Source organism: Muntiacus reevesi, chromosome 4, assembly GCF_963930625.1.
Source record: "Muntiacus reevesi chromosome 4, mMunRee1.1, whole genome shotgun sequence".
Classification (NCBI taxonomy): domain Eukaryota; kingdom Metazoa; phylum Chordata; class Mammalia; order Artiodactyla; family Cervidae; genus Muntiacus; species Muntiacus reevesi.
The window spans coordinates 116218656-116357726 of NC_089252.1; the positions used below are offsets into that span (position 1 = coordinate 116218656).

The 139071-nt window shown below is 58.4% G+C and overlaps 1 protein-coding gene and 1 long non-coding RNA gene across 3 annotated transcripts; one reads left to right on the top strand and one right to left on the bottom strand.

Moving 5' to 3' along the window:
* Positions 1 to 4131: 4131 nt before the first annotated feature.
* LOC136166948 (uncharacterized) lies at positions 4132 to 7266 on the bottom strand. Of its 2 annotated transcripts, none has more exons than XR_010663026.1 (3): positions 7104 to 7266; positions 6571 to 6770; positions 4132 to 5871 (listed from the first exon to the last, which is right to left on the bottom strand). It is a non-coding gene; the product is annotated as an uncharacterized lncRNA (long non-coding RNA). The 2 variants fall into 2 exon arrangements; XR_010663027.1 differs by having other exon boundaries at positions 6226 to 6770.
* Positions 7196 to 94000, top strand: NUP210 (nucleoporin 210). Its single transcript, XM_065933999.1, has 40 exons — positions 7196 to 7368; positions 20833 to 20969; positions 22805 to 22936; positions 26568 to 26664; positions 30883 to 31033; positions 33313 to 33445; positions 38769 to 38927; positions 39485 to 39553; positions 40577 to 40683; positions 41613 to 41753; positions 42619 to 42756; positions 43697 to 43852; positions 45529 to 45727; positions 49167 to 49312; positions 51193 to 51414; positions 51901 to 52074; positions 54880 to 55072; positions 55560 to 55666; positions 56213 to 56317; positions 56405 to 56506; positions 64650 to 64778; positions 66893 to 67020; positions 67117 to 67252; positions 68712 to 68774; positions 68902 to 69081; positions 70869 to 70949; positions 72491 to 72622; positions 73949 to 74107; positions 77123 to 77214; positions 78953 to 79127; positions 80893 to 81068; positions 82693 to 82913; positions 83893 to 84029; positions 86060 to 86183; positions 87187 to 87333; positions 89145 to 89395; positions 90626 to 90842; positions 91279 to 91374; positions 91458 to 91541; positions 92658 to 94000. Exons 1-40 carry the CDS (start codon positions 7196 to 7198, stop codon positions 92756 to 92758), a joined length of 5670 nt encoding a protein of 1889 aa, XP_065790071.1. The 3' UTR covers positions 92759 to 94000.
* The last annotated feature ends 45071 nt before the right edge of the window (positions 94001 to 139071 follow it).

The window sequence follows — 139071 nt, forward strand, 5'->3', positions numbered from 1 at the left end:
AGTAGGGGGTGGTGGGGACTGCGGCAAACTGGGGAGTTGAAAATCCTCCTTTCAAAAGATGTTGGTCACTTGTTTCTGGCAGGTCATCACCCTGGGGAAAGATGAGTCCCATGATGCCAGTCCTTCTGATTTTTTTTTTTTAAACTTCTAATGTTTTGAAAGAAATTATAAAGCTAGATTCTATGTTAAAAAAACCAAAATCTGATTGTTCAATATTGGGAAACGATTCAAAGGAAAGAAATCTGGGTAGGGCTTTCTGAGGAAGAGGAACGTCCTCCTTGTGTCCTAAGGCCACATGTCTCATCAATGGAATCTCTGTGCCTTGGAGACCACGAGGAACTCCATGTTATCAATGAAGGGGTAACCAGTTACCTTCCCAGGGCCACGCAGCCAGCAGGGAGCAGGGACGGCCTCTGACCAGCATTTGCACAGGCCTCAGAGTAAGCTGTGCCCGAGGCTGGGCTGAGGGCTGCCCACAGCATGGAGGTGCACTGTCTAGAGAGATCCTGAAGACAGTAACGAGATGGACTGAAGTTTGTCTGGTTTCCATAACCACCGTGCACAGGCAATGTTAATGTCAATGATAAAATACACACCGTATGTTTATAAATCATCACACAGGGATGAAATACACAAATGCCTGAAAGCCCCTGTAGGCTTAAGTTCTAAAGAATTACTGTGGCTACTGTTAAGGGTTTTTTAAAATTCCTTTTTTGTTGTTGTTGTGGTGGTGGTGGTAAAGTTCATCATCTTAATGATTTTTAAAAATAATTTTCTTTATGTGTGTTTGGCTATGAGAGTCCTCCTTGCTTCTCGGGCTTGTCTGTAGTTGCCGTGAGCAGGGGCTGCTCTAGTTGTGGTGTGCAGGCTTCTAATTGTGGTGGCTCCTCTCGTTGCAGAGCACAGGCTCTAAGGCATGCGGGCTTCAGTAGTTGCGGCTCCCGGACTCTAGAGCCTAGGCTCAATAGTGAGCTGGCTTAGATGCCCCGCGGCGTGTGGGATGGTCCCAGATCAGGGGTGGAACCTGTGTCTCCTGCATTGGCAGGTGGGATGCTCACCACTGAGTCACCGGGGGAGCCCCCCAAATGGCACATTTCTTTTTAATTGCATTCTTATTTAGTAAATGAACCCATACACCCTGATGTTATTTCTTACTGCAATAGGCAGGTAGGTAAGTATGTTTTTAAAAAATATACTAATACAATTAAAAAGAATAATCTATCACCTTTCCCTTTGGGGCTACAATATTTAATTTTTAATAAAAAATATTTTAAATTAAAAATAAAAAAATAATTTTGTCTTATAAAGGAGTGTTAGAAAAACATGTTTGTCCCTAAGAGGTTGAAATAGCCCAGTGTGTCCAGACTGGAGGAGAGGGCCTGAGAGGTGGATGGAGGAGAGGATGCTGTGTGGGAAGCAGGTGCTCTGGGGGCCTGAAGATCACAGAGAGTTTAGACTCTTCTGCCAAAGGCATCTGGGGGCTCTGGGGGGTGGAGGCCAGGCAGGCGTGTACTGTGATCTGTGTCGACCACTCTGGTACCAGCGTCCGCTGCCTGGTGGTGGGCAGGGCCCATCTGGGAAGCCAGGGTTAGGACATACTCTCCTCCAGTATTTTTCAAAGTTATTTATTTGACTGTGCAGAATCTTCCACCTGTGTTGTGGCATGCAAGATCTCAGTTGTGGCATGTGGCATCTAGTTCCCTGATCAAGGATTGAACCCAGGGCCCCTACATTGGGAGCACGTGTCTTGGCCAGCGGCCCACCAGGGAAGTCCCCCCTCCTCCAGTTTTTGGTCGCCTGGTGAGGTCAAGACCCCCTGTGTGTCCCTCCGGGGTTGTTGGTGTCAGGCCTGGCGGTGGGATAACACGCGTGCCAGTGCTTCTGAGGCGCCTGACGGTGTTGTGCTTCAGTCAGCCTATCCTGCCTCCACTGTCCCATAGTGAGGTCTTTGGGGAAGAAGAGAGTAGTGGGGTGAGGATGAGGGCTCTGGTGGTCCAGGGGCAGAGAACTGGCCTGGGCATCCCCTGATCCTGCCAGGGGATGGACGTGGCAAGTGTGAGAAAACCGTCCCTCGTGAGCATAAATGCACAAATCAAAACTAGATCCTGTGAGCAGGCAGCATGTCTGAGCATTGGTAAAAAGCACCAGTTTCTGTAAATAAATGGTGCCATTTTCTTGAAGTTTTAGAAAGCATTTTGCCAGGGTTGAAGCTGTTCCATTGCTCCGAACCTTTTTCTTATTTTTTATTTCCCTAAATGCTGAGGTTTCCAGCTCAGAGACGGTGCTGAAGGCCCACAGTGGGGACCCCCCTCCCTTGTCCCCAATCCTCAGAGACTGTGACCAGAAGCTAGCTGTGGCCTCATGCCGCAGGAAGACTGCTGCTGCTGGGCGGGTCCCGCAGAAGGATGGCATGGGGGTGGGCAGGCGTGAGTGAGGGTGCTCTAAAGAAGAACCGTTATCCCAAGAGGAACAGGGAACCTGCAGATTAAAAGCTGATTTCAGCCCATTGCAACATGTGAACCTTACCTGGATCCTGATTCTGAAAGTACAAATTGTGGGGAAAAAAAAGAAAGCTATGACAGTTGGAAGCTTGAACTCCGATTGGATATTTTATGACTGAGGAATTAGTGGTCGTTTTTTAGATGTGGTGATAGCTTTGTGGGTATCGTGAAAGGGTTCTTACCTTTCAGCGATACGCACACTGAAATACAAATGAAATGGTAAGATGTCTCGGATATGTTTCAAAATGAGATGGCTGGGGGCTGGAGTTGGCTGCAGAAGGAGCAAGGCTGGCCACGCCATGGTCGTGGGGGTGGATGGTCCCGCCGGGGGCGTCATTATGCTATTCTAGCAACTACTGTGAATGCTTGATTTTCTCCACTGCACCATTTAAAAAACATGTCTGTTGCAAAAAGGTGGGAGATAGATTCTAATATGACAACGTGCCAATAGAAGCAGGTTCCTTGCCTTTGAAATCCCCTCTCGACTTATGGTCAGTCCTGGAGAAAAGTCCTTGTCGGTCGGGACTTGGTCCTCTGCCCAGGAACAGACAGCGCCGGCCTTGGGCTCCGGAAACAGTGTCTCCTGGTAGATTCAAGGCATCCTATTGCTTCACTGTATTTATTTTCTGGCTACTATTTGAGCAACTGATACTGCCTTCCTATTTACAGAACTGACAAAGTCTCCTTCTTAAATAAATGTGAGGCTTTGATTTGAAGACAAATAGGAAATACCAGTATGAGTGGTCCTCAGGTCTGCAAATTTTTTCTGAGTGGTAGGAGACGACAGGCATGGCACATAGGGATAGAGGTCATTGTCCTATCTCATTTTCTTTATCAGGCAGACACATGTGGGGTCCCTTCCTTCCACGGGGCTCTCTGTGCCTGGGGCAACGTGGCCTGCTCAGGCCAGGCCCCCTGTCCCCCTGAAACTCAGATTAAGCACTTGATACCCAGAGAAGGCGCCCAGAGGCCGGGGGAGGACACAGACCACACTCAGAGGGCAGGTGTCGCTTATAGCCTGGGACCCAGACACTGCTCCTCACCAGGGTCATGGGCACCTGGGCGGGGGTGGGGTGGGGTGGGCTAAGGACAAAAGAAAGAGCGAAGGGAAATGTTCTGTCCCTCATTTTCTTGCTTCCTGTTGGTTGGTTTCCTCAGAGGAAATTTCCTGATTGCCTTAAAGTAAGCATATGAGTGGTCAACAAGCTGTGTCTACCCAGATCATTTTGTTAGGCCTGTTTGTATGCTTGCTTTTCTGTTGGCATAATTAAAACTTTTTTTCTTTTTAGGTAGTTGTAGATTCACATGCAATTTTTTTTTTTTTTTTTAGTGTTTATTTACGTATTTGGCTGTGCTGGGTCTTAGTTGTGTCATGTGGGAAAAGTTCCCTGACCAGGGATGGAACCCAGGTCCCCTGCATTGGAAGCCTGGAGTCTTAGCCACTAGACCACCGGGAAAGTCCCTCCCATGCAGTTTTAAGACACAGACAGAGACATGTTTGAGATAGAGAGATCCTGTGCACCCTCTTCCCAGTTCCCCCCATCAGTGACTTCTTGCAAAACTATAGGACACACAGGGAAACTCTTTCAATATCTTGTAATAATTTATAATGGACAAGAATTTGAAAAAAAGAATCATTTTGCTATATACCTGAAACTAAGACAACATTGTATCAATAAATCAAGTATATGTCAATTACTTGACATATACAGGACATACTGTAACCAGGATTTACCCTGCAGTGCAGGAGACCCAGCTACAATTCCTGGGTTGGGAAGATCCCCTGGAGATGGGATGGCTACCCACTCCAGTATTCTTGCTTTGAGAATGCCATGGACAGAGGAGCCTGGCAGGCTACAATCCATGGGGTCGCAGAGTCAGACACAACTGAACGACTAACATGTTCACTTTTTCACAATCAAGACACATTTCCATCCCCACAAAGAGGTCATATTTTAGAGCCACATCACCACCTACCCCTCCCCTGTCTGGCTCTCGCCCGTCAAGTACTCACCTGTTGTCCAGTTCTATAATTTTGCCATTTTTAAGAATGTTATACGAATGGAATTGTGCTGTATGTAACTTTTTGTGATTGGCTTTTTTCTACTCAGCATAATTTCCTTTGAATTCAAGTTACTGAGTGTATCAGCTGTGTTTTCCTTTGTTGCCAAGTAGCATTTCATGGTGTTGATGGACCCAGTCTGTTAACCATCACCCATGGAAGGACTTCTATGCTGTTTTCAGTGTTGGGTTGTTCTGAATAAAGCTGCTTTGAACATTGTATGTATGGGCTTTTGTGAAAACTAAGCTTTCTTTTCCTGGGATAAATGTCCAAGATAAATTACATTCACTTACAGTCAAGATGTTTTATCTACAAATTGACATTACTGATTTCTCCTCAATAATCAGAAGATCTGGAAAGGTGGGGTCATAGGGATTCATGCTTCCCATGGGCCAGATGGGCTTAAGATCCCTGATGGCCCACTGAGTCCCTTGTATTTACTTACCTGCTGGGCAAGGCTCCTGGTTTGCCAATTTAAGTGGGCAGATTGGAACATGACGAGTTATATCATGAATTTCAAATGTATACACACATGTATTTGCTTATATATGCATAAAATCTGTCTGGAAGCATACCCAAGCAGAAACACTGCCTGCCTCTGGGAAGGGAACAGGGTGAGGGGGAGTGAGGGGGGAGTCACTTTTACTGTGAGCTCTTTCCAGCCTTTAAGCTTAAACCATCCGTTATTTACTAAAAAACGAATCAATAAAATATGCAAACAAGAACACTAAGAATCCCCCACAGTTACCCACTCTGGGGCTGGTTTTTTTTCATACAACTCTTATTTCTTTACACAAGAGAACCCACTGGAATTTCCCCTCCCAGAGCCCTTGGCTCCACGCAGGGAAGAGCCCAGCTCACAGAGATCTCTGGTCTGGGGCCTTTAGGCCTTGAGTGAAAGTGAAAGTGAAGTTGCTCAGTCATGTCCAGCTCTTTGTGACCCCATGGACTGTAGCCTGCCAGGCTCCTCCATGCATGGGATTCTCAGGCAAGAATACTGGAGTGGGTTGCCATGTCCTTCTCTAGGGGAGCTTCTGGACCCAGGGATCGAAGCTGAGTCTTCCACACTGCAGGCAGACTCTACCATCTGAGCTGCCAGGAAAGGCTTTGAGGTTGATTCCCAAACATCCCTCTTTACTGTCTCAAAGCTGGACGGCCCCTCAGGGGCAGACTTCGGCCATCAGGGCCTCTCTGAGACCCAGTGAGATGTCTTTGCCCAACACAGGGGCCACCTCCTCCTAGAAGCCTTTCCCAGCAGGACTGAAGTTCAGCCTCTCCCTCCACCCTCAGACAGGGTCATCAAGGGGCCTGAAAAGTGAAAGTGTTAGTTGCTCATTCCTGTCTGACTCTTTTGCTATCCCATGGACTATAGCCCTCCAAGCTCCTCTGTTCATGGGATTCTCCAGGCAAGAATACTGTAGCCGTTTCCGTACCCTCCTCCAGGGGATCAAGGGGCCTCCCGGTTACAATTCAGGGCACACTTCCTGGACCCTTCACACACGGGGCCCCTGGGCACTTGCTCCGCCCTTTCCTGACCTCCCACTAGGCTGGGGCCTCCGGGCAGCAGCGGATTAACATCTTAAGCTACCGGGAGTAGGGGACCTGCTGAGCCCTCTCCTCCAGTAAATCAGGACAAAGAAAACTACAAACCCGGAGCCCAACCTGTAGATTGAATTGAAGATCTAAGACTTCTGCGCCCAGAATTCACTGATGCTGCGCAGCTCCCTCTCTCGCTGTTGAGGGCAGAGGAGCGGTAGGGTGTGCTCTGGCGGTGCTGGCGCCCTAAATCTGCCCTTTGAGTAACCTCCCCATGGTTTCCGGAAGAGAGCGGGTGCAGCGCAGAGAACAGGGCTTTGGGGTCTGAGAGCCTCGGCGCTGTCCTTCGTGGCTGAGCGGCCTTCAGGCCAATTCACCTTGTTTCTTCTCGAGAACTGGGGATCACAGTGCTTCCCTGGGTGTGGGGGGGTGCGGGGGTAGAAGGGTCCAGGACTTCAGCAGGTGGCTTACATTTGCGGAACTGGGCGCCTCTTCTTAGATGCCCGGGCCAGGACGCGTACGCATTCCGGATTTCCTGGGAGCCTGTTCCGTCGCGTGTTGATGGGGGTCTCCCTCGATCGAGCTCGAGGTCTCAGGAGCCTGGCCGACTTGTTTGTCGGACCCTGGCCAGGCTCACTGGCCAGAGGCGCTGCACGGGGCCCAGTGAATGGCTGCGGGTGGCAGAGAGGAGTTTGAACCAGGGGTCCGAACGTGGAGGCCAGGAAACCGTGTAGGGCTTCCCACGCGGTCGAGGGGTGTCCTGCAGGCCGGCGCCGCATCTTTTCTCCCTGTCCACGGTGACTCGGGCGCACTCCCCATCCCACTCACCCACCCGCCGCGGGGCCCCGGGCGCGCGCCCCAGCCCCTCGCTCCGCCCCGCAGGGCCCGGGGCTGGGGGTGGGAGCCCGGCCCCTTCAGTTCCCGCGCTCAGGTCGCGCCGGGGCCCAGGAAGTGGCCCCGGGCCGCGGCCCTCGCCCCGCCCCTCTCCCTCCCGCGCTTATCACCTGCCGGCCGGGCGCGCGCGGCCGGGGACGGAGGGCGCGAGGGGAGCGCGCGGGCCGCGGGCACCGGGTCGCGGGAGGTGAAGCCGGCGAGGATGGCGGCTGGGGGCCGGGAGCTGCGGCCGCTGCTGCTCCTGCTCTCCGGGCTGCTGGCGCTGGGTCCCGGCGCGCGGGCGGCCAAGCTCAACATCCCCAAGGTGCTGCTGCCTTTCACGCGGGCAACGCGCGTGAACTTCACGCTGGAGGCCTCGGAGGGCTGCTACCGCTGGTGAGGCGCGGCCCGGCGCCGGGCCGGGGCGGGAGGCGGGCCTTGCACACGGGCGGTCGAGCGGGCGCGCTGCAGGTGCGCGGGCGCGGGGAGATGGCCGCGGCCCCGGGCAGGTCCAGTGGGGCCTGCGGCGCGCGGCCTCCGGGCCGGGCCGGCGCCGGGAGGCGGGGAGCCGCGCGCCCCCCGCAGGCCCGCGCAGCAGGTGCGCCGGCGCGCGCTCTCGGGCCCTGGGTTGGCGGCCGATAGGCCAATGCCCGGGCTACTGGCCGCTTGTGAGCCGGCGGCGTGCGCGCCGGTCGCCGCCACTGCGCATGGCGCCGCCCGGGCCTCGGCGCGCTCGGGCAGGAGGGGGCCTGCGGGGCGCGGGGGTGCGGTCAGGAGCCCAGCGGTCTGCTGGACTCGCGGAGGGCGTCTGGCGGGTGCGGCTGAGGGCCTTCGAAGGCCTGTCGGTTCCGGGCTTCCGTAGGGCCCCTCTGCTGGGGGAGAGGGTCGCACCGGAGAGCTGCTGGGCCCGGGATGCGCGTCCACGTGGTCGCACTCCTTTCTCGTTCAGGCTCCGGGAGGGGTAGTCGGCGCTCTGCAGAACCCTGGGTTAGGGACGCAGGCAGCTTGCTGGAGTTTGTCTGGTGATTCTTGCCTGGCGCCGGACTGGTGTGGGAACCTGGCTTGTGGGGAAGCGGGAAGATGTGCGTGGGAGTTGAGTCAGCAGTGCAGCGTCTTGGGAAGGAATGTAAGCCTTTGATGAGAGATCTTTCGGACAAACCCTTGGTTTTTAACACATGATACAACTACATTGGAGAAACAAATGGCCACACAGTCCAGTATTCTTGCCTGGAGAATGCCATGGATCGAGGAGCCTGGTGGGTTACAGTCCATGGGGTCACAGTCAGACAGGACTGTCCGACTAACACTTAACGCCTATGTTACAGATGAAAGATGCAAAAGAATGGTTGGTGATTTACCCCAGGTCGCCCGCAGAGCAGGGTTGGCCTGGATTCCTAGCTTCCTGGGGGCTCAGGAATTCTGCACCTTGTGGGGAGTGTGATCTGGGAACCCCAGGAGCTAATGAGACTAGGGGTACGCCTCACCCCAACGTTGCTGGGTGATGCGGTCCAGCCGCTGCATCCCTCAACGAGGAAGAAGAAGGAGGAGAAGAAGGAGAAGAAGGCGGCCTGAAGGGGCCTCCACTCACAGCAGGTTCATTCCTAGCAGGGTGCTGAGTGCTGGGTGTGGCCGAGGCCCTACCACACCTCCCTGCCACCTTGCCGGAGATGAAAGGGAGGGTGCCGCCCACACGCTACACCCTTGCTCCTTCCTTCGGTTGCTTGTTTCCAGGCTAGACAGTGTACCAGGTGTGATCGCACTGCAGAGTCCAGCATGTGTTAAGTCTGTGCGGACAGTTGTCCATGCACATCCAGAGACCGTGGTGCTGGTCCTCTGACTGCTTTCTCCTGAGTCACTTCAGTCGTCTCCGACTCTTTGCAACCCAATGGACTGACTGTAGTGCACCAGGCTCCTCTGTCCATGGCATTCTCCAGGCAACACTGCTCAAGTGGGTTGCCAAACCCTCTTCCAGGGGATCTTCCCAACCCAGGGCTTGAACCAGCACCTCTTGCATCTCCTGCATTGCAGGCAGATTCTTTACCCACTGAGCCCTGTGCATGCACTACTAGTACCTATTGTTTTCTGAAGGTCCCCTCCTGAAATGACAGTCCAGGTTAGCCAAATGCATTTTCGGGCTAGTGCACCTGGTGGGTTGTGTTTCTGGCTTGGTATCAGAGGCTGATCTTTGCTCTAACTTTTCTACATCCTGTCCAGGGCCCTGACTGGTGCTGGGGGATCAGCTGTCAGTCCAGACTTTTCCTGAGACTGTGCTCATTCTCTAGCTGAAGTTGTCTCTTCTCTTGATACGGGGCCAAGGAAAACGAAGCCGACTGTTACAAACAGCTGGCTTCAGATGAATCCCCTTGGATGTCCTTGTGTCCTACTTCCTGAGATTCTAGAGCTGTGTTTTTTGTTTGTGAAGTAACAACTGTTCCCCCCCCCCCAACTACTTTTTTCTTTGGAAAACTAATGGATTTTAATTTGCTTATCTAGCATCTTAGGAGGAAGGGGGAAAAAAAAACCATTCTAATCTCTGATGCATCAGAGGAGTGCTAAGTACCTTATAACTTGTTTTGAATTTGATCCATAGTTTTTATTGCAAATGTGTAACTGCTTAAATGTCTTGGAGGTGTTTGGTGCCGTGACTTCTCCATTAACGTCACAGGAAAATCTTCTGGAAATGTTTATTTTTGGTCCGCTCTTCCTAGTCCAGTCAGGTGTTGTTTTAGTTTTTGAAGAGCCTCTTCTGGAACTTTAAGAGTGGGTGTGCAGGCAGGCTTTCTATCTGCCTCCTTCTTTGCCCACGGAGGTCACTGTGAAGTCTGTGAGGTGGTGAACAGAGCACGTGACCCCCCCGGACCCTGGGGGAGTTTTTGCTCATCTTTGGATTTTTGGCCCGGCTCCCGGTTTACTGGATCGTTGCCCACCTGCGCCAGGGGCTTCAAGTTTACTTTTCCTGTTTCTTGATTTTATAGCATCAAATACTCAGGCAATTTTAAGGCGAGGAGAACTATAGAGAGCATCAAGTCAAAACTGTTCGCATGTCAGTGCGAGTCTCAGGAGGGAGGTGCTCTGGGGGACTGAGTGATGGTCTCCGTCGAGCGAGAGCCCACGGAGGGGGACGGGGGCAGGGAACGGCGCCTTCTGACCCACCCTCTTTGGGGATTTGCAGCCTCTGACTAGTTGGCCAGACCTGACTGAACCCCTCCCGTCATACCAGCACTGCTGGTTTTGTGACAAGTTCCTGATTCTTTTTTGATATTTCATGTTATTGCTTGGGTGCACGCTCAGTTGGAGAGCTGTGTCCAGCTGCTTATGGCCCCATGGACTGTAGCCCACCAGGCTCCTCTGTCCATGGGATTTCCCAGGCAAGAGTACTGGAGTGGGTTGCTGGGCTGGTGACCCGGGCCTGGCTGTGCCCCCCACCACCCGGCCCACGGGTCCTGGTTCCCCCATGGGTGCTCGGGTCCCCCCTTGCAGACCCACAGAAGGAGGTGACCGAGTGTGTCTACCGAGTGGACCTGCTTCCCGGGTGGTTTCCTTCCTGCTTCCCTTGCCTGTCCCTGACCCTCACCCCACTCTGCTCTCATGGTGACGTCCGAGGTGACTTCCGCCCTGTCGGCTCTGACTCGTTTGTGTGTGTGTGAGTGTGTGTGTGTGTGTGTTGGGGGGACGGTTAGCTGGTGGGTGGAGGGGGGCTGTGTCTTCCTCTGCCCCCACCCACCTCTTCTTTGCACAACCATCACTTCTCCTTTTCCCACCCCTGACCTCCCCGTCCTTGGGTTCCCGTGTCCGGTTAGACACCCTGAAGATAATTTTCATTTCTGGTGCCAACATATTGTTTCTATTTTTCTTTTTAAACAAAAAATTGGTAAAATACAGATATCATTAAAGTGACCATCTTTGTGTCCAGATCAGTGAGATCAAGTACATTCACGTTGCTGTGGGGCCATCTCCACCATCATCTCCAGAACTTTTTCATCTTCCCAAACTGAGACTCAGTCCCTGTCCACTAACCCTCCTCCCTGCCTCCAGCCCCAACATCCAGATTCTAGTCTCCTTAACACCCTGTGATAGCAGCATGTTTCCTTCTTCACCCCGTCCCTGGAAGTAGCAACATTGTTCTGACTCATTTTTGTTTTTATGGTTACTTCAGATGGATGGCAAATGATATGGGCTTTCTGTCTATGCTAGTGATACACAGTTTCCTCTTTAAATACTTTTTCTGGACTTCCCCGGTGGTCCAGTGGTTAAGACTTGCACTTTCATTGCAGGAGTGTAGGCTACAGTTAGATCCCTGGTTGGGGAACCAAGAGCCCACATGCCTCAGGGCTTGGCCTAAAGGGCGTGGTACTTTAAGACTTTTTAAAGTACCTTTTCAAGAAAGAAGAATCAAAGTTTTTTTTTTTTTTAAAGTAGGCAAATGATGCAAGGGTAACCTGGATGTAAGTGGTTATAGAAAGAGAGGGGCTGGGAACTGGGGAAGGTGCAAGGGTCCAGGCAGTCGCCGCGGTGGGTGGGTGGCCAGACACCCAGGTCCAAAGGCAGGGGCTTGAATACCGCAGGTGGGGTTGGCAGAGGCAGCCAAAGAGCAGAACCAGTTTTTCTGCTAATTCCTTTGCCTATTTTGCGTGTTACTCCCCACTCAATCCTGAAAACAAAACACCTCAAGAGTGACCACCCACTGCACAAATAGGGAACTTGGCAGAGCCAAGTTCAAAGCCAGGTCACAGGACTCCCCTGGAGGTCCAGTGCTTAAGACTTTGCTTTCCAGTGCAGGGGGTGTGGGTTTGATCCCTGTCAGGGAGCTAGGATCCCACATGCCTTGTGGCCAAAAAAGCCCCAAAACATAAAACAGAAGTAATATTGTAACAAATTCAATACAAACTGGGAAAAAAAAAAAAAAAAAGATCCCCTTAAAAAAACAAAAGACAAGTCACAGACTCTTCAGTCCTGGGATGCCCAGGAAATGTGCCAGGCCTTCTCATCAATGGCTTCTTACCCAGGTCCTTCAGTAGGGTTTTCAGAACGTGGACGGCACGCTGAGAAGCAGTATTAAGGTTGTGAGTGGGGTTGGGGCAACTGAGGACGTGGAGTCGTTTTTCACTGAGGTCTGTCAGCCTGGACGCTCCTGTGGGCGGCTGCAGGTAGAGGGGGTTAGCTGGCTCTGTTTTGCACAATCTCGGTGCATTTATCACAAGAGGGGAGGGTGGGGTCCCGGCCAGGGGTCTAAGACCAGCGTCACTGAGGTGTTTCTAGGGGTGTGTCCCTGAGTAAGTTACTTCCCATCCATGCTGTTGTTTCTGTGGGTATCATATGGGAGTTTCAGTAGGATTGTTGGGGGTCAAATAAAATATTTGTACTGTGTTTTGTTCTGTGCCTGACACATAATAAGCACATAGTAAGTGACATTTGTTTTTCTTTTTTAAAAAATATAGTGCCAATAGTTTGAATGAAATGAGACAACATGTCTTGAAGAATTCATTCAGAGGGTTTCACTTGGCTAGACTCTCCTGAGCTGCCTGCATGTGACAGGAAACTCAAACCACAATAGTTTAAAGAAAGTTTAAGTAAACTGAAGTTGTGTAAAGTTTAAATAAGCTCTGTTTTGGCAGAGTTTGTTTCAGGCTGCACGCAGGGCTCGGTGAGGTGAGCAGAGCCTGGTCTCAGGTCCTGGGCCTGGACCTCTGCCCGGGGCTCCTTAGGGTAATTAGACAGCAGCTCCAGGCCTGCAAACCCCATCAGGGCTGGGGGGGGCACACCCCGCGAGCCCGGGGCTCACACTGCTGACTGACCAGGCCTCCCAGCGTCCCAGGAGCTCATGGAATGAGGGTGGAGAAGAGCAGCACCCCCAGAAAAGCTGGGTGCCATTACTGAGGAGGGGGCAGAGGCTGGGCAGCCAAAACCCAGCATGGGTCCCCTGCAGGAGTGGCACCCACGCGTGCACATTTACGCATCTCTGTGTGTCTGTCTGTTGGGGGCGGGGACGGTATGTACACCCTGGGTTTGCTCCGCTGGGGCCCTTGACGGGAGCTGCTGTGATCTGGCGGGGGGAGGGGGTTGTCTTGCTGGAATGTGGGTGAGTATTCTAGAGGAAAGGAAGCAATGCTGCCACAGGCTGCCAGCCCTGCATCCCAGGCTCCCCCAGATGTGGGGTACCCCACCTTCCGTGCAGGACGTGGGGGAGGGTCCTCAGAACACCTTGCTTCCTTCCAGTCCACTTAGGACATTTGGTAAAATTAAGTTTCTAGTCACAAACCTTCTCATAAAGAAAACTGCAAGCCCGTGTTGCCTCACTTGTAAATTCTGTGAAACATTTAAGAGGAAATAGTACAAATCCTTTATAAACTCCTTCAGGAAAGAGAGAAAGAACAGTCATTTCCTAGCTTGTTTTTATGAGGCCAACATTACATTGATTGCAAACCAGGCACAAATATTACAAGAAAAAGAAATTCACAGACCCAGAGTTCAAGATTCCTTAACAAAATAGCAAATCAAATCCAGAGAAATGTAAAAAGGGTAATGTATTATGACCAACTGGGGCGGTTCCCAGGAACGCAAGGTTGGTTTAATATTAACCAATCAGTGTAATTGCTTGACTAACAAAAAACAATTCTTCTATCAACCAAATGAAAAAGAAAAGTCATATAACGGTCTCAATATGCGCAGAGCATTCAAGAGTCACTTATGATAGAATGTGCGGCAAATTTGGAGCAAAAGCGAATTCATGACAAAATGAAATGAAGGTGTTTGTTTCTCAGTTGTGTCCAGATCTTTGCGACCCCGTGGACTGTAACCCACCAGGCTCCTCTCTCCTTAGAACTGTCCAGGCAAGAATACTGGAGTGAGTTGCCATTCCCTTCTCCAGGGGATCTTCCTGACCCAGGGATTGAACTCGGGTCTCCTGCAGTGCAGGCAGATTCTTTACCACCCGAGCCACCAGGGAAGCCTGTTGACCCATTAAAGGGCATCTGTAAAAACTGGCACCAGGGTCTTGCCTGCGTGCAACAGGGACAAGAAAAGAGCACGCCGTGGACTCTGTCTTTATACTCGGTCTCCGAGGGAGTCTGATGGGGAGCAGGGCCCCGCCAGCCGGGCTCAGGGTCAGGCTTCACTCCGGGAAGCCGATGGGCAGGTCCGGCATCAGTGATCACAATCCAGAAGGACCCCTGTTCTCTTTCTTCCTTTAAAAATCAAAAGTTCTTGTGGTTGGAATCTCACCAAATGCCTCAGGGCCGCAAGCCCTTCATCTGGACACCTGCTCCTGGTTCCTGAGTTTGAGAGCTTTCTATGTGCGAGGCCCTGTGATAAGATGTCTGTCATCCTATCTAATCCACCCCAACCCTTTGCAGCAGGTATCATTTTTCTTCCCATTGTACCGATGCAGAAACTGAGGCCCAGAGAGGTTGAGTTGTTTGTTCAAGGTCACACAACTGGTGTGTGGCCGCACCCTGCTGTCCTAGGCCTTCACCTTCTCAGCAGAGAACAGGGCCATCTCGCCAGCACCGCCTGTGCCAGGGGCCTGGGGAGGGCCTTCCAGCTCCTCCTGCAGGCCTTGGGGCGAGTGCGTGAGCAGGGAGGGTGGGCAGGCCTGCTGACTGCCGGCTGAGATGCCCGGAACGACAGATGGACAGGCTGAAGCGGCTCTCACCCTTTCTGAGCAGTAGCATCAGTTCATTTAAACTGGGGGCAGGGCCTTCCCTGGTGGTCCAGTGGTTAAGAATCCGCCTTCCCATGCAGGGGGCGTGGGTTTGATTACCTGGTTCAAGAACAAAGATGCTACGTGCCACGGGTCAGCTAAGTCTGTGGGCCGCAGCTGGAGAAAAGCCCGCACCCTGCCACAGAGGACCAGCGCAGCCAGTATAAAATAAACAGAAACTTTAAAGTAATTAAAACAGCAAACAGAAAAACTGGGGGCAGAGGAAGTCTCTTGTGCAGAAAAGCCACTGAGCCTGAACCTGCTTCTTTGGCAAACATGAGGCTGTACCCAAATGACCTGGCTGTTGGGGCCAGTTCCCGCGTGGGCATCGCAGCCTTCCACCCCACGTGGACCCTGTCTTCTCTGTCGAGCGCCCAGCCGTCTCTGAGCCTGCAGGGGTCAGGCCGGGGAAGCCGCTGCGGCCCTCGTGCCGTCTTTCCCTCTTTCCCTGCATTCCTCGCCTGGGTCCTCCCCAATTAGCATGGGCACAGTCTGGTTGTCAGCACTCCCGCCAGCCTTGTGGAGGCCACTCGCTCCGTCCTTGCCTTAGATACCCTGGAGATGGAGGCTGATGGACAGACCCCGCCCCTCACAGCTGCCCCAGGAATGCACGCTGGTATTTCCTCCCCAAAACTGCAGCCACCCAGCCACTGGTGCAGGTTGCCTCTTTGGTGTCATGCCTGTGCTAGAACTTACTGTTTCCTTCAAAATGACTACCTTTGTGAACATTGGAGATGCTGGTCGGTATTAACATCTAGGAACTCATACATTTGCTACATTTGTTTTTCCTGAAACAGTAAAGATGAATGTGTGCTAATTAAAAGACATAAAGACTCAATCTAAAAGCAGTTCATCTGTGCCTCGCTGCTCTATGGCGCTGTGTGTTTCTGGGGAAAGCATCGGGTAATGTGAGGACTGTCTGATCTGGGGTCACACAGACATAGCTACAAACACTGGCCCTGTCACTCATGGCTGTGTGGCTTGGGGGAAATTACTCAACCTCTCTGAATCTCAGTTTGGCTTTATCCACACATGTCTGCTGGAGGGTTAAGTAATCTGATGGATTGAAGGATTTAGCTCTGGGCTTAACACAGGGTAGACAATTCCTTTCATTATCTTCTATGCCCTCCCTATATTGGTCAGGTTCTCCAGAGACCCAAAATTAATAGGAGATAAATATGTGGCTTCCCAGATAGTGCTAGTGGTAAAGACTCCACCTGCCAAGGCAGGAGACGTAGAGACGTGGGTTCAGTCACTGGGTCGGGAACATCCCCTGGAGGAGGGCACGGCAACCCACTCCAGTATTCTTGCCTGGAGAATCTCATGATGGAGGAGCCTGTGGGCTACAGTCCACGGGGCCACAGAGAGTTGGACATGACCGAAGTGACTTGGCATAGACGAGTGCGGGCTTTTTGTTCTAGTCAGGCCTCAACTGAGTGGCTGCGGCCCACCCACACTGGGGAGGGTAATTTCTTTTACTGGTCTACTGGTTTAAGTGCTCATCTCATCCCCAAACACCCTCAGACACACCCAGAATAATCTCTGACCCAGTAGCTGGGCACCTCATGTCCCAGCCAGACCGACACATAAAATGAGCCACCGCACGCCCCCAGCACACTTCTGTTTTTTAAAAGAACCGTGTCTGGATATCTCTGCATTTGCCGCACGCAAAGGGCTCCTGCCTGTCATCCCCTCTTATCTCCACTCTCTCTGCCTACCTCAGGCTGCAGGGTGATTAACTGTCGTGTCTGTGAGGGATGACCCATCCTCCCTCCGTGGAGGAGGTGATTCTTCTCTTGCCAGGTCCCAGAGGCAGAAGCTTTCCAGAACTGTGCACACATGGTCAGCTCTTCCCTTCCCAGCCCAGGAGGGAGCCAGCCTCCTCTGTGGGCAGCTCTTGGGCTGACCCAGAGCTCTGAGATGCAGACACAGCACTTCTGAGGGATTGAGACATGATTCTAATGGCAGGAAACATCCACATTTGGACTGGACCCCTGTATCCTGACCCTGGCCCTCGGAGAGGCCCTAAACCGGCCCCTCTTCCCCACAGTTCACTCCGGGGGCTGTGGAGGCTCAGATGGTAAAGAATCCGCCTGCAATGTGGGAGACCTGGGTTGGACCCCCGAGTGGGGAAGATCTCCTGGAGGAGGAAATGGCAACCCCCTCGAGGATTCTTGCCTGGAGAATCCCATGGATAGAGGAACCTGGCGGGCTACAGTCCATGGGGTCACAAAGGGTCACGACTGAGCCATTAACACTTTCACGTCAACACTTTACTCCTCCGTAAAATGAGGGCACAGCACCTCGTTAAGTTACATCTAACGTTGCCGGGGAAATACTGTTATTTAGAAGTTAGGGTAATCCAGAAAAGAACCGAGAATAGCACAGTGAACACCATATTCCTAGGGTCAGAATCAGGCATTGTTAACAGCTTGTGTTTTTGTCTACAGTTTGGCTTTTTTCCGGTAAGGAGACGTTACGGGTAGAGCTGCAGCCCCCTTTGCTGCCCTCCTAGTTCTCACCCCCACACAGTCCTCACTCCGAATTTGGGTTCCAGGGGTCCCTTTCCCTTTTGAATCCCTGAGAGCACCTTCCAAAGTGCTTTTTCCACTGACTCACACGGGGACAGGGACACCCGACACCAGGCCCCTGCTGGGCTCTCTGCTCTTAAAGGCACAGCTGGAGCACAGGGGCCTCCAAGCACCCTCCAAGGGAATGGGGAATAGCCCTCTGCGGGGGACAGAAACACCCCTCCAGCCCATCTTAAACCCTCCAGGTGGTTGGGAAGAGCCCGCCAGCTTCAGAAGTGGGGCCCTAGCGCAGGGTGAGAGGGGGCGGTGGTGGGGGGTGCGCTTCCAGCCTCCCTGCTCCCTGTGAGGGTGGCCGTGGCTCCCTTGCCCTGAGCTCCGCTGTGCGGGAGCCCCGTCTGCTGGCTGGACCCTGCTGCAGTCCTGGGGGGAGGCCAGCTGCTCAGGCTGCCCTGTGTTATCTCAAGGCTGCACTTACTGCCCTTGTACCCACCCTAAGTGTGAAGAGGAGGGGCTTCTTTAAGAGCTACTGGGAGCACTCAGCCCAGGCTGGGACTGGACGCCATCCCCAGGGCTCCCCTCCCCCTGAAGGCCTGCCCCGGGGCCACTCACTGTGTCCGGAATGCAGGGGCCCCGGATCATAAGGATGTTTGGGGTGAAATAATACGTGTCATTAAAATTAAGACCATCCAGTGATCAAACTCTCACCCCTGCAGTGGAAGAGCAGAGTCTTAACCACTGGGCCACCAGGGAAGTCCCTACCTATTGCTTTTTAATAAGGCAATGAAGACATTTTAGATGTGATTTGCTGTGTATTTCTATTGGACAGGGCAGCTTCAGGCTGTCCATCTACCTAGCAGAGCCCCGCAGCCCTGGAGGCCCTGGATGAGGGGTGGGGTGCTCCCGGTCAGTCTTCGGGGCTGCAGGCATCTCAGGGGCCACCCATGGAGGGCCTGGGCGTGGGAGGAGGACTTCTGGGACTTAAATGAGGGCAGCCTCCTCTTTTCTGCATTGATTTCTTTACTGGGAGAGTGAGATTAATTCACTGCCCTGAGGGAGTGAGAAAAGAGCTTGTCATCCCTGTTCTTGAGGAGCCTGAGATTCGGGGTTGGGGAGGGATTTATAGCCTAGATTCCTGGTTCCCAGGGGCCATCGAACAAGGTACACCACATTGTTTCTCAAAGTTAGAAGCAGAAAACGATGAACTGTCTTATTTTTTTTTAAACAAACTCTTAAAAAGAGCAGTTTTAGGTTTATTAAAAAAACTGAGCCCAAATTACAGCAATTTCCTGTATATACCCCTCCCCCACAGCATTTGCCACCATCAATATCCCCCACCAGATGGTGCATTTGTTTCGATTGATGAACCTGCGTGTGTGTGTGTGTGTGTGTGTGTGTGTGTGTGCGCGACCCCATGAACTGCAGCCCACCAGGCTCCATGGCCCTTGGACTTTCCCAGGCAAGATACTGGAGTGGGTATCCATGCCCTCCTCTAGGGGATCTTCCTGACTCAGGGATCAAACCCAGGTCTCTTGCAATGCAGGCAGATTCCTTACCACTAGCACCACTTGGGAAGCTGTACATACATGGATACCTTATTATAATAAAAGTCTGTGTATTATGTTACTGTTCACAGTTGGCATTGATTCTTTTGTAGCCAGCAAATGTGTCGTGACTTGTATCATTAGAGTGTCATACAGAATAGTTTTACTGTCCTAAAAATTCTCTGTGCTCACCCTATTCATCCCCCACTCCCCTTGTCATTGAAATTTTTTTTAGAAATTTGAAACAATTTTAGGTTTACAGGACAGTTGCAAAGATAATACAGAGAGTTCCTCTGTACCTTCACCCAGCTTCCCCGACAGTTACCATCCTTCAAGACCAGGAATGTTGAGAAAAGGGAAACAGTAGCACTGGTACTTGAGTTAACTAAACTCTAGATGGCTTGGGTTGCGCCAGGGTACCCACTGAGCTTCCTTCTTTGCCCTCCAATCCAAGCCTGCGCCCTCCGTCACATCTGTCTCCTTGGTCTCTCAGATCTGATCTATGTGTGTTTTCTGTTCTTGTTTCTACCTCAGGTTTTTTTTTCCAAAGTGAAGTGTAGTTGATGTACAGTGTTGTGTTAACTTCCACGTCAGTTTTGTGTGTCTGTGTGTACGTGTGGGGAGGTCTGATGCCCTTGCAAATCATCTTGGAACAGCAGAGCCTCTGCATTCTGTGGTGTGGGGCAAGGCTGCGCCCAGGGCCTGCTCACCCCTCCCTGTCTGGGCTCGATCTGTGCTATCTCCATTGATCCTTGAAATGCACTCTTCTCAGGGGACGTCTCTCAGTGCGGGGACCACAGATGCATTTCCCTGGGGACTGAGACGTTCGTTTCCCTCAGCCCCGCTGCCGTTCATTCTCAGAGGAGGGGTGTTGCTGCGTCCCGCTGTGTGCTGGGTGTTCACTGTCTGAGCATCCGAGCTGAGCTTGGACAGGCTCGCATCGACTTGGAGATGTCTGTTGGGTGTATTTCACACCATTGCCTTTTCACAGCAGACTGTACAAGTTTCCTTCTGAGGAACCCAGGACACTGAGGCTCCAGGCAGTGAAAGCCCAGGGCGGGGGCGGCAGCCCTGACTCGGGAGTGCCCACTCCCTGCTGGGCGCCACGCTGCACGCAGCCCTTGGGGCCACGGGTGCCCTTCCCTGGGGCCTCCCCGCCTGGAGCACTCCGAGGGCAGCCCTGACTGCTCTGAGAAGTGGGAATCAGAGTAGAATGCTCACCTGCTCAGGGTGGCCCAGGGGCTGGTCATCATCCTCAGAGTAAATCTTAGCTCCTTCCTGTGGCCTCCAGTGCCTGCTTGCCCTCTGCACCCCGTGTCCCTGAGCTCAGCACCCCATCTCCTCGACCTTAGCACCCCCATCTTGCTCACCTCAGCACCTTGACCTCAGCATCGATCTCCTCGACCTCGCGAGCGGCCCGTGCTCACCGGCACTGCAGTGTCCACTCCGCTCCTCCCCACTCTCCACATCTCACTCCCCTGGAAACTGCTGTTACCCCAGGTCTCAGATGAGAAACCTCACGCTAACCCCGGGGGCCTGCTCGTCACGCTGTCCCTTCGGTCGGTTACTCCAAGACCCAAGTCTCCGCGGGAAGTCACGGATTCTGCAGATCCGTCCGTTTGAACGTTTCCCTGCCCTTCTGCCGCCTTCACGTAACCTTGGCCCTGCGTGCGCTGGGCTGTTGGGCCTGGTCTCACGGTTCCGGTTGGCGGGCTCTGGGTCTGCAGGGCTTCTTGGGGACGAGGTGACCGTCTGGGAAGCTGCCGTGAGCCCGGCCCAGCCTGGAGATCTGCGGGTACCTGGCCTGTCCGCCTCCCTGGGGGCTGAAGGCGCTTTCCCCACTGATAGTTATTTCCAGTTCCAGGGGATTGTCCTGTCAGGACTGCTGAACGTAGGGGTGTTTCCACGTGTCCCGGCTCCTGTGGGATGAGCTCAGGGTAGGCGGAGCCTGTTCCCAGCAGAGGGGCTCCGGCTCCGCCTCCCAGCTCGCCCCGAGTCTGAAGCTGGCTGAAGCTGGCGGAGCAGCCTCGGGTCGCAGCCCTGCCTCTCCAGCGGCTCCAGGGAGCGCGCTCTCATCTTTCTGCTGCAGGTCGTCGACCCGGCCGGAGGTGGCCAGTATCGAGCCGCTGGGCCTGGACGAGCAGCAGTGCTCCCGGAGGGCGGTGGTGCAGGCCCGCCTGTCCCAGCCCGCCCGCCTGACCAGCATCATCTTCGCGGAGGACATCAGTAAGGGCTTCCGGGCCCCGTGTGGCCCTGGCGGCGATGGGGGAGGCGGGGACATCCTACTGAGACCTCGGGCCACTGGGGCTGTGGAGCCCGTGGTTGGGCACACTTTCTCTTCTCTTGTTGGGTCACAGGACGCCTGCAGAGTGGGTGGGAGGGTCTCCAAGCAAGCAGCACCCAGCCCGGCCCCTCCCGCCAGCGCTGTGTTCCACTTTCCCTCCCGTGGAGGGGGGCTTCCATTTCTAAGTTGTTATTTGTTACCAAAATAACCCTTAATGGACGTTGATTCAAAATGAAGAGATTTGTGCAACGTTCACTTCCCCATGTTTAATTTACCATATTATGGTCATAAGGGGCTTCCCAGGTGGCGCTAGTGGTAAAGAACCTGCCCTCCACTGCAGGAGACGTTAAGAGTTCGATCCCTGAGTCGGGAAGATCCCCTGGAGAAGGAAATGGCAACCCACTCCAGGATTCTTGCCTGGAGAATCCCATGGACAGAGGAGCCTGGCAGGCTACAGTCTATGGGGTCACACAGAGTGCTCAGAAAACAACGAATTTTCCATTGTGCTTCCCCCCCACCTAAGATGGCATGAAAAATTTCCCATTTTATTGTAGGATTATTTTTAATGGCTGAGTAACTAGCATTCCACATACTGGCTATTCAGATTGTTTTCCAACGTCTGTTTCAGTGTTATATAAGAAAATCATGTTACACAAGAGAACAATTTTGGGTTCTTTCGGGTTATTTCCCGCCAAGGATAGAGTCTCAGCTTTACTGGGTCACAGCCTATGTAAATATTTTTAAGACTTTTGATAATGAGGCTGAATGAGTTTCTCAGAAATTTAAGCGTGTACAAGTAGTTTTATATGATGCCTGGAGAACAGTCAGAATGATTTTTTATCACAAGCTGTTATTTTTTTACTCTAGAGGATTCTCCAGGTAATGCCATTTATGTATCTTATTGATGGAGCAAGTAAAAAAATCTGTGTGGATGTGCACACACTCTTTTATACTAGAGTGAGAAGGACATGGCAAACCCACGCCAGTATCCTTGCCTGGAGAATCCCATGGACAGAGGAGCCCGGTGGGCTACAGTCCATGGGGTCACAGAGAGTCGGACACGACTGAAGCGACTTAGCACGTGGTTGACAGTGTTACGCAGAAACAGTGTAAACACACGCAAATGCACAAGCTCTGGGTGTAGTTCCTGATCTCAGGGCAGGGACAAGCGTTCAGGGTGCTAACTCGTCATATCAGAATCCTTGTAGGGGAGCTCAGTGGTCACAGCCTGAACAAAACCAGGAAGTCTAGGAACTGTTTTGCCATGGCGTTGAAAGATCATGTGTTTGCTCGTTTATTCTGGGCGGTGCTGGGCCTTGGTGGCGGCACGGGCCTTTTTTTCCAGTGCTCTGCTCCCAGCGTTTCAGCGCAGTGGCTTCTCCATGGTGCAGCAGGGCTCCAGGGCGCGTGAGCTCAGCACCTGTGGCTCCTGGGATCTTCCCGGACCAGGGATCGAACTCATGTCTCCTGCATTGGCAGGCGGATTCTTGACCACTGAGCCGCCGGGGAAGCCCGTTGCCGCAGCTTTAAATGCTGGTGTCCAGGGTGGAAAAGTACAAGACAGACAACCAACGTGCCCGCAGAGCCCTTGCTTCCTGGATGTCTGGGCCGACTCTCAGGCCCAATGAGACTCCAAAGGGTGACTTGGTTCTTCCAGTCCTGTTTTTTCGGGGCCGTTGGTCACCCCCAGTCTGCCAAAGCCTGAGACCACCCACCCTGCGAGGCGCTGGAGGGGGTGTGGGCCCCCCACTGCCTGACCATGCCCTCCCGCCTACAGCCACCGGCCAGGTCCTGCGTTGCGACGCCATCGTGGACCTCATCCATGGCATTCAGATCGTCTCCACCACCCGCGAGCTCTACCTGGAGGACGCCCCGCTGGAGCTGAAGATCCAGGCCCTGGACTCGGAAGGTGAGGCCCCTAGGCTGTCTGCCCTCCCCTTGCCCGCCGCCCGCTCTCCCCCTGGGGGGGCTGCTCTGGCCAGAAGGGTGATGCGCCGCAGGTTGGGATCACGTCTGAGTGGACACCGGGCCCCTGCAGGCAGCAAGGCCGCGGCCACGACTCCACAGGGCCTGGCCCTGTGGCTGCAGGGACCCCAGGGGTACAGCGTGTCTTTGGGAAGCCGACAGCATTGTCTGGGCAGCAGTGGGAGCTGAGAGCGGCTCGCAGGGTCAGTGCCGTGACCAGCAGAGGCCTTGAGGGCTGGGCTTGGCTTCCTGGTCCGGAGTGCAGACTGAGTATGTGTGTGTGTGTGCGTGTGTGTGTGTGTGTGTTTTGTGGGTGGTGCATCTATGCTGTCAGTCCCATGCACCGTCTTTCCGTTTGTAATAGAGCGTTGACTTGTTTGGGCTGGGATTCTTCTCACAACGTCTGTTTTGCTGGGTGGCAGGCTGCCCAGGCTGTAGCCCGACCTCTTCGTCAGGGAACAAAGGGAATATTTGTAGGTAGAGGTTTTGTTGAAGAAAGTAGGTCAGGCTCAAAGACATCTTTTCAACAAAGGAGCTTCTAAAACTTGCAGTCTAAGTCAAGTCTCACCTTGTCTTTGAAATCTCCCCTGATCGCTCTAGCCCCTGCTTTTAGAAACACTTTTCCAGATCGGGGTTTCTTGGGCTCGTGGGGTTGACATTTGGGGCAGATACACCTTTGCGGTGGGGGCTGCCCAGGACACGCATGGCAGGCTGGTCAGCAACGTCCCTGGTCTCTGCCCTGGATGCCAGGGGTACCCCCCGAGCTGTGACAACCAAAACTCTCTCCCAGCCATCGCCAAATATCCTTTGGGGTCAGAGTCCTGTTTTGGAGTGTCTCGCAGCTATCTTTCCTCTCTGCATAATTCATCTGGTGAGCTGCCCAGCATCTCTGAACTGCCCTCTGATCGGCGAGACTGACATAGAGATGCTCAGCTCATTGTGAGGACCGACCTGGTGAGCAGACGTGAAGGGTCCCACCCTGGCTGGCGTGCAGTGGGCGCTCAGTCCACTAGGCGTCAGTGGAGTGGGCTCGGCCTCTGGAGTTCCGCCAGATACTGGGGTGCAGCCGGGCTGGGAAGCATCTCAGGCTGGGGGTCCATATGTAGGTCAGGTCGCATGTGCACCCCAGCACACACTGTCTGTAATCACATGGGGGGCAAAGTGTGACGGGACAGGATGGGGGAGCAACCCCAGCGGGCTCAGAGGCGGGACGTGGAGATCACACAGGTCAGGAGAGTTTCTTAGAAGCTGCGATGCTTGAGCCTTGAGAGGTGAAGGCTCTGCCAGGCGGGGACCCTGTTTCATCCTTGAGGCTGAGATTGGAGAGGCCATACTGCTGTCTCCTGCTACTGAGTTTTTTCTGGGCGCTGGGTTCCGCGCCAGGGTCTGGGGTCTGTTTTTTTGGCCTGAGGCCGCCTGCAGGGTGCCTGTTTGGGTTCATGATTTTCTGATCTTTCCCAGCCTGCATGTACCTGGTGCCCGGGCAGCGCTGGGCAGCTCTGGTTCCCTAGACGCCCCCCACTCCCATCCTGACATCCCGGTTCTGCTCAGAGCACCTCCCATCCCCTTCTGGATCTCTGCTCTCAGAGTCCCAGCCCCTCTGGTCACAGCCCCCACACCCCCGCCTTCCTGTGATATCCTGTCCTCGGGGGCTCCTGGGGTGGGGTGAGTCCCTTCCCTGTGAAACCCCCCAGCGCTTCCTGGCCTGGCCTTGGGTTGCAGGCACTTTCACTCTGCCTCTGGGCAGGGTTGGGATCACTCCATTCCCTGTTTGACATTGGACTCTGGTCCAGCAAACATTCGTTAGTGTTTGCTTACTGTTTTCCAGCTGCTTCCTGGGACCAGGGCCGGGGGCGTGGTGCCAGCTCCAGAGACCGGGTCCTGGCATTTCTTCATTACTGTGAGCACTTGGCACACAGTAGGGCTAATAGATACTTTTGAAACAGACAAGCCCCCAAGCCTGCAAGCTCCTGCTGACCGTGGGGTCCTGCAGCCTCTTTGCTGGGAGGCGCCCTTGCTCACTGTCCCCTCTGAGAAGTCGCGCTGAGACCATTTGCTGTCTCCTGTGGCTTCATCCCGTCTCCCAGACGTCAAGGCCAGCTTCACGCAGGGCCGTGTGCGCCACAGGGCCCTGGGCCTGATTTAACGCCTCACTGCTGCCGTCTTGAGATTTTGACGCATTTCTTTTTGCTCTTGTGTGTGGTGAGAGGGGTCCGCTGGGACGTGGAGCCTCGGGGACTTGCGATCCTGCTTCCCTGCCCCCTCCCTGCCCCCGGGGTTCTCTGCCACCTGCACCCCATCCCCTGGTGTCGTGGGTCCTGCCGGGCCTCTCCCTCGTGGCCCTTGCCCCGTGACGACGGCCGCCTTCCATCCCCCTGGGCTGGGCGCGTGCACGCCGCTGTGTGTCGGGTGCAGCACAGCCAAGGCCTTTCCTGTCCCAGGACCGCCCGGCCCAGCGGCTGCGTTTTGGCTAGAGTGAGCCTCTCTGCGGGCCTCACCCGGCTTCCGAGCGCATCTGGGCACAGGCTTCAGAGGTTTAGCCTGGGGGTCGGGGGCCGGGAAGGAGAGATGCTGACCCCATTTCCCCGGGGCCTGCTCAGCCGGGACGCAGCGTGTCGGTTCAGCAGCTGGCAGGGGCAGACCCCGGTAGCGGGCATGTCTGTGTGTAGCCTGAGTTGCAGGGCAGGGACTCTGGGTGCCCTGAGAGTCTGCACTCATGTTGGGGTATCTGTGCCCTTCGGGGGAGCGCCCCCTCATCTGGCCCTGTGTCTGGGGCTGTCTCTGCCTCCTTCCAACCTGCCCAAGCCTGACTTGCCTCCTGGTGCCTCCCCTCTGGGATGAGGGCCCCGAGCGGCCCAGGGCCTGCACACCAGGTGCTGACCAGTGGAATGGGGCAAGGTCAAAATCACCTGAGGAAAAGGTGACCCTAGCTCTGGGCAGGTCAGGCCTCTGAGCCCCCGTTTTCATCTCCCACCCTGTTTCTGAGCACTGTCCTTACCCTGAGAAGGTGTTTACCGAGGGTTTCAGACCCTGCTTGGGTCATGCTCCTCCAGAAAGCATCGCCTAGTCACGTGCTGGGCTCCGCCTGTTCTCACGTCTGGTCCAAGGCGTGCCGACAGCAGTCAGGACTTCAGAGTGGAGGCCAGCTGTGCGCGGCCCATCTCCTCCACCCGGGACCCGGGGTCTCGGCATCTCAGGGAGGAGACAGGATGGGCAGGTGAAGCCAGGTGGCCGGGGTTCCTCTCCCAGCACGGGGAGGGGATGGGGGGCTGGACTCACAGTCTGAGGAGCCACTGTCTAGACTGTAAAGCGCTTACCCACTTGAGGGGTGATGGGTGCACAGGCGGGACAGGCAGCAGGAAGGACAGAGTGTGTCCCTGGGAGGCCTGGGCTCAGGAGGCGCAGCCCCACTCAATCACGTGACCCCGATCCCTTACGCCTCGGTTTCCCCTCTAGAAGGGAGGCTGGAGAGGGTGCCCCCTCCCCCATGGGGGGTGGTGCCGAGTCCACGGCCCCTCCCCTTGGCCCCGGGGGGTTAACTCGGTGCACCCCCCCACCCCGCTCCGCTCCTGCAGGAAACACGTTCAGCACGCTGGCCGGGCTGGTCTTTGACTGGACGATCGTGAAGGACACGGAGGCGGACGGCTACTCAGACACCCACAATGCGCTCCGGTAAGGGGCGCCTGCCTTTGAAGGGAGGCGGGAGGGAGGGAGGGTTGGGGGCTTTCACCCTCATCGTCACTGTTAGCGCCCCGTCAGCGAGGAGCCCAGGACGGCCCCCTGGCTGCCCTGGGGCTGACCACGTGTTCAGCTCGCAGAGCCATGCAGGGGCCTTGTCCCGGGGTGTGTTCCGGGGGCCGCTGTCGAGGGCGCTGGGCTGTCCAGCTGCAGCAGAGAAAGCTCATCCTGGTAACCGCAGCTGTCACGGGGCACCGGGGAGGGGTGGGGAGGGGCCCCTGGGTGGGGTGAGTGGGTAACGGTTCTGGCTGGGAGGTCCCTCCAGCAGTGACAGCCTCCAGGCACGGGAGGCCGCCTGTCCCAGCACCAGGTGGGGCAGGAGGCAGGGGGCCAGTACTGCAGACAGACGAACGCCTTGTGAGATGGACTCGCTCCCCGTCGTGACTTGGCCAGTCCTCCCGACAGTGTGTGGCTTATGTTCCCCTGTCCGCTCGCCTCAGATTGGTAAGGGCTGGAGCTGGACTTGAACTGTTCTGGCCTGTGTGAATCCTCACCGTGCCACGTGGCGGCCACTGGCCCCACCCTGGCCGTTCACACTTACACCAGGGAAGATGGGGGGTTCTGGTCCCCGATGCACTGACCCCATCAGGTGCTCGTTAGCTGTGTGGCCGGCGTTGCCCACACTGGACAGGGCGGACAGAGCGTTTCCATCGGCAGAAGGTTCTGCTGGCCGGCACTGGTGTGCTCCCGGAGTCTGGGCTAATATCCCCCGGTAGGAGGTGGCTCAGTGGTAAAGAACCCGCCTGCCAACACAGGAGACGCGTAGACGTGGGTTCAATCCCTGGGTCGGGAAGCTCCCCTGGAGGAGGAAATGGCAACCCACTACACTAGTCTCACCTGGGAAATCCCATGGCCCGAGGAGCCTGGTGGGCTGCAGTCCGTGGGGTCACAAAGAGTTGGACACGGCTGAGCGACTAAATAACAACAACAAAATGCTGCATTGCGTTGTGCTGTACTAAATACGATTTTGGGGGGAGGGAGACTTACTTTTTAAAGATTTGCACCCATTTTCAGCCTACAGAGAAGTTGCAAGTACAATACAGGAAGTGGATTCCCCGAACCATTTGAGGGCACGCAGCCAGCCTGGTGGCTGTGACCCCCGATTATTTTAGCGTGCATTTACCACCTCTTAGGACATTTTCCTGCGTATCGACGAGATAGTCATCACAGTTAGGGAATTAACACTGATGCCTGCAATCACCAGACCTCGTTTAAGTTTTGCCAATTTACCCCATTTGTAGCAAAACACGCAGCCCAGGGCCCCCTGCCTCAAGTTGTCCTGTCTCTCCTTGTCTCTGTCAACCTGGAGACTTGGTCCAGTCTCTTGGTCCTTCTTTGACTCCCCGGATTGGGACTCGTGAAGATTGTAGTCTAGATATTTTGTAGAATTTTCCCTACTCCTGGAGAAGGAAATGGTAACCCACTCCAGTATTCTTGCCTGGGGAATCCCATGGATGGAGGAGCCTGGTAGGCTACAGTCCACGGAATCACAAAGAGTCAGACACAACTGAGCGACTTCACTCACTCACTCACTCCCCCAGTCCAGGTTTATCTGACGTCCTTTCTGATCAGACCCAGAGCTCTGCATCTTTGCAGGAACATCACCAGAGGCGAGATTCCGCATTCTCACTGCATCTTATCATAAAGCTGCACTGACTTTGTTCTCTGTCATCCCTCGGGGAGGGTGGTGTCTGCCAGGTGCCCTACTCTGAAGTTGCTTTCTACCCCCCTGCAATTAATAACATTTTAACGGGGAGTTATGAGTGTGACCTCTTATTTACACTTTCAAAAGTCCAGCTCAGGGCTCCGGGAAGCACTGGGGCACAGCTCACGGCCATTTCCACAGCGGACACCCTCACACCCTGACACCCGTGTAAGCCAGTTGCCCTCCGGGCTCAGAGCTCTTTGGGGGCTGGGCCGTCAGCCTCCATCTCCTGAATGAGCTCTGGAGCTCCCGCTGTCTTGTAAGCCCAGAGTGCGGGCTGTGGGTCAGAGAGACCTGGCGCCCAGGGCTGGCCTTGTCGTGTCCTGCTTGTGGCCGTTGCCGAGGACTGTGACCCCCTGAGCGCCAGCGTCCTCCAGCAGATGGAGGCGTCACCGTGCCCACCTCCAGGGGTGCCGGGTGGGGAGCACGTTGACGGGACGGGAGCCCGTCTCCAGGCCCGGCACACACTAGGTGCCTGCCCACCCCCCCCACCAGCCCTGCTTCCTGCCCTGACAGCGGCCCCGAGCTTCCAAGCACTGGACGTGAGCCGAGTGGTGACCCAAGAGTGCTAAGAGTTGGAACCGGAGTGTCCTGGACTTTTACTCAACTCAGCATGCGATTATTTACAATAGCTAGGGCATAGAAGCAACCTAGATGTCCATCGACAGAGGAATGGATAGGGAAGTTGTGGTACATACACCCAAGGGAATATTACTCAGCTGTAGAAAGAAACGCATTTGAGTCAGTTCTAATGAGGTGGATAAACCTAGAGCCTATTATACAGAGTGAAGTAAGTCAGAAAGAGAAAGACAAATACCATCTATTAACACATATATACATGGAATCTAGAAAGACGGTACTGATGATCCTACATGTAGGGCAGAAAAGGAGACAAGCATAAAGGACAGGCTTGTGAGCAGAGGGAGAGAAGAGGAGGGCGGGATGATTTGAGAGAATAGCAGTGAAACATGCACAGATGTACCTGGTGGCTCAGACTGTACAGAATCTGCCTGCAATGCAGGAGACCCGGCTTCCATCCCTGGGTCGGGAAGATCCCCTGGATAAGGACACAGCAATCCACTCCAGTTTTCTTTGGCTTCCCAGGTGGAGCTAGAGGCAAAGAACACGCCTGCCAGTGCAGGAGATGTAAGAGACGCGGGTTCCATCCCTGGGTGGGGAAGATCCCCTGGAGAAGGAGATGACAACCCCCTCCAGTATTCTTGCCTGGAGAATCCCATGAACAGAGGCGCCTGGTGGGCTACAGTCCATAGAGGCACAGAGAGTCACAGAAACGATACTACTGAAGTGACTTAGCATATACATTACCCTATGTGTAATAGATAGGCACTGGGAGTATGATGTAAGATGCAGGGAACCCAAATCTGGCGTTCTGTGACAACCTAGAGGGGTGTGGTGGGGAGGGAGATGGGAGGGGGGTTCAAGAGAGAGGGGGCGTATGTATAGCTACGGCTGATTCATGTGGATGTATGGCGAAAACCATCACAATGTTGTTAAGTAATTATCCTCTAAAAAATAAAAAATGATAAATAAAGAAGAACCAAAGCTTTTCTGTATGCAAAGAAAAAAATTTCAGCATGCAATACCTCGTGAAATGAGGAAATGAATCACCGCAGTGCTCGGCAGATCTTGGGGAGAATGAACATGTCTGACTGCTCTCCTTCGGGCGGAACGGGGGGCTTATTTATAGATCTCAGGCTGTCAGGAAAGACTCAGGCCGGCCCCGCTCACCAGCCTGCTCTCTGGGGGTCCCACCCCATCCCGAATTCTCCTTCCCTTCTTCCCACAGCCTAACCGCAGGATTAGGGTAGGATGCAATGTGATCCCTTGTTCTGACACTTGAGGGGTCATCACTGAACCATTTCCCATATGCAGGAGCTGGCCAGGGAGAGGAGACTGGGGCTAGTGGTGAGCCCTGGCTGGGCCTCTGGTCCTGGGGCTTACCTTTCACGCCCGTGAGACCAAAGCTTTTCATAAAGTTGACTGAGTGAGTGAAAGTCGCTCAGTCATGTCCAACTCTTTGCAGCTCCATGGACTGTAGCCCACCAGGCTCCTCTGTCCATGGGATTCTCCAGGCAAGAACACTGTGGGGGGGTGGGTTGCCATCTCCTCCTCCAGGGGATCTTCCTGACCCAGGGGTCAAACCCAGGTCTCCTGCATTGCAGGAAGTTTCTTTACCACATGAGCCGCCAGGGAAGCCCTCAGCTAAGCGGGCAGTCCTCAAATTTCAGTGGCACCTTTGATCACAATCACAGCTGGAGGTTTATAAAATGCAGGTTCCCAGGCTCCGTGCAGACCAAGGGCCGGGCCAGGGCCTGAAAGCCTGGGTGTTTCCGGGGGACGCTGGAAGTTCTGAGGCAGGACGTTCTGGGGACGGTTTTCTAGGCAACACCCACTGGGTCATTTCTGTGGTCATTTCCCTTTTCCAGCATCCTGACATTCCTGGAGTCCACCTACATCCCCCCCTCGTACATCTCAGAGATGGAGAAGGCGGCCAAGCAGGGCGACACGGTCCTGGTGTCCGGGCTGAAGACGGGCAGCTCCAAGCTCAAGGCGCGCATCCAGGAGGCCGTGTACAAGGTGGGCGCGGGCGGGCCCTGGGCTCCGGGGCGGGATCTGGACGCACGGGCCCCCGGCGCGTCTGCTAGCAGAGAGGAGGTGCCGTGCGGGGGCCAGGGTCTGCTGTGAGCCGTGCTTGGGAGCAGGTGGCCGGGGAGCCAGCGCCGCCAGCGCTGCACTCCCAAGGCGGTTCCTCCACTTCACCCTGGGCCCGGGCCTTGAGCCCCCAAGGCCCCAGCCACTGGCTGCTTTCCAGAAAGATCAGCTCCGGGGTGCGCTGCCTCCTGCTGTGCGCTGGGGGTGGTAGCTGGTTAAGAACTTTCTCAGCTGGTTCTGGTCCCGTGGAACCTGAGGGCCCGTGTCTGGGCACCAGAGCCGGGCGTGGAGACGTGTCGTCCGGTAGCAGCGACAAAGTCAGGGCCCCGGAGACGGGTGCTCCTCCCCTGCTGTAAGAGCAGGTGGGCTCGACAGGCTGGGGTGTGCCGCCCCCGCCCCAGCCCCCAGAGCTCTCTGGGGGCCCCTCTGGGCAGGCCGACCGGCCCCTTTCCCAGGAAGGCTGGGCGTGGCAATCTGCTGACTGTGCAGTGCCCTGGGGTGGGGTCCTGCCAGGAACGGTCTCTCCAACAGTGACAGTCCTGTGGGACCCAGGAGCTCAGCACCCCCACCTCAGCCCCAGCATGCGGTGATCTGGCGTGTTTCCTGCGTGGTAGCTACAAAGCCGGGTGGAGACATGAGAACTGGGGCTCCGGGGGCGGGTCTGAGCTCCGGGGCATGGCCGAGCGAGGCTCCGCTGGCGGGAATGAGTTCAGTGGGCGATGCGTCTCTGTCCCATCACATCTGGGCATCCTCTTTCTTCCTTCCTTCTTCTTTCCTTCCTTCCTTCCTGCTATTTTGGTCCCACCACATGGCTTGCGGGATCTTAGTTCCCTAACCAGGGATTGAACCCATGCCCTCGACAGCCAAACTGCTAAGTCCTAACCCACTGGGCCACCAGAGAATTCCCTGGGCACTTTCCATGGGCCGCGCCTGCTCTGGGCCCCAGGTGGGTGTTTCTGCACAGCCGGGCCCTTCAGGGATGTCCGCCAGTCCCCACAGCCCCTCTGGTCTTTTTCCCACAACTGCATTGTGTTGATTTCTCGCTGTGCTGGCTCTCACTGCTGTGTGGGATTTTCTCTAGCTGCAGAGATCAGGGGCTACTGTCTGGTCTTTAAGATCAGATGTTTTGGGGGCTCATCTCTCAGGTGCTGGTCTTAAAAGGCGGGGTGCCTGATGTGACATACAAACCCTTCCCTCCTCAGGGAGAAGCCCCGGGTTTGGGTTCCCCGTGAATGTGGTCTCTGCGAGGGGTGAGGTTTGTGATGAGACTGTCCCAGGATCCTAGTCGCTTTGATGTGGTTTCCCTGCTGTTTGTCCCATGTGAAGGGGTTGCTCTGCCAGCTTTTCGGGTTTTTTTAGAGGAAATTGTTGCATATGTAGCTGTAGACACAGCGTCTCCGTAGGAGGTGGTGAGCGCAGGGTCTTCCTGTGTCATCACCTGGAGTGGGAACCTTAACTTCCTATTCAGTGAGGACACCTGTAATATGTCAGCTGGTTCAGTAGCAAATCCAAAGAGATCTACAGACAGGTGCAGAACTGGCCCGCATCCAGGGATGACCACCGCTCGTCCTCCAGGGAACACATCTGCGTTTCTGTGGACAAGGACCCCTTGCTTTGCCCTCCATTTCCCCCAACTCGTGGGGTGATGAACAGCTCCAGGACAGTGGAAGGTGCAGGCCCCATGGAGTTTGATCATCCGGGGGCGCCCCGGGCTCCATACGGGTGATCTGCCCCCGAGTCCAGCCTGTCATGATGCTTCCCGAGGAGGGAGTCTGGGTGGGGATGAGGGTGGGCTGGCGGGGGTGGCCTGAACGGGGGGCGCTTGTCAGAGCGCAGCTGTTCCTCCTCAGGCTTGCCTGCGGGCGCCCCACCTCCCCGGCCTCTGGGGCTCTTGTGTGGAGCCCCCGAGCCCCTGTCTCCGTAGACGTCACTCCTGGCTCCTCGTACTTCCGGGTCAGTTTAAAACTGACCTGCAGGCTGCCCGCTGGGAAGTGCTGTGCTCGCTGGATTTTGGCAGTGACCTCTGGACGCCTGCCCCTCTGCCACAGGGCTCCCTGGGGTCTGGGGCGTCCCGAGGTGTTGCCCTGGGTTCTCAGCCTCCCCTGCCTTCAGTGAGCAGACTGAAGAGCCCTAGAGGTTCTGTCTCTTGCCCACACCGACCCCGACTCGGGCTCACCTCCCCTTCCCTCTCTTCCTCACGCTAGAACGTCCACCCCGCGGAGGTCAGGCTGCTGATCTTGGAGAACATCCTTCTGAACCCGGCTTACGACGTGTACCTCTTGGTGGGGACATCCATCCGCTACAGGGTGCAGAAGATCAGGCAAGGGAAAATTACAGGTGGGTCCCCTGCTCAGCGCCGCAACCAGGCAGCCTTTTTATCGCTGTGAGATAGGCGTGACGTGGAACTTGCCGTTTTAACTATTTTTCAAGGGTGCATTTTGGTGATGTTGATTACATTTATCAATACATTGTTGTATAGCCATCGCCACCATCACCTCCAGAACTTCCTCGTCTTCCCAAACTGAAGCTCTGAGCCCGTTAAGCACTAACTCCCTAGCCCCCTTCTCCAGCCCCTGACAAGCGCCCTTGTACTCTCTATCTCTATGAATCTGAGTGCTCTCGGGACCTCACCTAAGTGGAATCATGTAGCATCTGTCTTTTTGTGGCCGGCTTACCTCACCGAGCATCCTCCAGGCCCATCCGCATTGCAGCAGGTGTCACATGTCCCTCCTCAAGGCTGAGTACTCGTCTACTGTCTGTACGGACCACATTTTGGACAGTCATCCTTTGACGGACACTTGGTTTCTTCTGCTTCTTGGCTATTATAAATAGTGCCTCTGTGAGCAGAGGTGAACAAATATCTCCTTGAGATCCTGCGTTTGATCCTTAGGGGCTCATATCCCTTTGTTTGAAGAGTGTCAGATGCCACGAGCTTCTGCCGGACTGGGTTTTGTTCCTGGTCTGGCACTGAGGTCCGGCGGCCTGGACGAGGCACTGCCCCGCTTTAGGGCTCAGGGTCTCTGCCGGGGCCCTCGTGGCCTTTCTGCCTGTGTCGAGGGCACGAAGGATGAATGCATGTGGATTTGTGCCGGAAACGCTAAAGCGCTGTGTACGTGTCATGGATTCTTGGTGGTGAGTGTTCTTAATGTATCACCAAGCCTGCTAAGAATCATTGTCATCAAAATCATTATCTTGTCTAGTACACACACGTTTCGTGGTCAGAGCCCAGGGCGTCCAGGCTCGTGGGTACGGTCTGCGAGGTGTGTCCGGGCAGGCCCCTCCCCCGGTTGCTGGCGTCCTGTCTGTGAGGCAGGGCAGCAGGTAAGAAGCCTGTAGCTGCTCCAACGTCGGAGCAGCCTGGGCCTGTTCCACAGCCGGGTCTGCAGATCAGGGCTGGGGGTCTGGTCCGTCATTGCCGTGTGGCAGGCTCTGCAGTCCTGGGGAGGCCTCGGAGCGAGGACGGCCTCCCCTGCCTCGGGGTCCAGCTCTCTGTCACTCAGGGTGCCCTGCGGAAGGGCACGAGCCTGGGGGTCCTGGGCATCCTCGAGCACTGGGCGCTTAATGTCTGGCTCTTCTGCGTGTGTCAATGTGGAGGCGAGGTGTGTACAAAGCTGGGTGCGGTCCTGGCCAGAGGCTGGCGTGCACCCCAGATTTAGGACCCGGGTGTGGCCTCCTGAGACTCTTGAAGGGGAGATGGCTCAGGGGTGGAGTTCTCAGGATCCTGCCCCTGAGTCCTCAAGGTGAACGCGGTGGAAACAGGTTGAAAGGCCAGAGGGCACCTGGGGGGTTCTTGACAATACCGCCTCCCCCCGAGCACTGTCGAGAAGCGCCTTGTGACCAGATGGAGGCGGTCTGGACGTGTCTGACCGCGGTGAGCGTTTCCTGGGCATTGTGCTTTTCACGTTATGACCCGACAACGCTGTGACGTGGGTTTCAATACTACCCTGTTTTATGGATGAGGCACAGATGCCTGATAATTGCAAAGCTGTCAGTCCTTTGGCTATAATACCATGCCTGCAGGATTGAGGCGTCCCGGCCCTCGGGGAGCGCGAGAACGGCTCTCTGGCCTCCCAGGGCAGGTTGGGTGGCCTCTTTGCAGGGGTGGATGAGGGTGTAGAGGTGCGCCCCCACCAGGGATGTTGGGGGAGATTTAATAAAGCGGACTCCACAGCTTACCCTTCAGTGTCTGACGGATAGCGCATCCCAAGACACCCAGAGGACTTTTGGGCTTGGTCACTGACCTCCGGTAGAAATCAAAGAATGGAACCCAGGAAAGTTAGCCCCGGAGGGGAAGTAGTTAAGCTGCCTCCCTTGCATCTGTAGGGTAATGAGATGGAAAATGCCTCTAAAAATAAATACACCTGCATGATTGATGGCACCAGGCGCGGGGCTGGCATGCCTTCCAGACAGATGCTTGGGGAGAACAGACTGGGGAGGAGCCAGCACTGGGCCACTGTGAACAAGACATCTGGGTGGAAATGCATTGCCCATTTTTTTTTTGGATGGGTTGTTTTTAATTGACACAGAGTTCACATTGCTGTCATTTTTAACGGACTGCCAGGCAGGAAAGTCAGGGGGACAGCGTCGTGACAGGGGACCTGGATTTCAGAGAGCCCCTGTTTTGTATGACGTCCCTCAGAAGGCTCAGAGAATGACACCCAGAGAGCAGTTACCCCAAATTCGTTCTTCACGTTTTCTTTCAGTCTTTCTTCCTCAAAATATAATGTTCCTTCTTTTCTGTCCTACTTTCATTTCCCGATGTCTGCCAGCCTTTCGTTAAGTGACAATTAAGTGACAGTGTTAGTCGCTCAGTCACGTCCAACTCTTTGCAACCCCACGCGATATGTGCTCTGTCCATGGGGTTCTCCTGGTGAGAATCCTGGAGTGGCTAGCCATTCCCTTCTCTGCTGAGTGCTGGCTTGCTTTCTCACGAGCCTGTTTGTTTATGGAACCCCTGCTCTGTCTGTGGGCACTGTTGGGGGAGACTGCAGCGGTCGGGGGGCGGCCCAGGGCCCACCCACCTGGAGCTCCAGTGACAGCCTGCAGTGGGGCAGGTGAAGGGGGCGAGGGGCCTGGCAGAGGGGTGTCTGTGACGCCCTGCTTGGTCCTCAGTGCATGATGCTGGTGTCGCAGGCTCGCCTGGCGCAGTAACCAAATTATGAGAACAAGACGTGGGGAGGACGTGCTGGCTGAGGAACGGGGCGTCTAAGGAGACCTCAGTGACAGGAATGCTGGAAATTCCTGGGGTAAATCGGGCTGAGGTTGAAAGATGGGTGGGTATGGAGCAGGGGTTCCTGAGTCCAAGACGCAGCTATTAAAGGACCCAGTGCACCCTGAGCTGTGGCTGCCCGGAGCGAGTGTACGCTAGGCTGCCTGCAGGGCTGGGCTCAGAGACAGGGCTGTGTGCTTCTCCTAGTCCTGGGCTCGGACCCACCTCCCCAGGAGCTCTGTGGTCATCCCTACACGGGGTGGGGGTGTGGGTTCTGGAGATCAGAAGCACCTCTGGAGGATCAGCCAGGGTTGAGAGCGGTCAGAGACCGGCTGCCCTCCTGCCCACGGAAGGGCAGCCTTGGGGCTGGCCCCATGCCCTTGGCGGTGGTAGCTGGGCCGGGCTGTGGCTCAGGAGCAACTTCCTCTGTCTGTGGACAGACAGGCACCTTTCATGTCCGCAAAGCCTTCCCTGCTCAGTGCCTCTGACAAGTAGCGAGGTCCTGCGATACAGGAGGTGCTGAAGAGGTTCAGCAGACAAGCCCCTCATGTTCGTTGTCCTAGGGCGTTGTAAATAGGGTTACATCTTGTTGTGCAAGATCCTTCCAGAGTCAGCTCATTTCCCAAAAAGGGCCTTTTTCATTTGGAGGACCTGAAACAAGGGAGGAAACTAGTGGTTCTAAAGTAGCACCGAGCGATTTTGCTCAGTGGGCAGTGTCGCGTTATTCTTTTGTTGTGACGTTTCCTCGATGCGGGGCTTCCCTGGTGGCTCGGCGGTAAAGAATCCGCCTGCTGATGCAGGTGACACAGGTTTGATCCCTGGATTGGGAAGATCTCCTGAAGAAGGAAATGACACCCCACTCCAGTATTCTTGCCTGGGAAATCCCATGGAGAGAGGAGCCTGGCAGGCTGTAGTGTATGGGGTCACAAAAGAGGCGGACACAGCTGAGTGACTGAACACAGCAACAGCCCTCCATGCACTGCAGCTGGGGTCTGATCCCTGGGTGCATCACTTGCAAGCGTCTCAGCCACCGCTCGGCCGCGTGGAGCGGAAGTGGGCCACGTGGAGCGGAAGTGGGCCGGGTGGACCGGAAGTGGGCCGTGTGGAGCGGAAGGGCTTCTCCGTTCCAGGCGTGTCAGAATCCCCTGCAGGGCCTGTGCTGGTCCCTCCCCTGCAGTCTCCTCCCTGCCCCGCCCCCCGCTCCTCCCCGCTCCCTGAGTTTGGTTCCGCTAACCTGGGCTGGGGCCAATTATTTGCAGCTTCCCAGGTGACGCTGATGGTCCAGGGAACACACTTTGAGAACCCTCTGCTCCAGGGCAAATTCCTGGGGACTTATTGGAAGACACAACCGGTACCCCAGTGCAGGAGATGGGCCCCTCCCCTTTCAGAATTTCTGGGAGTTCTGGAGGATGTTCTGGTTGAAACACCTCTCGATCCTTGTCTTGGGCGCCTTCCGGGGCAGCCCCCACCTGGGACGCGGTGGTGAGCAGGGAAGCTGACCGTGGGCCCTCTCTGGAGGGCTGGAGCGGGGCCTCGCACGCAGGCTGTGTGCGTGGGCTCTCTGATATGAAGTCCTAGAGGCGGGGTAGAGGACGTGTCCGATGGGTCCTGCTCGCTGTGGTCTGCATCCCAGGTCTGCTGCCCGCCGCTGAGGGGCCCCTAGCAAGCTTCCGGTCTTGATCTCTGCAGGTCCCCCAGTGCTCACGTGAGGGTTCCAGGGGCCATAGGATGAAACAGGGTGAGGCGCACATGAAACCCCAGCGCAGTGACCCCACTTCTTGGTCAGTCTGAAAGTGCTGGTGGGCACTCCCTGCAGGACTCAGAAGGTTAGACCCGAGGTCATGGGTTTGTAGAACCCATAATTTCCCAGCGAAATTGTTTTCCTTCTTGGCCCAGATTGGGTGAGTTCTCTGTCACGATGCGACACAGAGAACACCAGTGGATGGTCAGGACAGCAACAGAGAGAATTCTTTGCAAATTATAGACCCATCTCTTGAAACCCAACGGGGCACCCCAGACCAGCATCTCTTTGCAGACCCCCGGAAGATGGCCAGGTCCAGTGAGCCCTGCCCTCATTGCAGAAGCAGCGTCACTTACTTCTGTGGCAAGGAGAAAAGGCTCTGATGTTGGTATCCTGCCAGACACTGGCAGTTTGAGTCAGAGGCTGTGCTTAATTAAAAAAAAAAAAAAAAAGCTGCTCATGGCATCCACAGAAAACTGATTACCTCTGAAAATTCATGGAGAGTGTCAGCTTTGTCCACAGGCATGGAGAATACTATTAAAATTTAAAGTGTTGAAAAGAATTAGACAAAAAATAATCAAGCAACTGTACTGACAGCAGGTCCAGGGATTGCAGTGGTGGGGGTGTGGGGGGGAGTGACATTGACTTTTAACATTTCCTGTCTTGGTTCTCTCTGCCTGCTTTGCTCTTCCCTGTTTCTGGGTGGCCAGAACTCTCAATGCCCTCCGACCAGTACGAGCTACAGCTTCTGAACAACGTCTGGGACCCAGAGGGAGCCCCGGGCCGGCCTGTGGCGGTCTTGGCCCAGGACACGTCAACGGTCACCGCCGTGCAGCTGGGACAGAGTAGCCTGGTCCTCGGCCACAAGAGTATCCTTTTCCCGGATGGCGCGCCCGCACCTGTGTGACCTGCACAGACGTACTGTTCGGAAGTCAAGTCACTTTTCTCCCTGAAACCTTGGTGAGGCTAAAAATAGCCCTGTTTTCCCTCAAGGTCTGAAAAACAAAAAGGACCAAAATAGCACAGTGTCTGAGCAGAATGGCTCACCTCGGTGCAGGACTCCTTGGAGAGGCTCTGAGATGGAGGCGGTGGCTGGGGCTGAGCCCCCCTCCCCGCCTCTGGAACTGTCTCTGGTCTCATCCGAGGGGCCTGGCCTAGGCTGTTCCCACGCCAGCGTGTGGGTTGTCATGTGTCCCAGACTTGCTCACGTGGCCCAGGTGGTCTCCAGGGTCCCTGTTGAGGCCCCCTTTTGAGTGGAGGGAGTGCCCTACGGCCACTGACCCTGGAAAAGACCTGTGTTCTGCAGAGCCTCAGGCAGGGGCCCTTCCATCCTTGCTCCTGCCTGCGTGATGTTGATAATGAGGGAGCCGCAGGAGCCAAACCACAGCCTGCCAGCCGGTTCATTGCGCCTTAATTCAAAATCCAGGCATCCGCATGCAGGGGGCATCCCGGTTACCCAACAGCACGATCTACGTGGTGGAGCCCGGGTACCTAGGTGAGTGTGCGCGTCCTGGGTTGTCTGGGATTCCAGGAGGTAAGGAGTCAGGTAAAAGCAACAGCCCCCCAGACAATGGCCTCACTTGGGCCAGATCTGCCGGCTGGGAGGCCTGGGCCATCAGCTCCCACCCTGACCCCCAGTCCTTCCCCTGTCTGTGTACAGGACAAGCGGAGGGAGGGTGGGCCAAAGTCCAGCCAGTAACCTGCTCTTCAAGGAGGGAAGCAGGACAGAGTCGAGTGGGGAGGGCTCTGTCTCCTGGCTTTATACCTGGGCTCTGCCCAGACCACATCATGGCTTCGGATGTGGGAGAGATGTCTTAGAGGGAAGGAGGGGAGGGCTGGAGGCCTAGAGAGGAGGGGAGGAATTCTGAGCCACAGGATCCAGAGGGGCATAGCCAGGACCCAGGAGCTGCCCAGGGGTAGTATTCAGAGTGTAGACCCACTGTGCACCCAGAATGTAGACCTACTGTGCACTCAGGATGCAGACCTACTGTGCATTCAAAGTGTAAAGATACTATGGATTCAGCGTGCAGACTCACTGTGTACTCAAGATTGTAGCCCTACTGTGCACCCAGAGTGTAGACTACTGTGGATTCAGAATGCAGACTCACTGCGAAATTAGAGTGTAAACATACTATGGATTCAGAGTGCAGACTCACTGTGGATTCAAAGTGCAGACCTACTGTGCACCCAGAGTGTAGACCTACTGTGCATTCAGAGTGCAGACTCTATGTGGATTCAGAGTGCAGACTCACTGTGGGTCAGAGCTGGGCCCACCGTGGATAGGGTCAAGTTTGAATGGGCCCTGAAGCCACCAGGAGCGAATGTTCAGGTTTGGTCCAGGGGCTTGTGAGGGCAGCTCGGGTTCTGAGCGCTCAGGCCTGCTGTGGGCAGTAGATCTGCCAATCACGGGCGCTGGTCCTTCCCTGGGAGGCGAGCAGGGGCCTGGTTTACCCTCTTCCTGAGCCACAGGGCCCTGTGACCCCAGTGCTGAGGCTCTGTGCCCCTGCCTCTTCCACAGGGTTCACGGTCCACCCGGGTGGCAGGTGGGTGCTCGAGACCGGCCGCCCATATGAAATCACCATCGAAGTGCTGGACAAGTCTGGTAACAAGGTCTACCTGTCGGATGTGAGTCCGCCTCAGGCCTGGTGGGGGTGTAGGGGTACATCTCCTGGAGCAGGTCCCTGAAGAGCCTCCTCAAATCACTGGGCCCCCCCAGCAGGCGGGCTGAGTTGGGGTGCTTCTTACAGTACTGCTGGATCCCTGGGAAACCCTGTCATGGGGAACCTTGGGCATCTCAGGGCCCTGTGAGCCTGTGAGTCTGCACCCTAAGGCCGCACTCCCATCAGTTGGAGCAGGGAGAGGAGGCCGCAGGCAGCAGGGTCACAGAGGCAGTGATGGTGGCGGGGGTGGCGTCTCCCATCTTCCCTCCTGCTCCCTCCTTGTTAGTCCAGGGACCTCACCACTGAGAATCCTTCCTTTCCGACCCTACAGCGGCTCAGGGCCAGAGATGCCTTTGAACTGTCCAGAGGCCCCTCGACTAAGGCCAAGCCTAGTAGCTTCCTGGTTCTGGAAAGAGCTTCACACAAACGGGCAGACAGACAGGCATCTTGGCCGCATTTGTTCCTTTGTGAGCAATTCTCAGGATCCTGAGAATATCCAGACCTTCCTCGTGGGGTCTAAAGTTTCTCTTCAGCCTTTTGGTAGAAGCCACCGGCTTCTTTGTGTTACTAGACTCGTTCCATCACTGTTTTGGGGGGAAGTTAGCGCTAAGGGATTCCGTTGTCGTTCTTTGTATTTGTTGGTTTCCTTGTTGGGACCACGGGGTCTGAGCACCAACTGTGGCTTCTCGCTCCTGAGCGTCGGCTCATCAGGTAACACATGGAGGACACCCTGGGAGGGGCTGAGGCTCGGGGCTCAGAGCGCAGATGCCTGGCTTCGTGCAGCTCATCAGGCTGGCCCAGCTACTCTTTGGGGGCCACGTGGCTTCTTTCCCGCATCCTGACTTCTCTGAGTTGTCCCGGAATCCCCTCTCACCAGCCTGCGTTGCCTTCCAGAACATCCGCATTGAAACTGCGCTCCCTGTGGAGTTCTTTGAGGCGCTGGCTTCTTCCCAGAATGGGTCGTACCATCACGTCAGGGCGACAAAGAGGGGCCAGACCGTCATCGAGGCGGCCCTCACCTCTGTGGTGGACCAGGCAAGTTGGCCTCTCCCTGGGCCACCCCGGGCCTCTGCAGGCAGAATTGTCACCCAGGGTGGACACGAGCTGGAGGAGTTGGGGCCCCGAGAGTTCAGTGCTGTCCCGGGTGCCGTGGGAGTCCCTCCCGTTCTAGGCTCCCAGGGGCATCAGGGTAGGGGTCCCTCCCGCTCTAGACTCCCAGGGGCATCAGGGTGGGGACTTTGGCCTTTCCCTGTCCCCTGTCCTCTGTCCCTGCAGTGGACTAGAGCCCCTCTTCCTCTGCCCCTTGCTGGCTCCTGAAAAAGCGAGCCCTCACCTCTGGGACCGGGTTTAGCAACCCTTGTCGGGAGCAGTGTTCGGTCCGTGTGTCCAGCTGTGCACTAACTGGGACCCATGAGTGTTTCTTTGGCTGTTTTGGGTCCTTCAGAGTTTTAAAATTCCCACCTGTTTTTGAAAGGCCGGTCGGTTTCGGTGGGAGCAGATTCTACTGATTGGAAGCTTGGTGTAGGGCTTCTCATCTCCCTACTACACCTCTCCTGGGCCTGGCAGAGGCCGCTATGGCCTGGGGACCAGGCAGAGACTCCTACCGAAGCGGCCACTTCTGCTCTGGGGGCTCTGGGCAAGTGGCTTTCATGTCTCATGCCTCGGTTTCCCCATCCGTAAAGTGGGGATAACCACGACCATCCCGGCAGGAGTGCCATGAGGATACAGTCAAGCAGTGCTGACTTGAGTGGCGGTTGAAGAGCCACCGAAAGCCGTCTCCATGGAGACAAAGAAGGCTGCAGGGAACCCGGCGTCTTCCTTCCCACTCCCCCACAGTCTGAGGGGAGGGGCGGGGTCTGGTTGTCATGTTGGTGTGTGTGTCTCCCTCGCCCCCTTGCAGGATGGAGGGGTCCACACATTACGGGTGCCTGTGTGGAACCAGCAGGAGGTAGAAATCCACAGCCCCATCACCCTTCATCCGAGCATCTTGACGTTTCCATGGCAACCAAAGGCAGGCGCTTATCAGTACACGATAAAGGTAACTGGGAGGCCCCGTCTGGGTGACTTTCTTTGGGTGTTTCCATGTGTTGGGGCTTGAACTCCATTCCGTTTGTGTTAAATTACCGTCTATTGGTTGAAAGAATTTGAAATCAAAGTCTTTATGCTTTCTGTATCTTCCAAGGTTTTTAATCATAGCAGGGTATTTTGGCAATTAGGAAAAAACCTTGAAAAATAGAAAAGAAATCACGAGTTAAAAAGTCCTGATCATGGATTTAACTTTCACATGTGGTTTTTATTTTTCGTAAAAATAATTGCTTTCTGGAAGCAGTGTAAATATCTTTAGAGAAAACCTTGGAACTGGCAGGGGAGACGTCTCCAACTCCCTCGCATGTCTGGTGTTCTTGGTGTCTGAAGGTCACGTGTCCCCCCAGCGTTAGTGGCAGGGCCCAGGGCCTTTTGGGGCTGGGGTTCGTGGGGGCCACCCTCCATCCACCCCGCTGTCTGCCTGCAGTGAGGACAGGTGTCCTGCGTGTGCTCTGGGACCCGCTGTCTCTTCCCTCAGCTGTGTCACCTTCCCGGCCCCTGATGCAGAGGCCACTGGGCTGTCCTTGACTTCACGGCAGATGGCTGGAGTGGGCAGAGTGTGTGCAGGAGGGACAGGGGCTCTGGGTCACAACTCTGTGGCTGGGGTCTTCCCGCTGCAGCCTGAGCTCAGGAGGTGCCCCTGGGTCCTAGGGCCACTGTCGGGGGCGTGTGCATACACGCGTGTGCCAGTCAGAGGTCCGTGGAATATGAGGACCAGAAAGAGACAGGGCGGGGAGAGCAAGGGGTGCGGGCAGAGGCAGCCGGACGTTGGCTGATGCCTTGTGTCTCCACACAGTGACGCAGTGCCAACGCGTGTGAGCAGGGGTGTGAGAGAGAGAGAGGGATGGCGGGGCGGGGCAGGTGGGCTGACCGGTAATGCCTTCCCTCCCCAGGCCCACGGCGGCAGCGGGAACTTCAGCTGGTCCTCGTCGAGCTCTGTGGTGGCCACGGTCACTGTCAAGGGCGTGATGACCACAGGCAGCGACACGGGGGTCAGCGTGATCCAGGCACATGACGTGCAGAACCCGCTGCATTTCGGCGAGATGAAGGTGAGGCCTGGGTCAGGGCGGTCACAGGGCGGCTCGGGGAGTGATCGGAGCTGCCGTCTTAACCAGCCTCAGGCTTAGTTCAGAAACCTTGGCTGGGATTGTGGTGAGGGGGGTCGGGGGTCAGGTCCAGCCTGGCCCTGAGCTCATGGACAGACCCGGGAGACAGCCATCCCATCCCACACTGGGCAGGGGTGGGACTGCCGGGATTCTGAAGGGAGGCCAGAGGATTCAGAAACACGAGATACTCAAAGGAGTCCTTCTAGAAGGCCCTCCGACCCGAAGGCTAGGACTCTGCATCAGAAAGGCCGCTGGGTGCTGGGTTGTAAATTCATAGGGAGAGGAAGCCCCCAGACCCCAAGAGACCAGCCTGCTCCTTTCCTCTGGTTGCTGTTCAGATCCGAGTCAGGAGTCCCCACCACGGGGACCCTACACCTGGCGTCCATCCCAAGTGACGTGGGACCAACTCAGTGACGGCCGAAGGCGGGCGTGACCCCCTGCGGCCGAGCCCTGGACAGCCCCACCGGGTGGCCTCCTGACCCCAGTGCATTCCTGACTGCCTGACCCTGATCTCAGCTGCTTTTATCACTCCATTTAGGGCCAAAATGGAAGTTCTATACATAGCGTGTCCAGTCCCAACCTTCTACATTATTTGGGACGGTAACGCACAGGTTGTCCTCCTCTTTTTATTTCCGTTCACACACACCTACCTAAGGATCCGTCTAAGTCTCACGTGCGCGCTAAGTCATTTCTATCATGTCCGACTCTGTGCGACCCCATGAACTGTAGCCCACCAGACTCCTCTGTCCATGAGATTCTCCAGGCAAGAATACTGGAGTGGGTTGCTGTGCCCTCCTCCAGGGGATCTTCCCAACTCAGGGGTCAAACCTGTTTCTCTTGTGTCTCCTGCACTGGCAGGCGGGTTCTTCACCACTAGCGCCTCCTGGGAGGCCCAGACTCTCATGTAAGGAGGGTTGTAACCGAAACAGCCTAGCTGTAGCGGATGCTCCAAGTGTCTGGATGATCTGTGAGCAGCAAGACCCTCCTGTGGCCGCAGGCCGATTCATCTCAGAGAATGTGCCCCGCCCACCTGCCGCGGAGCCCAGAGCCTGCACACCGCCCGCAGTGTCTGTATGATCGGAGCCTGGCCTCGGGGCTGCGTGCCTGGCCCAGACTCACCCTGCTGCAGCCGGGCAGGCTCTCAACCCCACAGCAGGCTCCTTATTGGGCAGAGACACTGGTGACCTTCTTGACAGGGAGGCTGGGAGGATGGGGAGAACTCGTGCGGTTCTTGGAACAGAGCCTGGCGTCTGGGCAGTTTTTTTCGGTGTTGATGCCGGTGACGCCTCTCACCCTGTACTCCCCTCTTCTTTACCTCCCCCCGACGTGCTCAGCTGTATGTGTCTCAGGGCCTTTGCACAGACCGTCTCTTTAGCCAGACTGGGTCTGGCCATCTCTGACACGCTCCCAGGTCAAGCTCATGTGTCACCTTCCCAGGGAAACCTTGTCTGCATCTCTGCCCAGAACGTCTCTCTGCCCCCTGCACGAAGCATCGTGTCGCCCCAGCTCAGGCTTCTCACTAGTGGGTCCTGAGTGCCCCCACGCAGGAATCAGAGCTGAGCAGCACTCTCCCTCCTCTGTGTAGCCGGCTGACCGTACCCCCCAACCCCGTCCTGCAGGTGTACGTGATCGAGCCCAGCGGCATGGAGTTCGCCCCGTGCCCCGTGGAGGCCCGCGTGGGCCAGAGCCTGGAGCTGCCCCTCAGGATCTATGGCCTCATGCCGGGCGGGGCTGACGACGTGGTCACCCTGAGCGACTGCTCCCACTTCGACTTGGTGGTGGAGGTGGAGAACCAGGGCGTGTTCCAGCCACTCCCAGGTAACGCAGCGCTGTGAGCGGCCGCCGACTGGCGGGGTCACCGCCGATGACCTGGGTTCTCAGAGTGGGTTGCCCAGATTCCTGTCAGGAGCTGAGCCAGCGGAGGGGTCACAACCTGAGAAATGGCGTTTGTCCCCTGTCCAGCCCCCGCTACAGTCTGCTCTGCACCTTTCTGACGTGTGGCCTGTGTGTCGCTCGGCTTTCTGAGCCTCAGTTTCCACGCCTCTAAAATGGGCGTCATCCTAAGTAGACTCTCATGTCGTGGTGCCCTTCACGGTACGTGGAATGTGGCGGGCAGACATCCGTAGGGGTTCTGATGAGCGACAAAATCGTAACACCTTTGTGACCCAGCGGTCTGCCCCCCTGCAGGGCTGGGTGGTGAAGTCGGTGGTGATGCTGGTGGTGGTGTCATTCCTGCCGGGTGTGCTGCGTGCACTTGGCATGCATGACCTCACCAGGCGTCAGAGCCGCTGTGGGAGCGGGGCTGTGGTCAGGCCACGAGTTGGACAGAGAGACCGCGGCCGTGTCACTGCCCAGGGTCCCCCGAGGGCCCAAAGCCAGGTCCTCAGGATGGAATGCGAGGCTGGGTGTGTGCAGCACTCACCCAGAGCCTTAGTGCCCCTGGAAACGGGGCCTCCCTGAGGTGTCGGCTCAGGAGTCCCCTAGGGTTGCAGGTGATGCAAACCATGCCTGAGGGTGAATATACCCCAGGCAGGGTGAGAGGGGTGGGGAGCAGTGATTGTGGGCACGCCTGTGGGCCGTGTGCACACACAGTGACCTGAGGTTGCAGAACCTGTCAAACCCTGCATCACTGGGGCTTTGGGGTACACTGACCTCAAAGTGGCCAGAACTGGGGGCCACTGCTGGTTTCTGAGCAGAGGAGTGACCACTGGATCCTGGCAGGGTTTAGGAAACTTGGCAGTCAGAGGTGTTTGTAGGCTCGTCTGTGGGGCCACCGTGGTTGTGGTCATTCACAGAGCTGTTTGAAGGCAAAGCTGCTCGGATGTCATGGAACATCCCGGGACATCACCGTGTTCACATACTCCCCCGTAGCTGCAGTTGCATCTTCTCAGGCTGTCCAGGGGAAACCAGGCCTTACGGGTTCTGTGTCTTCAGATAAGCCACTGTTTAACGGGGAGGCAGACATCAGCACGGCCTTCCCAGGTGGTTCAGCAGCTCAGGATCTGGTTGCCAACGCGGGAGGCACAGGAGACCTGCGTTCGACCCCTGAGTCAGGAAGATCCCCTGGAGGAGGAAACGGCGACCCACTCCAGTACTCTTGCCTGGAGAATCCCATGGACAGAGGAGCCTGGTGGGCTGCCGTCCACGAGGTCACAAACAGCTGGACGACTGAGCAACTGAACAGCAACAAAGCGTCAGCACAGAAGGAAGAGGCCCGTCCTCCCGACGGCAGGAGAGGTGCCCGCTGCCCCGTCCCTCCCCCACGCGTCCTGGAGGGGCGTCCACGGGCTGCAGCCATGAGCTCCGGGGGACCGAGGAGAAAGGACAGGGTTGGGGTCCACGGTCCTGGTCCCAGCGCTGCCTCTGTCAGAATTGCCGACGGGCTCTCCTGCAGATCTGCGCACCTCACCCTGTGCACATCCGCCTTAGGGGGAAAAGAACCTAAAGAAATACGGACCTGTAGTTACGTGTGTGTGAAGGCGTCCAGGATGAAGCGCACCGATGCTTGAGGCTCACTTTTAGACGCATAACCTGTGGGACGGACTGTTGGGTGGGAAGGGGGTAGGTAGACAGGCAGCCAGAGGAGCAGAAACGAATGTTTGCTGTGGGATCTAAGAGGTGGGGTGTGCAGCTTCACCTCATCATCCTTTCTAAATGTTTTGGGGAAAAAACCGTAAAATACCACCAGAGTGGCTTTTTTTCAAACAGGTGGAAAATACTGCGGATTGGCGGGGGATGTCACGCAGCCGCTGGTGGCAGTGTGAGTCAACACAGCCATTTAGGGATGGTTGGCGAAAGTGATGACGATGAGTATAGACGCTCCCAGGCAGTAAGGACCAGAGAAGAAATCCTGCTGTCTGTGGCCTGCCGATAGAAATGCTGAAAGGCATCCCCAGAGGAATGCCCACATGCTCTTGGCAGCTCAGTGCGTCCTCATGGCCCCGCACGGCCAGCGGCAAGTTAGATGGGTTAAATGCCAGCCCCAGGTGGGATGTGGTCCTGGAAGGCAGTGTCTCAGCAGTCTAATATCAACAAGATACACTGCGTTAGCAAAACAGAGGAAGAAAACCGCGTCATTATCTCAATGGAGGCAGAGAAATCAGTGGACAAATCTCAAAACCTCTTTATGATAAAATCAGCCTACAAACTGGAAATAGAAGGAAACTCCATGAACTTAATAAAAGCCCTATATGAAAACCCACAGCTGACATCAGACTCTGTGGTAAATGGCTGAAAACCTTTACCCTAAGATCCGGAACAAGATAAGGTTGCCTGCTGTCACCACTTCAACGTGATAGTGGAAGTCCTAGCCAGAGCTATTAGGCAAGAAAAGGAAATGAAAGATACCCAAATTGCAAGGAAGATATAAGTGTATCCGTTTGCAAATGATACAGTCTTAATATGTGAAAATCCTAAAGATTCCACCAAAAAAACCTCTCAGGAGTAAAATAAATATGGAAAAATAGTATTTGTGTGGAATCCCAAAGATCCAGAATCGCCAAAGTGATGCTGAAAAAAGAACAAACTTCGAGAGCTCATTCTTCCCATTTTCAGGACTTATTACAGGTTGCTGTTGATTACTCGCTGAGTCGTGTCCAACTCTTTGTGATCCTGTGGACTGTAGCCCGCCAGGCTCCTTTTTCTATGGGATTTCCCAGGCAAGAACCCTGGAGTGGGTTGTCATTTCCTTCTCCAGGGGATCTTCCCGACCCAGGGATCAAACCCATGTCTCCTGCTTGGCGGGTGGATTCTTTACCACTGAGCCACCTGGGAAAGTCCTTATTATACGTTATAGTAATTGAATCAGAGTGGCGGCTGCACACACTCAGAGGCCGGGGAAATAGAACAGAGAGCCCAGAAAATACTCTGAGTGATTCCACCAGTACTGAGCGGGAGAGAGCCGGTTGCCAAGGACTTCTGCCCGCAGTTCCCTTTGAGTTCCAAGGGCAGCAGGATCCGGCTCTGCTCTTAGAAGTCTGTGAGCAGTGGTTTTCCTCTGGGGAGGGGCATGGGGAGGTGCAGGTCATGCTGGTACTTGATCCAGGGCCTAGAAACAGGGCGTGTTCAGTCTGCGGGGAGAAATGGTGAGCTGTATGCTTATGATGTGTGTATGTTTTTTGGTATGAGAATTATACTTGAAAATGGTACATTAAAAAAATTAGATTCATATCAAGCCCTGTGTGAAAGAGGGCGTCAGCCCGTCGGGTCTCCCGTGACAGAGGCGCGTGCTCGCTGACCTCTGCTGCTCCCGTTGCAGGCAGGCTGCGGCCGGGGCCTGACCACTGCAGCGGCGTCACGGTGAGGGCGGAGGCCCAGGGCTACACCGCACTGCTAGTCAGCTACAGGCATGGCCACGTGCACCTGAGCGCCCGCGTCACCATCGCCGCCTACCTGCCCCTCAAGGTGAGCCCCGGGCCCCGCCTCCGCTCCCCTCCGGATGGGCCCCCCTCCACCTGACACCAGGTGAGCGTCAGCATCTGGGTCCCCTGTGCACACGCGTGCAGAAGGCATGAAGTGTGTTCCTGCTCAGGGCACGCTGCCTTTGCTGTGACACCAACTCCCGAGTCTGAATCCAGGTCCCGCACCAACTCTGCAACTTTGGTTTCATTTCTCAGGGCCTCAGTTTCCTTGCCTGTAAAATGGGGCTAACATAGCACCTGCCTTAGTGAGGAGGAGGGTTTGAGCAAAACGAATGGGCTGAGAACTGTGCCCAGGAGGCAGCAAGTGCTCCGTAGGGTTAGTAGTTGACATGTGGGCAAGAAAGGCCTGGCCCTTCTCCCAGGTGGGGTCATGCTGCCTCACGCAGACCCGAGCAGGCCTGTTGGTTTAGAGTATGTTTCCCTCTCCTCCTGCTCCACTAGAAGCAAGCTCAGGGACATTAGAAACCGTCATCTCTGAAGCCCTAGCCCTGGGCAGTGTCTGATGCAGGGCAGACAACGGCCAAGGGTTGTTCTGGATTTCCTGTTGAGATGTAATCGACAGATAATGCTGTGTTAGTTTCATTCGTGATGCACAGTGACTTGATACTTGTCTGTACCGTGAAACGATCACCATGAATCTAGTCAACGCCCATCACCACACACAGTTACGTGTGGTTTCTTTTTTTTTGCCTGTTCCTCTGTCCTCAAAAGGTACTAGGCTCTACATCCTGTCCTGCACCTTGCTCCTTTACTTGAAAAACAAAGAAGATAACTTGCAGACCTCTTCACATACACATGGGAAGGCCTTTGCTTGATATTTGGTCATAAAGATAGACCACAGTTTACTACCCTGCTGATGGGTGTTTGGGCTGTTCCCACGCTTTCCCCTCTTAAAAAATAATGCTGCAGTTGTAGTTCTGTGCCTGCAGTTAGCATATTCCTGGAGCCCTATCTTCCGAGTCCATTCCTAGAGCGAATACTGCTCGGACAAGGGATAAATAGGCCTGTGATTTTAGCAGACACTGTGATTTTAGCAGACATTGCTGAATTTCCCTCTGTTGGGGTTGTGCCATTTTCCTATCTTCCCCAGCAGAATATGAGAACACATTTCTCAATAATACTGTGTTTGAAACTTGCTGAGAGAGTAGATCTTAAAAGTTCTTCTCATCACGAGAAAAAAACATTTGTAACTTTGTGTGGTGACAGCTGTTGACTAGACATACTGTGGTGATCATCTATGCAAATATCAAATCGCTATCCTGTACTAATGAAGCTCATATAATGTTATATGTCAATTATATCTCAAAAAACAGCTTCCTTTTATAAAAGAGTATGTGTTTAGGACTTCCCTGGTGGTCCGGTGGCTGAGACTCTGTGCTCCCAATGCAGGGCATCGATCCCTGGATTCGACCCCTGGTCGGAGAACTAAATCCCACGAGTCAGAGCTAAAGACCCCACGTGCTGCAGCCAAGACCTGGCACAGCTGAAAAATAAAAAAATAAAGTGCGTGTGTTGCCACAGACTCATCAGCAGTGTGTGTACTCAGACTTTTGATTTTTGCTGATGAGACGGCAGAGAAATAGTATCCAGGGTAGCTGTAATTTGCTCTTCTTAAAATATTTTACTTTTTTCTACATGGTTTTTCATTTCTCACGTGGTTGAGATCACACTACAGATATGCGAGGAAAACAGACATGCCCTTCCTTTCATGGAGCCCGTGGGCCGGGAGGGAGACGAACACGCGAACAGATCCTCCCTGGCAGGGCCGTGAGCACCACACACAGCAAAGACCAGAGAGCGAGCCCCGGCCCGGCAGGCCTGCTCCTCGCGGAGACACGCCGACTCTTCTGCTTTCTCCTGCAGGCTGTGGACCCCTCCTCTGTTGCCTTGGTGACCCTTGGCTCCTCGAAGGAGATGCTCTTTGAGGGTGGTCCCAGACCCTGGGTCCTGGAGCCTTCCAAGTTCTTCCGCAATGTCACCTCAGAGGACGCGGACAGCATCAGTCTGGCTCTCTTTGGGCCCCCTGCCTCCCGGAATTACCAGCAACACTGGATCCTCGTGACTTGCCAGGTCTTGGGTGAACAGGTGAGAAGGCAGCCACCCCCAGGCCTACCTTGTCCAGAGGAGGGATGGAAAGTCATGTCCCCGAGTACCCTGCTGTGCCTCCCGTCCTCATTTTGTCTAATCCTCAAGATAGCCCTAAGACACAGCTGCGGTGGTCGCACCCATTCCACAGGCAGGCAGACTGAGGATCAGGGCCGTGGGGTGGCTGAGTGAACACCAGGGGCGCCAAGCAGGGGGCAGGACCCTGATACGTACTGGCTAGTCCTGCAAAGCTGCATGGCATCCCCTGACCCTCCTCTTGGAGCAGGCCCAGTTCTGTTCTGTTTGTAGGGACCCCCGCCGGAAGGTCTGTCCATCTCCCATGCACGTATCACTAGGCTGTTTTAAGCTCTTGGGATGGGTTATCACCGCCGTCCCCATTCTGCAGAACAGCACCCCAAGTCCAGGGGCTCCCAGTGGAGTGGGGACTCAGAGCCTGGGTGTGCGATGCGTCTTCTGCCCCATCAGGTCATCGCCCTGACGGTGGGGAACAAGCCCAGCGTCACCAACCCCTTCCCGGCGCTGGAGCCCGCCGTGGTGAAGTTCGTGTGCGCGCCGCCCTCCCGGCTCACGCTGACGCCCGTCTACGCCAGCCCCCAGCTGGACCTGTCCTGCCCGCTGCTGCAGCAGAACAAGCAGGTGGTGAGTGGCCTCCGAGGGCCGGGCGACGCCGGTGCTGACCCTCCCTCGTCAGCACACCCGTTCTGCCTGGCGGGCGCTTGTCTGGCGGTGCCATGGGGTGCCCGGGACCCGTGCTGTGGCAGTGTCAGGAGAAAGGGAACCTCTCCAATGCCAGACTCTGCTGCCGCTCTCATCCCCTGTGGCAAGAGCAATGTGTGAAAGTCCAGGTTCTGGGAAGGCCTGGCCTGCTGGGTCCACTGTGAAGCTGGAGCTGGGGGGCAGTTCAGGGCGGGAGGCCCAGCCCCGATCTGACTCGCGTGCGTCCGCCTCCTTTGAGTGACATGGGGTGACAGCGGCCTCTGGGGTTACTAAGGGCATAACGGGAACTGCACACACATAGGCGCTCAGAGGGTGGCTTAGGCGTCTCACCTTGCTCCCTGCTTCTGTCCTGCTGTGGCTTCCTCTGCGCCCGAGTGAGAGCTAGACTCACACCTCTGCCTCCTGAGGCCCACAGGCCGCGGGACCGCCCGTCACCTTCCCCGCCCCACCGCCGTCCCCTCTCGGACCTGGGGGGGCCCGTGGTCTGGCTTGCTGTTCCCTGACTGGAGTGGTCTCCTTCTGAATGCCCAGGCCCTCTCCTGCCTCCCTCAGCTCTTCACTCACACGTTACCTTCTGGGAGGGCCTTCCTCAGCCTTAGACCCCTTCTAATGTGTGTCCCCAGGCTTCCCTGTTGGCTCAGTGGTAAAGAATCTGCCTGCAATGCAGGAGCTGTAGGAGATGCAGATTCGATCCCTGGGTCGGGAAGATCCCCTGGAGAAGGATATGGCAACCCACTCCAATATTCTTGCCTGAAGAATCCCATGGACAGATGGGCCTGGTGGACTTCAGTCCATGGGGTCGCAGTGACAGAGCATCTAAACAATGGTGACAAGGGCCTCTCCAGTATTTCCTCCTCTGGTTTGCTCTCCCCCCACCCCTGCCCCCAGGCACCTGACATCCTAATGCTGTAGAATTTGCCCGAAGGCAGATGTCAGAGATAGCCTGGGTTTGGTTCTAGACACACCAGAACAGCTTGAGTATTGTGATAAAATGAGTCACGTGAGCTTCTTGGTTCTCCGGTGTATTTAAAAGCTATGTTTATATTATCCTGGAGTCTATCAAGTGTGCGGTAGTGTTACAGCTAAAGAAAACCACGAACAGACCTTAATTTTAAAAGTACTTTATTGCTAAACAACGCTGACCACCATCTAAGCTTTCAGAAGTGAGTTGTGGTAGTAATTTCAAAGGCCCCTGATCACAGATGCCCTAACAGACACAGACAGTAGTGATGAAAAAGCCTGAAGCACTGGGAGAATTACCAAAACATGACCTGGAGACGCAGAGTGAACAGATGCTGCTGGAAAACTGGCCCTGACCTCCAAGCCCCTGACCTGTGAACACAGGTTCCGCGAGGCTCGTCTCCCTCTCTGTGGTTCTTGAGCGGGGCCCAGCTCGGGCTGGGCGGTGGGGGACAGCGGCGCGGTGTTGGCGGGGACCCCCACCCCTCCAGGCTCGTGTCCCTGCCACCATCTGCTCTTAGCTCTGCAGACTCACGTGCCTGGGGACCCCGAACCCAGGCATGGAGGGCGGGGCTGGGAGGGGTCAGGCGTGAAGAGCGGATGCCCCTCCAAAAGCCCGCTCGCTCCGGCTCTTGCCCCCCGTCACTCTGGGCTGGCCGACCGTCTCAGTTTCAGAGGATAAGATAATCAGATCCCCGGGCGTCCGTCCTGTCTGTAAGCACTGGCCGCTCGCCGAGTGGGCTGTGTCTGGCCGTCGGTCAGCAGTGACCTCGGGGTCGGCCCAGTCTCATCTCTTGGCTGAAAGATGGCGACGGGGCAGCGAGCACGGCTCTGCGTGGGCTTTTGCGTGTCGTGAGTCTTGCTGAACAGAGAACTGCCCTGAGATCCCGCCCCCCTGGGACTGCAGAGTCCGCAGCCCAGCAGACAGGGCCGCTGTGATTTGTGGCCTCGCAGGGACCTGAGGATGAGAGATCCCTGCACTGAATGCCGGTACAGTGTCCGTTTCGCTTTATGCCCCTCCGGAGCCAGAGGCCGCCCAGGACGCGTTTGCAGAGTAAATCACTGGTGACACCAGGCGCTGAAATGGGGCTAACCTGTCACAGTGATGAACTGGGGCCGCACTCCAGCCTGGTCCCGGGCTCCCGAGCGGGGCATCAGCCAGGAGTGCTGAGCTAGGGCACAGATGGAGCAGCTGCCCGACTCCTGCACGGAGGGACGAGGCTGCACAGCGTCCAGGGAGGCCCCCGGGCTTTACACTCAGACCAGACGGTCCACCCCAGAACCTGTGTGACCCTGGGCGAGGGACTCAGCATCTCTGAGCCGCCTCGGCCTCCCAGTTTGTGAATTTGGGGCTGCTGTTGCCTTCACAGGACCAGGGAGCTTGCAAGCATGCTTGACACATGGCCCCCAGCCTTGGCACTGCCGATGCTTCGGGCCAGATCCTCCCTTCTTGGGGGAACTATCCTGTGTGCTATGCAGCACCCTGACCTCTACCTCCTGGATGCCAGTAGCGCCCCCTACAGTCGTGATGACCAAAATGTTTTCAGACATCGCCAAGGCCCCCAGTCGAGGAGCATGGGCTGGGATTGGACGCCAGGTTGTGTAGGACTGTCAAGGGCACCTTGACAGCAGCCGTAGCAAGCATCCCTTAGCGAGTCACCCCCAGAAGCTCCCAGGACCCCCGTGAGCCCACCAGGTGCACCGTGTGTCAGGGACGGCCTGCCCAGCCCAGGGTGTGGCCGCGTGGGTGACCTCGGCTTCTTGCAGGTTCCCGTCTCCAGCCACCGCAACCCGCTACTGGACCTGGCCGCCTACGACCAGCAGGGCCGCAGGTTCGACAACTTCAGCTCGCTGAGCATCCATTGGGAGTCCAGCAGGCTGTCGCTGGCCAGCATCGAGCCCGCCCCGCCCCTGCAGCTGGTGTCCCGGGACGACGGGAACGGCCAGAAGAAGCTGCACGGTGAGCGGCGGCCCCGACCGCAGCACCAGGCACAGAGAGGGGCGGGCAGCTGCGGGCGGGGGGCCGGGACCCCCTCTGTCCAGGACTGATGCCCGGGGAGCATCAGGACTCTCCTTTAGTCCTCACACGTCTGTGAGGGAGGAATGGACTCTGGGAGGGAGGTGAGGAGCAGCTCAGGGCACATGGCGGCTGGGCTCAAAGCCCAGCTTGTGCACGGACCAGACTGGCACCCAGACCCGGCTGCTCCGCGCTCCGAGACCCCTGACGCTGCCGTTGGAGACCCTGAGCCGTCCCCTCCAGCTCCTCTAAGCCACTCTGGGAAGCTTGTGGGGCCCCTTAACTCTTAGAGGTGCACACGGTGCGCCCCGTTCCCCTAATTTCAGGGCGGTGGGAGACTTCAAGCTACACACCAGCTAGTGGGAAGGCGGGGCTGCGTCATAGGCGGGAGCTGGGCCCAGATCTGACGCGGCGTCCCTCTCGCTCTCAGGCCTGCAGGCCATTTCGGTTCACCAGGCCTCGGGCACCACGGCCATCTCTGCCACCGCCACTGGCTACCAGCAGCCGCACCTGGACATGGCCAGCGTGAAGCAGCCGGTACCGATCAGGGCTCCCGGGGCGGGCCGTCCTCCTGCGTCCCCCACGCTCTGCCCACTGTTCCCGGGGTCCTGAGGCTGGCCCACTGACCAGGGCGCCTCCTCGCCAGCCCCCATGCCTCAGTCTCCCCTCCTGCACTCCCTGCAGGCTGGTGACGGGGGGCCCAGCTGAAAGGCAGCTCGCCAATCTAGACTCTCCCCTGCCGCCCAGCTCAGAGCCCCTGCCGAGCGTGCCCGGGGGGTTCAGCCCTGTCTCTTTGAGCCCACAGCCCCCACTGCCTGGAACGCCACCCCACTTCTCTGGGGACATGGGGGTCATCCACCCCGCAGCCTGGCAGGTCGGGGGGCGGCTGATTTGACAGCACTAGGGGAGGCCTCACAGGGATGCGGCTCAAAGCTCGATGGCTGTTGCTGGGCTTGTGTCCCCGATACAGCGAGGTCCCCGGTGTGACGCCAGCGCCTGGGGCTGCTCTTCCGTGGGGGGCGCCCGCGGGCCCGTCTGGCTCTCGGTCCCCCTGGATCTGACCGCATGACCTTGCCCCTTCAGCACGAGCCCCTCACGCCTGTGTCGGCCTCCATCGAACTCATGCTGGTGGAGGACGTGAGGGTCAGCCCGGAAGAGCTGACCATCTACAACCACCCAGACGTGCAGGTTCGGCTGCCCCATCCCCACCCCGCCGCCCCCTGTCGCGACCCCCGGGGACCCCTCACCTCTGACACCAGCCCGGCCCCTCCGCAGGCGGAGCTGCATGTCCGAGAAGGCTCCGGCTACTTCTTCCTCAACACCAGCAGCGCTGATGTGGTCAAGGTGGCCTACCAGGAGGCCCGGGGCATCGCCACGGTGAGTGTGCGCCCTGCCTGCCTCTGTGCGTCGGCCGGCGGGTCGCGTTGGTCACGGCACAGGGTCTTCAGATTTTCCCAGGGGTCACTGCGGACACCCTCGAGCTGCCTTTGTGGTCCACACTGTCTCCGCAAACTACCCATGCTGTTAGCTACCTAACGGTTTCCTTTCAGTCGGCCTTTCAGGTAGGATGGAGCTATTATTACATAAGCGACAACCGGAAGGACTGTTGCCTTGATGGACACATCGGCTTTTTCTGTTTCTCCATGTTCCTTCCCTGACCCCCCACCCAGCTATGCCCGCAGAAGATCTGAGCCTTCCACTCTGATCAGTGCTTTAGTTCAAGTTTTCTCTTTCTCCATATTGCTCTGTAGGCTGGATGATGATCGTGATGATTATTATTTGGCAATCATTTGTACTCAGCCATTCTCTCCTTGTGGGGCATTTGGGTTGTTTAATTTTTTTATTTTATTTTAAAATAAGTCACACTATGGGGCTTCCTTGGCAGTCCAGTGGTTAAGACCCCATGCTTCCAATGCAGGGGGCACAGGTTCAGTCCTTGTCAGGGGACTGAGACCCTGCATGCCACGTGGTGAAGCCAAAAAATAAAAAAAATACAAGGTCTTCCTATGGCTATGACAAAAAGTAAAGGCAGACCAACCCAGCGTCCTAACTGTCTGTGTATCAGCACAGCGAGTTATCATATGGTCATGAAAACTGAACTGTGTTTAAAAGGAAACCCTCGGGGCGGAGTGTGTCAAACCCTCGATGTGAGTTGTGACCACAACCCTGTGTGGTATCCTGGCGTCGCAGCTCTGCTGTGAGCTTTGGGCCACTCGGAGCCTAAGACCTGCGTTCCCCTGGTGGAGGCTGGTTGCCAGGTGTTGAAGGAATTTTACAGTCATCCCAGCGCCAAGCAAGACTTTGTCCCGGACTCGAGAGAGGCCGGGCATTTGGTGCTTGACCCGGTGGGGATTGAGGCGGGTTCACCCGCAGTCTTGCCGTCTGCACTTGCTTTTGGCACTGCCTGTCTGTGCGGGGGAGCCCTCGCCACTGGCAAGAGCATGAAACACGCATTCCAGGGAAGGCTGCCATCAGACTTAGCCTTCACAGAGACCTGGTCCCACCAACTCCTTTCAGAAACACAGCCGGGTGCCTTTGCCTGGATACCTCGCTCTCTCAGCTGAAACCCTGCAGGTCCCTTTCTCTGACTTTCTGCATCTGGTGACTGTCTTGATGCAAGGGTCACAGCGTCAGTTGCTTCGGAAGTGGAACAGGTGTAGAGTAAGTGAGGCAGGTGAGCGGGATGCAAGGACCACACTGGGAAGGGCTGGGCTAACCGACACCATATGCTCAGCTGCAGTGTTGGAGGATATTAGGGCATGGTGGGGACTGCGGCAAAGTAGGGAGCAGAGACTGTGGCTCAGCGATAGCTGTGACCTCTCAGCGACCTTTAGTGTTTTTAGTAGCAGCTTTATTGAGGTGTAATTCACATACCATATGGTTCACCCACTTAAAGTCACAATTCAGTGGGTTTTAGTATATTCATAGATAAATGCAACATCACCAAAGTCAGTTTTAGAGTATTTTATCACCTCAAAAAAAAAAAACCCATCATAATCACCTCTCTGTTCTTCCACACACATACACACATGAACGTGTGTTGGATTTTTAAATGTATTTGTACTTTTGTTGGCGCAGTTGGGCTTTCTCTAGTTGTGGCAACTGGGGGCTACTCTCCGGTTGCAGTGCGTGAGCGTCTCCTCTCAGTGGCTTCTCTTGTTGCAGAGCACAGGCTCGCGGGCGTGCGGGCTCAGGAGCCGCCTTCCTGGCCCTGGAGCGCGGGCTCAGTAGTTGTGTACACAAGCTTCATTGCCCCTCGGCGTGTTGAATCTTCCCAAGTCAGGGATCGAACCCATGTCCCCTGTATTGGCAGATGGATTCTTAACCGCTGACCACCAAGGAAGTCCAGTATATTGGATTTTGTCCAATATTTTTTCTGTGTTCCTTGAAATCATCGTGTGGGTTTTTTTTTTTATTCTGTTGATATGATGTGTTACATTAATTAGCTTTCAGATGTTAAACCAACCTTGCATTCTGGAATAAATGCTACTTGATCATGATATGTAATTCTTTTTATGCATAACTAGATGCAGTTTGCTGGTATTTAATTGAGAGTATGTTCATATTCCCAAGAGATACCGGTTTGTGGTTTTCTGTGTGCCTTTGGTTTGGGTATCAGGATGTCAGCCTCATGGAATGACTTGGAAGTGTTCCCTGTTCTAATTTTTGGAAGAGTCTGTGTAGGATTGGTAACAACTACTCTTGAATATTTGGTAGAATTAACCAGTGAAGCCACGTTGTCATGGGCTTTGCTCATGGGTAGTTTTTTATAGGAATTCAATCTCTTCACCTTTTATTGGTCTGTTCAGATTGTTTCTTTTTGAGTCAGTTTTGGTAGCATGCGAGTTTCTAGGAGGATCCATTTTTTTTGTTACATTGTTTTTCTGACATTTTCTTACCTTCCCCCAGTGGGCAATGGTGGTCTTTAGCTCTCTTGTGGAGCTAAAGTATAACATACCTGTTTTTCTCAGAGGCAGAATCACGGATGTCAGGGCCTCTTAGGTTTATTGCCGTAAATCAGAGCAAGAAAAAGCTATCCCTTGGCGCCTGTGGACAAGCGTATGTTGTTATAGGGAGTCTGGGCACAGCTGGATGCCTGAGATCATAGGAAGCTCCCCCGAGGCATTGTTATTCCTTTCTTCCAAGAAAGGATAATCCCCTGGCCATTCCTCTTCCATGTAAACCAGTGGTCACCAGCAGATCCCTCCCACTGAACAGAAAACCTCAAATTGTAAATGATTCCAACTGCCTGAAATATGCCTTGCTTTGCTTTATCTCTGGAGATTAAAAATAACTCCCCTGTTATCTAGAAGAGGGGCATGTCCAGTTCAGAAAAATGTGTGTGGTGCCAGCAAAACTTGGACTGCTTTTTACTCACACTTAACCTCGCACCACACATTTTGAGCAAGTCCTGAGGGCAGCCCAGTGGCCAGAGAGAGACTTTTCCTCCAGGAACAAGAGCCTCTAAGGGTCTGTGATGGACTAGGTAGGCTACTGCTGCAGATACTGAGCTCCCTGTCCAGGGAGGCATTCAAACCGAAGCTGGCACGCTTGTCTGAAAGACTCAAGACGGGATTACAGCGTCAGAGTCAAGTCTTCCCAGAACCACGAACCCCTGCTCGCTCCTGCAGTGTCCTATGATGTACGGTCCCTGTGGGCAGCAGACTTTAGGCTTGTCCCTGCTGAGGCAAGCATGATGTCCCCCGTTTATAGATGGTCCCAAAGAGCTCGAGCTGGAGCGACAGCAAGGAGTCCCTTGAACTGCAAGATCAAACCAGTCAATCTTAAAGGAGATCAACCCCGAACACTCACTGGAAGTACTGAGGCTGAAGCTGAAGTTCCATTGCTTTGGCCACTTGATGTGAACAGCCGACTCATTGGGAAAAAACCCTGATGCTGGGAAAGAGTGAAGGCAGGAGGAGAAGAGGGCGACAGAGGATGAGGTGGTCGGATGTTATCACCGATGCAATGGCCACGAGCTTGGGCAAACCCCGAGAGACGGTGGGGGACAGGCACGCCTGGCGTGCTGCAGTCCATGGGGTCGCAAGAGTCAGACGTGACTTGGTGAATGAACAACGACAAAAGAGCTGGAGCAGTTCTCTCTCCGCGTGGTGGACGCGCCTTCGCCCACGTCTCACCTCCCGTGGCTCTTGCTGAGAGGGGCTGACCCCTGCCGCAGATATGACCCCGTGACCTGTCTAGTACCGTGTGTGGGGCGTGCCAGCAGTGCCCATGAGGCAGGCCCCGCCAGGATTGTGTTTGCCCAGAAGGTGTCCCGGAGGGTCCTCGGCCCCCGGGGTCTCTGATTTCCCCGACCTCGGCCTGCACAGACGCCCCTGCGGCTCCAGATGCAATCGGACGCTGGTTCCTTTGCCTCCTCCGCCAAGGGCACGAGGGATTTTTCACGGAGTGTTGACAGCCGATGACAGGTCCTCGCGGCATCTCAGAGCGCTCCCTTCTGAAGGACATTTACACGTCTCTGCGGCATCTTCCAGCTGCTAATTAGCAACATTCTCATTTCCCTTAATCACAGAGACAAGGAAGCCCACAACAGTTCTTCAATTAGCTCAGAGGAAATGTATCTTTCTTTCACTATCGAGGCCCATTCAGAGGCAAGAATGGCTCGTGGGTGCGTGTTGGCTTCTGCGCGTCTGCGGACGGGGGCCTAGTGCGGGTGCCCCTGGGCTACTGTGGGGCGATGGTGCCCTCACGATGCTCCCAGGGCTGCAGAGGCTCCCACGGCCCCAGACCCTCTGCCAGCCGTCTCTGTGTCCTGCTCGGCTGGCTTACGCATGGGAGGGTTTACCTGTTTTAAACTCAGGGTTTCTTCTCATCACCTCTTCACATTTCACATGCTCCCTCCTTGCAGAAGCCATGTAGTAAGTCCAAGGGCGGCGGGAATGAGCCTAGCACTCAGGCCTTTCATTAAGGCAGTCACTGCAAAGGCGGGTCCCCGTCATGCGCCAGCCCGCTGCAGGCTCGGGGGACTCAGCAGTGAGCCGCCAACCAGGGCCCCTGCTCTTAGGAGCCGACCCCTCCCTGGGTCCTGAGCTGCGGGCTGGTGTCCGTGATGCTGCACCTCTGAGGAGGTGCTTCGGCGCGGGGCGGGGTGTCCTTCCCTGAGACAGGGTGGGTGGTAGGCGGCAGCTGTGTGGCATGAACTCAGGTGTGTCCCACCTTTTTCTGGAGGAGGGACAGTGGGCAGAGGACCCAGTCCCCAACCTGGCCCTGTAGGAAGCCTCGGGGCTGGGCGGGGCCCCTTGGATGGCGTTTCTCATCTCAGTGTGACCCTGGCCACCCCCCACCAGCCTTGAGGGTGTCCGTGTCTGCAGGGGGCACAGTCCTCACCTCCGGCATGGGCCTGGCCGCCATGAAACATTGCTGGGCACACACAGAAGACAGAAGCTGATGGCACCAGTGACATTCAAAGATATCCACAGGGCCCTTGCTCGTCTACAGTTGCTGCTTGTCAAGGGACAAGCGTGACGTGTGACGGGCCTGGGAAGTGAGGAGCCGTGAGGACACATCCGCACCTCGGGGCCTGGCGGGTGCGGGCAGACGTCCGGAGCAGAGCTGCCCCTGGCTCCACGGCAGCGTCTTAACGAGCAGTGACGTGTCCTCAGCTCCAGAGCTGACAGGGCTTCCTCTGGGCTCTCGGGGGGCAATGTCACCCCTGAGGAAGGAGAATTGGTTCTGGGGGTGGATTCGGTCACTTCCCCTCCTGCACATGCATCCCCCCCACACGTCCATCAAGCAGCAAGTGGGTCTGGAGCCTGGAGAAGCAGGTGGTGACGCGTGAGCAGTGGGGGTGGGACAGGACCACCCGCCAGCGTTGCCGCCTCGCCTCCCCCAGAGCCGTTTGTCTCCAGAGTGGCGGGCGGGCTCACGCGTGGGGCACCGTTCCCCATCGGGTGAGCTGGGAGGGCTGATGTGTGGGCGGCCTGTGGGCCATGCGGCCCCTCTGTGGGCGCCGTCCTCTGCCCTATCACCCAGGAGGTGTCTGGACCGGCAGCTGCTGGGAAATCAAGTGGGAGAGAAACCGATTTCCTCATCGTCATTTATATCTTTGTTTAAAACGTGCAAAATGGCTCGTTTGAAGGAGATACAGAAACGCCTCCCCTGCATGCCCACCCCCGCCTCGAGGGTCTCTCCCCGTGGGTGCAGCGAGCCATCATTTCTCTGCCTCCTGAGTGACGTGCCGCTCCCGACGGCGGTGACGTTTGCAGGGGGATCAGGTCGGAGTCCTCGTGTCTCCCTGGGATGTTTAAGTGGGTTTTCTTTGGGGGACATGTTATCAGCCAGGTGAATCGTCCACCACAGAACTGGAGACCCATGGCCCTGACCACCTCCTGTCTTCAGCGTATTTGATGTCAGGCTGGCTCGGTTGTTGTTCGGGGTGCCAGGGGGGTTTCCATGTAGGGATTTTTATTGAGTGACCTGGGTCCTTACGTGAAGCACCCTGAGAATCCCTCATCTGTGCTTGTGCCCCTGAGCCCCGAGCCCAGCGCTGCAGGCAGTTAGCCCGGCCTTGTCCGGCCCAGCCCCCTGCCCGACAGCTCCCTTCTGGCTGCTGGTGGCGTCCGGCTCTCGGGAGTGGCCGAGCGTGGGAGAAGGCGCCCTGAAATGATGGCTCGGGCACTGTGCTCCCTCCCCAGCGCCGCCCCTCTGAGGCTGGGTTCCTACCCTGGGTGGGCCTGTCTCTTTGTATGTCCGCTGAGGGGTGTGGACTAGAGTCAGTGCTTCCCAGATAGATGAGGGGCCCTGGGGTTTGCAGACTTCTTTCTGAATCCTGGTCTCGATGAAGCCAGGACGGAAGCCGAGCTGGTGGAAGCGACGGTCTCCGTACGTTAATCAGTGCCTCGCAGCGGTGACCCCAGATCTCAGCGCACATACACTGCGGGGCTAGGCCGGACTCGAAGCTCGGCGCTGAGGCGGCAGTAGGTGCCACCGCAGCCTTGGGGCGGATACACAGAAGGTCTGCCTGCTGGCCAGGGGGTGGCAGAGCTGCCCCAGGAGAAGTGAGCAGAGGGGCGAAGGTGCCCACCTGGGCCGGGGGGACTTGGCCAGAGAGGGACCTCCGGACGGGGCTGAGGCTGAGAGGGAACCAGCAGGTGGACGCGGGGGAAGAGCCCAGATTTCAGGGCTGGACCGTGCAGCCCCGAGGGGCAGGCGGGGCCAGCCTGCCGGAGGGTGACGCCCATGGGGGAACGCGGTTTGCGGTGACATCAGAGCCCTGGGCAGGGGCCAGATATGCCAGGGTCTCGTAGAACATAAAACTCACTCTAGGTAGCCTTTGAAGGCTTTTAACCTATTTGGTTGTCTCCTGACTTTTTTTCCCCCCACATGTTCCTGATATTAAAACTGCAGCTTTGCCAACACGGAGCCGTTCGCTATACCCAGCCCTACCCCCAGTGAACATAGGTCACAAGCTGCAGGCAGCAAAGCCGGACCAGGTGGAGGTGGGAGGCCGTCACAGGCCCACCCACTGGCTCCGCGACGTGCCTCCCCCTGCCCAGCCCCAGACACCCACCTGAGGTGCCCGTCTAAGCAGTACAACAAATCACTGCACGTGCATCTGCCGCGTGAGAAAGTGGTGATGATGCAGGCTGTCTGGGCAGAGGTTCTTCTGAAAGCGGCATCCCTGGAAGGAAGTAGAGAGAGAAGAAGGCTTAGAGAGGGTCTTGGCAAGGAGAGCCAAAGACAGGAGCTTGGAATACAGGGGCTCAGATGGGTTCATTCACTCTGAACATTTTATTCAGGCTCTACGTCAAATATGGGGAACGTGTGGCAAAGTGTGAGTCGCTCGGTCACGTCTGACTCTTCGCCACCCCGTGGACTGCAGCCTGCCAGGCACCTCTGTCCATGGGATTCTTCAGGCGAGAATACTGGAGTGGGTTGCTATTTCCTGCTCCAGGGGATCTTCCTGACCCAGGGGTCGAACGTGGGTCTCCCACATTGCAGGCAGATTCTTCACCGTCTGAGCCTCCAGGGGAGCCCTCAAACGCAGCAGAGGTAGAGATGAATGTGCAGATGGGTGAGATTCGAGGAGCTCACGGTGAAGAAAGACGGGGTGGCCTCTGTGGCCCTTTCCCAGGTTCTGAGAGTCTGTGGGTCCAGATTAGGATTCCTCAGCGAGGGCCTCATGGGGAAAGCAGCTGCCTCGCACCCTACCAGCATCAGAGGAGACCCCACAGGATGGCCCTGTCTGATGGGAGCTGCAGCAGGTGGCCTGGACCAGCAATATAGGATCCTGGCTGTGAATCCTCTGTCCGCCGAGCTCTGACCACCCCACCTTGGAGCAGCTTCCATTTCTTCTCTGTAATTTGTGCCAAGTTGCAAGAAGTGCTCCTTGAAATCTATCCCGGCACTAACATGTCACACCCCAAGCCCGTCGCCCGGCTGGCAGTGGGGGCTCACGACGCGGGGTGGGCGGGGCCAGCTTTGGGTTAGGGTTTTCCGAGCGGGCGATGGGCCGCTGCCCTGAGCGGCCGTGTGAGCGCACCCCACCCCCGCCTTGCAGGTGCACCCTCTGCTCCCCGGCACCGCCACCGTCATGATTCACGACCTGTGCTTGGCCTTCCCCGCCCCCGCGAAGGCTGACGTCTACGTCTCGGACATTCAGGAGCTGTACATCCGCGTGGTGGACAAGGTCAGTGTCAGCCTCCTCGTACGCTCCCTCTCTTTAGCCACACAGGAGCCGGGAGCACGGTGGGGCTGTGGGGGGCGCTTTCCTCGCATCTCCCCTCCCCTTGCAGCGCCGCCTCACCTGGCATCCTGGGCTCAGCGCAGGGCGGCCTCTGGGGGGGATCCATCTTCATCTCGGTCGACACCCGTGTAACCTGGCTGTAAATCCCCCTGGAAGGTGTCCTCACGTCGGCCCCGGCCTGGGGATTCCTAGCCTCAGGCTGCTGCAGGTGACTAGCCAGCCAGGGCATGAATTTTCTCCCCCGTCTGTACTTTTTGGCTTCTTGGAAATTCAGTGGCAGATGAATAAAGTGCACTGACGCCGAGTGCTTCTGCAAAATGAATGCATAATAGACCTAGACTTTTCTTTAACATGAAGACAGATTTTATGTAACTCAAATACATGAGGTGGCTGCAGCGGTTTCCAGAGGAATGCTGTCAGGGTCCTGTCTGCCCGAGGGAGAAAAGGGCTGGCTATTAAAGGCAGCATTCACGCAGTTTGGACTCCTTCAGAGTCAAGGTTCTCTGAGCCTCGGATATGCCCTCTCTGATCTCGTTTCCGTGGGTGAGTTGCTTCTAGACTTGTGTTCTTTCACTGAGCACTTCTGACTCATGTTTCCCAAAGTTTTCACCGCGTGCTGCCAGGTGTGAACTGCGGAGTGATTATTAACCCCCACTGTATGCCTGTTGCTATGCTAAGCTGTGGATCAGCTCTCTAACTCGGGCCTTAGTTCTGTGCTGAAGCAGAGCTGATTTACAGTGGTGTTAGCTTCAGGTGCATAGCACCGTGATTCCACTTTATTATATGTGTGTATACACACACACACACACATGTGCTGTGTTTAGTCGCTTCATTTCAGCTCAGGTCAGTCGCTCAATTGTGTTCGACTCTTTGTGACCCCGTGGACTGCAGCACGCCAGGCCTCCCTGTCCATTGCTAACTCCCAGAGTTTACTCAAACTCATGTCTATTGAGTCGGTGATGCAACCATCTCATCCTCTGTCGTCCCCTTCTCCTGCCTTCAATCTTTCCCAGCATCAGGGTCTTTTCTAATGAGTCAGCTCTTTGCATCAGGTGGCCAAAGTATTGGAGTTTCCGCTTCAGTATCAGTCCTTCCATTGAATATTCAGGACTGATTTCCTTTAGGATGGACTGATTGGATCTCCTTGCAGTCCAAAGGACTCACAAGAGTCTTCTCCAACACCACAGTTCAAAAGCATCAATTCTTTGGCACTGAGCTTTCTTTATAGTCCAACTCTCACATCTGTACATGACCACTGGAAAAACCATAGCTTTGACTAGATGGACCTTTGTCAGCAAAGTAATGTCTCTGCTTTTTAATATGCTGTCTAGGTTGGTCATAGCTTTTCTTAATCGCTTCAGTTGTGTCCTACTCTTTGTGACCCCATGGACTGTAGCCCACCAGGCTCCTCTGTCCGTGGAATTCTCCAGGCAAGAATACTGGAGTGGGTTGCCGTGCCCTCCTCCAGGGGATCTTCCCGACCCAGGGATCAAACCCAGGTCTCCCTCATTGAAGGTGATTCTTTACTGTCTGAGCCACCACAGAAGTCGAAGAATACTGGAGTGGGTAGTTTTTCTAGGGGATCTTCCCAACCCAGGAATCATACCGGGGTATCCTGCATTGCAGGCAGATTCTTTACCAGCTGAGCTACCAGGGAAGCCCATGTATTTATTTGTTTCCATTATAGGTTATTATAAGATGTTGAAGACAGTCCCTGTGCTATTGGTAGATCGTTGTTGTTTATCTACTTTATATGTAGTCATGTGTATCTGTTGATCTCATCTTCATTTATCCCTCTCCCAGATGTTAGTTCTCTCAGAGTGGGTTGTGAGCTTTATGCCACATTTATGCTTCAGGCAAAGCATCTGAGTGTCCCACTGAGGCCCGCTGAACACAGAGAGCGTGTCCGCAGCCTCCGCTTGTTGGCAGGCTGATAGTCGGGAGGGCGCCGTGGGCCCCTGGGTGTGAGCTCGGCGATGCTTTGCAGAGAGCTGTAGGGCGCCAGAGGTGGAGGCTTGGTCGTTCGGAGGCCATCCCGAGTCTTCCCCACGATGCAGGTGGAGATCGGGAAGACAGTCACGGCGCATGTCCGCGTGCTGGACTTCCACAAGAAGCCTTTCCTGGCCAAGTACTTGGCCTTCATGGACCTGAAACTCCGGGCAGCCTCCCAGATCGTCACGTTGGTGTGAGTGCTCGTGGGGTCGGGGGTCGGAGGCCACCTGGGGGGCAGCGGCAACGGGCCTGCCCCGGGGAGAGGTCCCAGCCCCTCCCTCTGCCCCAGGGCCCTCGATGAGGCCCCGGACGACTACACCGCCTCCTTCCGCGTCCACGGCGTGGCCATTGGCCAGACCAGCCTCACCGCGACCGTGACCGACAAGGCCGGACAGAGAATCAGCTCAGCCCCACAGCAGATCGAGGTAGAGCTGTTCCTCCTCACGCCTCGGGGGCCGGCCTGTCCCCTGGGGCAGGTCAGCGCCCTGGGGTGGGGGTGGGGGAGGGGTATGCTGTTTTTTGTGATCGTCTGGGACTTTTAGGGGCAGCCCAGGTAGCCCTGGGAAAGGGAAAGTGTTAGTCACTCAGCTGTGTCTGACTCTGCAACTAACCCCCTGGACTGTAGCCCGCCAGGCTCCTCTGTCCATGAAATTCTCCAGGCAGTAATATGAGAGTGGGAAACCATTCCCTTCTCAGGGGCTCTTCCTGACCCAGGGATGGAACCTGGGTCTCCCGCATCGCAGGCGAATTCTTTACCATTTGAGCCAGCCAGGAAGGCCCCACGTGGAGAGGCCATATGAAACCGCTCTCCAGCGTCCTCTGTTTAAAAGAGGGCCTTTCCTGGTCCCGGGGGTCTGGGAGCCCAGGAGTGAGGGGGCTGGGTTCCCTCACTCTGTCTGGGATGTAGTGGGCCTGGTGTGGCTCAGAGGAGGGGAGTGACTTGTCACAGATGGGGAAGTGGCTGGGGGGTGAGCAGGTGGGTCTGGACTCCAGTGTAGAAGCAGACACTGATGGTTGGGACCCTGGAGGTAGCAGGCTCTTCGCGGGAGCCCCTGCTCACTAGAGCAGCCGTTCTGGGTGAGGGAACTCCGGGCTGGTGTTGGGCTGAGACAGGAGCCCACGGCCATCAGGGCCGGGAAGTCGTGTCTGAGTTTATCCTCTGGGGGCAGCACTGAGCTGCCCCTGCCACGTCCTCTGTGGGCTCAGCCTCACGGGCTGGGGAGCTTCGTGCCGGCGGGTGTGGGTGGTGCTTCAGGATGGCGGTGCGCCCTTCTCCTCCGGGTGAGAAGGCAGTCCTATGTGCCTGTACTCAGGGCCGCCCTACTGAGACCATGCCTCACGCACATGTCACCCCTGGGCTGACTGGCACGTCTTCGGGCAAAGCGGGGATTGTGGGGTTGTAGGAGGTGGAGTTGGGGGCTTTGCCCTGCTGCAGAGACAGGGCCTCCTCGTCCTGCCCCCCCCCCCCCCCCCCCGAGTCCTCCTTTCCTCATCTGGAAAATACTGAGGCCATGGGGGTAGAGAACTATTCTAGATGATTATTCAGTAGAAATCTGGAAACTGTGCAAGAGTCAGCCTTCCAAAGGGGAGCTGGGGAACCTCGAAGGCAGCGGGTTGGAAACCTGGATGTGCGCCAGATTGTCATGGGGACTTGCTGAAACACACAGCAGAACCCACCTCTGATGGGCAGGTCCCGGGCGGGCCGGGGAGCGGGCGTTTCTGCCGACCCCACCAGAGCGGAACACGCCCCTGGGAACCCGGGACCCCACGCCCTGCCTGCCTTCAGAGGCAGGAGTCTGCACCGTGTTCCCGCGTCCCTGGAGTTAAAGGGCGACCGCGCCCAGAACACAATGGCCTCTTTCCCTGTTGTGTCTCCACGCCCAGGTCTTCCCCCCGTTCAGGCTGATCCCCAGGAAGGTGACGCTGATTATTGGGGCCACGATGCAGGTGGGAGTTGAAGGCTACGCCCTCCCCCCACCACCACCTGGGGCTTCCGAGCGGGCTGTGGGGGAAGTTCCGGGGTGTGGGCACCCGGGGGGGCTGGCTCATGGGCCCTGCTGCCTACCCACTCCAGATCACCTCCGAGGGCGGCCCCCAGCCCCAGTCCAACATCCTCTTCTCCATGAGCAACGAGAGCGTGGCGCTGGTGAGCGGCGCAGGGCTGGTGCGGGGCCTCGCGGTGGGCCGTGGCGCCGTGTCGGGGGTCGTGCAGGCCGTGGACGCAGAGACGGGCAAGCTGGTCGTTGTGTCGCAGGTAACGGCGGGGTCACAGCAGAGGCGCCCTCCACGTCCGCCCTCTAGGGCAGGGGTGCTCCACTCCCCAGACGGCTGGCGGGGCGCGGAGCCATGGCAGGGAGGTTCCCCATCTGCTGGTGTGGGCTCTGCTCCTGAGGACCACCCCTCTCCCAGGGTCTTGCTTCTGCCCTCGGAGCCGGAAACACCTGCCTGTCAGCTTCCCCCCTCACCAGGGAGACCTACTCTTGCACCCCTACGGTCGCCCTTCTCCAGACCAAGGGTCCCTGAGAGTGAAGCTTGCTTGGTTATGTTCGACTCTTTGTGACCCCATGAACTATACAGTCCATGGAGTTCTCCAGGCCAGAATACTGGCGTGGGTAGGCTTTCCCTTCTCCAGGGATCTTCCCAACCCAGGGATCAAACCCAGCTCTCCCGCATTGCAGGCGGATTCTTTACCAGCTGAGCCACAAGGAAAACCCAAGAACACTGGAGTGGGTAGCTTATCCCTTCTCCAGGGCATCTTCCCAACCCAGGGATCGAACCGGGGTCTCCTGCATTGCAGGCGGATTCTTTACCAGCTGAGCGACTGCTCCTTAAGGCTTGGGGCCCCAAGCCCTCCCTCCCCGGGGACGTTCAGTGCAGGGTGATGGCAGCGGTTGAGACAGCATACCCTGTTTCCTGTGCCTCCGTGCGTGCTCTCGGGACCCTCTGCTCTGCCTGGGCACGGCTCACCCACGGCCACCCACGGCTGTTCTAGGCCTGAGCTGGTGCTGCCCACGTCAGAGCCCTCCCGCTTTTAGTCCGTTCATTCCCAGCGGGGCTTGCAGACGTTCTCACCGGAGAGCTGGGATGCCATGGGCACTGATGTGCTGCGGGGGTTATGGTGTGGTTTTTAGAGGCGCATGCTGGCTTGGCTGCCGTGATCCAGGGTAACTGGGCACCCATAGTATTTCAGACCGGGATTGATATTTGCAGGAGAAGAAAACCTGGGTTATCCACTAGGATCTTGGCTCAGCTAGAGGTTAAACTATCTCCAGGCCTCCTCGCTGGAGTGGGGGACATTTCCCAGCAGCTTTTCTGGGTCGGCGGAGATGCTGGAGGCCAAGTCAGGGGGACCTCACCCAGGAGGGCCCCTCATCCCCCCACCCCCCACCTCACACCTTGCTCTGGCCCCAAGCAGGTGGTAGCGGGCGTCTCAGTCTGCCATTTTCCTCCTTTCCTGGGTGGGCACTTCTGTGGGCCTCTGGGAAGGACAGAGCAGAGCGTGTCCCCTCCTGGGAAGAGCTCAAGGTGCCTGGTTCTGCCCCATGTCCGTGGCTCCTTGCAGGAGCAGCGACTGGGTGGTCCGACCATGCTGGAGCCCCAGCTCTAAGAGAGCGCTTCCTTTCAGGTGATGTGACTCTGGACAGAAACTGAGTCCCTGACAGTGGTCCAGGAGCGCTGCTGAGTTCAGAGCATCTGAGCACTCAGCTCTGGGACCCCCCGGAGGGGGTGGGACTGACCTTGACCCGACCCTGAGTTCACTGACTCACGCCTTTCCCAGCAGTTCCAGTGTCTCTCCAAGTATCCTGGTCAGACGGCAAAGTCCTTTTGAATCACAGGGTGGATACTCCAAGTCTATCAATTTCATAAAAACAAGGAAGTACCAGGCGTGTTGAGAGTAAAATTAAGCACCAGGGAGGGCCTACTTCGTTCCTCTCTAAAGAAAGGGTTGCGGCCTCAGAATGGGGAGTTTCGGGGAGGGACCCATTATTGGCACGTAGCCCCTGAGCCCTGCCAGCCTGAGCCCCGAAGCCCTCTTCCCAGGATCTCGTAGAGGTGGAGGTGCTGCTGCTCCAGGCTGTGAGGATCCGCGCGCCCATCACAAGGATGAGGACAGGGACCCAGGTGAGGCTCCATCACAGGGATGAGGGCGGGGACCCAGGTGAGGTTCCATCACAGGGATGAGGGCGGGGAGCCAGGTGAGGCTCCATCACAGGGATGAGGGTGGGGACCCAGGTGAGGCTCCATCACAGGGATGAGGACGGGGACCCAGGTGAGGCTCCATCATAGGGATGAGGGCGGGGACCCAGGTGAGATTCCATCACAGGGATGAGGATGGGGAGACACGTGAGGTTCCTTAAGGGATGAGGGCGGGGACCCAGGTGAGGTTCCATCACAGGGATGAGGACAGGGAGCCAGGTGAGGTTCCCATCACAAGGATGAGGACGGGGACCCAGGTGAGGTTCCCATCACAGGGATGAGGGCGGGGACCCAGGTGAGGTTCCATCACAGGGATGAGGACGGGGACCCAGGTGAGGTTCCCATCACAGGGATGAGGGCGGGGACCCAGGTGAGGCTCCATCACAGGAATGAGGGCGGGGACCCAGGTGAGGTCCCATCACAGAGATGAGGATGGGGACCCAGGTGAGGTTCCCATCACAGGGATGAGGGCGGGGAGCCAGGTGAGGCTCCATCACAGGGATGAGGATGGGGACCCAGGTGAGGCAGAACCTCTCCAGCCCCTCCTGTCTGTCCTTGGAGCAGCCTCTGGCAGGAGTCAGGCTCTGGGAGCTGGTTCAGGATGAGCCTGGGGGAGCTGCTCCCAGGACGCTGTTTCCTCTGCTGGGACGATTCTGGGACGATTCTGCAGCCCCTCGACCTGCTGGCCTCTGTTTTCCCTCTGGGTCCAGCTTCACTCCCCGTCTCTCCTGCTGTGTCTCCCCCGTGCGCCAGCTCCCCAGCGTGTGGCGCCTACCCCTGCAGTCCCGCGGGGGTGACGCCCCGTCTTCACCAGCCTGTCGCCTTCCCGCACCTAGAACAGCACCTGGCACCTCCCAGGAGCTGGTGTTCGGATGGCATGCACCCTTCTCGGTGCTTCGTATGTCGTAGTCCACGTGGCGTGCATTGCAGCCCCCCCCGGCTGGCTCTGGGGTCATCTCCGCGTCACAGATGAGGTGCACATGTGGCAGGCTTAGGGCGTCTGCTGATGCCACAGCCAGTGAACACTGGAGCTGGCGCTGACCCGCAGCCGCACTCAGCTCCATCCCGGCCTCTTGCTGCGTTGCTCCACGTTTATTTGCCCTTGGATCAGCACTTGGCAAATCCAGTGTAGGAGGCCGAGTCCACCGCTCGTGAGCAGGGGCCCCCACTAGCCTGAGAGAGATGGGAACAGGGTGAGCTGGCCTGCCAGGGGGGCTGCAGGCCCCTCAGAGTTCTAGGCAGTCAGTCAGGAACGGGGTCCCTTGGCCCTGGAAGGCCGGGTGGGGAGGGGCTGGCGCTGTGCTGTGCCGGCCGCGGATTCGGGAGGACTTGATCGAGGCCCCCCTCTTGCCCTCAGGAGACAGGGCGGCAGCGGGCCCTGGGGGACAGTGCAGGCTGTGTCTCATGGTGTCTGGGGGCTCCGGCCACAGGACATGGGTGGTCATGGGCCTGGGTTCTCCCCGCAGATGCCCGTTTATGTCACCGGGATCACCAACAACCAGAACCCTTTCTCCTTCGGCAACGCCGTGCCAGGCCTGACCTTCCACTGGTCTGTCACCAAGCGAGACGTCCTGGATGTCCGGGGGCGGCATCACGAGGTACTCACCGGCTCCCCAAAGACCCCACTCTCCATCCCAGATGACAGCCTGTCACGCCCTCGTGAGGCTTCCTTGTCTGCAACCACGCTGTCCCTCCCCGGGGTCCTTCCCCCGTCCAGCTCTTCGTGTGCCTCCAGCTCCCCTCTTGTGGGTCCCAGGACAGGCTGCAGCCTTTTCATCTTACGCTCCTTCTTGCTGACCAGCCGCACCGCCCAGGGGCTTGGAGGCAACCTGCAGGTGGAAGCAGCAAAAGTGACAGCTGGGTGGGACAGTCACACAGGTCCCAGGATGCCAGGGGTCCTGGTTGGGGGTCCCCAGTGTATAGCTTCTGACCCCCTTTCTAGGATGTCACCTGCCGCTGGCAGCCCTGGAGTTTTCTCCAGGTGTATCCCAGGGCCCTAGCCCGTCCCCTTAGGCTCCCTAGGGGGTGCCTGGCCCCTTCCCAGGTCTATGCTGGAGAGACACGCTGCCCCGTGTGTGAGCTGAGGCCCGTGTGTGGGGAGGCGGACATGCCTGGGTGACCCAGCCAGTGGGCTGTGCAGCGGGCCCGGGTGACCCGGTCAGTGGCCTGTGCCGTGGGCCCTGGTGACGCAGTCAGCGGGCTGTGCAGCGGGCCCAGGTGACCCGGTCAGCGGGCTGTGCAGCGGGCCCGGGTGACCCGGTCAGCGGGCTGTGCCGTGGGCCCGGGTGACCCAGTCAGTGGGCTGTGCAGCGGGCCCGGGTGACCCGGCCAGTGGGCTGTGCAGTGGGCACTGGCTCTGTGACTCCAGGCAGTGACCCCAGGTGGGCCTCGGTCACACGGGTCCTGAGTGTGGCTGCTTCCCGGGGTCTCTCCTTGTCTCATTTGTGGACACTGGGGGCCTGGAGAGGGGATCAGACAGGGGATGGGGTCTCTTAGAGGCTGCCTGAAGCTCATATAGTGCAAGACCAGTACCCCCCGCCCCCGACCCCATGGGACCAGATCCTGTCCCCAGACCATCCCCACGGTACCTGGGTGCGTGACTTCTTCACAAGTACCCCATAATGAGGGCTCCATGGGCAGCACCCCAAGCCTGGCGCCGTCTGGGTGATCTGCCCCGAGCCCTGCAGCCAAGGCCCTGAGAAGTCCTGCGTGAGGACGCTGGTGGGGCCCTCCTCTCCCGCGGGCCCTGGGAATAGCATAAATTGCAGCGTGGGGTGCCCCACGTGCGTGCCGGAGTTGGCAGGCCCCCACCGGGGCGAGAGGGCAGGGGGGTGACAGCAGGCGGGCGGCTTGGGTGTCTGGGGCGCCTGCCCCGTGGGGGAGCCGGGCCCAGGCCCCCTCGGGACGTCCAGTGTGTGTTGCAGGCATCGCTCCGGCTGCCGTCACAGTACAACTTCGCCATGAACGTGCTCGGCCGGGCGAAGGGCCGCACTGGGCTGAGGGTGGTGGTCAAGGCCCTGGACCCCACCGCTGGGCAGCTGCTGGGCCTCGCCAAAGAGCTCTCTGATGAGATCCAGATCCAGGTGAGGGGCGGGCGGGCAGGGGCCGCTGTCAGCGGGGGAGTGCCGGCCAGTCCAGGGCCCTGCTCCCCTGGGGCGTGTGGGCACACGTGGGGGGAGCGGGGGCTGGGGGCCTACCCTGGGGGGCACTTGGCCTGTGGGGAGCTGTGGTGAGGCTGGCGGGGGCTGAGCTGGGACTCCGAGGTGCCGTGGGAGCCCAGGGCTGGGGCGACCCAGGGCTTCGTGGAGGGGAGGCGTTTGGGGCTGGGAGGGCCTGGCAGGGGCGGGGGGCGGGGACTCGGCCCGTGCAGAGCCTGGAGGTCTGCCGTAGCTCGATGTGCTTCCAGAGTAGGAACTGACTCTGAGCTCGGAGTGAGGTGCCTTCTGGGGGAAAGAGGCTGGAAAATCTGAGCCGGGCATGCATCTAATCGCCTGTATTTCACAAGCGCTCGTGGAGGACGAGACGCAGGCAGACGCGCGCCCCCCACTTCCTGGGCCGGGTCCCACAAAGCCTGTGGGGCGGGGGGTCCCAGGGAACAGGCATTGGAGGGTCCCAGAAGGCTTCAAGGGCTGTGTCCTAGGAGACAGGGTGTGACCCCATCGTTCACAGATGGGACCCGAGCCTCAGGACGGAGGCGGCCTGCTCGGGGCCCCTCGAGGGGGCAGCGGCAGGACGGCGCTGTCCACCCAGGCCTGGCCCACAGCGCTCTCCCGCTCCCCTGCCCTGAGCGTGTTTAGTTAGGGACCCTCTCCTGCTCACGTGAGACTCACTGGTGTCCTGACCTTGTGCGTGAGTGCTCAGCCGTGTCTGACTTTGCAGTCCTATGGACTGTACCCGCCGGGCTCCTCTGTCCGTGGGATTTTCCAGACAAGAACACTGGAGTGGGTTGCCATTTCCTCCTTCAGGGAATCTTCCCGACCCAGGGATCGAACCCAGGTCTCCTGCGTTGCAGGCAGATTCTTTATCCCTTGAGCCATCCAGGAAGCCCTTAAGTGTAATGTCTGGGTCCCCCTAAATTGCAAAGAAAGATTGAAAGCGACTCCTAGATACATGAGGAAAGACACAGGTTCAAACCCCCTCTTCAAGAGGAAACAAGCCATTTCTAGGTCAGGCACACGCCCCACACGGGATGAAGAAGCGCATTTCAGAGAGATGCGTGTCTGCCCAACCCCGCCCCAACTCCTGCCTGCGTGTGCGTACACAGACTCACACACACACAGACTCACACACACACACACACACACACACACACAGAGATACAGAGACACACAGACTCACACACACAGAATCACACAGACTCACACAAATACAGAGACACACAGACTCACACACACACAGACACACAGATACAGAGACACACAGACTCACACACACATAGACTCACACACACACAGATACAGAGACACACAGACTCACACACACACACACACACACACACACACACACACAGAGACTCACACACACACGTTCCTCCCAGCTGAAAGTAAAGCGCAGCGAATTCTGACCCCGTCCTGGAATTAGAGACAGGGCTTCGCATCTTCTGAATTCTGTGACCTCAGTCGGGTCATTTAGCATCTCCGCGTCTTGGTTTCCCTGGCTGACAGCAGGTAACTTTCGAGCGCATCGGAAACTCAGATGCTGGATCCAGCCCACAGAGGTGTTTTATTTGGCTCACTCAGTGCTTCGAAACAGTCTTTTATTTGTTGCCAACGTTGAAAAATAGGAAGATTTTGTCTAAAAGCCCAGTGTGCGGCTCGTCCTGGAGACGTGGAGTGACGCCACCAGCCAAAGCGGCAGCAGATGAGACAGCCTCTCACTGACGGAGCTGAGCCCCCAGGGCACAGCCCCCAGGCCCCCTCGTCGCCCTGACCCCGCGGCCGTTCTCCGTGCTGCCGGCTCTGGCGCCCCTCGGCAGGTCACGGGGCAGGAGAGGAAGGCCCCCCCCCCCCCCGTGCCTTCGGCTCTGCGTCTGTCGGGGGGACTGCAGGGGTTACCTGCCTGGGAGCGGCGGGAGGGGCCTGTCTGGGCGTGCGCTTGCTGTGTGATGCTCAACCAGTGAGGCAGCTTCGCTCTGGGAGCCGTCAGCTCGCGGACGGGCTCACCTGGGTCCAGAGCCCAGTGCAGCCCCCAAGGCCCCGTGTAGGGAGCCCCACCCCTCCATAGTGTCCCCCGTGTCCCAGCTCCAGGAGGCGAGCGCGCCAAGGATTCTTCCCTCGGGGCCCTGTTTACTGATGAGGAAGGCGCACCTGAGTGTGTGGTCAGAGCAGCAGCTGGGAGGCAGGGGACGTAGGCCAGTTTCCTCTTCAGAAATCACCCGTTTGGTTTTAGACACAGGCCCTCGGAGCGCCCAGCTGGCCTGATCGTATCAGAAGGCAGCGGGGAGCCCCAAAGTGTGCTCAGCACCCAGGCTCAGGGTCAAGGGGCCAGCAGCCCGCGGGTCCTCAGAGAGAGGGCCTTAGAAGGGCGTGGGCGCAGTGGGCTGCGTGCAGACAGCCGTCTGGAGTCCTCGGGGGAGGGCTGCCTCGTGGGCTTGGGGCTGCCGGGGAGGGGCAGGATCAGATCCCCCCGACATCGTCAGGTGTATCAGCCACTGGCCGGAGGTCACCAGGCACCCTGTCCCGGTTCTGTGCGGATTCGGCAGGAGCCTGGCAGGCAGAGAGGGTGCCTGGGGGGTGGTTCTGGGAGAGGCCGATGTGGAGAGCATGTCTGGCTGGGGGAAGGAGAATTCAGACAGAGCCTCCCCAGCCTGGCAGCGTCGCCAAGCAGGACCCCGGGCCTCACTGCTGCATGTGCCGCCTTCCACACACACACCCTGAGAGCTCGCGCCCCCGACCCCGTGAAGAGCCCCGGGGGCCTCCCCACCGCGCCTGCTGCTCCCGACCAGCGCGCCCTCGGGCTCTTCACGCTCGGCGTTCACCGCCCCCCCCCACCAGCTCCTGGCGGCGCTGGCCCCAGGGTCTCTCGGCCCACGCGAGGCACGCTGACCCTGCACATGGTTCCGGGGACCACAGGAGAACGGAACTCCCCCTCTCCCCCAGGTGTTTGAAAAGCTGCGGCTGCTGAGCCCTGAAATAGAAGCGGAACACGTGCTCATGTCACCAAACTCATTCATCAAGCTCCAGACAAACAGGTACGTGACTCAGCGCGGCTCCCATCCACCGGCTCGTTTGTCAAAGTCAGCAGGAGCCGTGCGTGCCGAGGGCCAGCCGCAGTGCCCTGCCGTCCCCCTCCTCCTCCCGGCCACGGGGACGACCCCTGCTCGTCTGCAGCCTCTCCCCGTGGGCCCTTCTCCTCCTCCCCGCGGCCCAGAACTTCTCATGCTTTCTACACAAATCCCCTTCTTCAAAGGGGGGCAAGTGCCAGCTTGGAGGGGTTCAGTCTCTCGAATGCCCCGTGTCTTTAAGACTTGCCACTCAGTGTGGTCTGGGAATTGGGACATCAGCTGGTGGGTGGGGCACGTGAAAAATGCCCTTCTTGGGTGGTAGAGACGCCTGTGAACGCTGAGCAGCAGGTTCTGAAGCCTGTGGGCACACCAGGCCCCTGCCCTGTGTTCTGAGGCACTGCTTTGGGTAGCGATGCCTCGTGTGTGAACTGAAGTTGCAAAGTCGGGAACTGCAAGGACATTGGAGAAACACACCACACACACACACCACACACACACACACACACACACACGGTGGGCACACAGCCAGAAGTGTCAGCGCCCGACTCCAAGCTGGACTCCGGATCCAAGACGGATGACAGCGCTGCCCTCGAGGAGTCTGGTGGGTGGGGGAGAGGGGAGTGTCATGTGAGAAGGGTTGTAATGGTCTGGAGCCACAGCCCAAAGGAGCGCCTTCCGTGCCAGGATTCTGGGGAGGCACGGCCCCTGTGGACAGGCAGGAGTCGGGTCTCAGAGGGTGTGTGGGAGTCCTGCAGGTTAAGAGGAGGGCGTCGGCGGAGGGGACAGGAATTTGAGGCAGAAGCGGTGACATTTGCTTAAGGAGTCGTCTGCAGAGGCTTTGTGGGGCTGCGACACAGAGGGTGCCGGGGGCGGGGGGGGGGCCCTGGGAGCTTTTCCTTCCTTCCTTTCCTTGTAGCATCATGAATATGTAAAAGAGCAAAGGAGACCGCGTCATTTGCCTTCTCTCTGGTGCACATTATCGGTCGTTTCCCGCACCGCATTCTTATTATAGCAGTGGCCCGTTGTTATCTGGTTATTGGCCTTTGGAAATAGCACAGGGCCGGGCCCTTGCTCCCGTTTCACAGCTGAGTAAGCCGAGGCCGGGAGAGGGGACTGGTGTGTCTGAAGACGCACAGTTGCTGGTGGGCTGTTGCGACTGCCTTTGGGTCCCATCCGGCTCAGAGCCCGCAGGCTTCTCATGTCGGTGGCGTCCCTCATCGCAGAGCGCAGGCTCTCGGCTTCAGCAGTTGCCGCTCACAGGCTGTAGGGCGCAAGCTTAGTAGTCGTGATGCATGAGCTTAGCTGGTCCATGCACGTGGAATCTCCCCAGACCAGGATAGAGCTCATGTCCCCTGCACTGGCAGGGAGATTTTTATCTACTGAGCCACCAGGAAAGCCTTTACGTGGAAGGCTTTTTTGACTGCAAGCGTCCGTGCAGCTCATGAGACCCTCAGCTCCCACACGCTTCCCGCAGACTGGCCACGGAGGGTGCTGCTCTACTGGGAACCCTTGGCTTTCCAAATGAGGTTTCCCATCGGTGGCCAGTGAGCCGCAGCAGGCTGCGCGTGGGGACCTGGTGCGTGGTGATGCCAGAACTGAGCTTCTTTTTCTCCTGTGAGCAGCGGGACTCCTGAACCCCAGGCCCCTCTTCCTGACCATCTTACTGCTGTTGAAGGCGAACATGAGTGTGTTTTGCTTTCCCAAGGGATGGCGCCGCCTCTCTGAGCTACCATGTCCTGGATGGGCCGGAGAAGGTTCCCGTTGTGCATGTTGACGAGAAGGGCTTCCTGGCATCAGGGTCCGTGATCGGGACGTCCATGGTCGAAGTGACTGCCCAGGAAGCTTTCGGGGCCAACCAGACCGTCATTGTTGCTGTCAAGGTAGGATCTCGTCTGCCTCCGTTTTGGAATAATAAAAGCGGAAGTACTGTATTCCCTTTGCAGGTGTGCAAGTAAATATAGTCACCTTCTAGCCAAGAAATTGTAAGAAACTATTAAAGGTCCTAGGTGAGACTATAAAGAAAGCTGAGCACCAAAGAACTGATGCTTTTGAACTGTGGTGCTGGAGAAGACTCTTGAGAGTCCCTTGGACTGCAAGGAGATCCAAGCAGTCAACCCTACAGGAGATCAGCCTTGAATACTCATTGGAAGGACTGATGCTGAAGCTCCAATACTTTGGTCACATGATGCAAAGAGCTGACTCACTGGAAAAGACCCTGGTGCTGGGAGAGATTGAGGGTGGGAGGAGAAGGGGATGCCAGAGGTTGAGGTGGTTGGATGGCATCACCGACTCAATGGACATGGGTTTGAGCAAGCTCTGGGAGATGGTGAAGGGCAGGGAAGCATGGCGTGCTGCAGTCCATGGGGTCACAGAGTCGGACGTGACTGAGCGACTGAACGACAGTAGGTGAAAAGCTGCAGCATCTCCTGGGTGTCAGAGCAAAGATGCCTGGAAATGATTGATGGCAGTGAGCTGCTTTCCTAGCTGAGTAACTGTGGCCCAGGGCCGTCCGAGCTTGCGGGACTGGTAACCCTGTGTCCTGACCGGCCAGCAGAGCCTGGATCAGCAGACACCTAAGCGTGATGAACTCAGCATGTGCTGTGTCCTGACCCAGAAAGCCCTGGGTTACAGACAGCTCTGGGAGGGTGAGGAGGCCCGTCTCACAGGCGAGGCAGGCGAGTCGCCGAGCGCTGCCCGGCAGCTGGGAGTCAGGCTCTGGGCTCCATCCCGGGTTGGTGCCCTCGGGTGCCCCCCGCCCCCAGTGTGCCCGTGCCCCCTGCCGCCCTGTGCTCCTCAAGACAGGAATGTTCTCCTGGGCGGCCCCCGGATCGGGTCCCAGGGTTTGTCCTGAACGGAATTCTCTCTGCACATCTCATCACAACCACAATGTAATCCTCGCTGACAGAGCAAATGCATGTCCTCTTGCATATTAATATTTAGACTCTGCTTGGGTCCTGGGCCTCTTTCCTTATTAGTATCTTTTTGTTTCAAGATGGGCATCTGGCAGGGAACCCTCAACCCTAGTTTCTGAGTAAGCGAAAGTGACTGCCGACCCGTCCCGTGTCACCAGATGGCACTGAGTGCCACCTGTGCGCCCATCCCTGGAAACGGGGGCTTTGGGGGGCTGGCTCTCTGGCCACGATGGGTGTTACTGGAGACAGAGAACCAAGGCAGTTCTCTAAGGAGCTTGGGTCCCGGGCTCCCGAAAGCCGTCGTCCCTTCCTTCCCCGTCCCCCCTTTCCCTGGAGCACCTCTAGGCGCCTCTGCAGCATGCAGTGCCCCCCAGATACTCCGCCGTCCGAGCAGACATGGTTTCTACTTTAAATGCCTGGAGAGCCAGGTCCTCCCACGTGGCCCAGCATTCAAGGCCCAGGGGATATTTTTGCAACATGAATAATGATCTAATTTTTCACAGTCATGGACTCTGACTCTTGTGGGTTAGATTTCCTCGGAATGAGGCCAGCCACCGCGGGGAGGAGGAGGGCCAGCATCTGGGCTGGGACACTCTCTCCATGACCCCAAGTCGGTCTAGCCCCCAGGCGTCCTGAGCTGGGAGCAGCTGGAGCGGGCACCCGTCCTCTGGAGGGGGCTCTCTGGGGAGGCGTCCCTGGCGCAGTTGTCACCGCACCTGCTTGCTGTCCCCAGGTGTCCCCTGTTTCCTACCTGAGGATCTCCATGAGCCCCGCCTTGCACACCCGGAACAAGGAGGCTCTGGCGGCCCTGCCCCTGGGAGTGACCGTGACCTTCACCGTCCACTTCCACGACAACTCTGGAGACGTCTTCCACGCTCACAACTCCATCCTCAACTTTGCAACTAACAGGTAGGCAGTGGGCCCCTCCGCGTTCCCCACGTGGAGTCACATCTCCATCAGATCCAGATCTGACTCACACAGATGACTGATGACCCTGCAGAGAGGCCAGCGCTGCTGAAGGATGAGTTCATCACTCATGGTTCCCAAGAGCAGGGAGTTCACCCCACTCTCAGGACCCCGGGAGGAGCCCTGGGCTCCGCCAGGCAGCGGGACTGAGGGGCCACTGCCGAGAGCCTTGATTATCCTGAGACGGAAAGTCGTTCGGCAGGGACGTCCCCTAATGCCCAGGAAGCAGAACCCAGAGGTTGGGGCTTGTGGCTAGAGGTTTGTACCAAGATTTTGTGGAAGCTGGAGGCACAGACAACCCTGGCCCTGCAGTCTGGAGCGCGGCACTTGCTGCTTTCTTTACAAAAGCCGATCGGAGAAGGCGCACGCCTTCCGACGCTCAGGTGTCGGTGAGGACGGAGTCCGGCGGTCACTGACCTCTGCTGTGTGCAGGCCCGCCTACGTGCCATCTCGCTGACTCCTCAATGATGCCCATTTGTAGAGGCCCAGAGAGGTCAAGCCACTTGTCTCAGGCCACACAGCCAGAGAGTAGGGTTTGAATACCAGGTCCCGTTTGCGCTGCAAGGGTAGTTCTTTTCGGCTGACACTTCGGGACTAGAACTGCAGCCTCAGGCCGAATATAAGGGAGAGGGGAGTGGTCTCCAGGAAACAGAACCGTGGCCCCAGGCTAGGCCTGCCGGCCTGTGAGCCCACTGGAGCAGCAGTTTTCAAAGTGTGGTCCCCACACGGCAGCATCACACTGCCTGGGAGCCCTTAATGCACGCTCTCAGGGCACCTGGTGGAACAAGGCCTTCGGGTGATTGTCAGGGCTGAGGATCACCGTCCCAGGGGATGTAGGCCAAGCCAGGAGGAGCTGAGAGGGGCCTCAGACCCGGAAGGAGGCAGCAGGGCTCCAGAGCCTCCTCTCCAGCCACAGCAGGTCGTGAGCAGGGGCTGGTGCGCACTGCAGCCCGCGGGCCCTGGAGCAGACGTGTGCCCCGCGCAGACGGGCCTTTCCGTGGCTGGGACATCCGTCTCCACAAGAGCGGTCAGGGCTTGGGAGGTGGGCGCGTGGGGAGGGAGGCCTTGGAGCAGGGGCTGTCGTTCCCTGAGCGCCCACGTGTGCCCCACGCCTGGGCTGACCTTAGTTCTTTCCAGCTGCTGACCGGGTTTGCTGCTCACATCAAGCCTGTGATGTGGGTTCATGGTCAGCCCCACTCAGCAGAGGAGAAAGCAGGTGGGCGGGGGCGATGCCCTTGTCCCAGTTACTCGGTTGAGAGCCGCCTGTACCCCCAGAGTGTCCTGGTTCCCTGCTCGGGCGGGCTGGGAGCACAGCTTCATCACCTGCTCTGGGCCTCGGCCTCCCCATGGGACGTGGGGGTGCTGAAGCTGGCCGTCCTGTCTGGGCCGTGGGTGGTGGGGGCGTCCGGCTGGTACAGCCTGCAGGCCCCTCACCTAGAACAGCTGCTCCGTGACCCTGAGCCAGGCGGCATCAGGGCGCAGTGGGCAGGCGCGGGGGCCCAGCCGGGGCCCTCCCTGGGAGCTGGGGCTGCTCCCGAGACTGACAGCCACGTCTCCCGTGCTGCAGGGACGAGTTCGTGCAGATCGGGAAGGGCGTCGCCAACAACACTTGCGTGATCCGCACGGTCAGCGTGGGTCTGACGCTGCTCCGGGCGTGGGACGCGGCGCACGGCGGCCTCTCCGACTTCGTCCCGCTGCCCGTCCTGCAGGCCATCTCCCCCGACCTGTCCGGGGCGGTGGTGGTGGGGGACGTCCTCTGTCTGGCCACGGTTCTGGTCAGCCCGGAAGGTACGAGGGGGTCCGGCCGAGGGAGGCGTGTCTTGGGTTGGGAGGTGGGAAGGGCTGCTCTGACCCCGGGGCCAGTGTGCACGTGGAGCTTGGTGAGGTTCTGGAGCGGGCATCGGAAAACCGCTATCCCGACCAGGGCCAGCCAGCGGCCTCTCTCTGCACTGCGCTGTAACTGGTGCTCGGCCACACCCGCCAGCTCCCCGTGTCAGTGGCCGCTCTCATCTGTGTGCTGAGTGGCAGCGTCAGAGACAGGCATGTCCAGCCCAAATACTTACTGCCTGGCCTTTTGCAGGGACCTGGTGGCTCAGAGGGTAAAGAATCAGCCTGCAATGCAGAGACGTGGGTTCCATCCCTGGGTGGGGAAGATCCCCTGGAGGAGGGCATGGCCGCCCACTCCAGTGTTCTTGCCTGGAGAGTCCCAAGGGCAGAGGAGCCTGGCGGGCTACGGGCCAGGGGGTTGCAAAAGAGTCGATAGGACTTAGCGACTAAGTAACGATAACAACAAACTCATTTTAAAATGAAGTTACACACTGCCTTTAAGGAAAAGCAAATATTATTTGCCGCAAATAGAAGGTGGTTGTTGAATGTTCTCCTCGTGTTTATTATATAACGAGGTTGGCTTTTCACTAAGGACCGCCGTCTATGACAGCGCAGAGTCTGCCACCTGCTTTGTTTGTGTAAAGAGGACTGCATGGCAGGGTGGCTGAGTGGGGGCGATGCTGGGGCTGGCACGCAGCGAGCCAGCCCTGGAGGACCAGCGCCCGGGTCACCCCAGAATGGGATATGACCGTGAGGTTCCCCGGGCGGAGGCATTGGGCAGGGGCCCTGGCCACTCAGGGAGCAGGTGGCCGTGGCCAAGAGTCAGGGGAGGGGCGGGGGGCTTGGGCCAGTGGGGATGCTGCCCGGCGACCCAGATGAGACGGGAACAGCTGGAGTGTGAGGCGTGGGAAAGATGGTCACGCGCAGTTTCCCTTCCTAGGAGTCGCCGGGACCTGGAGCTCGTCAGCCAGCAGCGTCCTCCACGTCGACCCCAAGACAGGCGTGGCCCTGGCCCGGCAGGCAGGCTCCGTGACCGTCTACTATGAGGTTGCCGGGCACCTGAGGACCTACAAGGAGGTGGGCTTCGGGCACACGTATTTGACCCCCTGGGGGTGGAGAGCTCGGCTTGCCTGCTGACTGCTTCTCTTCTCCATGTGAGAAGCTCCAGCGCCCCGCAAGGCAGTTGGCTGGGGGTCACGAGCCTGGTAGGAGGGGCAGGCCCCTCCTCGCAGGCCACCGCCCCCGTCCACAGTGGTGAGAGGACAGAGGTAGCCTCTTGGGGGCATCCCCGCGCCCACGCCGCCTCCACAGAGCCCTGTGGGCAGGACTGTCTGCGTGGGCATCCCCTGGGGTGTGGCGGCCGTGGGCGGCCTCGTGCAGTGATTTGGCATCACCGGCAAAGCCAGCCTCCCCCAGCGAGTCACCTTTCAAGTCTCTGTGGAGGCGAACAAGACCGCTCTCTCTCCTGTCTATCTCCAGCCGAGAATGAATCAATGAGCGGAGTCTGGCTGCGTTCCACGCGTCTCATTTTCCGAGCAGCGTGTGCTCCGTGGAACCCAGCAGTGTCACCTAATAGCGGGCGTGTTCAGCACAGCTGCTGGGGCGAGTTAGTGCAGACCGAGGCACCGTGTGACCGACGGAGCGGCACCTCCCACCCCGAGAAGCCCGGGAGGGCAGCCGGACAGGCGTGGGAGAGGGGGGCTGGCAGAGCAGGGCGCCACCCGGCAAGCGCAGGCAGGCTTTGAGAGCCAGCTCTGGGGCCGGAACTCAGGGTGTGGAGCAGCGGAGGCTGGCTTTGCAATCGGATCACAGTTTGGTTCAGCTCAGTCGCTTAGTCGTTTCTGTGACCCCGTGGACTGCAGCATGCCAGGCCCCCCTGTCCATCACAGCACGTGTTCAATTCCAGGTAGCTCCTAGCGTGGTCAGGTGTGCTGGCTCGGGGGCCAGGCTGTGTGGGTTCAAATCCCACCTGGTCACGGAGAGGCGATGTGACCTCGGGCTCTCTGTGCCTCGATTTTCTTACTGGCAAAATGGGGCTGACGTTGTTGTGTGGAATGAATGAGTCGTTCACGGGTGCGAAGCCCTTAGGATGATACTTGGTGCATCACTTATGCTTCACAGATATGAGCTGCTGCTGTTCGGGGTAAGGATGTTGTAACTTAGGCCAGATGCAGCAGGGATTCATCAGAGAATTTTTTTAAGGCCAAGAGTGATGTTGATCAGAGGTGCGTTTGGAAAGATTGCCGGCTGCCCGGCCGAGTCCAGGAGCCCGAGGGGGAGGGGGCAGTGAGGCCTGGCGCCCGTGGGTGAGGCAGACTGAGGGTTTGGAGGCGCTCAGGAGGGATGGTCATCGGAGCTCAGTGACCACTCGGGAGGAGGAAGCCCTGGGAGTGAGTGTCCAGGTCTGGCCTGGGCAATGAGAGGGGAGCGGAGAGGGCGCAGGGAGGCAGGGCGGAGCTGGGGGCGGGTGACGGGGGTTTGAGGTGGTTGTGGCTCCTCCAGGCGGGCTGGGGACCACACAGCTGGGCGGCTCTGTCAGGAGCTCCAGGGCTGAACGCTGGAGACGGCAAAGGCTGGGGGCTTGGGGGGTCTGCAGCCCTAGAGGCGGCGGGACCACATAGGGCCTCCCGGAGCGGCAGCCAAGTGGAGCCGGGCCTGGGGCCTCTCCCCGGGGCGGGGGCGGAGGCGTTGAGGGGAGGAGTGAACGGAGAAAGCCCACCCCACAAAATGCCCGTGTGAGCCTGCAGTTTGGTCAGGCTGGTTCATCTTGAATAAATGGCACTGAAGTAAAATATAGGTCCTTGTCTCTTCGCTGAAAGATTAATTAACCGGGCTGACGTACGGAGAAGCGGTCGTAGCTGTCAGGGGAGCCAGAGTCCCCGGTCCGCCCCGACCGCCGCGTGATTTCAGGCCTGACGTTGACCCTGCCCCGTGCGGGGAGAGGCAGCTGGCTCCGTGGGGGCGTCCAGCCAGGCTGGGGTCTAGCCCAGCTGTGCCCCACGCAAGCAAACCACATGGCCACAGAGCCTCGGTCTTGCCCCCTGGACCGTGGAAAGGGCAGTACCTGATCCCAGGTGCTCAGTGACTTGCCCGGGCTTCCTCCCCAGATCGTGGTCAGCCTGCCTCAGAGAATCGTGGCCCGGTACGCCCGCCCCGTCCAGAGCAGCTTCCAGGAGGTCTCGGCCTCCAAAGTGATGGTCACCGTGGGAGACCGGAGCTCCAACCTGAGAGGTAGGGAGTGAGGGCTAGGAGGCCCGGGGGCCCTGCCGGGCTGGGGAGCAGGCCCTTCAGGTGGGATTCCGTGCCCTTCCTGCCCAGACTTGCCTCCCCCACTCTTGGGAGGGCATTTAACCCCCGCTGGCCCACTCCTCCCAGCTCTTTAGAAATTCGAGTCCTCCACAGGCAGAGGCAGTGAGGGACGTTTCTGAAGGCCCAGTGCTGAAACACTGCCTGTTTCTGGGCTCGGCGATGCAGTGTCAGCCCTGGGCACCCAACTGGAGAAAGCCTCACCCTGCTACCACACAGCCCTGAAAAGCTGGCCTTGCAGGCCTCACCGCTCTTTCTGATTTCCGTAATTCTCCCAAGTCCTGCGTGGAATAGTCAACCTCCTCCCCTGCCCACGACAGCCCTGGACACAGCAGCTGCCAGAAATCAGTGCGTCCGCGTGCTGTGCTTAACCACTCAGCCGCGGCCAGCTCCTTGCAGCCCCATGGACAGGGTACCAATGGGGAACCGGTGTCCAGGGATGAACTGCCATTTCCCGTGGTGGCTCAGTGGTAAAGAACCTGCCTATCAATGCAGGAGACGCAGGACCTGAGTGTTCGATCCCTGGGTCCGAAAGATCCCCTGGAGGAGGGCATGGCAACCCACTCCAGTGTTCTTGCCTGGAGAGTCCCATGGACAGAGGAGCCTGGGGGACTACCGTCTGGGGGGTCACAGAGTCAGACACACACGCCGGCTGTGAGGAGCAGATGACATGCGTGAGCGGGCCAGACCCAGCTGCCCAGCCTCTGGACGCTCTCTAGATGCAGGCTCTGAACGAGCGCTGACATGGCCCGTTCCCTTAGCCTTTATAAGCTGCGGTCAAGAGGGCTGTGGGCGCGGGTCTGGTTCTCGGAGCAGCCGGCCCCTGCGTGGTCTGCTCTGGCGTCCTGTGCTGGGCTCCGCGGGCGGGGACTGAGGCGGGGGCCTGGGTGCGGCGCCCCTCACCGCCTGCCCTCCCCCCCGTCTGCAGGCGAGTGCTCCCCCGGCCAGGTGGCAGGCATCGCGGCCCTGCGCCCAGAAGCCCTCCTCTCCTGCCAGCTGCAGTTCAAGCAGGACGTCTTCGACTTCCCGGCACGAGAGGTCTTCACCGCGGAGCCCGAGTTTGACGCCGCCCTGGGTGAGCCTGCGGGTCTGGAGGCTGCATGCTGGGTGTGCCCGCGCTGTGTCGGGCTCACGACGGCCGTCTGTCTGGGGCGGGCCCCGTACCTGTCAGGAGCCTGACCTGGGGATGGATGTGGTTGTCCTGGCCTCCGGGTCATGGCGACCTCTGGGAGGGTTCGCGTTCCTATGCCAGGCGCCGGCCTCCCCTAGCAGCTGCCTCCACCCGGGGCGAGGACCTGCTTCTGAGCTGAGAAACCTGGTCCAAGGCCTTTCCTGCTCTTTGCAGCTCAGAGCTTGGAGGCTGCTCCGCTCAAGACTTGGGAAGGAAGGTGGTGCCCTGCGCCGCCGGCCTGATGAGGCTCAGGATGGGGGGCGCTCCGCCAAGGCAGGGCCCTTACTCACTCTCAGAGTCCCGGGTGTCTCTGGAGTGTAGCTGCTCTGCAGACCTGCTGACCGGAGCCAGGGAGCTGGCGGCCGGCCCCACGGGCTGGCCCTGAGAGGAGGGACACCCTCACAGGGAGCCGGGACAGCTCAGAACATTCCCCTGACGAGCCTGCGCGGTGCCCAGCTCGAGTCAGAGCTGCCGCGAGCGTCTCCGTGGACAGGCGTGCCGCGCGTTGCCCAGCTCTCTCTGAGTCCGCGCGGCCCGGCGCCACCTGCCGAGTTTGGCTGTAGCCGGAGGCAGACCCTCCTCTGCCCGTTCCGTGTCTGTCCCTCTGGCTGCTGTCTGGGGTCCGGGCCGCGCCTGCAGGCATACTGCGTGCAGGACCGAGCTGGGGCTTAGCTCCGAGTAGGCCCTCGGCTGTCCCGGGCCCTGTGGATCGGCCAGCACAGCCCCACACGGGGTCGATGTTCCCCCCACTGAAGGACACAGAGTCAGCCAGGAGGCCACCTCGCCTGGGAGCTCCCCGCTGGTGAAGGAAAGGAAGGGGCTGGCCTCGAGGCGCCTGGCTGGCAGGAACTCGGCGGGGAGACCCCATCCCAGGCGCCCTTGTTCCCAGCTCACAGAGCCTCCCCAGGTGCCCTCAGCACTGTTCATTCAGCCCAGCTACCTGCTGTGGGCCAGGCGTGGACCCCAAATAGTCCCAGCCAGGCCACCATAGAACCTCCTACAGCACCCGGGGTGTCGGCTATAGAGGAGTCAGCCCTGCTGGTTGTGGGGCCAGCGTTGGGTCGTGGTGTCAGACCCCATGGGCTGCAGAGGCCAGGCCTCCCTGTCCATCACCATCTCCCAGAGTTCACCCAGAATCCTGTCCACTGAGTCGGTGATGCCCTCCAGCCACCTCCTCCTCTGTCTCCCCTTCCCTCACCCCTGCTCTGAGCTAGCCTGGTGGGGCCCCAAGATTCAGAGATGGACCTGGTGTTCCTGCCCCAGGGGAGTCCGTGAACAGAGGACTCCAGGACACTTGGGAGCTCTGGGCCCAGAAAGGGGGCCCAGGGTGGGCGGGGACACTGAAGAGGGACTTCCCAGGAGGCCCCTGGAGGAGGGCGTGCCTCACCTGGGCTCCAAGGGATGCATAGGAGTCCTCCAGGGAGAAGGAGCGGCGGCAGGGCCTGGGTGGGGAGGCACCGGGCGGAACAGTGCCCCTGTCTCCACAGGCCGGTCCCTGGGGGCCTGGGTGGGGAGGCACCAGGGGAACGGTGCCCCTGTCTGGGTGGGGAAGGCACCGGGGGAACGGCGCCCCTGTCTGGTTAGGGAGGCACCGGTGGAACGGGCCCCTGTCTCCACAGGCCTGTCCCTGGGGGCCTGGGTGGGAAGGCACTGGGGGAACGGCGCCCCTGTCTGGTTGGGGAGGCACCGGCGGAACGGCGCACCTGTCTCCGCAGGCCGGTATGTCTGCTCGGTGACGATGCTCCGGCTGACGGACCAGCAGCTGAAGCACCTGAGCCTGAAGAGGACGGCGCTGCTGGTGACAGCGTCCCTCCCGGGCAGCCCCGCCCCTGCAGAGCAGGCCGGGGCCGAGGTGCCCTTCAGCCCGGGGCTTTACGCCGACCAGGCCGAGATTCTCCTGAGCAACCACTACACCAGCTCGGAGGTGAAGGTCTTTGGCGCCATGGAGGTTCTGGAGCACCTGGAGGTGAGCGGTGAGCAGGGGGAAGCCAAGGCCTCCGGAAGGACCCGGAGGCGGGGAGGAGCAGCTGCAGCCGTGAAGTCCTGGGCTGCCTCTCTCTGAAATGAGGGCCGAGTTAGACACTCTTGACCATTCTTTTTCCCAGAGCAGAGTCACTGTCTCTCGTTGTTCAGTCGCTCAGTTGTGTCCGACTCTGTGACCCCATGGGCTGCAGAGGCCAGGCCTCCCTGTCCATCACCATCTCCCAGAGTTCACCCAGAATCCTGTCCACTGAGTCGGTGATGCCTTCCAGCCACCTCCTCCTCTGTCTCCCCTTCTCCTCCTGCCTCTGTCTTTCCGGGCACCAGGGTCTTTTCCAGTGCTGTCTGTCAGCCCGTATGATTGTGTGAAGGGTCGTGGCTGCTCCTGTCCCCCGCAGTGCGCGCTCAGCAAACGTGTCACATGTTCACGAATGAGCTCAGTGCGGGACACGTGGTGGCCGAGAGCAGGGCGAGAAGCTCTGAGCCCTCACCTGTCACAGACCCTGCTCACCTGCGGGCAGCAGGTCCCCAGCTGTGGGCCTGGGCCACGCCGGGTGCTGAAGGGGGTTCCGGGGCCCGGCAGGGTGGGAGGAGCCCGGGGCGCCATGTGCGGGGCTCGCCGGGTCTCCTGGGCCTGCTCTCGGCAGCCTTGGCTCCAGAGTGAGACAAGGATGAATTGGCTGCTGACAGGGGAGGGTCTGCTGGGCCCTGGGCTGGGCTGCTGGCATCTGACAGCCCATTGACAAGAGCTCCGGCTGGCCCCTCGGGAAGCGGAGTTTGGGGATCACTCACATAGCGCAGCATTATTTAAAAGGAGCTGTTGATTAGAATTCCATGATACTGATTTGTTCTTTTAAAAAACATGCAGCCTAGACCGCGTGCTCCTCTGACTTCGAGGGTTGCGCGCCTGTCAGCTGGGTATGCCCAGGTACCAGGGCCGCACGAGTGTCAGGAAGTAGGGGTGCGCCCCTCAGCCCTGGGGCCCCCCCCGGTGGTGCAGTGGTGAGCCCACCTGCCAATGCAGGATGCAAGAGATGCAGGTTCCATCCCTGGGTCGGGAAGATCCGCTGGAGGAGGACATGGCAACCCACTCCAGTATTCTCGCCTGGAGAATCCCATGGACAGAGGAGCCTGGTGGGCTACGGTCCACGGGGTCGTGGAGAGTTGGACACGACTGAGCCGGCTTTCACATCCTCAGCCCTGACGTCTCTCCCAGGTGAAGTCGGGGTCCCCGGCCGTGCTGGCCTTCGTGAAGGAGAAGTCTCTGGGGCTGCCGAGCTTCGTCACCTACACAGTCGGCATCTCGGACCCCGCGGCCGGCAGCCAGGGGCCTCTGTCCACCGCCCTGACCTTCTCCAGCCCCAGCACTAACCAGGCTGTCACCATCCCAGTCACCGTGGCCTTCGTGATGGACCGCCGAGGCCCGGGTGCTCGTGAGTTATGGAGCAGGGCCCCGGGGGGAGGGCGGTCAGCATGGTCCAGCCAGGAGCAGCACCCGGGAGTCTGGGGGGAGGAGCAGAAGCCCACGTGCCCCGCAGTGAGTGAACGAGCCACGGTCAGGCGGGCTTTGCTCCCCTCGCCCCCATCTGCTCTCACAGGCAGCCGGAGGGGCTCTCATAAAATGTGACTAGCTTATACCGCTTGAGCACGGCCGTGGCTTTCGGGGCATGCCCCTGAAGGGGTGGAAGCTGAGCCTCCCTGCTCCAGGAGGCAGGGTCGTGGGCCCAGGGCAGGTGGGCTCTAGAAACCAGAGATGGCCAGGGGCGGGCCCCGGGCTGACTGGGCTCTGACCCAGCCCCTCACCTGCTGAGCATGGGCACAGCTCTCGGGCTCTGCGGGCACTTTGGTGACCGTGTCCCTGGACTGCAGATGGCGCCGGGCTCTTCCAGCACGTCCTGGACTCCTACCAGGCCATGTTCTTCACGCTCTTCGCCCTGTTGGCCGGGACGGCGGTCATGATCATAGGTGAGCTGGGCCCGCCGTGTCCCCCCGTCCGTCTGCCCCGCTCTCCCTGCACCCACTGTAATAGCCGCTCGTGTCTCTCTCAGCCTACCATGCGATCTGCGCGCCCCGGGAGCCCTCCACCACGCCAGCCCTCTCCCCAAGAGCCAGCCCTCAGCACAGCCCCCACTGTGAGTAGCCACCCTGCGGAGCGGTCTGGAGGTGGGGGACCCCGGGTCTCATGAGGCCCGGCCCTGGGCGTGAGTTGTGAGCCCCAGGGGGCAGGTCTGAGTGCTGGGGGGGACGTCGGTCCTGGGCAAGGAGAACTTTCCCCGGGGCAGACTGGGCAAGATGGAGGGGCTGGGGCCAGGGACTGTGGGTCTGCCGCTGTGCCCAAGAGGCTGGTTCCCGCCTGCTGGCGCCGCTTCCTAGGGCTCTCAGCGCGGGGTGGATGGGCTGACTCAGAGGTGAGGGTTTGGGCGGTCCCAAGGAGATAATGCTCAGAGAAGAACTGCATGACTCACTCCTCTTCATAATCCTGCTGTCTCTGCGATCCTGAGGCCCCGCGAGTGGCGTCCCCGGGGCTGTGCAGTCTACAACCTGCACCGCTGTACATGGCGGCCCTGTGTCTCCCGATTCCCTTTCAAGGGTTCCCTCCTCTACACAGAGAATCCTTGAGGGGGTGTCTACTAACCTGCACGGGGGCATGGCCTGGCTTCACGGGGCCTGTGAGCTTCTTGGAAGAGGACACAGCGTGTGTATATCTATACACAGTCTGTGTATAGATGCGTGTGGCTGGGTAACAAGACCGTCCATGTGTCCTGGGCTCTAGAATCACAGCCCTCGTCCAGGCTGCCTCTCGGGCCTGTGACGGCCAGGGGAGGCCGTGGACCGCTCAGCAGCTCGCCTCCCTGTGTCGACACGGATCACGGCACACGCCTCCCTGCTTCACGGGAGCCGTGGCGGGGGCTTCACCTTGCCTCCCGAGCACTGCAGACCCTTCCACCCACACATGTGGGAGTCTGTTCCTGCAGCCATCAATGCCCAGAGGGACAGGCCCCTTTCCCCGAGTGCCCCCGGATGGAACGCGGCCTTGGGATCCTGAGTCTCTGCCCGGCAGGCTGTGCTCTCTGGGAGGTCAGGGTTGTGGCCCAGGCCTCTGCCTGTGCCGCTTGGGAGGCCCCTGTGGACCCCGCCTACTGGCCTGGGAGCCTGGGCCTCTTCCTGACCATCATCTGGCGCAGGCCTGTGGGGTCTGGGGGCGTCGAGGTCTCCCTTCCGCTGACCACGTCTCTCTTCCTGCCTAGATTTTGCTGCCTCGTCACCAACACCTTTCAACGCACTGCCTCCTGCCCGCCGAACCAGCCCCGCCTCGGGGCTGTGGAGCCCTTCCTACCCGTCCCACTAGGCAGCAGGCCGAGGCCCCGGGCCCCCACCGCCCCCGGGACAGGCCTGCCGGGTCCAGCCTGGAGCGAGCCCCAGCCCCAGCCGCCATCGCCGCCGCCCCCTGCCTGGAACTGGAGCCTAGGCTGTGCCCAGGAGCTCAATCTCACGTGTAGGAATTTGTTTGTTTGGCGGTGGGGGTGGGGGGTTGCTTTTATTGTTTTGTTTTACTCAAAAGTCTTGCCGAGGTGAAGACTTTGGCTCCCTCCTCGACCTGTCGTCCGGGGCTTCTCGAAGCACACGCGGCTTCTATTTTGGAGTCTCCAGAATCACACCGTTCTCAGGACCCAGAGCAGGTGGCAGTCTGTGGGCCAAGGGTCTGTAGATGCTGTCACAGCCGTGTTCTCAGGGAAAGGGCTCTGTCAGTGATGTTTCTGATTTGCGTGAGCTCTTTTCTCTCTGGAAACCCGACTTTCCCCTCTGTCCAGCTCCTGCTGGGAAATGACTGGAGCGAATGGATGCGAGTGACCGGGCCACCCCAGGGCAACACGAGGAGCCTCAGGGCTGGGCCAAGGCGCCCAGATCAGCCTTGGGGACTCCTGAACTCCCGGAGCTGGGAGGCTCGCCTCCTGCCCTCACCGAGGGCCGCTGTGAACGGACAGTCTCCTCTGTGGTTCTTTGTTTTCCCTGGTGGTGAACTGGGCCTCCGCCCCGGGGGACAGCCCGTCCTGCCTGTCCCGGCTTCCCTATCAGCGCGGGGGCCTCAGAGTCGTAATCAGGGAGACGTCCTTGACCTGGAGCCAGGCACCGCCCGTGTGCTCAGCCCCCTGCCCCCGCACAGACCCGTGTTCTCCGCCCCTCCTCCTGTTCCAAGCGCCTCGCGGATCTGAGCCTCCGCTGCCCTGCCGGACGGCCTCCCTCAAGGCAGCTCCCCAGATGGGCCAGGGAGGAGGCAGCTCGGAAAACAGCCTCCCGCCCAGCCCTCATTCATGCAGCAGCTGAGACCTCTAGGACGCGGCCCTACCGTGGCCGGGGAGCCGGGCTGCCCCCAGGAAGCCCCAGAGCCCGGCACGCATGGGCCCCGCCGTGGGGCCTCCATCTTTGACCCTGAGCCGGATGCCCGAGTCTGCCTCAGTCCTTCGGGGCTGGACCACGCAATTTATTTTTTTAAAGCTAGAGACAGGAAGAATTGTGCCTTGGCGTATTACTTGAGCTCAAACTGACAACTTGGATGTAAATAGGCGCATTTCTACTTGGTTTATTTAATAAAACTCAGTTTAATTTCTTAACACGAGTGTGATTATTGCCGGAATCCCATGCGTCCTGCCGGGAGCCGACCCAGGCCTGGTGATGCTGCTTCCTGTTGTGTGAATATGGGGAGTGGGTCTGTTCCATGGGCCTCTCGTCTCTGGCTGCACCCCCAGGCCTCCCTCCCCTCTGAGGGATGTCTGTGACCATCACCAGCCCCACTGCCCCACCCTGGCTGGTCCAGGCTCGAGGATGGGAACAGACCTGGTTCTAGTATGTCTCCAGAATCTGGTCCACAGGAACACCTAGAACACATTTAACTGATACCACATGCCCCTGGTGGCTCAGACGGTAAAGAGTGTGCCTGCAGTGTGGGAGACCCAGAACAGAGGAGAGTGGAGAATCTCCGCTAGGGACACTGTCCAGAGAATCCATGGACAGAGGAGTTGGTGGGCTCCAGTCTATGGGGTTGCAAGGAGTTGGACACAATTGAGTGACTAACACACAGATATGCACATGTGCTCAGCTCAGGGCCTGCCTGGCACGCAGCACTCAATACAAGTCAGCACGGCCCTCAGGCACGCCCCCTCAGTGACGCAAGACGGCTGCCAGGATCCAGGCATCACATCACGAAACAGCTCCCACCTTACCTGTTGGCCAGAGTCGGCTTCCATGGTCCTTCCCAGGCCCTGGAGGTGAGGGCCACGGATGATTGTTCCTTCAGGAAACAATCACGGGTGGTATTCCTTCAGGGTTGAGTGGAGGTCGGGATGTCGACCCCCTCAACTTCTTTCAGATGAAAATGGAAAGGTGTCAGGGTCTGCCCAGCTGGTCTCCCCCCTGATCACTGTGTCTGCCTCTCTCTGCTCATCTCTGGTACTCTGACCCCTGACAGAGCTGGACGACACCCGGGCCTATGGCCGAGAGGTCTGGGCTTTCTTCTCCCCAGACGTCACCATCATCTTAAAGCACATGCTACTGGAAACAGCCAGACCTGGCTGGAGGCGAGGGCGTTGACAAAACCCGGTGACTTGCTTCCATTTTCTGTTCCCAAACTAACCAAGCAACTTTCACTCTCTAAAGGGTGCCAAAAAATGCTTTTAGCACCATTTCATGCTAAAAATATAGTATTGCATATAGGTTTTTCCCCCACCTCTAGAATTCCTAAGTTTGGCCAAAAAAATAACTTTCTCTCTGTCTCCTCCTGTTCTTGTGTGTCTGTGTGTGTTGGGGGCAGGGAGGGGGCCCTATTGGACTTGTTATATCTCAAGGTCTGAGACAGCAGCTCTGAGACAGACCACAGCCTGGGCGTCCAGGTGGGTGGGAAAGGCACGGACGGAGTTCAGAGATGGGGTGGCCGAGGTGCAGGCCCCCTGTCGGCGGTGGAAGGGGACGCGTGTTCCCCCATCTGCAGAGCGGCCTTCCTGACATCTGGCTGCCTCCCTACCCACCAGCCCGCGGTGGCACCAGGTCACAGGTGGTGCGTGGGCTGCAGTTTATCCCAGCCCTCCACCTCCCCGCACCTCCCCGGAGGCTGGGTGCGTGTCCCCCCGTTCCCATGGATGTCACGTGACTTGCTCTGGCCAGCGGAATGTGGGTGGAAGTGACCACGTGTCCATTCAGAGCCTGGGCTTAAAGGGGCCTCGCCAGGTTCCCCTCACCCTCCACGTGCTTCTGCTGTTGACAGAATCGCAAGGGGGCCCAGGGCACCTGAGAGGATCTGAGACAAGCGTCCGCATCCCCGACCGCCTGGCCGTGGGCGTGAGTAACGGCGGTCACAAACACACCGGCGTTGCGACGGTTTGTCAGGCGGCGTTGCTGCAGCCGAAGGTGACTGATACAAAGCGAGGCATGAATTCCCCTCTGGCTGAAACCTGTGCGGCAGCTTCCTGCCACTTGTCTCAGAGGCTGGGTGACCTGGCTGCGGCCTGGGGACCCCTCCCCTCCAGCCTGTTCTCTTCTGGGCTCTGCCCAGAGCCTGACGGGGCTTCCTGGTGGCCTGGACAGGAGCGGGAAGCGCGCCCCGTGTCAGCGCCCCGACCAGGCACTCAGGCACGTGCCGTGGAGGCTAATCACGCAGCGCCCTCCTACCCGAGCTCTGGTCTCCCCCTCCTCAGGCTTCTGTTCTTATCTCGTCACCCCAGTGGGCCAGGTGGCCACGAGGAGCAAGAGGGGTCGTGGGGACACAGAGCCCCCGCGGCTGGCTGGGACGGCCACGCGAGCTGCTGCCCTCCAGTCTCCTGAACAAAGCGAGTCGTGAGCCTGAATCTAGAATCGAGGCTCAGGGATGGGCTCCCTCGGCTGGGCCACTGCAGAGTCACCACGTGAGAGGAGGGGTCAAGAGTCAAGGTCATTAACAGAACAATCTCGGATTGTCCTTTTTCTTCTTGTTCAACTCCCTTATTGTGCAGACGGGGAAACTGAGATCCAGGGGCAGGAAGGGACGAGCGGGGGCCGCCCCTGAGGAGTAAGCAGGCCCTTCTCCTGGCGGTCGAGGTCCCCCTTCCTCCACCTGGAGCAGCGACCCAGGACACGCGGACTCGTCAGTGGACGGCGGGGGCCTTTCCCCCACGACGAACTCTCAAGGAGCCCGTCTGCAGCCCCAATTTTAACAGCACATGGGTGGGCGATCTCAGGTAAACAGAGAGACGGGAAGAAAACAGAGCCAGAACCGTGGGCTTGGGGATTGTCTGTTGTCTTGTTGGGGTTATCTTGGTTGTAAGTAGCGCACATAAACTTGCGTGGGGAGGGCTTCATTAGCAGACTCGTCAGGTGACCACTGTCACGTGGGGAGCATTTACTGAAAGCAAATACAGACAGTTATAAGCACCAGGGAGGTGGCAGCCCGTTTTCCCATTGCTCCGTGGTTCCTGGGTACCAGCGCCCCGGGGTAGAGGTGCACCCCCCATGGGACCTTCTCCATGGAGCGGGGCGCGTCGGGAGGCCACGGGCAGCAGCCCAGAGCCTGAGGGACAGGCCCGACCTCCGCTGAGCGCCTGCCTCTGCCGCTCACCAGCAGGCGGCCACGACCTTGAGGACGTCCTGTCACCCCTCGAGCCTCGGCGTCCCCGTCTGCAAAGTGGCAGTGGTCACACGGCCTCCTCCTCCGTGGGCGCGCTGTGTGGATGGCATGAGCCTCCGCGTCAAACCGCAGCCTGCTGGTGAGCAAGCACGTGGCGCTCAGCAACTGCGAGCAGCGCTTCCTCCTCCTCCCTGGGGTTGGAGGCAACCGCCCTCGCCCTCCTGGGGGCCGTGAAACCCTCCCCCCGGCGTCCCTGCTGCCGCTCACCAGGCCAGCAGAACCAAATCACGGGCAGGTGCCCGCCCACAAACAGCGGGACGGCCCACACGTGGCCCCGAGAGTGCGGGGCTGAGGGTGGATGGCCGCGCCCGCCAGACTCACCTGCCAGGTGGGAGCAGAGCCCAGCGGGGCCCGTTCTCCTGGTTTTCTAGAAAGTCCAGATCAGGGGAGGTAAAACCTTCCAGCTTATACATGTTGGTAATAAAATTAAAGTTTCAAAAATATATTTTTTAGAGAAACCAAGTTCTGCTCTCAGGCCACCAGCTTTCATTCTCGGAGTTTCTTCATAAATGGTGAACAGTCTGGCATGTGCATGCCCCCAGCGCCGTCTTGGGTCCGTGGCAGACATCGCTAATCCATCCCAGAACTCTCTCTCTTGCTCGGGCAGGACTCTGCCTCGGACTGCCTACAGTCCAGCATTCCAGCAGCCACGGCCAGTTAGCTGGTATCAGTGGAGGTGAGGAGTCCCACCTTGCCCACTAACCTACTCCCAAGCCGCTCATTTCAGAGGCAGGAAAGGACTAGTTTTAGCTCACCCAAAACCGGACGTGAAAGGATCAGCTTTTCTTTGGCAGCTGACAAAGATAGAAGGACTGGATAAAGGATGTTTTGTGTGCTGGAGTGTCTTTTTTTTTTTTTTTTTCCTTCAAAAGTATAGGTTTGGGACCGAAGCATCTTAAAATGCAGAAGATGTACACCCCGCTTCCTGCCCCTACTGCCCACCAGGTCCAGGTTGAGGGCATTGATGGGCAGAGGCAGGGTGTTTGTGTAAATGTAATACTTTATTTTCAGGAACCACTGAGACATTCGCCCCCCTGTCGGGGAGGGGAACAGGAGCTCATGGTCTAAATCAAAGGAAAATGATCAAGGCGCCCAAGTTGGAGGCAGACTCCTGTCGGCTGTCAAGCCAGTCATTTTGTTCCCTAAGCCGGGAGGGGTGAGCTGCTGTTTCCACCTCCAGGAGATGCTGGCAGCCTTTGTCAACGCCCTGCTTCCCCAGGAGCTGGCAGGGTGGGAGTCGGAGGGATGAGTCAGACAAGGCTTCTCTCTGGAGGGGCAGGGGAAGACCCGGCAAGGCTCAGAGCTGCTCCTGTGGGTGGGGCATGCTGAGCCTTGGCGGAGGGACGCGGCTGGGTTGGCGGAGGCTCCCAGGAGGAGGGGAGTCAGAACGAGGCGTGGGACATCGTCAGAGGGGTTGGTATGAGCCCCAGGTCAGAAACTGCTTTTGGAAAAGGAAATGGCAACCCACTCCATTGTTCTTGCCTGGAGAATTCCGTGAACAGAGGAGCCTGGTGGGCTACAGTCCGTGGGGTCACAAGGAGTCTGGACATGACTGGGTGGCCGGGCGTATCAGAAACTCCCAGCCTCCTCTGGGGGCAGTGTTGAGCAGTGGGAAGGAGCGCGCTGTGGCCTGGCTTCATGTCCTCACCCATCTGGGACAGTTACGGCCTATTGTTCTGGGTATAAAAAGCTCTTGGCCCCCAAAGTAGGGGATGCAGGGGAGTGCTGCTTTGGGGTGATGGGTCAGTGCGTTCAAACAAGGCCTCCTGTCTCTCCCAGGCCTGTGGCATTCCCCGGGGCGTGCGTGGCTGCGCTGAGATGCTCTGAACTCAGGACACCTTGGAGAGAAGTCAGCAAAGTCAATTCTTCCCAATCGAGCTGGACTCTTACTTTTTCAGGTTTCTCACTTTTCAAATGACAAGATGGACAAAACCCACTTTCAGTGCAATTTCACATAATTTCAGATTCTGAGTAGGTTATTTCATATGACAGTTTAAACCTATTACAGCAAGTCCTGGTATAAGATAATCTAATTATGGGCCAATCCTCATTGTATTTCCACCTGTAAAGCATTTAATATGTTCGATGTCCTATTCATAAAAGTACACCTTTAAACGAAGGATGAGAACCTGCAGATGTCACCGTGGAAAGCCTGGGGGAGGACGGAGGTTCATCGAGATGCTCTGAGGGAGCTCTGAAAGAGCTGTGAGCCCCCCGAGTGCGGTGGGGGCCTGTGCCCCGTGTGGCAGGGGCCCGAGTGGGCGTGTCGTGGCCAGCGGCCGCTCGGAGGGGCATCCTGGGGGTCGCTGTGTGTGTGAGCGGAGGCAGGATGACTGCTCTGTCCAAGGAGAGTGGACGGGATGTGTTTGGGGGAAACACGTGCCCTCACTTCACCTCTGCCCCTTGGCCCTTTAGCCAGGCTCCCCCCAGGCATCCGGTCCTGACTGTCCAGCCAGGCCCTTCCCCTCCCTGGGCCTCAGTGTGCCCCTCAGCTCTGATCAGATGCCCCAGCTCCAAAAGCCTGTGGGTCCAGGAAGGGAGCAGACCCAAGGCCGGGACCCTGCCTGCCCGCCTGCCCGCCGCAGCCGCGTCTGTGGGAAGCGCAGCTGCCACCCCGGGGCCACCCTGCTCTTGGCAGGCGGGAGATGGAACAGGGGCCACAGCTGGGTGGGGGCGCTGGGCGGCCAGCGGGCCGGCTCCTCCACCAACCACGGCCTGATTTAGCCGGCACACCCGGCAAGGCCCTGAAGGGCAGCCTAGGCGCCCCGCGTTCCCGCCCGATTCAGAACACCTGGGCCGCCTCGGCTCCTCCCACGCCAGCTGGGGCGATGCTCCCGGCAGCCTGGACTGACCGGCCAGCCCGCCCTGCTGTTCTTCTCGTCTCCCTTGTCTGCCGGCCTGACTCCCCACTCCAGGGCAGAGCTCCCCTCTCTTCTGCAGTTTCCCTTCTTCCTCTTCTCCGCCTGCACCCCTCCTCCCCCTCCTCCTCCCCACCCCCCAGCGTCCCCCCACTTCCCATCCTTCTCCTCTTCCTCCCCATCCTTCTCCTGCAACACCCTACGGCCTCGCTGCTCAGACTCTGATCCTCAGATGGACAGCGTGGGTGCCCCCGGGAGCCTGTTAGAAAATGCAGACTCTCAGGCCGCACCCCAGCCCTGCTGCGTCAGGGCCTGAAGTTCACAGGACCCCGGGGGACTCGTGTGCACGGCCCTAATTACAGAGTCATCAGAGTTCATTAAAGGGGCAGAGACCGCCACAGCACCTGTAGACCCTCTGCTGATTGCTGACTCTGCTTTCTTCCCAAGGGTTTTTTAAAATTTTATTTTATGTTGGCGTAGAGTTGATTTACAGCGTTGTGTTGGCTTCAGGTGTCCGGCGAAGAGATCCAGTTACACACATACCCTCTCTTTTTGGGATTCTTTTTTCCATGTAGAGTATTGCAGAGCGTTGAGTAGAGTTCCCTGGATTAAATGTTAATGCCAAACTCCTAAATTGGCAAGGGTCGCCAACAGGAGGGAACAGCCCTTGCAAAGATGAGCAGAGAGAGAACCAGGAGGCGGGGGGTGAGGGTGTGTCTGTGTATCGTGTTGAGCAGACAGTGGCGGTTCCAGTGAAGGACATCGCAGCGGTCAGGAGGCGGCTGAGGTGGCGAGGCTCAGACAGGGCTTCTGCGGGTCTGCTGTAAACATTTAACCCAGTGAAGTTGAAGGCTGGACCAGGCCTCCGTTTTCTGCGAGCGGGCTCTGAAGTCAGGAAACCTGGGTCCAGATCCTGGCTCCGCGTCTCATGTGCTGTTTCACTGTGAGCAAGCCGATGAAACCCTCTAGCCTCAGCTTCCTTACCCCGGAAATGGAGGCCACAGCGGTGCTTCCGTCGCTTGAGCCGATGTGAGGTTATATGGGGGAATCCGTGGGAAGTACTGGGAAGCGTTCCTGGCGTGTCAGGAGCCCAAGGCCGGGTGGTCCACTGCTTTGAGCCTCAGCTTCCTCGGCAGCGGTGAGGACCACCCTCTCCTGCAGGGGTGCTTGTAAATATTCAACAGCCGACAGACAGGCATGTGCCTGGCCCTCTGCCCGGCAGGCTTGGCTTTCTCTCGTGGAGCTGGCGTTGCAGTGGGGGAGACAGAGAACGCATAAACAGCACGGTTGCAGAGAGAGTGCCAAGTACCCCGAGAAACACCAGGCAAGGCGGGCGGAGACAGGATGATGGCGGAGGGGGCCCAGCCTCCGTTCAGCGGTCGGAGAAGGCTTTCCCACGGCATCGTCTGAGTTGAGATCTCAGAGCCGAGGGATCGGCAGAGATGGAGCAGGAGGAGCAGTCCGGCCGAAGGGGCAGCACGTGCAGAGGCCCTGGGGTGGGCACGCCCGGGCCTGACCGTGGAACGGAGCAGGGGCAGCGTGGCTGGGGTGCGGCCCCAGGCTTTAGCGAACAGAAATGCAGGGCGCCCAGTTAGAGATCTCAACAGCAAGACTTGTTGGTGTTGTTCAGTTGCTCAGTCGTGTCTGACTCTGTGGGACCCCATGGACTGCAGCACGCCAGGCCCCCCTGTCCTTCACTATGTCCTGGAGCTTGCTCAGACTCACGCCCGTCGAGTCGGCGATGCCATCCAACCTTCTCATCCTGTCGCCCCCTTCTCCTCCCGCCTCCTTCGGTCTTTCCCGGCATCAGGGTCTTTTCCAGTGAGTCAGCTCTTCACATCAGGTGGCCAAAGTATTGGAGCTTCAGCATCAGCCCTTCCAATGAATATTCAAGATTGATTTCCTTTAGGACTGACTGGTTTGGTTAAATAGATTTTTTAATATAAGCATATTCCAAATGTTGCATAAGTCATTTGTTGTTATCTGAAATTCCAGTTTTACTGGGAACCTCTATTTTATCTGGCAGTCCTACGCTCAGGGGGAGGAGCTGGGGGGTGATTCATCAGCCTGATGGAGGCTTGGCCAGCCTGGGGAGGTGGTTGGATTTCTTTCTAAGGATCACGGTTAACAGGCCTGAGGCCTCCAACCTCGATGCTAGTCCAGGTACTAAAACGGGTGGGCCTTGCTGCTCCGTGGGGTAGGTATCTCTCAGGGACCCCGGAACAAGAGGCTGGAGTCACTGGCTGTATGAAGAATTCTCCAAAAGATGACTCATCTCAAGTCACAGACAAGATCCTGGGCTGCATCCCTCACAGAAACGACAGGGAGGGGAGGCGGTCGGGGTAGTAGGAGTGATGTTAAAATTAGAACCACTGTGTTCTCCTAATTACCAATGCAGTCGGCGCCTAGGAATCTGTAATGGGCCTTCTGGAAGGGGGCGTCCACCATGTGTGTATTCACGAGGAACCGGGAGAGGGTCTCAGGGGACGCTGTGTGCCCTGTAGGGGCTGGGTGTGCGCGCCGCTCTGCAGCTGACGGCGTGAATCCATGATGTCAGGCCTGCTCTGCTCCCTGTGGGCCTCGGGGGATGGATGGAGGGAGAGTCAGCCACAGGAGAGACGCCCAGAGGCTTCATCTGGGTCCCTCACGCGGGCTCTGCGTGCTTGCTGGGCTCGGTGCTTGCTGAATGAATGAGTGAAAGAAACAAAGAATGAATGAATGAGGCTGCTTTGGCCACCCCCTCCTTCTCGCGGCTGGGCTATTTTAAGCCTCTCACTAGGTCCTGTGTGGGTGCCTCCACTCCACGTCACAGCAAGCAGATTAACAGGCACCCACATTCCCCATTAAATAGAATTTATATATAACTACACGGCAATAAGTGGAGATGTCCTGGACTAGGTGACTGAGGTTCTGTTCTGTGGACACTTAATTGAACATTTATTCATCTTGACACATTAGTATGTCTTTCCCCCCGTCCTCCGCCCCCCTCCACCCCCATCTGCAAAACACTGCTGAGCCCTCGACAGCCTCCCGGCTACCGACGCTCTGCCCCGTGGCCAAGCAGGCGGCCTTGTCTCGGGGCCTGCGTCTCCCCAGCCTGTCTGTAAGGGGGGCGGTGGATGCAGTGATCACCGGGCACGTCCTCCACGTGGAGGCTTGTCAGAGCCCTCCCGCCTCCTTCAGAGACGGGGGTGAGAGTCCCTCATGGGCGCCAGCGTCAGCAGCTGTTCTTACGCCCATTTTACAGGCGAGAAGGCAGAGGCTGGGAGGTGAGGACAGCCCTGCGGGGTCCTGGTCCGCCTGAGGAGGTGTGGACCGCAGCGCATCACACATGCCGGGGTCAGGTCCGTTTCCCTTCAGCCCTGACTGTGTGAAGGAGACACTGACGGGTCTTCAACGCCCCGCTGTGTGTGTGCCTGTCGTTTCAGGACTCCTGTCCACGGGACTTCCAGGCAAAATACTGGAGCGGGTTGCCACTTCCTGCTCCAGGGGATCTCCCGACCCAGAGATTGGATTCACGTCTCCTGCATCCCCTGGCAGATGGTGTCTTTACCGCTGGGCCACCTGGGAAGCCCAGGCCTCTGCAGTGAAAAGACCAAATCCTACCACGAGACCACCAGAGAACTCCCCTGAAAATATTTTTGTTTAAAACAGTAAAGAAAAAAATTAAATATATGTTTCGTGTATACCCAGTAACAGCAAAATTCATGATGGCAGCATTTAATAAATTTTTTTATTGAAGTATAGTTGATTTGCAGTGTTTTTTGTTAATTTCTTCTTTATAGCAAAATGTTCCAGTTATACGTACATATATATTCTTTCTCATATTCTTTCCCATTACGAGTCATCACAGGATGTTGCCTATGGCTCCCTGTGCTAGGCAGTGGGACCTTGTTTATCCGTGCTGTGTCTAGCAGTTTGCCTCTGCTAATCCCAGACTCCCAATCCCCCCTCTCTGCCCTCCATCCACACGTCTGTTCTCTGCGTCTGATTCTGTTCCATAGATAGGTTCACGTGTGTTGTATTTTAAATTCCGCATTTGCTGAGTGATGTCATATGGTACTTGTCTTTCTCTTGTCTGATTTGCTTTGCTTCGTATGATAATCTCTAGGGCATCATTTCATTGTTTGGTGGTTGAGTAATATTCGGTTGTATGTGTGTGTGTATATATACATAATCACATCTTCTTTATCCATTCCATGGGCACTCAGGTCGTTTCCATTTCCTGGCTGTTGTAAATAGCACAGCTATGAACATAGGGGTGCATATGTATGTATCTTTTCAAACTATAGTTTCTTTTCTGGATACATGTCTAGGATTGGGATGGCTGGATTATATGGCAACTCTGTGTTTAGTTTTTGAGGAACCTCCGTGCTGTTTTCCGTAGTGGCTCTTCCCACGGACAGTGTAGCGTTTATTACTTGCAGACTTTTTAATGGTGGCCATCGTGCAGGCAGCATCTGAATGGCTGAATGGAGGGTTCTGTGGGGTTGGGCTGCAACCAGCATGCCGTGTGCTATCCGGCCGCTAAGCTGTGTCTGGCTCTTTGCGGCCCCGTGGACCGTAGGACGCCAGGCTCCACTGTCCTTCACTGTCTCCCAGTTTGCTCAGATTCATGTCCATGGAGTTGGTGATGGTCATCCAACCATCTCATCCTCTGTTGCGTCTCCTCAGACGAATCAGTCCACCTCTCTGGGCCTTCCCATTCTTGGTAACGATTGCTAGTGCAGACAAGGTCCAGTGCTAAGGATCTAGCGCTAAAGACTCCTTTTCTGATAGTTTTCCCCTTCTATGAAGGGCAGGTCAACCTCTTCCACAATACGTCCAGCAGACAGTGGACCAGAGGCATGTGGAGGAGCAGGCCCACGTCCTGCTATTTGGCTCTGTGCACTTAGGCGCCAGGAGCCCAGCCCTGGGGGTGAGAGACGCGGTGAAGGGCTTCAGTTCTGTGGCAGTTTTGTGCGGGTGCCCTGAGTCACGGAAAGGAGCAAAGTTGTAGGACCAGCTACCTGCTCCTACAAACTGAGACGGCTGAGGAAAGAGGATCCGCCCTGATTTGCAGAAACAAGGTGATTGACAAGGTGACTGTAACCACCAAGCAGCTTTATTAGAAGAACCGCAAATTGCTCCCCAGCTACTGAGAAAGAGCGGGGCTTGACGGCCGTCTCTGAGGATTAGCAGGTGCAGCATCCGGACAGGCGAGGTGGCTGCGAGGTGGTCAGCAGAGACTCCAGTCCCCGGGCGCTCCTGAGACACCTCAACTCTCGCAAACACGTGCTCCTGGGCCTCTTGAGAATCCTCTTTGAGTCTCTGCCCTTTTTATTGCTTTTTGGCCATGCCATACATCATGGAGGATCTTACTTCCTGGACCAGGGATCAAACCCACACCCCCTGCAGTGGAAGCTTGGAGTCTTACCCACTGAGCCACCGGGTAAGCCCCCCAACCCGAGTCTCTGCCTTTTGATAGGAGAATGGAAGACATTAGCCTTTATTGTACTGTTGGTTTGCTTAGACTTACTTGGCCATCTTATTTTAATTCATCATGATTTCACTGTGTTACATTTTTAAACTGATCAAATTACCTATTTCATTTCTCCCCCCTCAACTGTTTTGAAAATTATGCCTTCTGTGTCTGTCTGCCTAGTGAATAACTGTATATTTTTAACACGCATACTTGGTTTTCTAATCGTGTTTATTGTTTACCAGTGTCTCTGCTCCAGCTTGATCTTTGTGAATGCTGATAAATCCCTGAGGCGGGGATTAGGGAGATGGGGAGGGGCCGCACGAGGTCATGTGCATCGACCCTGTGACAGGCACTGTCTCTGTTTCCACGTATGACCTTTATTTATCCTCAGAGCAGCCTGGAAAGCAGGGTTAGTCTTTCCATTCACGGATGAGTTAAGTGAAGTTCAAGAGCTGAAAATGGTGGTTCAGCGCTTATCAGCAAGTGGGTGGCCAAGCAGGATTTCTAAGTCCTGGCTCTTTCTGCCATTTTTTGTCTGTCTGTCTGTACGGTTCACCACTTGTCTGTACTTCCTCAACAAAGAGCCAGTGAGCTGGGGTGTGAAGACAGAGTCAGACGTGAGTGTGTGCAGGGGAGAGAGGGGAGAGCTCTCCCCACGGTTGCCTGGTGCCTGCTTCTTGTCAGTGGGTTCGGGGTGTCTGGGAGCCCCACAGAGCCCTGGGGGACCCGACTTCCTGCCTGCGTGCTCTGGGGAGGACCGCTTGCTGATTTGGGGTGGGGGCTGCCTCTCTCTGTCACTCATTCATCAGATGCTTCCTGAGCCCTTCTGGGTGGCAGTTCCTGGGAGGGGGGGGGGCAGTTCTGGGAGCAGAAGGAATCCAGGCGAGGTGAGAGAGAGCTGCACAGAGGAAATAGGATACCTGGAGATTCTTTGTTCCTTATTAATATGGCCACATTTTGAAAAGGTAATACATGCATGGGAGACAATATCTGAACTTTACAAAAGGCTATAGACTCAGTCTTCCCTCCCCTAGGATGTTGTCGTTATATAAAAGGTAAAATGTACACGAGGAGGTATAAAAAGTCCAGCGGTGCCCACTTTGGCATTATCTGGAGCGCATCCTTCTGGAAAGTCTCTACAAATTCAAGTGCATGATCCCGCATGCTCCTGCGTGTTTTGGCGCTGCTCGGAGAAACCCACACCTACTGTTCTGTGTCTGACCCTCATCACTTCCTTTTTCCTGAAGGTTGCCCTTGTTGGTCCATAGAGAACAACCTTGGTTGAGGCCACAGATATTCCGTGAAAGGGACTTTCCACAATATATCGTGAGTGGGTTTATTGTGGGATAAACTCCTGAGTTTGGAATTGCCGGGTCAAGGGTGTGTGTGCGTGAGAGTGGAGGAGGGTTCGCCGCCACCCCCCACCCTGTCTTCAGAGGGGTGTGTACTCCGAGGAGCTTGTGCCGCTGTCAGTCCAGCCGTGACAGGCTTAGAGCTTGTCGTCCCAGAGCTCCATCACACGAAGGCCGTCTTTTAAGGGACTCCTAGGTGGGCTGCAGGCTGAGCCTGGAGAAGCTGGTTACCCATCTCCCAGCCGCCTACCCGCATCGCCCCGCTTCAGATAAGACACGGGAAGAGCGGTCAGACTCCTTAATTGAAGCCATGCTAGCAGATATGGTGGAGTGTTTTCCTTTTTAATAGCTTCTGTGAGACATAATTAACATACTACACAATTCTCCCTTTTAAAGTGTACGAGTCACAGAGTTTTCCAATCAATTTTGGAACATTTTCATGAGCCCATAAAGAAATCTCGATCCACCCACTATTACCACCACCCCCAGCTGCCACGAGTCTGTTTCCTCCCTGTCGGTAGATGTCTCTGTTCTGGGCCTTTCGTGTAAGTGGAAGCCTGCAATAGCGGTCTTTTGTGACTGACTTCTACTTAGCATCATGTTTTCAGGGTCCGTCCATGTAGCAGGTGTCAGTATTGTATTCTTTTTTTATTAACAAGTAAATATTCACTGTGTGGACAGACCACTTTGTATCGATCAATTGATGGGCATTTATTTCCATGATTTTGCTCAACGCTGTTATGACATCTGTGTACAAGTTTTTGTGAGGATATGTGTTTTCTATTCTCTTGACTATATATCTAGGAACAGAATTTCTGGATCATCTAAGTGCTTAAAGGTTTGAGGAACTGCCAGGCTATTTCCCAAAGCAGCTGTACTATTTTAGACTCCCCCCAGCTATGTATGAGCGTCCACTTTCTCCACATCCTTGCCAACGCTTGTTATTTTCTGTACTTTTAATTTTGGCTAGCCTAGTAAGGGTGAAGTGGTATGTCAGCTTGGTTTCGATTTGCATTTCCCTGATCACGAATGATGTCAAGCATCTTTTCAAGTGCTTATTTTATTTTTTTGAGAAATGTCAATTTGATTTTTGCCCATTTTACATTGGGTTGTCTTTTTAAATTGTTGGGTTATAAAAGTTACTTATTCTAGAAACAAAGGTCTCATCAAATGTATGACTCACAAAAATTTCCTCCTGTTCAGAGGGCTGTCATTTCCATTCCTTGACTGATGTCCTTTGAAGAATTGGCAGGTGGCAGCTTAACCACTGTGCCACCTAGGAAGCCCTCTGGATGGTTCTGCTTTTATATACAAGTCATTATGATTTTGATTTGCATGTCCCTAGCAACTAATGAGCAATGGCAGCCCACTCCAGTCCTCTTGCCTGGAAAATCCCGTGGATGGAGGAGCCTGGTGGGCTGCAGTCCATGGGGTCGCTGAGAGTCAGACACGGCTGAAGCGACTTAGCAGCCGCAGCAACAACTAATGAAGCTGAGCATCTTTTTGTGTGCTATTTGCCATTAACATATCTTCTTTGGTAAAATGTCTGTTCAAATCTTTTGCCCATTTTTAATTGGGTTGTTTGTCTTATTATTAAGTGGTAAGCATTCTTCATACAGTCTACTCACAGGCTCTTTGTTGAACGTACATTTGGTAAATATTTGTTCCCATACTTCTTTTCTTTAAGTGTCTTTTTTTTTTTTAAGTAGAGGATTTCCTCTTCAAAGGAAACTACAGGTGGAAGAAGTCTTGAAGAGTCCGCGGCGGCGGGCTCTGTGGTGCCAGGCGAGTGAGACGCAGCTCCCCGGATTACAGGAGGGGGTCCCCTGACTCCAGGTCAGGGAAGGTGGCGTGCTAACCAACACCCCCCCACCCAGGGCTGTGCCTGGGAGCCAGGCCCTGGGGGCCGGGCCCCTCACCGCGACCTGATGCACGTCTACCAGGGCGCGGGGCCCTTCGCCTGGCGTGTGGGCTCCTAGCTCCCTGACCAGGGGTCAGACCCGGTGCTCCTGCAGGGGAGGCGAGGAGTCCTCTCACTGCTGAACCCCAGGAAATTGCCATTGGCGCCTTAAAAAAAAATTTTTTTTTTTTTACAATGTTGCGTTCGTCTCTGCCACAGAACCACCTGGATCAGCCACAACTACACACGTCCCCCTTCCCCCTGAGCCTCCCCACCGCCCCCATCCCACACTCCGGGTCATCACAGAGCCCCAGACTGGGCTCACTGCGGGGTCCAGCACGTTCCCGCCAGCTCCCCGCCCCACACACGCCGGCGCACGGATGCTGACGCTACCTCCCCATGGTCCACCCGCCCCCTCCCCCAGAGCCCACAAGTCGGGTCTACGTCTCTGCCTCTGCTCCTGCCCTGCAGATGGGCTCATCAACACCGCTTCTCTAGAAATCATATGCATGCATGAACGTACTCTGTCTGTCCTTCTCTTTCTTACTTACTTCACTCGGTGTAACAGGCTCTAGGTTCATTCCCCTCACCAGAACTGACTCAGATTTGTTCTTTTTATGGTTCAGTAATATTCCATTGCATATAGGCAATTCAGTACCAGGAAAACAAACAGTCTACTCAGAAAGTGGGCAAAAGACCTCAACAGAGTCTTTTGAAGACCAAGTTGTTTCTTTTCTTTTTTTTTTTTAATCATGATGAAGTCCAATTTACTGATTTTTTTTCTTTTAGAATTCATGCTTTTGGTGTCATACTTAAGAAATCTTGGCCAAACTTAAGGCCATTAAGACTTTCTCCTGTGGTTTTCTCCCTAGAAGTTTTGTATGTTTAATTCTCACATTTAGGTTTATGCTCTATTCCCAGTTAATTTTTATAGATGCTGTCAAGGGTAAGTTTTCGGTTTTTTTTTTTGCATGTGGCTATCCATTGTGTCAGCAGTATTTGTTGAAAGACTAGCCTTTCTCTTATTAGACTGTCTTGGTATCTTTGTTAAAATCAATTGACCACATGTGTGGGGGTCTATTTTCACACTCTTTTCTCTTCTGTTGAGATTTTTGTCTAGCTTTACACCAGGACCACTTGGTCTGATTACTCTTGCTTTATAATAAATCTCTAACTCATGTAGTGTGCACCCTCTGACTTTGTTTTATTTTGGGCAATTTGAATGGGGCAGCTTTTGTCAGATGAGACTTTACTTCCTTGAATACCAGAGGAACCCAGCCATTGTGATGATTAAAAAAGCCCCCCACCAAATTTCCAAATGTGGTGATTGGGGGCAGTACCACTCTCCTCCAAGAGAATCTCTTCCTCAAAGGGAGAGGAATCAGATTAGCATCAGGAGCATCCAATGATCGAGGAAAATGGTAGAAACCCTTCCAAATTCTGAGGAAATTGATTTTAACCTAGAATTCTATACCCAGAAAAACTGTCAATTGAGTGTGAGGGCAAAATATATCATTTCAGACACCCAAGGACTCTGAGACCTTCCCACAGGCTGTCTCTGGGAGAATTGCTAGAGGATATTCACAGCAAAATACAAAATGAATCCAAGAAAGAGAATTCATAAAATCCAAGAAAGCATGGACCCAATCCAGGAGGGAAATGCCAAGAAATCGCCGACGATAGCCACATAGCAGGCCAAGGAGGCAGCAGGCCAAATTATAACGGTGAGTCAGAGAGCTCTCAGGAGGGTTTTTAAGGAGAAAATGAAGATTCTACAACAAAGGGTGATATTTAAAAGATAGATGGTCTCACTGAGAAGCTGAATGTGGATAATAATAGTAAAAGTTATTAGATGATTATAACATGCCTCCCCTTCCCCTCTCTCCTCCAAACTTTTGTAACCTCTATTTTCTTTAGAGTGCCTAGTAATATGTTTTTTTTTTCCCTGCCCCTTGGCCTTGTATTCAGGTAATGATAACACTGGAAAAGTTTGTCACTGGTTTTTCAGGTTTAGAATCTCTCCACACACAAAGCAAGGGGATGCTCACTAGGGTGACAGCGGGTCGGGAGAGCGGCAGATGAGGCTGGCGCGGGAGGCATCCCGGCCGAGCTCTCAGGACCGGCGCCAGGCCTGGGTGGCAGGAGGGCCGGCCGGCAGGCCCATCCCAGCAGAGGCCTCGGCAAGCCCCGTCAGCGGCTCTGGAGCTGGGACCTCCCTGCCGAGCTGGCCGAGTTTGGACAAAGGCGCGGGGCTCTCGTGCCCCTGCGTGGACCAGTCACGGCCTGGCCTCAGGGAAGCAGGGGAACCTTGGGCGCGGTCCGCAGAGTCCGCGGGTACAGAGCACTTTCCGAAGAGGGACAGTGCTGGGGGCTGTCAGGCGCCGCCACGCCTGGCGGGTGGGGGGGTGAGAGCCCCATCCTGAAGCGGGGTCCTGTCGGCCGCCGCAGCGCCCACTGCACAGGTCTCCTTTGCTGTCCCCTGCGGGGATCCAGACGAGAGGCCGAGTCTGAACGGGACGACCTGTGAGTGTGTTCACTGCTTCGTCTTGCAGGAGTGTGTTAAATAGCGCCCTGGGTTACCTCTCTCTCCACCATCTGCCACCTTGCCCATCAATGCTCGGACATCATCAGCTTGCGTGGGGAGCTGTGAAGGACGGCTGCGTGGCTAAGAGTCCAGAGGGAGGTCAGTCAGCTCACTGCATCTGGGGCCTCAGGGGCAGGCAGCGTGGAGACAGAAACATGGGGTCAGCTTCAACCCAGGACCGCTGCAAGCGGGGTGGGGGGCGGGGTGGGGAGAGGCATGTGGGGGTTGGCCGGGGGGCGGGGGAAGCTGCTCCTCACCCCCCATCAGCTTCCCCCCACGACCCTCACTCAGGTGCCCCAGGATTTCCCCCTGGATTTCCTTCATTCCCAAACTGGCAGAGACTCCATGTGTGTGACCCGAGGCTGAGGTCTCCCTAATAATTCACAAGACACCAAGGTCATATACCTTTTGGGAAGGCTCCTGGTCTCTTTACAAAGGGAGAAAATAGTAGAGCTGGCTTGCAAAGATGTTGGTATATTTTCAAAATATAAACTGAAACAATAAACACATTTTACACACACAAGTGGGATGTAATTTTGCCCTAGAGAAAATAATCACAGGATTTATAAAAAGAGTATTAATTTCTAGAACATCACAAGTAGCCCAGGAAAAGCACTTGGTGAGTTTGAGGACCTCGAATCCGCTCCCCCTGCCATCCTCTCTTTCACAGGCCAAGCCCAGGGACCACCCAAGGAGGCCTGAGGGCCCTGGAGGGCCAGGGGTCTCTCTAGGCGGGGCCCATCATCTCCTGGAGGTAAAGGGGAATCAACAAATGTGGGTGTGGGATACCAAGTCTTATCAAAGCCGGTGTGATGCCAGCCTTAACAGAGAGACACTATACCATCAAAATGTATATTATTACAAGGTTTTTAGAAACTCAGGAGATGTAGCCAAAGCTTTACCCAGAGGCAAATTTATAACATTTGCCAGAAAACAAATCAGTGGAAAGAACTGAACTCTCCAAGAAGACAGGAAAAGAACAAGGTTAGTCCTAAGGAAATTTAGAGCATGAAAAGGATAAAAGCTTATTAAAAGTCAAGAAATAGAAAATACTATCTCTGGGCACCCTGAGGCTCAGAGACAAAAGGAACTGCTGGAAGGCTCCGGAGCACCGTAGAGCTGGGTCTTGGGACCGCAGGCCCGTCCCAACAGACCCGGGGTGTGAAGGAAGGTCCCGCCCGGGCCTTGGGAGTTGGTCCACAGCCACATTGTGAGGCCTCAGGGTGGCCAGCCACCTAGAACCGTCTAGGAAAAAGGACGGCCTAGGAAACCTGTCCCGCTGCGGGAACAAAGCGAACCCCGCGTTTTTATCACACTTGGGGGAAACGCCAGAGCGCTTCTGAGCTCCTTATTTTGCTATTCACAGCCCAGTCGTCGGCTGATAATCTGTAGGAACGTCTGTGTTGCCGAATTTCCGGGTGAGATTAGCATCTCGGAGCGACCGAGGCAGCTGCGAGGAGGCGCCAGTCGCACCCCGGCGGCGGCGGGCTCGGGCGCGGGGCGCGGGGCCGGCAGGCGGCGCCCTGCCTCCGCCGCCACCGCCGCCTCCCGCCCGCTCCTCCCGCGCCGGCCGCCAGGCTCGGGCTCCCGCTCCGCCCGCGCCGCAGCCGGCACTTTGCAAACTCCTCGCCCGCCCGCGGCGGCCGCAGCTCCGCGCCCTGTCCGCCCCGGTGCGGCCGCGGGGCCGCGGGCGGCGCGGAGGCGCCCGGGGCGGGCGCGGGCGGAGGCGGGAGCCGGGCGCCGAGGCGGGGCCGCGCCGGGCCCCGCGCGCCGCGCCCCCCGGGCCGAGCCCCGCGCCGCGCCGCGCCGCGCAGAGCCGCCGTCCCCGCCGCGCAGCCACGGCCGCGCCGCCGCCGCCCCGCCGCCCGCGCGCCTGAGGCGGGCACCATGGCGAGCGCCGCCGAGCCCCCCGGCCAGGCGGCCGAGTACCTGCAGGAGCTGACCCGGATCGTCGCGGCGCAGCAAGAGCTGCTGGCGCGCCGGCGGCGGCGCATCGAGGAGCTGGAGCGCCAAGTGGCGCGGCTGAGCCGCGAGAACGCCGGCCTGCTGGAGCGGCACCGGCGACACCTGGCCGCGTGCGCCCACCGCCCCGACCCCGGCCCCGGCCCGCAGCCGCTCGGCGCCATCCCGGAGCTCGGCGGCCGCCGCGACAAGTAAGCGGGGACCGGGGGCGGCGGGCGTGTCGGGGGCGCGCGAACTTCTTGGGGGCCCCCCGCGCCCCTCAGGGCTCGGCGTGGAGGGTGCCCGGCCGGCGGGCACCTCGGGGTACCCCCGGCGGGGTCGCGGCCCGCCCTGGGACGCGGTCTCTGCGGGACTGAGCTCCCCGGGAAACGGGCTCCGGGGCGCTGTCCGGCGCTCCCGCGCGCCCGGCTCTCCGCGGACGGCCGGCTCGGGACTCGGGCTCCAGCGACCCGGGAGCTTGCATGCGGGTTGGCCTCGCCACAGAGGGCTGTCCGGGCGCAGCCGGGGCTCTGGGTGGCAAGTCCGGAACCCCTGACCCGGAGACCCCAGACCCGGGGCGCGGGGGCGCAGCAGGCGCAGATCCCGCCCTCGAACGGGCCTGGGTCCCTCTCAGGTCGCTTCCCTCGGGGAGGGACTGTCTGCTGCCTCCAGCCCGGGACGCGCGGAGCCCTCCTCCCTCGGGACGCCTCCGTCTCTTCCTCCGGGGCTTCGGGTTAATACCCGCCTGCCTGGCCCTGGGATTACCCGGGGCTATTTCGGAGCGAGGATTAAGCCGGAGACGGCATGGGGCAGGACTGCCCGGCCGCGCTGGCCCCGGCGTCCCTGCCTCGCGTTTGCCTCCCGCGGGTCCGAAGTCGTGTGCTCGCCCCGCTCCGCCCAAGTCCCTGGGCGAGGCAGGGAGCGCGGGGCTCGGGGGCGCTGGGGCTGGGGGTTCCTGCGTGCTTTGCGCCCTAAACCCTCTGTCGCCGTGTCTTTGGCCTGGCCCACACACCACGGACTGGGGGCAGAGGAGAAACTGTGTGCATGGGTTTTGGGGTAAGGGGTGAAATACGCAGCTTCAGGGAAGGTTTCCTGGGAGGTTAGGGGTGGGCAGAAATGCTGGGGGACAAGTTACCCCCACTCCAAAATCCTTTGGGGGAGGGGCTCCTGATTCCCAGGCGTCCAGGTGTGGCTGTCTGGTCCTGTGGTCATCCGAGACCCCGTGTCCCCCTGCCCCGGGCCGGCTGTGCAGGCTGCGGTCACGGGACAGAGAAGCCTCCCTGCTGGCCGACTTCCTGGGCGGTGCTCCTGGCTCTAGTGGGCCCTGGAGGAGGAGGGGCGCCTGGGTGGGCCAGGGCGCGGGTGAGCCCGGAGGCTCTGGTGGCAAACTTCTGTTTGTGTGCTGGGAGGGCAGAGGCAGGATGGAACAGCTCTCAGCCGGCATCACTAGCGAGGGAAGAGACTCCCGCGCCGCCTCCGGATCTCTGCCCCTGGCTCTCCGGTATCTCTGAGAACCCTCTGTCCCTCGGTCTCTGCGTGGTGACCTGGTGCTGGCTGCAGGGCCTGAGCGCTGACCCCCGGCAGGGAGTCACGGAAGAGCCGGGGCCGAGGAAGTCGTCAGCGGCCCGGCAGGCAGGGCGCCGGGGCCACGCGGCCCGCTTGCCGGCTCAGGGTTGGCAGGTGCCTCGCGGCAGCGTCCAAGGACTCCTCCTTCCCCCTCAGAGTCACTTCTGGCGACCAGGTGTGGCCGGAGGAAGCTGGAAGCCTGCTTGGGGACCCACCCCCCAGTGCTGGTGCGGGCGGCGGGCTTGGAGGGCGCTGGGGTGCGCTGAGGCGGGGCTTGGCTCACGCGTCCCCAGCGTGGCTTCAGAGCCTGTGGTCGCATCTTTTTCGAGAGAGACAGTGGCAACAGGAGTTCTGGGTGGAGGGGAGCGTCTCAGGCTGGAAGGTGCACTCAGGGGCCTGGGGGTCGTGCTGAGAAGCAGATGCTGACCGTGGGTCTGGGGGCTGGGGGCTGGAGGGCCTGAGGGTCTCACAAACTCCCGGGGGTGGGGGTGCTGCAGCTTTGGGGCCACACGTGGGGAGTAAGGAGCCAGCCTGGGAGGCTCGAGCGTGTTGACAGGACTGGGGCCTGCTACCCCGTGTGTTTCCCCAGCCTTTGAGCAGAGAGGGCGCCCGAGCCCCCCTCCCTCCACGGGGCCCTTGCCCTGGGCTGGTGGCACATACGTGCCTTCTCCCTTCTGGTGGGGGTTCCGGCCCCTGCGGTGTGGGGGGAGTGAGCTGTGGGCTGCTTTTCCAGCCCAGATTTGAGGGGCCCCTGCCCATCCGTGGAGAGAGGTGATTTATGCCTAAGCAGCAAGGGGGTAACCAACCCCCTGAGAGCAACTGGCTTTTATTCAGCGCCTACTGTATGCGGGGCCATTGGTGATGTGCTGGAGACCCAAAACGGAGCGCGGAGAAGGCAGGCAGGGGATGCGCCGCGCGGGCGGGCGGCCGGGCCCCAGGGGCTGTGAGACAGGTCTCCTCTCTTAGCTTCGGGGTGTTTGATGCACGGAAACAGGGCTGACACAGCTGCTGCCTGGGCTCTTTCTGAGGATAAAGAGAAGATAAAGGGGGTGTGGGAAACGTACACAGTAGGTGCCTAATGCATGGCACACTCTTTCCTTGTCAGGCAGGTTCTCATTTCGGGGGGCCAGGTGAGCTCAGGTCGCAGGGTGAGACCTCGGGGGGATGAGGAGACGGCCCAGAAGGTGGGGCGGGGTGGGGGTCAGCTCTCTGGGGTGGAGACCAGGAGGTCTGTACCTGGCTGGCCCGAGCCGACGGGCAGCACGAGTCCAGACCGCTGAGGCTGCTTCCTGCTGGGGGACCCGCTCCACTTTCCGCAGCGCTAGTACCCCACCGTCTCCCAGTCCCTGCCCCCCAGCTGCAGACCGGGGCCCCTGAGGTTGAGGGTCCGTGAGCAGGCAGGCTCGGCTGGGCCTGGCTTGAGTCAGCCACCCCTGGCCCCTTGGCCGCTGGACAGGGTGCCCCCCTGCCTGGCAGGTGCAGCGTCCTGCTGGGGAATGTGCAGATGGAGTCCGCCGGACGGGCTCACACTGGACGCCACTCGTCTCTGGACCGCCTCCCCCAGGCAGTCCTCGGGGGAGTTCCTGGGCCTGGGGGAAACCTTTCCGCCCAAAGACCTTTAACCCCTTTCTCAGGAAGTCCTCTTTCCGTCACGGCTGAAGGTTGCCACCATGAGTCTGTCAGCTTTGGGGAAAACAGGGTAACAACGGGAAAGGAATAGGATGCCTTGGGTTACATTGGGTGTTTCACTGCTTTTCTGTGTGACATCAGAATTCACATCAGTGTTTAGTCAGCTCCATCCTAATGTTTCTAGAACCGGCCTCTTCCAACCCTCCAGGAATTCGGGCTCATGATAGATGCTCAGTAGATCCTGCTGAACACGGGGGGCTTGATTAGGATCCGTGTGTTCGCCATTAGAAAGTCAGCGTGGGCTTCAGCAGGCACAGCTGTGCCGGTGAGCACGCAGACCCAGACGCGTGGGAAGCAGGTGTGTGCGTTGCTGCTGCGTCCACGAGGGCGCCCTACGTGCCCGCCCTGCTCTGGGTGTTTGCGTTTACCAGCTCCTGTCGTGGGCCCGGCGCTCCCACGAGGCGGGGACGGTGGCCTCTCCCGTTTTACGGGTGTAGAGACTGATGCTCAGAGAGGTCCCGGGACCGGCTCTGGCCCTCCCGCCTGTCCAATGTGGAGCCAGGAGGGGTGGACCCTGCTCTCGCCCCTCTGCCTGCACCTGCCCTTCTTGCTCCCGGTGATCAGACATCCTCCCGTCGGTCCTGCGTGACTCCCAGCCCGCACCGCTGGAGGAGGCCCAGCATGCAGGGTGCTTGTCCCGCCTCCTGGGCCCTTGACACCAGGCCGGGTCCTCAGCATCGCCCAAGGCTGCCGTGTGGAGGGGCCCAGGGTGGCACGGGGATGCTGCCTCCCAGCCTCTGCTCCTGAGTTTCCGGCAGAAGTCAGCCTCAGCCTGACGAGGCTGGGAGGCCCAGTGGAGCCGCCTCTCTCAGCGCCTGCCCTCGAGGGCTGTCAGCTCACCGGAGAGGACGTTTCTCTGGAGCTGTGAGCTGGTGACTCACTCCGGGGGAGGTTTCCAGCGGCGTTCAGTCTCTGCTGACTTCCCAAACAGGCGCGCCTCTGGTCTGTGCTGACATTAACCATGACAAGGGTGCATCGGTTTCGGGGGAGAGGGAAGGGGTGATGCTCGAGGGTGACCGGTGATGAGGGGTGGGCTGGAGGCGGGGACTCAAGTACCTTATGGGGAGGGTCCTGGCTGGGAGCCTCCGAGAGCACATTTATCTTCAGAGCAGCCGGGGAACCCCAGGCCCGGGTCGCAGGGTCGGATCTGCAAGGGTGGAGGGGGTGGCCAGGGGAGGTACCGGGCTCCCGTTCTTGGTCAATGATGCTCTTGTTCTCCCAGCCGAGTAGCCGGTGCCGGGGAGGACGTCCCCCGCCCGGGAACGGGCTGCTCTGTGCCTGCAGGGCCTCGGTCCGGCTGAAGAACACGTGTTCACGTCCCAGGGAGCGGGGCGAGCCGTTCTTTCTCAGGCAGATGGTCGAGTCCGCAGAAACAAGGAGATGCTTCTCTGACGCGTCTCCCGGGCGTCCGACACGCTGAGCCAGTGATTCTGTTACAACCTGGAGGATAAGTCCTGAGATAAATCTGGTTCAGGCCTCTGAGCCTGCGGAGGTCTCAGGGCTGTGCCTGTGAGGTTTGCACTCAGGAGTTTGGGGTCAGGGGCAGTTTCGGTCAGCTGCGTGGCTGTTTGTCAGCTGCTTTGTCGATAACATTGTTTTGACAGCTGATCTCATTTTTTTTTTTTTTTTCGGTTCCCTGCTCTCTGCTTTTGTCAGAAAAAGCCAAGCTTTGCCCGACTTGGGGAGGGCACCGTTCTGAGCGAGTCAGGGTGTCAGCTGTGTAATTGGCCACAGAATAGCAGGAGCCAAGCGTCGGGCAGGCCCTGGGAGGGGGCCGTGCGCTGACCTCACTGACACGGAGCAAAAGCTACAGAGGAGGTCGCGAGGCAGCCGAGGCCACACTTGTGGCCGGGAAATTCAGGGGGCCTTGAATCTTCTGCCGTGTACTCGCCCCCGCCACCACTGTGCAGACGCAGGTCAGGCTGCAGCGGAAACTGCCCTGACTTCAGAGCAAGCTTCCCAGAGTGACAGCCTTGCTGGGAATCCCCAAGGCCGTGGGCCTGCGGTGTCCGAATCCTGCTCTCCCAGGAGTGCTGTGCTGGCGGGTGATACCACGCCGGTTATTACGGACGCTGGGTGCTTATGCTTTACTGAGTAAAGAGCCGCAGCCTTGACGTTTTTAAGCACCTGCCGCATCCACATTTCCAGCTTCATAGGGGCCCTCTGGGCGGCCCCGTGATGACGCCTGAGCTGCTAAGCCCTGCTTGGGTCTGCAGGCGCCCGTCAGCCTCGGCACCTCCCAGCGGGAGGACGGATGGAGTAAGGCAGGCTTTGCCCCGGGTGCCCCAGGCCAGTGGGCTGGGGAGGCGGCTCTGCTCCAGGTGGCGGGATTGCGGGGCGCCTGGCGCTGCAGGACAGCAGGGACGCTGGCACGGGGGAGGGACGGGGTACCCAGAGAGCCCTTGAGGGTTGCTTTATTGTGAAATTTCCAAACCTATGGAAACGTCGAAAGGACTGAACCAGGCAGAATACCACCCCCCGCCGCCCGCCGCCGATTCTCCAGTGACGGCTTTGTAGTTGGTTCAGGACATGCCTGTCCGTGTGGGAGGGTGTGTGGAACCAGTCTGAGGCGGGGGCCGGGCCGGGCCCCGCAGACTCACTATCTCCTTGTCCCCCCGACTGCTGCTGCTGACTCAGCCCTGCCCGGTCCTCGGTCTCCAGCAGCGCCTCCCCCACGGCCTCCACGGGGGCAGGGACAGAGACCCCGGCCGGGGTGGGAGAGGGGCTGAGTGGCGCGGAGGCAGACTCGGGCGTCAGCCTCTGAAGGCTTCCTGGAGGAGGTGGCGTTTGAGGCCGGGCTTGCAGAGCGAGAGGGAGGAGGATGGCCTCTCAGCAGCAGACAGCACGCGTGGGGGCGCCGAGACAGGAAGTGGGCGCACGGCCTGTTTGGGGCTGGGCGTGCTGCCAGTGGTCGTGCCAGGCCTGGGAGTGGGGACAGTGTGCCAGGCAAGGCCCGGGTGGGTACAGACCACCCAGGGTGCTTCCTTAGAACTGACGTCAGCCTTGTGGGGTCGGGAACAAGGCTGCTCACCCTCAACCGAGCTGTGCTTTGCCTGAGCCTCGCTGTGAGACGCTCAGCTTTCCCTGGAGGAAGTGAGGTTCACGGAGGAACAGGCAGCGATGCTGTGCTCTGGGCACCTAAACTCCGGAGCGCTTTGACGACGGTCAAGCCCCGGTTATAACGAAGCCTTTCCCGGTGCTCCGGTGCTGTGACCCGTGTGGGCTACCGTCACCCCATTTTGCAGATGTGAACGCTGAGGCTCAGAGAGGTTGCCCGCGCGCGCCAGGGGCAGAGGCGGAATTCGCATCCGGGCCTGTCTCCTCTAGATCCTGGGCAGTGCTGCGCCAGACCTGTTCGCTGTGTGGTGTCCGTGTTCGGGGAGGTGTTTGGGCTGATTCTGGCTGTGCGTGGTCAGCGTGCCCAGGCTTTTGGCTCTAGGAGCCGGGACTGCCTCCAGCACCGCCGTCCATCCTGGGACAGCCTTGCCTTTTCCCTTTGAGTGTGGGGTTTGGCCTCTGCCGCGCTGTGGTCTCCTTGGGGAAGTTACTGTGCCACCAGGAGCCCGAGGCCCCCACTGGTGGGGTGGTGGCGGGCACACGGTGCTGGGTGCAGGGGAGGGATTCTGGAGCTGTCGGGCGCCAGCTGGGCCGGTGGGCCGCCTTGACCTGGTGCAGTTCCCCAAGCACACGGTGAGGCTGCGCCGGCCTGCTGCTGAGGCCTCGCCAGCGTGCTGACCCTCGGAACGCGCTGGGCACGCGGTCCTTTGTGCCCCAGCCCGGCTCTGCCCCTGTCTTGTTGGCTGGAGGGGCCTGTTTGCTCTGCGCGGACAGTGTCAGACCACACGGGCCCTGAGGCCCCTGGGCGGCCCTCTGCCTCCCGGGGGACCGGGCAGAAGACGGGGCTCCTGCAGACCGCGTCCTGGCGGCAGACCTGGCTCTCGCGGTCGGCTGTGCCTGTCGGCTGTCCAGCGGGGCGGGGCTGGCACGAGGTGCCCTGTGAAACGCCAGCGTCCTCCTGGATGGCCTCAGCCCCTGGCACCAGGGCCCTTGGGGGTGAGGGTGTGAGATCCAGGCCTCAGGGCTCCCTGACAGCCTGAGGAGGACTGTGAGTGGGCGGGTGGCCCGTGAGGTCAGCCCGGGTGAGACCCGCCGCTCCTCCTGCTCCCCTGGAAGGTGAGGGCACTCTCTCGGGGCCCTGGCACTGCTGTCCCTGGTGGGGACAGTGGTCACCGGGTCTCCCTTTGGGGTTGCCTGAGGGGACAGTGTACCTGGCGTGGTCCAGGTGCCGTGAGGAGACCGGTGTGTCTGCAGCAGCGGGACCCAGAGGACAGTGAGTGGGTGGGGGGGGGGGAAGCTGCAGGCGGTGGGTGGGCAGGAGCGGCAGCTGCGGAGGCCCTAAGGGGCTCTGGGAGGAGACGCTGGGCATCCCCGGAGGGCGCCTCTGGGGGAGGGCGCTGGACAGGGCGCCTGGCTCCTGGAGGGGGACCAGTGAGCAGGGGCTGCAGGAGATGCTGTAGCACTGGGGGTCCTGCAGGCGTGCCGGGACGTGTGGGTCTCGGACAAAAGGAACAAGCCCCATCCTGTCTAACCCCCAACAGCTGCCTGTCCAGGCAGAAGGGAGAGCACATTGCTTAACCAGAAAGTGAAGGTCCGTCTAGTTAAAGCTCTGGTTTTCCCAGAAGTCATGTATGGGCAAGAGAGTTGGACCATAAACAAGGCTGAGCACCAAAGAGCTGATGCTTTTGAACTGTGGTGTCGGAGAAGACTCTTCAGAGTCCCTCAGACTGCAAGGAGATCCAACCAGTCAATACAAAGGAAATCAACCTTGAATATTCATTGGAAGGACTGATGCTGAAGCTGAAGCTCTGGTACTTTGGCCACTTGATGTAAAGAACTGATCCTTGGAAAAGACGCTGATGCTGGGAAAGATTGAGGGCAGGAGGAGAAGGAGACGACAGAGGATGAGATGGTCGGATGGCATCACCGACTCGATGGACATGAGTTTGCATGAGCTCCGGGAGTTGGTGAAGGACGGGGAGGCCTGGCGTGCCGCGGTTCATGGGGCCGCAAACAGTCCAACACGTCTTAGTGACTGAACAAGGAGCCCAAACGTTGGCCTTTGTTGCCTGCGGTGTCCCTGGACTGGTGAGAGAGCGGGGCCAGCTGACCCCCTGGACCTGCCTCCAGCACCCCTCACTCACTCCTCCGGAGAAGCAGCCCGAGCTGGGACGTCTGCCTCCCCTGGGGCGGCTGCCTGGGGGTGGATGTTCATCAGTACATGTTGAATGAATGAATGACTGAGTCAGTGAATGAATGAGTGTTCCAGTTATCTGTGGCCGAGTAAGAGATTGCTCTAAAATCTAGAGGCTTAAGGCCAGCCCCCATCCTTAGAGCAGAGGCGCTGCAGGGCGGGGCTGGCTGGGTCTTCTCCTCCCTGTGTGGTCACGGGAGTTACTCATGGTGTTCAAATAGTGGGCGCAGTAGTCTGGAGCATCCAGAACACCTTCCTCGGGGATCTGGGAACCAGTGGAGACACCCGGAAAGCTGGCCCTGTGAACCAGAGTGTCCACCCCTGGCCTCTCCAGCTTGGCGGTCTGGAGACCCCAGAGTCGGGGTTCTGAGGCTCAGAGGGAGGCTGGGAATGCCATTCTGAGGCTTCTTGTGGCTCGTCCTTGGGGATCCCACGAGGTCACTTCTGCCACCTGCTATTGGTCAAGCAGATCCCAAGGCCAGTTTCAAGCGGGAGGGGACGGGACACCCCCTCGCTGGGAGGAAGAGCAGAGTTGCAGCCCTCTCTACCCCTGCATTCAGGTGCCCAGGGCCCACGCTGTCACTTCCCCGCAGGCCGAGAGGGCCACTCTCTGTGTGGGCTCTGGCGCCGTCCGGCCCCTGACAGGTCTGTGGTGCCAGGCGTCTGAAGGGCGTTGTCCAGCTGTGGCCCAGCAGGAGCCGGGCCCCTGGGCTCAGAGTGCGTCCCAGGCCAGCCAGACCAGATCCCCGCCCGCCACGCCGGGAACCTGCCCACTCCCGTCTGCACCCCCTCACTCTGAGCTATATTTTTAACTCCGCCATATGGCGGAGCCGCCAAAACACCCAGGGAGGTGGGTTGGGGGGGGCTGATTCTGGAGGAAATGATCACGGCTGATGCGCTTGTGATAACTGCGGTAATTAAGAGCACACCCCAGCTCCACCGCTCCCCCGGGCTCGCGGGCGCCCTGAGCAGCCTCGCTCCTGCTGGAGAGGGGGCCACCGGCCTACGGGGACAGGACCCTCACGTGCTGGGGGCCGCTGTTGCGGGGGTGTGCGGAGCCCCTGCCTGCCTCTCAGGGAGCCCGAGGAGCACGGCCCTCCTCTCACTCCGTTCCTCCCCCATCCCGGGACATCTTGGCCCAGACAGCACTTCCCTGCAGGCTCCCTCGCTCACAGACCTGCCCCCGGTGGGGGGTGGGGGGTGGCCGCCGGCACTGCCCTCTGCTGCTCACCCCGACGTGTGCAGTTTTCACGCTCCGTGCCTTCGCTCACGCGGGTCCCTCTGCCTGGACGCGTTTCGTTCCTGCTCCTGGAGACCCCTTGTGTCCCGTAGGGGCCGGCTACCGTCTTGGAACTCTTCATGGCTCTGATCCACGTTAGACTGGGCCTTGTCTTCTGCCTGTGCTGCCGCCCTGGGTCCCCTGGGGCGTCCCATCTGACAGACGGTGCCCTCCTGGGAGCCCTGCCTCTCCCCTCCATCGGGCAGGCCGCGCCAGATCCTGGCTCCCTTCAGATGCCCGCCCAGCAAATCACTCATGTTTCAGATGAGATGTTTTAAATGAGGGCCTTCCCAGGGGCTCAGTGGTAAAGCCTCTCCTGCCAGTGTAGGAGATAGGGATTTGATCCCTGGTTGGGGAGATCCTCTGGAGAAGGAAATGGCAACCCACTCCGGTATTTTTGCTGGGATAATACCATGAACAGAGGAGCCTGGCGGCTACAGTCCACAGGGTCGCAAAGAGTCAGACATGACTGAGCAACTAAACAAGAAAAGAACGTTTGCAGTAAGTCCACAGTTGACCCGTGAACACGTCCAGGGGCTCCGGAATGGAGTGTGTGCACCCCAGGGGCGGTCAGGACCACCCTTGGAGGTACGGGGGCTTCTGTTTCCACGGAGCCTTGAATTTCGTCCTCAGGGTCTTTTTTGGACAAGCTTTTGTGACACGTGTGACGTTCCTGCCCACGTGCCCACACATGATGAGTAAATACACGCAGACGCGGTTATCGTGTGGCCACTCTCTCTCCAGGCAGGGAGGTCTCAGCCAAGCCTAGCGCCTGGCATCTTCACCTGCAGCTGGACGTTCCCGCTCGTCTCCTGGCGTCGGCGGCTCTCCTGGCACGCGGTCTCTGCTGGTCGGTGGGCTGAGTGCCTGCCGTGTGCTCCCTGGCCCCTTCTTTATCTGTGTGGCCCCCCCTTACAGACGAGGAAACGGAGGCTCAGAGCGGTGGAGCATCTTTCCCGGGGCTGCGTGGCTAGGAAGTGGCAGGGCCAGAAGGACCAAGCCCGTGTCTGTGGTCCTGAGAGCCGCCTCTGGCTCTGCCCGGGGGCTGGGCAGTGGCGGCGATGGGAGGGTGGTCCTGGGGCAGCGGGCTGGTCAAGGCCCGCGAAGGCCCTTCCTGCGGGGAGGGCTCAGGGAGCCACTTCTCTCTCGTCCCCGGAGAGCTGAGAGCTCCGGGCCAGGAAGAGAGGGTGAGGGTGGATCTTCAGGGTAGTGCCGAGCAGGACCGGCATCCGTGGGGCGCGGCCTTCTCACGAAAAAGCCTGCCGACGCTGGTCCGTGAGGGAGAGGGCAGCTGGGGAGGAGCTGCTTCATGACCGTCCCCCCGGACTGTCATTCACCAGATGCCGACAGCCCCGTGCCCTGAGCTGCAGGAGACCGGGGCTGGGGTGGAGGAGGAGAGGCTGCCTTTGTTCTGTCCTCACCTTGGCCTGGCTCCTCTGCGTGAACTGTTTTGAGTCCAGAGGGGCTGTCTTTCCCTCTCTGCTGAACCCACACTCCAGGTTCCATCCAGCAAGAGTTTCAGAGACTTGCTATGTGCAGATGTGTGCAGGGTGGGGGGTTAGGGGCGCAGGGGGGTGCCTCGTTGCCTCTGGGGGGCAGGTGCCCCCTCTGCCCCATGCAGGGCGTGGGGGAGGTGTCAGGAGCGGGCAGAACCAGCCCCAGGCGGGCGCGTATCGCCCTGGCATAGCCCTCGGGGCTCTGCGTGTCCCTCTAGGAAGGCTTGGTTTTTGACGTCCCTCAAGGTGACAGCTTCAGCCAGGGCTCACCGGTTTTCTCCCTGAATAGCTCTCCTCTGCTTTCGTTTGATTGAAGCAGACTGCCCTCCCAGCTCGCAAGCTCGTGGGGACCTCTCTGTACATCCAACTGGAGCTCCTAAGCCCCTGATTTAATGAGAGGGACCCCAGGTGGGGTCTGGACCACCCGGGGCCCGCAGGCTCAGCCCAGCCTGGCCACAGTGCAGGCGGAGCTTGGCTCTCTGTCCGTGAAAGGCCGGCCTTGGTGCAGTCAGACCCACGCTGCGCTGGGGCACTCCTCACAGTGGAGACATCTCCAGGGCAGGGGCGTCTAAGGCTGCTCCATCCCATGAGGGGGTCAGGGGCCGGGGGCCCGCTTATGCCCCAGCTTGCCCAGTGCTGTTTGATTAAAACAAATTGCTGAGCTGGGAGCCCGCAGGTCTGGGTTTGGGTCCTGGCTCTATCCTAGCAGGCTGGCAAGTTTCCTCGCCTGGAAAAGTGGGCATGAGGAGAGAGAGAGGCCTTCTCGTAGGACAGAGCCGGTCAGCACAGCACGGGCGAGGGGGAGCGCTCCTTCCACAGGAGTTCTCAGTCCTTATTATTTGGCAGGTTGTGGGGAAGATGGTAAAGGGGGTCTTGGAGTTGGAAAGGGGGTGATCCCTTGGCCTGGATGGGGACGATGTGTGACCCAAATAGCTGCCTCGCAGTATCTGCTTTCTCTTTATTAAAACTTCTCATTTTTGGTGTGTTTTTGTGTTTTAATATGGCCACAACGCCAGGGAGAATAAAGAATACCTTTCGCAGCCTCCCAGATAGTTAGGTATGGCTGTGTGACTGCTCTGGCCAGTAAGTGGTAAGCAGAAGTGTGCAGTTTCCAGGAAGTGTCTTTAAAAGGAAGAGGTGGGTCCTTTTCTTATTTCTTCTCCCTCCTATTGGCTGGAATGAGAAAGTGATGGCTGGAGTACTGGCAGCCATTTCGGATTATGAGGATAACGGTTGCCCTGTAGGGATGGCAGGGCCAGTGAGCTGGAAGGGGCCAGGGCCCCTGACACTGGGGGAGAACAGCCCCATACGGCCTGGATTACTCACCTCCAGACTCTTACGTGAGCCACGAGGGCTGGTTACTTCTTACAGTGTGAGATGCAGAGGTGGTGGGTCAGGCAAGCGCCCCTGGACTGTGACCCTCAGGGGATGGTGTGTGTCTTGTGACAGATGGGGCATCGCCTGGGCTGCCGGCAGAAGAGGCAGAGACAGGGACAGACAGAGGGACAGACAGGGAGGCAGGCCGTCTCCTCTCCCCCGTGTGTTGAATTTGCCAAAGACTCATCATTTATTCATTCATATAACTAGCACTTGCCAAGCCTCGTGAGTGCCAGCCTCTACACGTGGGGGACGCTGGAGCAGAGAGGCTAGGGTCAGGGGGATGCAGGGGACGCAGGGGGTCAGCCCCGCCAGGGGGACGCAGATCTGATGGGAGGTGGAGCGGGGAGGATGCTGGGAAGAGGAGGGGTGCTGTGTACCGTCAGAAGATGCCTTTCACTCGTGTTGAAGGTGCTGTATCTGCAGTTTGATGTTGAGACTAATGAGATTCGTTATAGGGATCGGGTGAAAGCAAGACTGGCCCTGGCCTGGGGTCACAGACAGCGTGTGTCTTTAAATTTGCCTCCAGCTCTACCTACACCCCCCAGCACCCCAGGTGTCCCCACCCACGCGTGCCCCCTGCCTCCTGGCTCCTTGAGTCTCTCCACAGCAAACCAGGGGCCCGCGGATGATTCTGCCCTGGTTCGGAAGCAGTTTGCGTTCGGAGAGAGGAACCGTGACAGGCAGGCGGGTGGGGGCGGGGCACAGGGCCGAACAGAGGCCTGGAGGGCAGAAGAGGTTGCGGGGCGGCCGCTCCACGAAGGCGAGCTTGGACCCAGGCTTATGGAGTCCCCCTGACCGCCTGGGCCCGCATCGCCGGCTCAGCAGCTGGGCTGGGAGCTTTGGGCTATTTATATCCACTCAGCAAATCTTCTGATCTCAAGGATCCTTTCCAAAGCCTGCATCGTGCTGGCCTCTTGCACGCTGACCGGCAGCTCGGGGACGCGGGCCGAATGCAGAGCAGGGCCGGCCTGGAGGGGCCGAATGCGGAGCAGGGCCGGCCTGGAGGGCCTCCTCATCCACCCCAACGCGGGCTCTGAGTGCTCGGCCCGTGCCGCTGGCTGCTGAGCCCCGGGCCTGGGTCTCTGCGGCGGGCAGTTGTTTCTCTGTCCTTAGGGCGAGGGGAGGCTGGCAGGGACAGGTATTACTTGTGTACCTACTATGTACAAAAAGTACTTTTCTCCGCCCCCCCCCCCCCGAAAGGAAAGTGAAAGTTGCTCAGTCGTGTCCAACACTTTGTGACCCCATGGACTATACAGCCCATGGAATTCTCCAGGCCAGAATACTAGAGTGGGTGGCCATTCCCTTCTCCAGGGGATCTTCCCAACCCAGGGATTGAACCCAGGTCTCCCGCATTGCAGGAGGAATCTTTACCAGCTGAGCCACAAGGAAAGCCCAAGAATGCTGGAGTGGGTAGCCTATCCCTTCTCCAGTGGATCTTCCTGACGCAGGAATCAAACTGGGATCTCCTGGATTGCAGGCAGATTCTTTACCAGCTGAGCTATCAGGGAAGCCCTTTCTCCCTGAAGGAAGTTGTTTATCTTTAAAAAAAAAAATCGTGGTAAATGTACATAACATAAAACCTACATTTTAACCATTTTTAAGTGTGCATTTCAGCGGCAGTAAGACATTCACATTGTGTAACCATCCCCACCATCACCTCCAGACCGTTCTTCCCAAACGGAAGCTCCGTCCCCAGTAAACAACTCCCCTTCCCACCCCCCGTCCCTGGTCTCCCACCGTCTACTTTCTGTCTCTGGGAGCCCGACTCCCCTAGGGAGCTCGTGTAAGTGGAGTCACACAGACTGTGTCCCACGTGGCTGGCTCATTTCACTGAATGTAGCGTCCTCCAGGTCTGTCTGTGCTGTGGCAGCGGTCAGAACGTCCTTTAAGGCTGAATAGCGTCCTGTTGTCGGCGTGGACCCCACTCTGTCCGTCCATCCATCCGTCGGGGTCCTGGGGTTGCTTCCTCCCCTTGGCCGCCGCGATGACGCGGCCGTGGACGCAGGCTGCACGCGTCTCTCTGAGGCCCTGCTTCCCCGGCAGTGCTGGGCCGTGCGCTGACGTGGACTCTCAGACCCAGGAGCTCAGCCCCACAGCACTGGCGGGGGAGGTGCTGGGGTCTCTAGCCCGGGGGGATGGCGGAGCAGCCCAACGCCCCCCACCACGGGCAGCTCTGAGCCCCAGCGGCGTGTGGCTGGTCCCGCCCTGCCTTTCCGGGACCCCGAGACGCCAGCACTCACCAGCCCGTCCTGCACCTTGCTCCTTCTCAGCACAGCCTGTCGCGGGCGTGTGCGGGTCGCCTGCTGGTTCCCCCCGTCGCTCTGTCTTAAAGCCCCCAGGGCCAGCACACACGAGGCCCTTGGGAAGTGTTCCCGAGTGACCCACGGTGCGTGGCTGAGCGTTTTCTCCCTTCCCTGCTGGATCTGGACAGCCCGACCCCACCCGCGCCGTCGAGGGGCACAGACCCACCCACCGCAGAAGGCGCCCCGTCCCGGAGCCCACGGCTGCCTGGCCCCGCCCTCAGGCTGACGGTGACGGAGGGCTATCCGCCGCTCCGCTTATCCGCTCACTTCTCAGGGCTCTCGCAGCCCGGAGTCGGGGCTGCTGTGTGGGTTCGGAGCTTCTCGGGGGCAGCGACCCCGCTGGGGGTGCAGGTGTGCCCCCAGGGGCCCGGGACGCACACAGCCTCCGTCTCCTAACCCGGCCTCCACGCAGGCCTCAGCAGGCATGTTCGTAAACACACCTGGGGCATTAATCACTGCCGCCGCCAAGCTCCATCTCTTCACCTCTTCTCCGGCCCTGTGTCCCTCCTTCTCCGGCCCTGGCGTCCCTGGGTCTCCGTCCCTGGGTCTTCCCTCGGCGTGCAGAACACACAGGGTCCCGTTGGCCTGTCCCTTTGCCACCAGCAACCGCCACGGCTGGTGGGGTGGGGGCCATGGCCGGCCTTCTCTGGAGAGGGGCCTTGCCAGATGGGGTCCTCACCTAGAGGCCCCCAGCCCTCACTTCCCCCCAACTCTAGTGACCCACGGTGGGACCACAGAAGCTGGTGGTCCCGCCCCAGGGCAGGACGTCTCTGGTGCATCCCCGCTCCAGATGCCAGGGGCTGGGCAGACACCCAGGCCCCACTCAGCCCAACAGCGAGGGCGAGTCCCCAGAAGGCGGGGCTGTGTCTGCACGCCCGGACGGGCATCGTCGCCCCCTCACGGTGTTTGTCCGCCCCTGCTGCCCCTCCCAGCTCTCCAGCTCTTTGGAGGGACGGCCTCTGGTGGGTGAGTGGGCACTGAGAGCAGGAGGGGTGAGGGGCGTGGGGTCTAAGGGTGCCCGCCACGCTCAGCAGCCCGCCCCCGGGGACTGGGCCGGGCCACTCCCGAGGCTTCTGCATCCACCACACGCTCCGAGCCTCCATGGGCCGTGTCTGTTTCCATGCCCACGTCACCCACCTGGAGGACCCCGGGGTCAAGGTCAGGGTTGGCCTCTGGGTCATCCCAGTCTCTGCGTCCTCGGCCCCGGCTCAGTGCCTGGCATAGGACAGGGGCGTGAGCTGGACGTCGGGCCAGGGGCCCTTGTGGGCCAGGTAGATGCCCGCCGGGAACACTGGTTCTCAGGCTGCCTGGGATGCCGGCGCTTGGGACAGTCCTGTTAGCAATGTTCCCAGGAACCAGGGCTTTCAGCCTCCTTTGCCACCAGCACTGTGTTCTGACCGGAAATAGTCACTCGGCGCAAAGTCAGAGCGCAGGTCTTGCCTCTTACCGGAAGTCAGCGCGGGTGTCACGGGGACAGGCGCCCGTTGGTGATTAATAGCAGATTTTACTCACCACCCCGTGTGGATCGGAGTTTCTCCATCACTGCACAGGCTCCCTCCAGGACTGCCCCCCGCCCCAAAATGTCAGCCTGGGGTCAGGCAGCTCCGTGCTTTTCTGCCGGCTTCCAGGTAGCAGTCAGTGTCAGGCCAGAGAACATGGTTAACACGCATCACACGAATGAGGGCTCCTGGCTTGAGGACTGCAACGTTCCTGCCCTCCGCCCTCCCCTCTCCCTTCCTCCCCTCTCCCCGCCCCTGCTGGGGTCCTCCAGGCCTAGGGGGCCCAAAAGTCCACCGGGTCTGAGATCCAGCACCTGGTCTCGCCTCTGGCTGTCGGAACGCCTTGCCTTCTCCCTGCCAACGCGACTCTTCTCTAATTAGTCATATTTTGAAAGCAGATCTGCTTAATTGCAAGCAGTCCTAAATATTGGTGTATAAATAAAGTCATTAATAACCGTATATGCGAGGAGTCCTCCCACCGAGTGCCGCAGCAGCTGGGCCCTTGGATGATCCCTTGGGCGGCCCCAGCGGGGGGGGTGGTGTCCTGCCGGCCGCCTGCTGGCGTCGATCAATGACCAGAGGTGGCGGCAGGTAGGGGAGAGTGATGGGCGGGAGGACTCTAAGTTCTGGAGGAGGTGATTCCAAAGCGCGGAGTTTTGAACGGCGTCTCCTGACATCAACTTAACATCCGCTCAACAGTTACAGCTGAAACCCCGCGGCCATCCTCACCCGAGCCGGGGGGACCACGGCGCTGCCGAGCCCCGAGTGTGGAACGCAGATGATGACGTGTGTCGAGCGCACGGGGCGGGCTTCACTGATCGCCTGCTGGGTGCCCCGTCACAGTCCAGCGGCAGCATCTCGGGCCAGCGCCTGCGTGGCCGAGGGCAGTGAAGGGGAGGCAGAGAGCTCGGTGGGGACGGGGGGTGGAGATGGCCAAGCGCCCAGGTTTGGGGGCTCTTGTGAGCAAAGGCCCAAGGCTCACACATGGGCTGGAGGCGCGGCTTGGAACCCGGGAAGACCCCCTGGGTTTCTGGCAGTGGGTAGTGGTGCCCGACTCCGTGATCGGGCCGCGGGGCGGGGTGCGATTCCCGGGGTGGGTGACTGGGCCATGCTTCAGTTCCCCTGCTGGCTGTGCCTCGTGCTGGCTGGAGCCCCCCACCCTGTCCTCGTCTCTGGATCCTGCGTTTTTTTTTAAACTTAAAAATAAAATAGTTTTTTAAAAGAGTATTTTGGGTTTTTCAGGAAAATTTAGCATTCAGTGTGAGACCTCTCATGCACCCCTTTAGCTTCTTCCCCTGTGATTAACGTCCGCACTAGTGGGCTGCGGTCGTCACAGCTGGTGAGCTGGTGCTGGTACGTTATTAGGGAAAGTCCGGTTTACCGAGTGCTCTCTCTCGGGGGTGTGCGTTCCGGGGGTCTGGACACGTGTGTGCAGACACGGACGCCCTGACACCGTGTCGTGCAGACTAGCGTCACCGCCCTTACGCCCCCAGGCCTCCCCCTGTTCGCCCCGCGCCGTCCCGCAGCCCCTGGCCGCCTCTGACCTCTCCACTGTCTCACAGGCTCGCCTTGTCCAGAATGTCACAGAGCGCGGTCACACAGTGCGCCGTGGCCTCTTCGCATTGGCTCCTCCCGCTTGTTGCCTCTGTGGCTTTTCATGGCTTGAGAGCTCATTTCTGTTTGGTGCTGAGTAACATTCCGTGATCTGGATGGACCACGCTGTATGTACCCATCCATTCACCGAAGGACGTCTTGGTTAGCGTCCCCGTTTCACAGCGGAGAACGCTGGGCCCAGAGGGGTGATGGAACTCGCCTGTGAATACGCAGCGGAGCCCCGGGGCCAGAGCAGGGGGGGAGCGGGGGCCGGGGCCTTGGGGGGGCCTCCTGGGCTCCCGCAGCGCCTCTGCTCTTCTGACGCCTTCGCAGTGGGCGCCGTGCACTTGGCTCCTCTCTGCTGCCCCAGCCACCTGACGGGCCTCACCCCGCATCCCCCTGGGTTTCGTTCCCGGTCCATGCTCTGGCTCCCCGGCGTGGCCCAGTCCCCCGGGGGCAGGGCCCTGCTGGGGGTGCCCCCGTTTAACGGCCCTCCAAGCTCGGCCTCCAGTAGCCCTTGCTGGAATCTACCAGCCCCCACAGCGAGCAGGCGCCAGGCTGTACGGACCCAGCGCAGAGATAGGCCGTGGCGACCCCCAGGCAGCCATCTCCCCAGACAGGAGGCTCTCGATGCTTCAAGAATAGACTTGCTTGAGAGTATCATTACATTTATCGCCCGGCGTGCACTTGCATCTTGCATTTCAGAAATCGAACTCTGACTTTTTCTTATCTAATATTCGATGGATGTAATTTTCATGATAATGGAGTTGAATTTCATTTTCTCTCAAGCCGCACTGAAGTGCGTTTTACCGTCAAGTATCTCTGACACGCCCTTTGACCCTGCTGCACAGGAGCTCTTCCCACCCCCTGCTGGTGGCACGGGCCGCCTGTGGCCGCCCTGCAAGCTGAGTGGGCTGCAGCAGCATCCGAGGCTTTCCGGGGCTGAGGGGTCACTGCCGGGGAGGAGCCGGGGCCCCCGGGGGTGCCACGCCCTTTCTCTGGGCGCCCCTGCAGTCTCCGTGAGGCCTGACATCTCTTCCACTCCCGTCGTCCGGTCCCTTTGCCGAGTGCTTTGACCTTCTGTGACTCAGCGTCCACGTCTCTGTAATGGGGACGTAATGGCGCCTACCCCTTAGGGCCACCAACCCCGCTCACGTGGGTTGGTGTTTATGAAGCCCCTAGCGTAGCATCTGCTCTACAGTGAGTGCGGGGCTTCCTCTGTGCTGCTGCCTCTGGGCTTGTTAAACTACACCGTCTGAGGCCGGAAACCCCCCATTCGGGGGACTTTGAGGTCTCAGGCCCAAGCGCCCAAGGGAAGGTCTCTTGGTGTTTTGTTTTTTTTAAAAACAGGCTTTTTTCTGATGTGTACCATTTGTCAAGCCTTTATCGAATTTGTTACAATATTTAATAAAAATTTTTATATTTGTTTTTTGTACATTTCTTTCTTTATATATCCTGGAGAAGGAAATGGCCACCCACCCCAGTACTCTTGCCTGGAAAATCCTATGGACGGGGGAGCCTGGTAGGAGACAGTCCATGGGGTTGCAGAGTCCGACGGGACTGAGCGACGTCGCTTTCTTTATATTTATGTTCTTATGTTTATAAATTGCTTCTGTTTAAGTTTTGACTTTCTGGCCACAAGGCCTGTGGGATCCCCGACCAGGGAGAGAACCCGCACCCCTCGCAGTGGGATCATGGCGTCCACCTCCGGGCCACCAGGGAGGTCCCACCACGTGATACTTTTGTCGAACCTGCCGCCTGGCCTCTCATTCTGAGGTCCAGGGCTTATTCCTCAGCCCCCGGAGCAGGAGAGGCCGCCTTGGTTCAGCCACTTGATTCAGGAATCGTTTGCAGTCCTTATCAGGACCTTTGCCTTCCTCTCCCAGGCTCCAGCTCATTCAATCTTCCGGATGCTGGTGCGTAAACCCTGCAGTTTCCTTCCTCTGGGTCCCACCCGTGACCGTCAACTTCTCCAGGGTTTCCCCCTGCATCTTTCAGACTGAGAACCACAGCAGCTTTGGTTCCTGCAAGCCTGGGTTCTTTCAGCAAACTTCATTCATTCAAGAAATATTTATTGAGCACCAGCTGAGTGTGCCAGGCATCATCCAGGTGCCGCACGGTTATGACACAGCACGAAACCAGAAAATCCTTGTCCGAACAGGCTCAGACCGCAGTGGGGAGAAGCAGAGAAATTGAGATGAAGCTGGACGGCGTTAGAGAGGGGCTGTGGAGGGGGACGCAGGAGCAGCAGAGAGAGCTGGGGGCGGGGGTGGGATGTTGTTGGGATTTTAGACCAACAGGAAGTGAGGGGGTGAGCTGAGTGCTTCCTGGGGAGAGCGGGCCAGGCACAGGGCAAGCCGGTGCAAAGGCCCTGAGGCAGGCGTGATGGAGGAACCCCGAGGAGGCCCGTGGGGCTGCAGGCGGGGGGAATGGGGGGTCAGGACAGATGAGGGTCAGGACAGATGGGGGTCAGGACAGACGGAGGGTCCATGGGGGCTGGTAGGACTCGGGCTTTTACCCCAGGGATGGGGGAGCCATGGGCGTTTCTGAGCAGAGGAAGGACATGGTCTCGCTGTAGGACCACTCTGGATGCTGCAGGCAGTCAGGCCCGAGGGGGTGAGGGCGGGGGCCACTGCGGTGGTGCATCGAGCCGTGACGGGGGCTGGTGTGGGCGGCATCTCGTCTGTGGTTGGTGCAAACCCGGGGACCTGGTTTTTCTTTGTTGCTGTTTGCCGTGTCCCCTGTACGTTCATCACGAGCTCCAGAAAGGCCGAGAAGGAGGTGTCCTCCCGTACCTTGTTCGTGCCCACATGGAGCCAGGCTCTAAAGCAGCAGCCAAGGCGGTGGGCGGGCCGCTCATCCACAGCAAAACGGAGTCTTGGAACCCGGACAGAGGGAGGCGACGCTGCAGGAGGGCCTCCCCGGACAGAGGGAGATGCCCAGGGAATGTCAGCCATGCTCGGCGGCTGGAGCTGGAGCTCCCCAAGGGCGCGAAAGGGTTCTGAGGATACAGGGCTCTGTGCACCGTGTTCCCATTGGGAGCAATCCCCGGAGGAGGGCGTGGTGAGGACTGTCTTCAAGGGTGCCGGCCCCCAGCAGAGAACGGGTGGCCCTTCCAAGGGGGGTCCAGGAGCAAATTTTCTATGTATGTGTGTGTGTATATACACATATTCTTTCCCATTATGTTTTATTACACATTACTGACCACGGTTCCCTCTGCTGTGCAGTACACCTTATTGTTTTTCCATTCCACATACAAATCCTGATCCCTGCTAACCCCAGCCTCCACTCCACCCTGCTGTGGGGGTGCTCTCCCCTGCTCCCCAAGCCCCCTGCCCTCATGGGGGAGAGAGATGTCTCATGGCATCTCATGACCCCCCTCATGGGGTGCTCATGTCTTGGGGAGACCTCACCCTGTCACCCCTCACGAGTGTCTCTGATTCTCTCCAACACATGCATCACGGTTTCATGGGTTCCACTTGGATGGAAGGTTTGCTGACAAAAAGTTGAAACTATAAAAAGTTTGGGAGCCTCTGCCATCCAAGATCCGTCCCAGCAGGTAGACCGCCCTGAGTCAGGGTGACCCAGACCAACCGCCCGGCTGACAACAACCGCTCCGTGGAAGACGGTGACCACGCCCCCGCCACCTTCCGGGCCAGACCGCAGAAACCGGGTGACCACCCCCTCGAACCAGCCGGGCTCACCAGACGAGGGGTCAGCCCCTCAGACGAGGACCCTGCTAGCCAGGTCGCAGCCCCTCTTTTGTACCCGCTGGCCGGCCAGAGCCTCTGAGACCCTCAGCGTGTGAGAGGCAGCTGCGGGGTGAGGACTCCGCAGACTTCCGGCGGGAGCAGAGGCCGTCTGGAGGTGGTGGTGATGGGCTCTCAGCGGGGTGAACACTCGTGACGCCCCGAGCGCGACACTTGCAGACGGCCACGGTGGTCAGCTCCACGTGACGTGTGTTGTTGCTATTTAGTCGCTCAGTCGTGTCCAACTCGTGAGACCCCATGGACTGCATTTCGCCAGGCTCCTCTGTCCAGGGGATTCTCCAGGCAGTAACATGGGAGTGGGTTGCCATTTCCTCCTCCAGGGGATCTTCCTGACCCAGGGATCAAACCCACGTCTCCTGCATCGGCAGGTGGGTTCTTTACCACTGCACCACCTGAGAAGTATGTTATGAGTATCTTACCACAGTGAAGTGTGTGTGTGTGTGTGTGTGTGTGTAAAACAAGCCTCACGGGGCAGGGACAGCCGGGTGTCACCGGGAGCCCCAGGCCCAGCGGGGGGCCAGGCACCTGGGCGCCCCAGAAACACCCGTGGATGAAAAGCATGAAGCGGCGCTGGTTGCAGCCGGCCTTGGTCCCCGCCAGCCACCTGGGGCCGTTACTCACTTGGTGGAGCCTGGCCTGCGAAGTGTGGACGACGGCTGGTCACGCAAAGCTGGCAGCGGGAGACGCGGTGACCTTTCTGGTGCGGGTCCTGGCTGTGGGGCAGGTGGGTGCCCGGGACCCCCTCACCGGGCGAGAGACCCCGGGGCTCGCCCGGAGCACAGGCGGAGGGCCAGGCTGGCCTCTGGGCGCTGGGCCGCGGGGCCCCCTCCACACCCGCTGTCGTGACCCAGCCTCCTAACTGACCCTGTGGCCAGGAAGTCTGGGTGACTGAGCTCCAATAGAGGGGAGGGGAGTGAGGGGAGGGGAGTGGGGTAGGTGTGCCTCGCGTAGGCGCTGGGCCCACCGGGAGCTCCGCCCCAGCAGTGATGGGGATGGTGGGAGGGGGAACCCCTTCTGGGTCAGCGAGGCCTCGAAACTGCCCTGCATGTACACGGGGAGCTGGCCCGTGCTGGGGGGGAGCGTGGGAGAAAACACGGGGAGGAGCCCCCGCCAGGCCGGGGCACACAGGTACTGAATCTGCTTCCTGACCCGCATCCGCATCACACTGGACCACGCCCACGTCACGTCCTCCGGCAGGGGACACGACCGCTGCGGCGTCCAGCGTGGGAGAGAGAGGCCAGCTGAGCCCGAGGGCTGCCGCGCCAGCCGACGACGGGGCGAAGGCCCCCTGACGTCCGGGCCCCGCAGGCAGGCTGTCCGCAGCCAGCTTCCGAGCGACGGCCTCGCCTCGGAGCGTCTTCCTGGAGCGACCCCTCCCCCTGGCTGTCGTTCCCGGCTCCCGAGGGGGCAGAGGCTGCTGGACTCACCGCCCTCGTCTCCCTGCCCCGCGACTCCCAGCGGCATCCGCGCTGGCGGAACCGTGGCTGGGCAGGTGTGCTGGGCCAGGAGACGGCGGGGGTCGAGGCCGCTCAGCAGAAGTTCCAAGGACAGATCCGACCGTCCGGCAGGTCCACCCGCTGCAGGCCTCGTCTCCTCCGCCCAGAACAAGCCCCCGCCCCCGGCCAGCTCACCCCGTATAAGTGCCCGGGTTTGTAGCCCTCCGCTCCTGGGGAGGTGGCTGAGCGGAGCGGGCAGTAGAGAGCAGCGGGGTTCCAGTCCACCTCGCCCGTGCCCCCACTGTGAGACCCCTGGAGCCCCCGTGTCCCCACCGTGAGACCCGTGGCCCAGCGGCCAGAGGCCGGCCTGGCCCTCTGCCTGTGCTCAGGGCGCGCCCAGCGTCTCTCGCCCGGTGAGGGGGTCCCGGGCACCCACCTGCCCCACAGCCAGGACCCGCACCGGAAAGGTCACCGCGTCTCCCGCTGCCAGCTTTGCGTGACCAGCCGTCGCCCATGCGTTGCGGGCCAGGCTCCACCAAGTGAGTAACGGCCCCAGGTGGCCGGCGGGGACCAAGGCCGGCTGGAACCAGCGCCGCTTCATGCTTTTCATCCACGGGTGTTTCTGGGGCGCCCAGGTGCCTGGCCCCCCGCTGGGCCTGGGGCTCCCGGTGACATCTGGCTGTCCCTGCCCCGTGAGGCTTGTTTTACACACACACACACACACACACACACACACACACACACACACACACACACACACACACACACACACACACACACACTTCACTGTGGTAAGATACTCATAACATACTTCTCAGGTGGTGCAGTGGTAAAGAACCCACCTGCCGATGCAGGAGACGTGGGTTCGATCCCTGGGTCGGGAAGATCCCCTGGAGGAGGAAATGGCAACCCACTCCCATGTTACTGCCTGGAGAATCCCCTGGACAGAGGAGCCTGGCGGAATGCAGTCCATGGGGTCGCACGAGTTGGACACGACTGAGCGACTAAATAGCAACAACACACGTCACGTGGAGCTGACCGCCGCGGCCGTCTGCAAGTGTCGCGCTTGGGGCGTCACGCGTGTTCACCCCGATGAGAGCCCATCACCACCACCTCCAGACGGCCTCTGCTCCCGCCGGAAGTCTGCGGAGTCCTCACCCCGCAGCTGCCTCTCACACGCTGAGGGTCTCAGAGGCTGTGGCCGGCCAGCGGGTACAAAAGAGGGGCTGCAACCTGGCTAGCAGGGTCCTCGTCCGATGGGCTGACCCCTCGTCTGGTGAGCCCGGCTGGTTCGAGGGGGTGGTCACCCGGTTTCTGCAGTCTGGCCCGGGAGGTAGGGGGTGGGGGGTGGGGCGGTCACCGTCCTCCACGGAGCGGTTGTTGTCAGCAGGGCGGTTGGTCTGGGCCACCCTGACTCAGGGCGGTCTGCCCGTTGGACCGGATCTCAGACGGCTGAGGCTTTCAGGCTTATTTTTATAGCTTTAACTTTTCTCAGCAAAACCTTCGGTCCAAATGAAACCCATGAAACTGTGATGCATGTGTCGGAGAGAATCCAAGACGCTCGTGAGGGGTAACAGGGTGAGGTCTCCCCAAGACAGCCCCCCATGAGGACAGGGGGCTCGGGGAGCAGGGGAGAGCACCCCCACAGCAGGAAGCATCTCGTGTACTGGAGTGTCGGGGGCTGGTGGCGGGTGTGAAGCAGCCTCTGGCTGCCCTGGGGTCTCCAGACCATGCCCTCGGCCCTGAACAAGCAGAACAGCCTTCAGAACCTGCCGGGGGTGTTTTGTTGCTCCCACAAGAACAGCCCTCCCCAAAGCTCCAGGATTCTTGAGATTCAGCCAGCAGAGGAGGGGGGCGGCATGGCTGCGTCCAGTAGAGGCCAGAAGCCCCAGGTGCAGAGAGCCGGCCTGGGAGCGCTGCCCCTTCCGGTGGCTCTCAGCCCCAGCCCAGGCCTTGCATATATTTTTTTATTAACTTATTTATTTTAATTGGAGGCTAATTACTTTACAGTATTTTAGTGGTTTTTCCCATACATTAACACGAATCAGCCACGGGTGTACATGTGTCCCGCATCCTGAAGCCCCCTCCCACCTCCCTCCCCTTCCCACCCCTCAGGGTCGTCCCAGTGCACCAGCCCTGAGCACCCCATCTCATGCATCGAACCTATAAAGCTCCTAGAGGAAAACAGAGGCAAAACGCTCTCTGACATAAATCACAGCAGGATCCTCTATGACCCACCTCCCTGAGTAATGGAAATAAAAGCAAAAATAAACGAATGGGACCTAATTAAACTTAAAAGCTGCATCTTCAGCGGAGGCAGCGGGCCTGTTCTCCCGGCAGCTGGCGGCTCTCCTGTGCCCGAGGGCCCAGTGAGAACAGGGTTCAAGACCCGCGCCCCTGGGGGCAGTCCCCACCCTGCACGCACCCCCCACCCCACGTCGGCTACTGCCCCGTCCCTTCACATGACAAGCGCTCCGCTGAGCCCGAGTGGCAGTGAGCGGTCAGTCATCTGCTCGGCCATTTGTCACCAGCACTAGGGGCTTGTTCCTCGGCTGCCCGGGCCGCCTGGGGCCCTGGCTCCGCGTCCGCAGGTAGGACAGCCAGCCGACTCGCAGCCTGAGGACCGCTGGGCTCGAGGTCGGCAGAC

What these genes read in the sequence shown, in the direction of transcription:
- NUP210 (XM_065933999.1), top strand. Translation starts at nt 7,196, where the DNA reads ATGGCGGCTGGGGGCCGGGAGCTGCGGCCGCTGCTGCTCCTGCTCTCC. An exon ending in TGCATTTCGGCGAGATGAAG is followed by an intron (nt 43,853 to 45,528) that starts GTGAGGCCTGGG and finishes CCCGTCCTGCAG; the next exon opens with GTGTACGTGATCGAGCCCAG. An exon ending in CGTGTTCCAGCCACTCCCAG is followed by an intron (nt 45,728 to 49,166) that starts GTAACGCAGCGC and finishes CTCCCGTTGCAG; the next exon opens with GCAGGCTGCGGCCGGGGCCT.